The 144,179-nt window shown below is 40.4% G+C and overlaps 2 protein-coding genes across 4 annotated transcripts; one reads left to right on the top strand and one right to left on the bottom strand.

Moving 5' to 3' along the window:
- Positions 1 to 10,591: 10,591 nt before the first annotated feature.
- LOC124718915 (leucine zipper transcription factor-like protein 1) lies at positions 10,592 to 69,547 on the bottom strand. 2 transcript variants are annotated; one of them, XM_047244569.1, is made up of 7 exons: positions 69,298 to 69,547; positions 69,100 to 69,224; positions 56,668 to 56,862; positions 48,530 to 48,734; positions 33,933 to 34,073; positions 25,696 to 25,830; positions 10,592 to 11,795 (listed from the first exon to the last, which is right to left on the bottom strand). In XM_047244569.1, exons 1-7 carry the CDS (start codon positions 69,298 to 69,300, stop codon positions 11,604 to 11,606), a joined length of 996 nt encoding a protein of 331 aa, XP_047100525.1. In that variant the 5' UTR covers positions 69,301 to 69,547; the 3' UTR covers positions 10,592 to 11,603. The 2 variants fall into 2 exon arrangements, 1 of the variants encoding a protein (XP_047100525.1); XR_007005939.1 differs by having other exon boundaries at positions 11,663 to 11,795; positions 25,531 to 25,830.
- A 98-nt stretch (positions 69,548 to 69,645) lies between these two features.
- On the top strand, positions 69,646 to 93,834 carry LOC124718809 (eukaryotic translation initiation factor 4B-like). Of its 2 annotated transcripts, none has more exons than XM_047244427.1 (6): positions 69,646 to 69,676; positions 70,251 to 70,385; positions 76,502 to 76,671; positions 85,496 to 85,769; positions 87,404 to 87,595; positions 93,590 to 93,834. In XM_047244427.1, the coding sequence occupies exons 1-6, from the start codon at positions 69,664 to 69,666 to the stop codon at positions 93,691 to 93,693; spliced, it is 888 nt and encodes a 295-aa protein (XP_047100383.1). In that variant the 5' UTR covers positions 69,646 to 69,663; the 3' UTR covers positions 93,694 to 93,834. The 2 variants fall into 2 exon arrangements, with proteins under 2 accessions (XP_047100383.1, XP_047100384.1); XM_047244428.1 differs by lacking the exon at positions 69,646 to 69,676 and adding an exon at positions 69,683 to 69,897.
- Positions 93,835 to 144,179: the final 50,345 nt, after the last annotated feature.

Genomic DNA, 144,179 nt, shown 5'->3' on the forward strand with positions numbered 1-144,179 from the left:
AACCACACCTTGAATTGGTCATGCCAATTCTGCTGTGAACATCACTAAGCAGTCACACCGAGTAAATCTGAGTGTGCATAAAATGGAATTATCAACTCGGCAGCGCAAGCGAAAGCACACTATTAATCAACTGTGCAAGAAAACCTGTGAGTGCATAAAATGGAATCAACAAATCAGCTGTTCATTCGAAACCACACCATTAACCAATCACGCTCAGAAAACCTGACAGTGCGTTCAGTGCACTGACCCAGTACCACACTACCAATCTTCTTCTTCTTCAGTAGCGCTACAGCCCTTCGTGAGCCTTGGCTTCTTCAACAATCTTCCTCCACACCTCTCGGTTATTTGCTGCTTTTTCAACCCCCGGACTCCCATATTGGTGATACCCATTATTAACTCGTCAATCCATCTTCTTCTAGGTCTCCCTTTTCGCCTAACTGAATGGATCATACCTTTCATCATTTTCTTCGGAATTCTATCCTCTGCCATTCTCTCAAAGTGTTCTAGCCATCGTATTCGCTGTGATTTGACAAATTTTACTATGTCCCTGCCTTGTATTAACTCTTGTAATTCGGCATTGTAGCGTATTCTCCAGCCTTCTTCCTCCCTTACTGGCCCATAGATTTTGCGTAGTATTTTCCGCTCAATGCTTCTTAGTGCATTTTTATCGTGTTCTGTCAACATCCATACCTCTGAGCCATATGCGATAACTGGGCGGACTAGGGAATTATATATTAGCAGTTTAGTTTTTCTTGTAACAAGGCTATTTTTGAAAAGCTGCATATTTGCAAAGTTAGCTCTGTTTCCTGCTTGTATTCTTTCCCTTATAGCCTTTCCAATACTGTTATCGTTTGTTATTAGGGCTCCCACGTAGTTAAAAGAGGACACTCCATTGAAGCATTTCCCATTGATGTTTAGGTTTTTAGGGGTTCTTCTGGCCTCAGATTATGACATTACCATATATTTTGTTTTGTTTTCATTTACTATGAGGCTAATTTTTAAGGCTTCTGTTTCCATTGCCCAGTATGTTTCTAGGAGTGTATTGGTATTTCTTCCTACTATAGCAACGTCCTCAGCGTATGCACATATCTGGCTAGTTTTCATAAATATGGTGCCTCTTTTGTTGATTTTATTTACCACACTATGCAGGGCTATATTGAATACGACAGTGGAGAGACTATCCCCTTGCTTCACACCTTTATTAAAGTCAAAGCTTTCACTTGTTCTGCTAAGGACCTTTACTTTTGTTCTTGTCTCTGTCATTGTCACACTACCAATCAGTCACTCTTAAAAGAACTGACAGTGCCGAGAATGAAGTCAACTAGTCCAGACCACACTAATAATCTGTCACCATGACAAAACCACAGGAAGCATATAATGGGATCAAAAATTTGGTTGCTCACCCAAAGAAACATCATTAAACAACCGAACTGAGAGAACCTAAGAGTGTGTGAAATGGAATTGAGGGCTTGGCTGATCACTGCAAAGTACGGCATTAATCAATCACGCCAAGAAAACAGGAGAGATCATGAAATGAGTTCAAAAATTTGGCTGTGCATATCTCTTTAATCAATCACGCTGAGAGTAGCACTCCAGCTGTGCAGAAGGGTCCAGCAACTAGCAACAGCAGCAGTTGTGTGTGTTTGTTCACAGCGTTTTATCACGACCTTCTGTCGGGGAGTGAATATTATCTGTGTGCTTACCTACAGTCATTAGTGTTTACTTACTTTTTAAGAGGGTACTCTTTTTTTGTGTAAGTGCATTAACTTTTGTGTGGGCTGACTTTACAGTGCAAAGTAACTGCTTATATGGTACGAACATTAATAAAAACCGACAAACTGCAGGGACGCATTCCTGATTGGAAACAAAGGAAAAATGGTCCTATGAACACGTGTCCGGAAATGTGCAGGGTGTCCGAAAAGTCTTTCCCTGATTACATAAATTGATAACTCAGGCTAGGAGTAAGATAAAAATATGAAACTGGTGTCTAATTGTTTACAAACTATCAAAGTTTTTTTTCACACAACAGTAAACTTCCACATGAGCACCCTCGGTAGCACGTAGCACATCTTGGCGATATTCAATTTCCGTCCACACATTAGCCAACATCACTGGAGGGATCGATTCAACGGCTGTGGTTATCCGTTGCCGCAGGGTTTCAAGATCTGGTACACGTGTTCGGTGGACCTCGTCCTTGACATAATCCCATAAAAAGAAGTCAATGGGGTTATGTCAGGAGAGCGTGGGGGCCAAACCATTGGCCCATCACGACCAATCTATCGCCCAGGAAAGGTCATATCGAGATAGGCACGGACGTCCAAACCCCAATGAGGCGGTGCACCGTCTTGCTGAAAAAAGACATCGGGGTGATACTGAAGCAGCTGCGGAACAGCATACAGTTGCAACATGTCCAGATACACTGCAGATGTGACGGTAGCCTCAGCGAAGAAGAATGGCCCGATAATTCGATCGTGCAATAGTGCACACCAAACATTCACCTTTGGGCTGTCTCTGGTGCACTCCATGACCTCCCCAGGGGGTTGTGAATCCCAAATGCGCACATTATGGTGGTTCACTATTCCTCTGACAAAAAAGGTCGCTTCGTTGGAAAAGGCAATTCGACTGAGAACCATCATCATCCTCAATACGTGATAGCATTTCGACCGCAATGTTATATCGACGTGTACTGTCTTTGGGCGATGTGGAAGTTTACTGATGTGTGAAAAAAACTTTGATAGTTTGTAAACAATTAGACACCAGTTTCATATTTGTATCTTACTTCTAGTCTCAGTTATCAATTTATGTAATCAGGGAAAGACTTTTCGGACACCCTGTATTGTAGCCATGGTAGATGGCGCTAACGAATGGAAGTTCCTCTGACCACGTGCCGTGTGTTCCTTAAGTGTTGCAGGCTGTGTGATTGACGCAGCGTAATGCAAGCAGGAGAATGGTCTGGTATTCATGTCGGGAACAAGCCGAGATGGTGTTTGTGTATGACCAAGCAGATGGAAATGTTGGAGAGGCAGCATGGCTGTACCAACACAAGTACCCACAGACTCCATATCACACAACATATCAAGCCCTTTTCGGACATCTGTGTGAATATGGATCCTTTCAGACAGACGAATGTGCAGGGAGGCTATGGACTCTGCGTGTACCAGTTTTGGAGGACCGCGTTCTACACGATACTGAGATGAACCCTAGTACAAGCTTCAGGCAAGTGGCTTTTCAACGTGGCACAAGCCACAGTTCGATTATGTGTATCCTGCGTGACAACTGCTACTATTGCATCCCATGAAGGCCACATTGGACATCTGTAGTGACATGGATCCGATGCAGCTCTGTACTGTGTTCTGGTACGATTTGTTGTCGCTATATGCAGACCGTCCACTTCTGCACACGACATAGGACACTTTTTCCTCAATTTCCAGTCACGAATCAGACCCTGCAGTTTGTCGGTTTCACTAAAGTTCACCTTGCATAGCTGTTCCCACAGCGTAATTTATTTTTGTTTTAAGAACTTGCAGATTTGTAAACGTGCGGTGTACAGTCAGAACTTTGTAGACCAAACTATACTGTTATTTTTTTTTTTTATTTCTCTTATTCATATTTTGAGGCACAGTATTCGCACAGCACTAGAAGAGGACTCCGACAGCAGTAACGTCTGATGCATATCAATTGCTTACATGGAACTTGTATACAGCAACCTTGATTGCTTGCATATCGCCCATCGCTTGAGACACCGTTGTAAATTCAGAGTTCAGTATTGTCAATCTTCTTATTTGTAATAAAAACTATTAATTTGGTTTTGCTTATAGCATTCCGAGAACGTAGCACCCTTTGTTGTTGTTGTTGTTGTTGTGGTCTTCAGTCCTGAGACTGGTTTGATGCACCTCTCCATGCTACTCTATCCTGTGCAAGCTTATTCATCTCCCAGTACTTACTGCAACCTACATCCTTCTGAATCTGCTTAGTGTATTCATCTCTTGGTCTCCATCTACGATTTTTACCCTCCACGCTGCCCTGCCCTCCAATGCTAAATTTGTGATCCCTTGCTGCCTCAGAACATGTCCTACCAACCGGTCCCTTCTTCTTGTCAAGTTGTGCCACAAACTCCTCTTCTCCCCAATTCTATTCAATACCTCATCATTAGTTATGTGATCTACCCATCTAATCTTCAGCACTCTTCTGTAGCACCACATTTCGAAAGCTTCTATTCTCTTCTTGTCCACACTATTTATTGTCCATGTTTCACTTCCATACATGGCTACACTCCATATAAATACTTTCAGAAACGACTTCCTGACACTTAAATCTATACTCGATGTTAACAAATTTCTCTTCTTCAGAAACACTTTCCTTGCCATTGCCAGTCTACATTTTATATCCTATCTACTTCAACCATCATCAATTATTTTGCTCCCCAAATAGCAAAACTCCTTTACTACTTTAAGTGCCTCATTTCCCTCAGCATCACCCGACTTAATTCGACTACATTCCACTATCATCGTTTTGCTTTTGTTGATGTTCATCTAATATCCTCCTTTCAAGACACTGTCCATTCCGCTCAAGTGCTCTTCCAAGTCCTTTGCTGTCTCTGACAGAATTACAATGTCATGAGCGAACCTCAAAGTTTTTATTTCTTCTCCATGGATTTTAATACCTATTCTGAATTTTTCTTTTGTTTCCTTTACTGCTTGCTCAATATACAGATTGAATAACATCAGGGAGAGGCTACAACCCTATCTCACTCCCTTCCCAACCACTCCTTCCCTTTCATGCCCCTCGACTCTTATAACTGCTATCTGGTTTCTGTACAAATTGTAAATAGCCTTTCGCTCCCTGTATTTTACCCCTGCCACCTTTAGAATTTGAAAGAGAGTATTCCAGTCAACATTGTCAAAAACCTTCTCTAAGTCTGCAAATGCTAGAAACGTAGGTTTGCCTTTCCTTAATCTTTCTTCTAAGATAAGTCGTAAGGTCAGTATTGCCTCACGTGTTCCAACATTTCTACAGAATCCAAACTGATCTTCCCCGAGGTCGGCTTCTACTAGTTTTTCCATTCCTCTGTAAAGAATTCATGTTAGTATTTTGCAGCTGTGACTTATTAAACTGATAGTTCAGTAATTTTCACATCTGTCAGCACCTGCTTTCTTTGGGATTGGAATTATTATATTCTTCTTGAAGTCCGAGGGTATTTCGCCTGTCTCATACATCTTGCTCACCAGATGGTAGAGTTTTGTCAGGACTGGCTCTCTCAAAGCCGTCAGTAGTTCTAATGGAATGTTGTCTAATCCTAGGGCCTTCTTTCGACTCAGGTCTTTCAGTGCTCTGTCAAACTCTTCATGCAGTATCGTATCTCCCATCCTTTAGGCACCCTATAAGCGACGAGTGGGCAGTATCCCACAAATAGGGTCAATGCTAGTTTCATGCACTCTATGGGAACAACTGAATGCCATGTTGGTCACAATCAACAGGCTTCAGGCTACTGCTCATAGCTGCAACGTAACAGGGAGATCAGTGATGAAAGCTGCAACAACTTTGGTGCCACTGGAATCACCTGAAAATCCTGTTGTCACTGTGTATTCTTAGGTGTAGCATCTGACCAGTCTGTCTCACTCGAGGGCGAGACAGTGGCGAGCTGGCTTGGATCAGGGTAAAGGTCGAAGCTGGGAACTGGTTGCATGGCTGTCCCATTAAGCCTTATCAATAGGCCGCTTCTCCTTTCCAGTTCAAACAAGTGCAGTGGGTGGGTACACGAGGGGCGTTTGAATATTCCGTGCAAAGTCCGAGAGATGGCACCACCGGCACATATTAGGGTCACGTCTAGTTAGTAGCAATTTTGGAAAGAATGCACACTAAGTTCCAGAGCCATACTCATCTATTTCTTTGTGTCTGGCATTCGTGTGAATCAAAGAAGTGGAGTGATTGTCAAAAAATGGAGGAAAAAGAATTTCGTGTGGTGATTAAACGTTACTTTATGAAAGGCAAAAAGCCTCAGGAGACTAAATACAAGCTTGAGAAACATTACGGTGACTCTGCACCTTTGATTAGAACAGTTTATATATGGTTTCAAAATTTTCGGAGTGGCCGCATGGGGTCAAGTGATGCTGAACGTTCTGGACGCCCTGTGGAGGTTAAAATTCCAGAAATCATTGACAAAATCCATGATATGGTGATGGATGACGGAAGAGTTAAGGTGTGTGAGATTGCTAGTGCTGTAGGCATCTCGAATGAACAGGTACATAATATTTTGCATAAACATTTGGACATGAGAGAGCTATCTGCAATAAGGGTTCCGTGATTGCTCACGCTTGACCAAAAGCGAAATCGTGTGAAGTGTTGCAAGGATGGTTCACAGCTGTACAGGAAGAATCTGCAGGACTTTAAGCGTCGTTTTGTCACTGTCGATGAAACATGGATAAATTACTATATTTCTGAAACCAAAGACCAATCTAAACAATGGGTTACCAAGGGAGAATCTGCACCACAAAAGGCGAAGACCATTCCTTCGGGCAGAAAGGTTATGGTGACTGTCTTTTGGGCTTCGCAAAGGTTAATCCTCATTGACCATCTGGAAAAGGGTAAAACTATTACAGGTGCATATTATTCAACGTTATTGGACTGTTTGAAAACTGAGCTGCAAGAAAAATCCCGGCGATTGGACCGGAAAAAAAAAAAAAAAAAAAATCCATCATGACAATGCATCAGCACATACCTCAGCAGTTGTGGTCGCAAAATTAATGGAAATTGATTCCAATTCGTTTCATATCCCCCCCCCCCCCCCTATTCTCCAGACATATATGTGTGGATGGATATGTGTGTTTGTGCGAGTGTATACCTGTCCTTTTTTTCCCCCTAAGGTAAGTCTTTCCGCTCCTGGGATTGGAATGACTCCTTACCCTCTCCCTTAAAACCCACATCCTTTCGTCTTTCCCTCTCCTTCCCTCTTTCCTGACGAAGCAACTGTTGGTTGCGAAAGCTTGAAATTTTGTGTGTGTTTTTTTATTGTCTATCTACCAGCACTTTCCCGTTTGGTAAGTCTTTGTTTTTAATATATTTTTCCCATGTGGAGTGTTTCTTTCTATTTTATATATATACATATATATATCTAAAAACAAGGATGATGTAACTTACCAAACAAAAGTGCTGGTATGTTGATGGATACGTGTGTGTGTGTGTGCGCGAATGTATACCTGTCCTTTTTTCCCCCTAAGGTAAGTCTTTCCGCTCCCGGGATTGGTATGACTCCTTACCCTCTCCCTTAAAACCCACATCCTTTCGTTTTTCCCTCTCCTTCCCTCTTTCCTGATGAAGCAACCGTGGGTTATGAAAGCTTGATATTTGTGTGTGTGTTTGTGTGTTTTTTATTGTGTCTATCTACCAGCGCTTTCCCGTATGGTAAGTCACAGCATCTTACATATGTATCACACGCTTATGTCCAGCTGAATGTTTATTAGCGTACTGCGTCAAAATTTGAAGTAAATCAGTCAAGAACTTTTAGAAACTTTTAGTAACAACACTACATCGTCCAAATGTTCATTAGAGTGTCATGGCAAAATCTGAATTAAATCAAAGAATTTTTGAGATTATGTATCCTATGTCTGTCTCAAAGCTTTTTAGACTATCGTGTAAAAATTTGAAGTCAGTCAGTCAAGTACTTTTTGAGCTTTTTGCTAGTAATGCTTCCCCTCTATACATTACATATACAAGGTCATCAGAATTTCCTGGTACAGACTTCTAGAATTTGTAGAGTAGACCATATTTTGAACTGGAACCCATGTCCAGAATGTAACGTTTCCGTGCTACAGCTGTTTGAAAACATGTTAGCTAGGTAGATATGCAACAGGGTAGTATTGGTGGGAGAGGGGGGGGGGCGTGCTTACATTGGATTGGACATCATCATTTGACATCCACCCAACCTTTCTGACCTCATTCGCATGTCTGTGAGTGTTAGACCAACACGCTGTGTACACTTTTGCAGAATACACTGCCATGATCCTTCTGTATGGTGAAGCTCACAGTAAAGGAAGAGCTGTTCATTGCCTTTATCAAGGTCATTATCGACAACATCCAACTCCATCACATATGGTTTGCACCGCAATCATGCAATGGCTTCAAGAGAGGGCATGGCTGCGGTGCTCCAAGGGGATGCTGTATACCCAAACTCGAAGAGTGTCTGTGATGCTTGTGAAAACTGATTAAGTTTCCTTTTTTTCTTTGTTTATTAATTAGTGGAATCTTAAAACAAGTGATGTACTGGGTGACACCTAATAAATTACTTGTAAAAGTGGTTGTGTTTACCAACATGTTTTCAGTTATGTACTCATTCCCCTGTCCAAGTCCTAGAAGTTTGTAATGGGAATTTCTGAACACAGTGTGTATTTTATGGTAAGTAGTCTATGTCTGTCCAAACGTTCATTGCAGAATTGTCTAAAAATTTGAAGTAATTGACTACTTTTCGAGATTTTTGGTAACAACATTAAATGATGACTTACCATTACATAGTGGTATAGATATGAGCCACGGTTTTTGAGCATTGATTTCTCCTGATATTTAAGACGGAATATCCTGATTTTTTGTTTTTGAAGGTTTGCTGGTATATAACGAACTAGCAAGGGAATTGTGGTCACGTTTGAATTCACCATGTATTTAACCACTGAAACTGAATGAGCAAACTCATAACAAATCTTTACAAATTTTGGATGAATATTCACTGGAAATGAATTGCGCAAAACAAATAATTTTATGATCAGCTGGAAGGAGGATTTTTATATTGACCACAACTACTACAAAGCAGTGAAACAATGAAGCATTTTGTGATTGGTGTCTAGTCTGGTACACGTTGTAATGGGATGAGATTCACCACATGCACACTCAGTGGCACACAACTGAGTCAAGACAGGTTCGGTATTAATTAAGGCATCTGAAGCAAAATCACTCTCTTCACTAAATAAAAACACTGAAGCATTTTGTAGAACACAAAATCTACGGGAATAAAATACATACATTTGTAACGTATTTTTTGCTAGTGATGTGCAAGACACAAGATTTTTTAAAACTGTATCTGATAGTCATAAGCAGAGAAATGCAAGTAAATTATGTATTACAAGGTACGAACAACAAGTGATGAGACACCTTTTTTTCTGATTTTATTCAGGATTCCAGAACACCATATTATTTCTCACCCTTTTGGCTGCAAAACCCTATTTTCCGACATAGTCTCCATTCAATGGGACAGCTTTACAGACCCTTACTGGAATGACCTGCATGCCCAAATGGTACCATTGTACCGATTGACGTTGGAGCCAATGTCTTCCTGTATCAATAACTGCCCCATCATCCACATACTGTTCCCCGCAGTTGCACACAGATGGTCCTTCGTTACTCTTTATGGTGCATGAGGTAGCAAGGAATCCAGCAGGTACACACCTTTGGGTACCCCAACTGGTGGACGAGTGTGTCAGCACAACCAACAGAGAGGTGTTTGATTGTGATCTGTTGATCACCTTGAATGAATTCTGCAAGTGCCTCTGAATATCCCGGTTTCCCGTCAAAATTAATTCAATGACACCTCTCTGCTTGGAATGCACCTTTGTTACACTCACCATTTTGAAGGCTACGTATAGTGCTGCCACCAACTGGACCTTCATGAAACTATAGGGGCTGACTCAGGAATATTACACAATTTTCCTCAACAAATTCTGCATTTTTTCAACCGAATCTGGCTGAGAAAGAAATGTGTTGCATTGCTTATTGAATGCTCCTTGTATTATTAGTTATCATAATGTTAATATGTGAACATGAAAATTGAAATGCTGATTTTTAATATTAATTGTACAAGGAGGCCAACGATCCATATATAATTCGGAAGGTATTCTGCCATAGATGTGGAGAAAGAAAAAATAAAGTGTGTATGTAGTTGTTAAGAATGGCAAAAGGAAGTAGAAGCTTTCACATTCATAATACTGATTTTTCATTCTCTATTATGCATTAAAATCTCCAATACTTGAACATTGAAAATTGAAGAGCTACCAACATCTGCCCTGTGCACCAACCAAGAGCTATGGTAGAAATGACACACGAAAGTAACAACATTTCATGAAATTGCTTTCTAGGGGCTTTCACGTTTATGTGGTTCATTTTCAGTAAAACATGCAAACCAGATAGCTACAATGTGACAACTGCTAGATCGATGATGCTGTCAGCAGTGAAAAATCAACATATCATAGTTACAGGGTCTGTAAATAACATTGTGTTTTGGTGTTTATTGTTTTACTCACTTTTTTGTAACAGTAACTGTGTGGTCATTTGCTGCCATTACCAGAAAATTTGGAGTAAGTTCCTAATTTTTAATTTTTCCATTTTCAGTTACTAAGACCTCAAACTTCCCTTATTATGTAGAAACTATTTGTTTTAGGGTATGTCTAGAAGGAGAATGCTAATGGGTCAGAATGAAAGACACAGAGCTATACAGACACAGCTTTTGCATAGAGAAAGTAACAGCAATGTGGACATTCATTATAATGCATCTGCTTTATTTAACAATCATAATATTGATATGTGAACATCATAAATTGAAGCGCCAATTTTTAAAATTAATTATAAAAGGAGGCCATCGAAACTCATATAATTCCAAAGGAACTTTGCTGTAGATGTGCACAAAAGAAAAAAAAATCATGTATATACATAGATATCAGGAGCAGACAAACACATTTGAAAAGTTTTCCTTTGTCTCTGACATTGCTACCTACTTCTACTATGCGTAACAATTAGGTGCTGTGGCAGAAGTGACACACAAAGGTATCAATGTTTCGTGAAGTTGTACTCCGGGGATGCTCACGTTTAAATGTTGCAGATAGTTCATTTGGTGTAACACACACATATCGGACAGCTACAGGGCCACAACTGTTACATTGTTGATGTTGTCAACAGTGGAAAACGAAATATAGTAGCGAAGCAGTCAGGAACGACACACGTTGTTTATTAGTGCCATTTTTTCACTTACTTTGGTCTAAGAGTAAACGGAACTAACTCTGTGTTTGTTTGCTGCTGTCACCACAAAATTTAGAGTGCTCCTAATTTTCACTATCTTCATTCTGAGTAATAGGAATTGTAGATGTTGATAACATTAATTCTATTGTTCTTCTGTAAGACAGGTCTAAATGTGCACTGAACATAATTGCAAATAATTTTGAGAACTGAAATTGTGGTTTGATGAATTTACAGTGAAAATCTTCTATTGCAATTCATTTGGCACCTGAGGTGACTTTACACGATACAACAGTATTCACATTGTGTTGTCATAAGGATTAAGGTTTGACATGAGCGAGGGTCAGGTCTTATTTATTAAATAAAGTTTTTGGAGAAACAATGATTTCCTCACATATTTTAGACTTATAATCAGTTAGCAGTGCAAAGCATTTTTATGTGCAACTAACAATTACTGTGGTAGCAAAATGTTACACAGATTGTTTGACTACTATGTAACACTAGTGAGATAACACTTCTAAAAATTAAGCACTTCCGTCAGAGACCTGTTACATCCACATTCCATTTTCAGGTCTCAATGCAATATCAGGTGATATCTCTCCACTCCGAACTCAGTTTTCGTCTTCCGACATTTCTCCCTCAGCATCAGCATCAGCATCGCCATCAGCTACACTGCTCTTGCCTCCTCCTTCTCCCAGGGCACGCAGCCTCAATCGCAGCTCACGCAGCTGTTCATTCTTGCTCGCGAGCATACGCTTCATGTTAGTGTAAGCTGTCGTCTCACTGAATTTGCTTTCCAGCTCCTGCAGAGAGACAAAAATTTGCATTTCAGAGTCTGCATCGATGCAAGACAAGCTGTGTTATGCAGTCTGGTGAATATAAAACTCTTCCGTAATGACATACTGTTATAATGAACTAAGTACAGTTTCCTACTGATCTTGCATGTAAAACATTGCAATCAGGAGACAGCATTACACCACATCTCCAGGATGTACCTCACAAATGAGGTACCTGGCATTGGGACACATGGCTAGTGAAATACCCAACAACAGATTTATATACGAGCAGCAGATACATGCTTCAAATGAAATATTTGAATAATATATTTACAATAATATTTCTTTCTGAGACACACATTAATAACTAGTGAACATTATTTGAAGTAGTTCAATGACCTGCAGAAGACAAAGTTCATCAATTGTGAACAAAGAAAAACTTCATGTATACATGTTACTCTTCAGTCAATACAATACCTCAAAATTGTGGAAGACAGGTTATTTGTATAAGATTTGTAGAGTTATCAAATAGAAGTTTCTGAAAAAAAAAAACATTGAAATTGTCCAAAATGTAAATATTTAAAACATTCGTAAGCTTTAATGTGATTTTAGGGAAACATTAACATATAAACCAACAGTACTTTGATATAGGAACTTGTGTAAATGGAAGAAACAAAATCGATTATTTAATTTTTTCGAAATTTGTATATTCCTTATCTAATTGCTAAAATAGGATAACACTTTGGAAAATGTTGTACAGGAAAAATTTTCTGTTTGTCAAGGATCATAATTCCAGACGTATTATTTGTTTATGGAGAATACATCATTTTGTGAATACTGAATTTTTCTTTATAATTTTATAAAAGTGTCTGGTCTGAGGCCAAGACAGTTGTAATCGACTATCAGTCAGTTTGTAGTGGACTTGTCTGAAACAAAAAATGTCAGGAGTTTATCTGAAATTTTGATGCTATTTTGAATTGAGTCAAGACAAAATTACATGATATGAAAAAATGTGTTTCATTGTGGAGTTTTGAGTTACAAACTGGACCTTAAGCAACGGACAAACTTTCCCGACAAATATTCTTTAAGATTCTCCTGTCACAGGATTATATGCATATCCACCTGTTTTAAAGCAGGTGCACTGTTACAGCTGCATAACTGGCTGTAAATTGGAGGATGTATTAGACAGCATAAATCTCACTGTCCGTGAAGCAGGTATCTAAGGAAGCTGACGGGCAGTTTTGTGTCGGAGTGCTGAACAGCACTAAGCTCGGTAGTGCCCGATGTACATAAGCCACCGACAGTGTTAGCAAGCTGCTCTCACAACAACGTAGTCACTACATGTCATCATAAAGGTTAGTGCTATTCTTCACCATGTCTCATACGACTCTAGTAGTTTACATCACAGTTCAAGAAATCACGGGTTCTGCTCAATGTTCGATCTTTCATCAGCCTCACAGTGTAGTGACTTCTATCAATGCTGTTTCTGTAATATGTCTTAAAGAGTTATTAATGTGCAACAAAAGCAAAACAAGGATAATGGAATGTAGTCTAATTAAGTCGGGTGATGCTGAGGGAATTAGATTAGGAAATGAGACACTTAAAGTAGTAAAGGAGTTTTGCTATTTGGGGAGCAAAATAACTGATGATGGTCGAAGTAGAGAGGATATAAAATGTAGACTGGCAATGGCAAGGAAAGCGTTTCTGAAGAAGAGAAATTTGTTAACATCGAGTATAGATTTAAGTGTCAGGAAGTCATTTCTGAAAGTATATGTATGGAGTGTAGCCATGTATGGAAGTGAAACATGGACGATAAATAGTTTGGACAAGAAGAGAATAGAAGCTTTCGAAATGTGGTGCTACAGAAGAATGCTGAAGATTAGATGGGTAGATCACATAACTAATGAGGAAGTATTGAATAGGATTGGGGAGAAGAGAAGTTTGTGGCACAACTTGACCAGAAGAAGGGATCAGTTGGTAGGACATGTTCTGAGCGCATCAAGGGATCACCAATTTAATATTGGAGGGCAGCGTGGAGGGTAACGTAGAGGGAGACCAAGAGATGAACACACTAAGCAGATTCAGAAGGATGTAGGTTGCAGTAGGTACTGGGAGATGAAAAAGCTTGCACAGGATAGAGTAGCATGGAGAGCTGCATCAAACCAGTCTCAGGACTGAAGACCACCACAACAACAACAACAACAACAACAATGTGCTATAGATTTTAATAATAAAAATAACTGTAAAATCCAACTGAAATGTGAGATGTTTATATTTTCCCACCTCCGCGTTGCAAATGTTTTGAGTGAAATGCCCAGTCGATGCGCTGATGTTTTCACGTCAATTCTACCAACATTGAGAGTTGTTTAGTGAGAACTAACTTTTTTTGGGTTTTGTAAAATTCCTGGATTCATGTCAAGTCGCTCTGCAGCCTATGAAAAAGATTGCGGAAGACTTCCAAATAAATTCCAAACTACACTGCAGTTTTAATACCAATATATTTCTAGGACTCTGGTGTCCGATCCTGGTGAACTGTACCGGTTACATCACATGTACCCAAAGTTGACATCAAATGACACAGAGTTCACAACAATCAACAAACGAGTGTTCCTACAATACATTTGCTCGCAACCCTAGCCAAAAAACGAGTGCTCCAAGGCACCTGCGTGACCTCTACTTATACTTTTGTTAACAATTACCTACAATGAAAATTACAATTTTATGTAAAATCACAATTAAAAGTTAAACTGAATATGAGCTACACATTGCTAAAAATTTACAATCTCAGTGCTGAAAAAGGTGAACCTATTTCCAACTTAGTTACGAGTTAATATAACATTTTCTGACTAATTATGTTACAGGTAACAATTACATTTCTAAATTTGTTTATAACAAATCAACTAGTGCCCGAATTTTAGTGGAACATATATCAGAGAATCAATTAACATGCTTTATTTATATGTTCTATTTAATTTGCTGTAGTAATTTTATACTGATAGGTTTACTGGTACATTCTGACCATGTGCTACATTTCTTTCGATTAGTTACAGTATTACTTTCACATTTATATTATGTTTCTCACATAAGAACAATGTTAATCAGCAAAGCATCATTTTCGAATTATATGTATACTGAAATTGTGGTTATTTTTGTATGTAATTTGGAAACAGGTCACTTTACAATTGGGCAATTAGGACTGGTGTTTATTTTTAATGCTCCCCGAGGTGATACAGTAATATTTCAAATGTCTTGTATTTTGTATGTTCGACGTTCTATGAAACAAAAGAAACTAGTAATAAAATATCACAACCACAACTCTGTCCAGTTCTCTAGCTTTCACTTACTGCATGAGCTGATGATCTGGCAGTTTCCGGCGACTAGAGGAAGCAATGAGGTGCTGGCATGCAAGACTCACATGTCCCCTTCATCATTGGACTTACTTGGAGGTGCTTTGTCGATCTTCTTCTCAGGATAACCGGCTGCGACGATCTGCCCAACTTCTTCTCCGAAGATATGATGCTGTTTGGAGTCATTTTCTCTACTCTTAAAATGATTGTGTGCACTCAGGATACTTTTAAATCAACCATACTATATTTCACTTCTACAAACACAACAGCATATAACAGTTTCACATCAATGAATCATATTTCATAAATCCAATGACTTCCAGTCCGTCATAAACTATTGATTACTTTTACGATAAATATAGTTCCAAAAATCTCTCAAGGTTCTCACAAGTCCACCATCCACAACACTAGAAAGCCAGTAAGTAAGTAAGTAAAAGTAAGTGTCTTTTCTTTTCTTTTACACAGTTTAACTGTTCACAATAATGACTGATGTAGCACCGTCACAGAGTAAGGCGTGCTTGCTCCTAGTGCTGGTCATGTAACTTCTGTGACAAGAGGGGCAACCACTTGCCCGCACTGTTCAACTGTTCACCTTGTCGCATTCTTTTGACACACGTTCACCCCGGGTACACAGAAAGCCATTTTTCACGGTCGTACGTAAAATATCGGGTGTTCGAGAAGGTGGAAAGCATAGAGTCTCTAGAATTTGCACCGAAATTGTCGAGAGACTACATATCCCTCCCCATAGCTTGAACACTCGATATTTTATACATATTCAATATGTACATTGACACTGTACTTAACAACAATCCACTTCTCTGAGATATTCAGTTACTCCATAATTCTAGATATATATGTATTTGTCATAAATTCTTGAACTTCACAGGATAAGCTCCCTCTTTCAATTCCACTCGTAAATTCCAGGTGTCATGGACCCTTAAACATTTTATCCTTTAGCTTTAATCCTTTATGCTACTCCTTCCTTTTTTTGTATGGACTAGTACTGCCCTATACAGCTTTCTGTGGTCTGGAGGAACCCTGGAGAAAATTTATGAGCCTGTTCTTTCCAACATCCATAAATCTTAATAATGCTAGAGGCATTATGAATTCAAACTTACCAGAATAATTCCAACCATATATGTGATTTCTATCACTATACATGGACACTGAACTCATTTACAAAAGGGAAACATAGGACAGCACAGAGAGCCATGGAGAGATCAATGCCGGGCTATACAAGAAAGGACAGGAAAAGGGCAGATGACATCCGGTCTGTGACGAAGGTTAATGACATCTTAGAGACAGTAGGTTCCTTGAAATGGCAGTGGGCTGGCTACGTCGCAAGAAGAAAAGACAACAGATGGACGAAGCTAGTACTGGAGTGGAGTCCGAGAGAGCACCGGAGGCCTAGAGGAAGACCACCAGACAGATGGGACAAAGACATCAAGAAGATCGCTGCTAACACCTGGCAGAGAACTGCCCACGACTGTCCCACTTGGAGAACACTGCTGAAAGCCTACCTGAATCCACGACTCGAAGAGGCCACATCATTTAATGATTGAATTGGCTGATGATGATGATGATGATGATGATGATGATGATGACTGTCCTTTTTCCCTTAGGAATAGTACTTATCCCTTACCTATGGGTTTAATCTATAGGCAATATTTCTCCTGCCGTTCTGGTAGGTACACCCCTTTATTCTTCCTATATTCTACGGTACAGGTCAATCCCCTTCTTGCTGCCCCTGCCCACACAATATAGGTCAGCCTCTCATTGGTCTGCCTATCTGCCCTTCTTCTTTTTCTATTTTTTCCATTCACGAAAAGCTGGGTGTGCCGCCTCTTTATCCTTTTCGAGTAGGCCCCATGGTTCATCACCCTAGCATAAATCTTCATGTCTACTGTCACTAAATATTATCCGGTAAAATAAAAAATCTACTTCAATCTCCAATATTGCTCATTAATACTTCATTTCATATCCTAGAGTCCTTCTTTACTTTTCAACCTCTCTATATATTATTCGTTACTTATTATATATACTTAGGTTATATCAAAGGGTATATCATCTTTACTTAGGTTATCAGAGAGTCCCACTATCCAAAAATTAGTCGATGTAGAACCTTCACCTATAATATCATGTGCTCATGTTTTAGCGTGTGCACGTACTTCCCCCTACAACACTTGATGGTTCTTACAAGCTCTCAAACTGTACTTTTCTTGTTTGTGTCTTTGTGTGTATGGCGATTTGTGTTCATGCAGCCTGATTCTCCGGCCTACTTATTTGAAATAAGCTGTAGGTTATAGGAAACCACGGAGAATGAGAAGGACTTCAGCGATAGAAGTGTATGCATATGGAAAGAGGGAAAGATAGACCGGTACTCAGATGAGAAGTAAGAAAGGAAAAAATAAAAATGGTTGCTAAGATCAAAGAAGTGAAAGAAGATAGCCCCAAAGACAAGAAAACCCTTCCCATCCCTCTTCCCCAGGATCCCTACTTTGCCGATACTTGACTGAGAAGCCGAAGGTGGTATGATATTTAATGTCTCCTACAGAACAGACATTCGAAGAAAGATCTTAGCAACTCCTATGGAACGGCAAATAGGGAAGAATCAGTTACACTTGTCTGCAAGGGTTGTCTGAAAGGTGTGGTGTGTGTGTGTAGTGTTAGTCATGTTTGTACCTACACTACCCACCCTTTCCAAAAGTGATACAAACCCTCTCACTTATTTTACATCTCACAAAAGGTTTAAAATTATCCTATAAAAATAGAAAATTATACACCACGATAACATAATTGTTTAGTCATTCAGTTTATACTATTTTTCATACACACACAAAGTACTTTCTTCAGTTTTTGACATCTAGATATTACCTTTAGACTAGTACTATTTTCTATTTGTTTCATTCCATGTTTGGAGATCACTTTTCATTCATGATTCTCTTAAATTAGTCACTATCTTGTAGTCATATTCGGTCACTTAAATAATAACATGATAGGATAGTTTAAGAGGTTACATAAATTACAGAATAGTTGAATATTTGAAGAGAATTCGGTGTAGGAAAACTAATGTGGAAGTAACACCGAAAACAACTCAGGAACCAATGGTCGTCACTCCGCCCATTAACACAGAATGTTAACATCCCTGGGGAATACGTGGCCCCGCCTGGATCCCATGGATCTGATATTAACTTCACTTGAGCAAGCGCAGACCAGTACTTCTTGTTAAATTTTGTGTGAAACTTTCCCCACGGCAAAACAATCACCACTTTACTAGGTAACACAATCTCAGGTAAAGTTGTTCTGTTTTCAACTTTGTCACGGACAAGTTTGAATTCTTCATCCATAACCTTGTCAGTATCTTTAGGTTTGGAGAAAGCAACAATCACAATGTTTCTGGATATTATACTCTTGGCAACTTCTCGATCTATAATTAATCAAAAAGGTTCAGCCAAACTACTTACATTTATGTCGAAGTTGACCATTTTTTTCCCGACATTCCATCCTTCATTATTTACATGTGGACTGACAACACGTGTACTAACAACTCATATATTAACTTCAGGCATTTACAATTGAATAATCGAGTGTATGAACACCCGGAATTTTCGATTGACTAATCGGTATTACTTCCTTAGTTCGATCTGTGCTCTCTTTCAAGATATTCATTTCCTGTCTTATGGCATTACTTAATTCATTCTTTAAATCTAATCGCAAATTCTCCACTTTCTCATTTAATACATAAAACTTAAAATCTAAAAGCTTCAACCTGCGCTTCTAACTTTTCACTTAAAGTAGCACTCTGTGCTTCTAACTTAGCATCTAATCTAGAATTTAGTTCTTGTCTTAAAGAAGCTGAATCTGCTCTTTGTTCTTGTCTCTGGTTATCTAATTTAAGGCTTAGTGCTTTAATTAAATTTGCTACCTCATTCCAGTCTGGCATTTCCTTTGTTACAGTCAGAAGATGTTTTTTGTCAGAATCTGTCCCTTTCACTATGCGATTTTCTTTTTCTTTTTAAATGCATCCTCCATCAAATCAGAAAGAAGTTGTTTCTCTACTCACTGTGTCTTACTGTGGGCAGTGGCCAATCAAGTTCACTTAAAATGCAAGGTCTGCAATCCATTCTGGATTTTCTAATTTCCATACTTGCTTTCATTTTTTGTTCATAAATTCAACAATAGTGGATTTTAAATGAAAAAATCATTCCAGTGGTGCCGCTTGACTTAACAAACATAATTTGCGGTAATAAAGTTTCCATACTCTAAGGTTCAATTCCATCAAAAACTGTTGCAACTGGAAATATATTGGTATTCCGCTGTCCACCGAACCTACACAATATACTTGTCCATCCTTACACAACCTCTGCTCCCAATCCCTTACCTAATGGCTCATAACCCTTTAATAGATGTAGATGCAAGACCTGTCCCATACATCCACCCACCACCACCTACTTCAGTTGGGTCAATAACATCACCTGTCCCATCAAAGAGAGGGCTACCTGTGAAACCAGTCATGTGATTTACAAGCTAAGCTGCAACCACTGTGCTGCATTCTATGTAGGCATGACAAGCAACAAGCTGTCTGTCCACATGTATGGCCACTGACAAACTGTGGCCAAGAAACAAGTGAACCACCCTGTTGCTGAACACCCTGCCAAACATGATATTCTTCATTTCAATGATTGCTTCACAGCCTGTGCCATATGGATCCTTCCCACCAACACCAGCTTTTCTGATTGCGCAGGTCGGAACTTTCCCTCATCCATCCAGCCCCTTCCCTGTTTCCATTTCAGCATTGCACACCATCATTCCGCCATACCCAGTTTTTTTATTTCTCTCCTTCCCCCCCCCCCCCCCACCCCCACCTCTCCCCTGCCCTCAGTGCCTGCAGCACTGCGCTGTCCATCAACCCCACCAAACTATCACTCCCCCTCCCCACTCCTGCCTCCTCTATATCCCCACCCAGTCGCCACTCCTATCATGCACTGGTACTGTTGCTCACAGTGAGTTTGTGTGTGTGTGTGTGTGTGTGTGTGTGTGTGTGTGTGTGTGTTTGTGTGTGTGCTTGTGTGTTGTTGACAAAGGCCTTAACAGCCGAAAGCTATAATTATGAGAATCTTTTTGATTTGCCTATCTGCAACTCAGCATCTCTATATGGTTAGTAGCAACTTTCCTTCTCATAATACTGAAAATATACTAATATATTTAAAAACAAAGATGATGCGACTTACTATACGAAAGCGCTGGCAGGTCAATAGAAACACAAACAGACACATACATACACACAAAATTCAAGCTTTCGCAACAAACTGTTGCCTCATCAGGAAAGAGGGAAGGAGAGGGAAAGACGAAAGGAAGTGGGTTTTAAGGGAGAGGGTAAGGAGTCATTCCAATCCCGGGAGCAGAAAGACTTACCTTAGGGGGAAAAAAGGACGGGTATACACTCGCACACACACACATATCCATCCACATATATACAGACACAAGCAGCTGGAATGTCTGCTTGTGTCTGTATATGTGTGGATGGATATGTGTGTGTGTGCGAGTGTATACCCGTCCTTTTTTCCCCCTAAGGTAAGTCTTTCCACTCCCGGGATTGGAATGACTCCTTACCCTCTCCCTTAAAACCCACTTCCTTTCGTCTTTCCCTCTCCTTTCCTCTTTCCCGATGAGGCAACAGTTTGTTGCGAAAGCTTGAATTTTGTGTGTATGTATGTGTCTGCCTGTATTTCTATCGAACTGCCAGCGCTTTCGTATGGTAAGTCACATCATCTTTGTTTTTAAATATATTTTTCCCGCGTGGAATGTTTCCCTCTATTATATTGAAAATATACTAATGTGTTCAACTAAAGAAAATTTGATGTTCATACAACCAATTTCATCACATGCTCCATGCATGCAAATGAAGCACAAAGTGCTTCTTAATGTACAGAACAGTGAATCCCATCCATGAATCACTGTAAGTTTTTTGGTTTTTCATCCTCAACTAAATCTTTAAGTTATTTATGGATGGTGTTGTAATGTTGTTCCACAGCAAATCTGCAGTATCTGTCAGTTAGGTATTAAGAATTCTCTTCTGCCATTCCTATTCATTTTTAATGGCTTATGATGACAGATTGCTAGACTCTCTCTTTTTGTGCAAAAAGTTGCTGGACTTGTGAACTTCATTTATACCATGAACAAACAGCAAAGGGTAAAAAGTGCTGACAGCAAAATTCTGTTGAAATCAAGAATGTCATGCCGACGAGAAACTGCCACTCTGCAATGCTAAATGAAATATTGCTCTATTCAAGACTCCCTTGCAGACAGAACTCAACACATCACTGTTAAGAGAATGAAATCAGCAGATGCAACTACAATTTTGAGGGTAAATGTAGCATATTGTGCATACGCAGGGAAAGAAATCCACTACTGTACAACTACACTGTTGATGACAAATTTCTGGAAACTGTAACTACCATAAAATATCTAGGAGTAACTATCCAGAGTGACTTTAAGTGAAATGGCCACATAAAACAAATAGTAGTAAAGGCAAATGTCAGACTGAGATTCATGGGAAGAGGTTTAAGGAAATGTAAGCCATCCACAAAAGAAGTGGCTTAAAATGCACTTGTTCGAATGATTCTTGATTATTGTTTATCAAAGTCGGGCCCATACCAGGTACAACTACTAGAAGAGACAGAAAAGATCCAATGAAGAATGATGCTTTTTGTCACAGGATCATTTGGTCGGCACAAGAGCTTGACAAACTCCAGTGGTACATGCTGCAAAACAGGTGTCTGTGCATCATGGAAAGGTTTACTACTGAAATTTCAAGAGAGTACTTTCTTAAAAGTGTTGTATAACACACTTCTTCATCTCACACATCTCATGAAATCACCACAATGGAAAAATTCAAGGAATTAGAGCCAATACAGAGACTTACTGGCAATCATTCTTCCCATGCACCATTCTTGAGTGGAACAGGGAAGGGGGAATCAGTCAGCAGCACCAGAAGTACCCCCTGCCACACACTGTCAGGTGACTTGTCGGGTAGATGTAGATGCTTGCATGCAGCTTTGCATGTCATGTCTGATCCCAAGTAAAAGCTTATTAACCTCAAGTGCTCCAAATAGGCCAAATGTTTCCCATTTATTCTGTTTTGTCTTGTACTCATTCTCAATGATTACTTACAGCCAAGCACGTTCCTAACATTAAGCTTCACATGATTTAGCAACACACTGCTTGACCTCAACCCAAATGCTCACATTCATCTTGACAATCTTTTACCACAATAGTTTGCCATTATACCTTATTTTGTTTGTCCTCATAGCCTTTACAATTATAATCGTATAACTTTTATACTTCAGTATTGTGTGGTTTTGTTACATACTATGTTTCGTATTACTCATCTTACAAGTAGTAACTTAACATGTTTGGCACACAACACATGTAACGAATACCTGCTCTGACATTTTTTGAAGCTTGAAATCGTAGTGAATTTTTAAGTATCTTTATGTATATAGTATCTACAAAGTCATAAATGTGGGTTCTACATTTTAAAAGACCTGTGAAGATTAGAAGAAAGCATTATTCAAATTATAAAGCACTGCACTGGTACTGGAAAAGTTGCAAGTTCAAATACAGGTTCCAACTTTTTAAGCTCGTTTGTTATTTTTTTCTAAAAAACTTGTGTTCGACGTAGTCAAAAAAAAAGAAAAGACTTCAATTTTCGCTAGTATTAATCCTGTTGTCAATTTAACAAACTAAGTGCTCTGTTACCTTATTTCTAGGTGCATGAACATAAAAGACTGAAAGTTTATATAATCATTATCCCCTGGTTTTATTTGTTGATAGAAGAAAATTTAGAAAAACCTGAGCAAGCTTTCAGTGTAATTATGAACACCACCTCACATCATTTGACTATCCTTGATAAAGTGCTTGCAGTAACATCCAGAAAATTTTCTCAATTGTTTAGATTATTTGTAATTTTGCAACACATGTATGACCGACTGCTCATCTTATTGGTTTATTTGTCTATAATATTTCATTACGGTATCTTAATGTGTTGTCGTCGCTATAGCAAGACCAGCCACCACCACTGCCCTCTCAACTATCTGCAAAGATGGTGGCAATAGTCAGTAAGTAGACAACTTGTTTGTTTTTTTTGTGTACACACAACTATCGAAAGCACGAGAATGTAGCATGTCGTGTACAAGCCAGCAATTCTGCTCTTCGACGCTGTCCTGTATCATAAAGTAATTTTAATTGGAGTATCATCATCATCATCATCATAATCATCAGCCAATTCAATCATTAGATGATGTGGCCTCTTCGAGTCGTGGATTCAGGTAGGCTTTCAGCAGTCTTCTCCAAGTGGGACGGTCTTGGGCAGTTCTCTGCCAGGTGTCACCAGCGATCTTCTTGATGTCTTTGTCCCATCTGTCTGGTGGTCTTCCTCCAGGCCTCCGGTGCTCTCTCGGACTCCACTCCAGTACTAGCTTCGTCCATCTGTTGTCTTTTCTTCTTGCGTCATGGCCAGCCCACTGCCATTTCGAGGAACCTACTGTCTCTAAGATGTCATTAACCTTCGTCACAGACCGGATCTCATCTGCCCTTTTCCTGTCCTTTCTTGTATAGCCCAGCATTGATCTCTCCATGGCTCTCTGTGCTGTCCTGAGTTTCCCTTTTGTAAATGAGTTCAGTGTCCATGTCTCGCAGCCATGCGTCATCACAGGAAGAATGCATTGATCAAATACTGCTTTCTTCAGATTTACTGGCATTTTTTATCTGAATACTTTTGAATTCTTCCCAAATGCTTGCCAGCCAAGCTTGAGTTATGTTGTGTGACATTAATTGGAGTATAGTCACCAATAATTTATTATTGTGTTCCCAATGCTCTCCTATTGCTCTCCTGTAAATGTAGCGACACTCCCATAAAGAACATGCAACTGTGACTGACTGACCAAACGAATGCTTGCCTGCACCAGTGTGGGCTTCCATTCGCACTGAATTTCTGTTCTCTCCCTTCTATTTCTTCTCTATCTCTCCCTTCCCTCTTCCCATCATCTCATCCATTTACATCCCACCCACTTCATTCACAGAAAGTTGCACCTGTTGGGCAGCATTGGCAAGAGTGGTGGGGGGTGAGTGGATGGGTGGGGGAGGGAAAGGGATGAAAAGCAAGAGAGACATAGGGGACAGGGTGTATGTGTGTGCATGTGTGGGATTGTTGTTGTTGTTGTTGTTGTTGGAGGTATAGTTTGGAAGCATGTGGACCAAGACCATACTGACAACTTGGCAAGACATGCCAGCCACGGGCACATGCACAGAAGGAGCACAAAAAGTGACTGGAAAAACAAGACAGTTTCAGAATTAACCATGAGGGCCAGTGAGTTCCCCTACCCCTACTCCTCATGTCCCTGTCTTCTGCCTTTGAGAAGCAACCTTACCCTGTGTCTGTAATTGTAAATGCATGCTGTTGTAACAGTGACATTTCTACAGTGTCATTTCATCTGAGTGGCTTCATAAAAAAGGACCACAACCCAACTGACATCTGTTGCTAAAATGGTTTATGTGACAAAGTGGGATCAATTCACACAGCTACCTTCTATACAGTTTTCTCGTGTTCAAAAGTGGAGCTCTTGCCACTACTTCACCCCTGTGCCGCAGGATCTAGAAGGTCGTCATATAGGTGCTGAAAAAACTCTGCTATCTGATCGAACACTTCCAATTCTTCCCAATTTCTGCCATCTGAGGGATGGAGTGAGATGCAACGGTGGAGGAAGTGAGCAGAAAAGGTGCAGGGGCAAAGATATTTAAGTAGCTCCTCCAGCCAGTTCTTTTGCTCTGAATCTTGAGTTTCTCCCGGCATATTGTGCGTTCGGACCATTTACAGGAGAGCAGTCGACATCTTTGACATCTGTTGATATGTCGACATGTAAACATCCCATCACTTTTGAGGTACAAATGACATGAGAGATCACCGTGCAGGACTACTGGTGACAGTAACTCTTTTCAATAAATCTTCCTTTTCATTAAATGTTTTTACAAAATTATAAAATTGGCTAAATCTGTAGAAAAAATTGGTGAAAGGTAGTTTTATATGGGAATGGGCAGCAACTTTGCTTTTGTCACAAAATCACCTCGGCAGACTCTCGTGACAAAATGCACACAAAGTAAGTTTATTATTGGCAGTACAGAACAATGAGATATTTATGCAGAAAAGTGATGTGACATTACAGACAAAAATGTGCTAGAAGTGGTTTTAGATTATCTATGCATCTATTTGTTTTTATTATGTTTTGAGTAAATTTCACCAATGAAGCAATGTCACTATTAAAACGAGAAAGGAAGAGAGAAAGATAAATGTGCCAGACCTATAAACAGATCAGGTTTCACAAGCATAACAACCAGTGCAGAAGTAACAGACTTACCTGCTAGCAGGCAGCAGAGTGAGTGAAACAGTGCTGTGTGCTTTGTTTTCTAAAGCAAGTACCACGTGCCAAATAGAAAGTTCTCGAGTGCGGCAATGGCTACTGAAGAAAGGCACATGTCCCAGCGATGGTCGTGCATTTTTGTAACAAAGGAATTCCCGTCACCTTCTCCGCCAGCGTCAGTCTCGACTTCATAGCCTCGAGTTCCTCCCTCGTGTCCGCCAGCTGGTGCTCAACATCGGTTCTCACAGTTTCACTGTCTGACAGACTGAGAGACAGCTGTGAGATCTGCTCCTCCAGCTGAAATTGGGAATACCAGTGATACTTAACACAAACACCAGAGTTTACAATCACTGTATAAATAAATTTAGTGCAAAAACACTACTTCCAAAATACAGTAGGATCTTGACAATTCGGCAACCCTCAGAGCATGAGTACTACTTGCACTTATCCAGTTTTTTTTAAATAAGAATCACTCTTTTTGATATATCAATTTTTGACATTCAGTGTATTACCAGTATTGACCCACTCACACAGATGATATATGAAGGGCCTATTTCAATAGCGGTACAAGTCCATTTTTGTTCATATTGAGATACAGTCCTAAACTTATATGAGTGCTGAAAAATCTGCAGTTGAGATACCAGAAATATTCAAGCATATGGCTTCTTGCTAGAGATGAACCTTTCTTTCTGTTTGTTTGGCTCATTAATTTCAGAAGCATTATAGACAGAAAAGTGGAGGTAATGGACTTGTACCGCTATTGAAATAAGACCTTCATATGTGGGTAATCCAACAGTAGAGTTTCCTATTATTTTAGTGAAAAAAGTTAATTTTCTATAATATTTATGTTATATTAAAGATTGAATATTTATCTACTTTTCTATATTATTGTCATTTTGGACAATGTATTTTTGTAGATGATGTGACACTTTCTGTATGCCCATGTCATACCAGTTTGCCACTACATCCTTGAGGAAGCACTGAACCTCATCTTTCACTTCACTGTTGGAGCTGAACTGCCTTCCAGCCAAATGTTCCTTAAACTTAGGGAAAAGGTGGGTGCCATTACCGGACTATAGCATGCACAGGTGCTGAATTTCCATTCAAAACTCTGCAGGAGACCCACTGTTTGATGGGCAACATATGGGTGAGTGTTGTCACGGAGTATGCTTATGCTCTCACTCGGCATTCCTCTTCTCCAGTTCTGAATTGCTTGTAGAATTATTCAGTCTTTCACATTATCTGCCAGTGTTTCTTATGATTCCAACAGGCACAAAGTTGACCAGTAATACCCCCTTTTGATCCCAAAATTCAGCTGTTATGACATTACCAGTAGACTGTGTCTATTTTTTGCAACTTGGGTGAGGAGGAAAGCTGCAGTTTGTATGATTATTGTTTGGTCTCGGGTGTAAAGCAGAAGTCCAGGTTTCCTCTCCTGTGACAACTGATTGCAAAAAGTTGTCATTTTTGTCTGCATAGCAACAAAGAAATTCATGGGAAGAATCAACTCACTGGCATTTATGGTCTCCCTTCAGCATTCACCATACCCCTCTTATGCACACCTTTTGATACTGCAGCTTTTGCATTAAAACTCTGTGAATGGTACTTTGAGAAACCTCAGAAGCCAAAATGCACAAATCGTCCAGAGTGATCCATTGACCTTTACACACAGTTTGCTTAACCTTCATTGCTATCTAGTCAGAAATTGGCAGTCACTCAATAATTTGTTCATCATGAACTCCAGTATCTCTACTCTAGTTCTGAAGATTTTTGACATCTGTGCATGACATTCCATACACTTACATCAACTGGTGATGAATTTAAATCAGTTCAACACCTTCTGCATTCAAAAACCAAATAAGTGTACTACTTCACATTTGGGAGTGGCATCTTCTTGATGGCTGCAAAGCTGAAACTGAGCATCTCCAGAGAAGCGACTGCATGCTCAGTTGGGAGAAGGGGGAGCACCAATCAGAACAATGTGGCCAATAGCAGCAAAGACATTTTCTCTGTGTTCCCAACACTGCGAAGACCTTTCTTTTGGGTTTACCCTTGTATCAACATTTCTAAAGATTTTGTCTTCTCTACAAAAAACGCCATATAGAACAACATAAAAAGTTATATTATGTGCTTACAACATATCGTGACCCACACAGCAGCGTATAAAAAACAACATATGATGGCATACATATCAAAAATAAAACAGTAAAGCCACCATGTGTGTCTGTTTGAACGTGCGTATCCCCAAAACTAACAGACCAATTTTGATGGGTTTTCCGCAGGTAACATGAGGCTAGTTTGGGGCAAGGTATAGGCTTTATTTCATCAAAACTGGAACAGAGAAAAGAACTGATATCATAATTTAAAGTATTATCTCAAATCGTTTGCTCAGCTTAGTAATATGAGTGTTTATTCCTCATGGCATATTACACCTAGGAACCAATAGATGGTGCTGTTAGTTTTTTAAACTCAGGGACAGATGTATTTTTGGAAACTTACACCAGTGACATAATTAAGTGCTGCAATCTTATCTTTACAAATATAAACTAACACTGGATTTACTTGGCCATTTGTGTATTAAAAACTTGATATTGTTTGGCTTCTTTTGATAAGTTTTATTTGTATTCTTTTCTAGGAAAAACAAATTTATTAAGTTTGAGTAGCTACTCACTATATTTTGATTTTCTTTTGTTTACGAATTAAAATGCCCAGAAAATGGTTGATACTTTCTGAATACATAGAAATGCATAAAAGACTGAGGACTATGCTGTCTCAAGAATCCACTGAAGATCATGAGGCAGCTCAAGAACATCAGGCTTTAACTTACTCTTTGGAAATTACTTCCAAAGCAAGGCATGACGAAACTATGAGTGAAGGCATTGTGCATTATCTCATTTTCCAGAACCATTCACTCACAGAGCTTAAAGTTACTTCTCTCCAATGTAACATCACAGAAGTAGAAATCTTGACAGAAAGGTGGTACAGCTGAGTTAGTTTTTTTCCTAACAATTTACCGTTTTGCTTCACATGTGTTCAAGGCCTGGTGAACTTATGGTATGCCGTGACCATAAACATAGCACAAGGCCAGATGCTGCATGCTGTGGATATGGACCTTAATGTCAGTTGCATTTGAAACAGCCAGCACTATGTGGCTCTCTCCAATATTAGTGAAACAAGATAGCTCTTCATTCACGTCCCTCAATCATACTACTTCCAAGCTCTAAACAAAATGCTTTACAAGCCATAAATTCCACAAATGCAAAGTCTCAGGTATAGCTATAAATAAATAACTGGGCAATGCCAGTTTCTCAGTTAGTCTCTCATAAAGAGTGTAACACGAGTATAGTAGATATTGGCGCAAAAATCACAGATATGAAGTTCTACATAGAGAATGAAAACGTGCAAATCATACGTGGGTTCATGACAGGCGGCGAATAAGGACCACAAAAATTCACTACTGAAGATGCATAAAAAAAATTCAAAAATTGAAATGCAATCGGTGTAACAACAAACAGGCTTTTATTTTGTCACAGAGCTCGACCAAATGTATGAATGAAGTAGTAATAATTAATTGCCTACTGGACTGCAATTAAATAACACTGAAAGTGACTCAGGCAGCATTCATTTAAAGGTGACATCTGCAATGATGTTCACTTTCTAGAATGAAATTTTCACTCTACAGCAGAGTGGTAGAGACTTGCCCGCAAAAGGCGAAGGTCCCGAGTTCGAGTCTCGGTCCAGCACACAGTTTTAATCTGCCAGGAAGTTTCAATGTTCACTTTGCCTTAGTTGTAGTATTTTCTGTAAGAGTGTCTTTATTACAATGATAAAATCTTGTGAAGTGTTTGCTTGCTCCAAAAGATAAGTGAAAGGAAGAAATATTTCATTCCATGGGCAAAGCTGTTTAAAAAATACAAAAACATTCATGAATATATTCTTCGAGATTGAGTGAATTTGCATGTTGAAGTTACAGAGTGATATGGTTAGCAGATGCGAACGTTCTTCTGTTTGAGAGTATTTTTTGGTATTAAATTATTATTAATTAAACGAGACGCATCATTATATAGGGTGAACCAGAACTCCACTGACAAACTTTCGTAGGTGGCAATGTGAATGAAAACAAGAAAAAAGTCCAGTAAGCATGGCGGCTACCACTAGTTCCTCTTCGCTACTGTGAAACACATCTCTTCTACTGAACAAATTCTCATACCTCTTAACGTACACATTTTAGATATCATGTTTAGTAGACAATTTGGATTGGTTCATACTACTACCTTCGAAAGCTTGTCTGCAGGGTTCTCGTTCACCCTGTATATTTGTTTCATTGCATACAAGTGCCTGAACATCAGTGAAAATAAATACCTTGCAAAAATATGGGTAAAAATTCATGAAAAATTAATTTTATGGTCCTTCCTTTCTTCTGTTTTCTGTTCAGTTTCATAAATTGTTTTGACATAATCTCAAAACCAGTTACAGTTTTTCTGCTGATGAAGTACAAAGGAATGACTTTGAAAAGTGAGAATTTTAAACCAAAAAATTACACAAAGCTGAGCACTAAGCATTCTTCAAAACCCTTTCAGAGATACGTCCACATACTGAAAGTTAGAATGTATGTTGGTCCTCAGATCTAAAACTCAATGAATGTATAAGATTTTGAGATGAGAAAATGTTAATATCTCACCCACTACAAGAGTTTTCTCGTTCACCAACATTTTCCAATGTGCTGCTTCTGATCTTAATATTGTTTTGGTATCTGTACTCGGTAAGCAAAAGTCATAAAACATAAATGCTTATTTATTGTAAAAGCCAGACATTATGGATATAAATGGATGCCATTTGTTATAGAAGCTTAGTACAACAGTCAGTCAAAAAGTAATGCTTCCCCCTTTTTTTATTTGCCAAGAATCTCAAAATGCAACTACATAGGTTGAACACCACAATACTGACACTTAATTTAAGAATTTTGAATAGAACCTACATTCATTTCCACAGTTTTGGTCTATCTTTTACCAATGGCACGTATACCAGCATGGTGAAGCGCACGGTCCTTCTTCCAAAGCCACTGATGGACAGATGTTTTCATGGCCTCCTCACCTTCAAAGTAAATGCCATGACGAGCAACTTTTAGTGGCCCGAACAGATGGAAGTCTGATGATGCCTGCTCAGTGCTGCATGGGGGATGTGGCAAGACTTCCCATCAAGTTTTCTAATGTCTTCAGTGGTGTGACAACCAATGTCTGGCCTCGCATCATCGTGCAATTAAGAAGAATATCCACAACAGCTTTTGTTGGTCGAAGTCAATGTAGATGTGCCGTAAGTTATTTGAGGGTTCTGGCATATTGGACCAAATTTAATGTGCACCCTTCCCTCTGCTTCGCAGAATACTGCAGCCATAACTTCCCTGCTGATAGCACAGTTTTGAACTTTTTCTTCTTGTGTGAGTTTTTGTTATGTTACCGTATTTACTCGAATCTAAGCCGCACTTTTTTTCCGGTTTTTGTAATCCAAAAAACTGCCTGTGGCTTAGAATTGAGTGCAAAGTAAGTGGAAGTTCTGAAAAATGTTGGTAGGTGTCGCCACAACTAACTTCTGCCATCAAATACATGCAGCGCAACACAGGTATACTTTGCAAGCACAAAGATAAATAGTGGCGCCAAAACCTCTGCGTCAGTAAATAAATTAATAGAAAAGATAGAAGAATGTAAACATTATGCCATGTATTCTTTCGTGTTTGCTGCTATCTCATTTAAAGCCTGTCTGTCTAATAAACTACGAAACTAGAGTGAGACAACAGCAAACGCAGAAGAATATACATATCATGTCATGTTTATATTCGTATTATTCTTATGTTGAATAGTGATACAGTCAGAAATGAAGCATGGCAACTGACTAGATTCTTAAATATAAGATGACTCTAATTTCTGTGCAGAATCTAATGTACTAAAGAGGCATCTGCAAAGATTTTCAAACGGAGAAAAATTTTCGCTAAACTCTTGTTCAGAACATCTTCTATCATACGCAGTCTATTGTTTGGTTCTTGTTGATCATTATCAAAGAAAGCAGCAGTGTAAGTAACAACAAATAGCAGTATCATGCCATTGTTTCGCTTATGAGACAATTCCTCTCTTTTTTTTATTGTAAGCCGCGGTAGCGCGCACAAAAGCAAGCCATGCCGCGAGCGGCGACAGGTCGTGAACACTCATTATCAGAATGCGACAAACAATGCATGACGCAGTATAGTAATGCATTTTCAGCTTAGAGTGACGTAAACCCCTATAACAAAGAGAACGACACTTATCAGATCAAAGCAAAATAAGCAATCGATTCAAACCAGATGAAGCATGCAAAAAAGGAAGCGCCTGACACAGCAATGGCTACTTGCTAAAGCTTAACTGTCAAGCTTACGACTCGAACCAAACTACTGTAGCTGTATCTTCATCCATTCGACCTCAATTGTGTTTCATGTTGCAATGGACCAACTTTGCTTCGATTTGGAGGGGCGGTCTAAAACTTTTCTCTCACTTTGAATTTCGAGTCTCAAATTTCAGGAGCGGCGTAGATTAGGGAAAATTTTTTTTCCCCGATTTGGAGTCTCATTTTTCAGGTGCGGCTTAGATTCGAGTAAATACGGTAGTCCATTGACTGCCTCTACGATTCTGGTCCAAAGAGTAACCTATGATTCATCTCCAATCACAATTTTTCCCATAAACTCCTCTCCCTCCAGACAGAAGTGCTGCAAGAGTTGGGAGGCAATTGTTTTTCTTGTCTCTTTATTCTGGCCAGTTAACATTCCTTGTAACCAAGTAGCACAAACCTTTGAGTGTCTCAGTTGCTGAATGATCATCATCACGCTGCCTTTACTGAGGGAGGTAATGCGATAAAAAACCTCTGCACTCACCTGCCAGTCACCACGTATGATGTCATCGACTCACTGAATGTTGTGTCAAGTCACTGCCATCACCAGCCTGTCACTCCTTATTTTGTCAGTTGATGGTACTTGCCCCTTCAGTTTTGTTATAGTGATGGACAAATTGTCTAACAGTCCTGATATCCAATGTTGAATCACTGTAAACATTTTTCAGTCTTTTGTGAATGCCAATGGGCGTTTCACCTTTTGCATTAAAAAATTCTATCACAGAGCACTGCCTAATATGAACGTCAATGTTGACCATTTTGCAAGCAACTGCAGTACTGGCATCTGTTGATACACCAAGTTACTACCGCAGCGGATTGGGGAAGAAGCTCTGCAGAATAGTGCCAAATCCAGGTGTTTCACTTAATAAACTTTATTTAGAAGGCATTACTTTTTGGCTGACGTTTGTAAATCGTTTCACATCTATTTCATCTTCCACTCCTGTGGAAGTGGTGAACTGCATGACTCAACAGTGCAACAGAAACAGAAATTCACTAAAGAAGCATAACTGTATTGTCTGTAAGAAAACTGTCAACGTTTTAAACATTACCTTTTTGCCTCACCAAATGTAAAAAGTGTGAGGGTATGCTGAAAAAGAATAGCTTCAAATTTTTTATGTGAAAATTCTTAACGCTGCTTAAATAAAATGGACTTTATTAACATTCTACATCTTTATTCTTCATGTCTACATATTTATTTCACAACATAGCCACCCTGGTGAAAAACACGTTTCTCCCAATGAGAGACTGTTTGATGACAGTGTCACTGTAGAATGTTTGACTTTGCTCACAATCACAGCCTCACCTCTGCTTGCACCACTTCATCACTACCACAGTGAAGTCCTCGGAGGTGTTCTCTAAGTTTTAGAAACAGATAAATCGGATGGTGCCAAGTCAGGATTGTACGGAGGATGATCGATGACAGTGAACCCGAGGCATCAGACTGTTGCGAATGTGAGAGAGCTTGTGTGTGGTTTGGCATTGTCAAGATGAAGGAGATTGTGTTCTGTGTACGGACAAACTCTTCAGCGATTAGAAACTCATTTACAGCATGCTGTTTCTGGTGCACCAACATAGTCCTCTAGCGGCAGACAGCTGCAAATATGTAAACATGAAAAACAAATATGCAGAATCTTAACACCATTTGTTTCATTTAAAAAGCTTTAAGAGTTTTCACCTAAATTCTTTAGAGGGATTACTTTTCAGTACGCCTTCATGTAACGACTGCATTAAAAATTAATCAAATTAGGTTAACTGTATCATTATATATAGAACAGTAGTACATCGAGTCATTCAATTATTAAAATATTCAGCTACAAATGAGGAAAACCGTAACTGTTGGCACCTCTTTACACATTGTGTAATGACAAAAACTCGGCTTTCTGCCCTCTGAAATGTGACTTAGAATCGGTTTAAAACCACAACATGACAGAGACAGAGGTGTGTGTCACCTACGTGAATCTACGGTCAGAGGTCGTGCGACTCACCTCGGGGATGCGGTCACTGGGGACCGTGGCCTCCTGCCGTTCCTTGGCGAGTTGTGAAGAAGCGGCAGCCACGGCGAGCTTCTCTCTCGCAGAGTCCAGTTCGTCGTTCAGGCGAATTATCTGCTGCTGCCTAACCTGAGCCTGAGATGAGATGAGAAAACCACATACACAGTTTTTACAAGTCATCAGCTAAAAACAGAAACAAGCTGCAACACTAAAACAGTAGCAACAGTTGTAAGGACTCAAAACTAAAAGCACCGACAACCAGTATCCAGTCAGTATTTTACTTCTGCTCATTTCTCTCCTCAAATCCTTCAGGGTACTTGCAGTACAGCACTAACAACAGGTCACTGGGGAACCAGTCACTTTTAAAATAATTTGACACTGGTTGCAAGAAGAGACTGTACACATAGCTGCAACACATTTCTATTTCAGGCTGGAAATTTTTTTTTTAACATTGTGTATGCTACATTCTACATTGTTACATGTGGCTGTGTTTCCATGTGGTAACTTGAAACACCACAAGTTGTTGACTTTCATCATCCCACTACCTGAACTACAGCTTTATTTCTAGATTGTAATAGTGTAGTTTCATTTCAGCTATGACCACATAAAGATCCAGACATTCTTAAACTGTTCCAACACAATTTTGAAGTTTGTTCAATTCAGTAGTGCTACCACCAAGACTTTACAGGTTGCCAAAGGTGCACAAAGACCATGTTCCTCTAAAACTATAGTGAGTGCTATGGTTTGTCCACTATTCAACTGTCAAGTTCCTGAAACTATTATTATGGCCACATGTGGGCCAGTTGGTTTCATACACTACGTGATCAAAAGTATCCGGAAACCTGGCTGAAAATGACTTACAAGTAAGTGGCGCTCTCCATCGGTAATGCTGGAATTCAATATGGTGTTGGCTCACCCTCAGCCTTCATGACAGCTTCCACTCTCACAGGCATATGTTCAATCAGGTGCTGGAAAGTTTCTTGGGGAATGGCAGCCCATTCTTCATGGAGTGCTGCAGTGAGGAAGAGGTATCGATGTCGGTTGGTGAGGCCTGGCACAAAATCGGCATTCCAAAACATCCCAAAGGTGTTCTATAGGATTCAGGTCAGGATTCTGTGCAGTCCAGTCCATTACAGGGATGTTATTGTCGTGTAACCACTCCACCACAGGCCGTGCATTATGAACAGGTGCTCGATCGTCTTGAAAGATCAATCGCCATCCCCGAATTGCTCTTCAAGAGTGGGAAGCAACAAGGTCCTTAAAACATCAATGCAGGCCTGTGCTGTGATAGTGCCATGCAAAACAACAATGGGTGCAAGCCCCCTTCATAAAAAACATGGCCACACCATAACACCACCACCTCCGAATTTTACTGTTGACACTACACATGCTGGCAGATGGCGTTCACCGGGTATTCGCCATATCCACACCCTGCCATTGGATCGCCACATCGTGTGCCATGATTCTTCACTCCACACAACGTTTTTCCACTACTCAACCGTCCAATGTTTATGCTCCTTACACCAAGCAAGGTGTCATTTGGCATTTACTGGTGGCGAGATGTGTGGCTTATGAGCAGCCACTCAAGCATGAAATCCAAGTTTTCTCACCTCTTGCCTAACTGTCATAGAACTTGCAGTGGATCCAGATGCAGTTTGGAATTCCTGTGTGATGGTCTAGATAGATGTCTGCCTATTACACATTATGACTCTCTTCAACTGTCGACGGTCTTTGCCAGTTAACAGGCGAGGTCAACCTGTACGCTTTTGTGCTGTACATGTTCCTTCACATTTCCACTCCACTATCACATCGGAAACAGTGGACCTAGGGATGTTTAGGAGTGTGGAAATTGCGTACGGGATGTATGACACAAGTGACACCCAATCACCTGGCCACGTTTGAAGTCTGTGAGTTCCACGGAGCAACCCATTCTGCTCTCTCACGATGTCTAATGACTACTGAGGTCACTGATATGGAATACCTGGCAGTGGGTGGCAGAACAATGCACCCAATATGAAAAAGTATGTTTTTGGGGGGTGTCCTGCTATTTTTGATCACATAGTGTATACCAAAAATTCAGCACATTTCATCAGTAAATCAAACACCATAGTGGTCCAGCCAGAAGACATATTAGTTAGTGTTGATGTGTTATTGTTGTTGTGATCGTCAGTCCTGAGACTGGTTTGATGCAACTCTCCATGCTACTCTATCCTGTGCAAGCTTCATCATCTCCCAGTACCTACTGCAGCCTACATCCTTCTGAATCTGCTTAGTGTATTCATCTCTTGGTCTCCCTCTACGATTTTTACCCTCCACGCTGCCCTCCAATGCTAAATTGGTGATCCCTTGATGCCTCAGAACATGTCCTACCAATTGATCCCTTCTTCTAGTCAAGTTGTGCCACAAACTTCTCTTCTCCCCAATCCTATTCAATACCTCCTCATTAGTTATGTGATCTACCCATCTAATCTTCAGCATTCTTCTGTAGCACCACATTTCAAAAGCTTCTATTCTCTTCTTATCTAAACTATTTATCATCCATGTTTCACTTCCATACATGGCTACACTCCATACAAATACTTTCAGAAACGACTTCCTGACACTTAAATCTATACTCGATTTTAACAAATTTCTCTTCTTGCCATTGCCAGTCTACATTTCATATCTTCTCTACTTCGACCATCATCAGTTATTTTGCTCCCCAAATAACAAAACTCCTTTACTACTTTAAGTGTTGATGTGGTACAACTATTTATCATGGCTCCGCTCAGTGAGGCGTCATGACAGCTGAACCAGACTTTTTCTCCCAATATTGCAGAAATGTTTAAATATTGCCTCACAACCATGTATTTCAAATTAAATGACAATTTCTATGAATAGACAGATTGTGTGGCTATGGGGAAAGACAGATGGTGTGGCTATGGGGAGCCCCTTAAGCAGAGTTATAGCAAATTTCTTTAAGTAAAAATTCGAGGAGCAGGCCCTGGAAACTGTCAACAAGAAACCAAATATTTTGTTCTGGTACGTGGATAATATGTTTATTTTCGGGATACATGGCAGAGAGAAACTAGGGTGCTTTGACAAACATCTCAGTGAGAAATTTTCTTGATATGCTAGTTTTCATGAAAGAAGGTGTTAGCTTAGGCCACACAGTTTACCAAAAACCCATGCACGCAGACCATTACCTATACTGGGATTCAAACAATGCACAACAAAAGTGAGGCATCATGGAAACGTTGTCGGAGACAGCAAGGAACGTCTGCAAACCAGAGCTGCTCGACACAGAATTAAAACATTTTCACTAATGCATAGCTCAAGAATGGTTATTCGTCCGTCAAGGTAAAAAGAGCGTTAAGACTGTTCCATTGGAATCGTAGTGATGCACAAGCACTGTTCAAATCAAAAGTTTTCCTGCCTTTCATTAAGGACATTACTGACTGCATAGGAAAAATCTTGAAAAAACAGAACATCGCGGTAATCTACAAATCCGTGCCAACCACTGGAGAAAGCAGGAATTTATAGATTCCATGTGGTTATGGGGAGGTATATGAGGGCACTACAAAAAGAATGGTCAAAAAACGACTATAAGATCAAAAGGGCAATTACAGAAGGGGGGAAGATCAGTAGATCAGCTGTTGTGGAACATGCTTTGCAGCTGTGAGACCACCACATTCATTTTGATTGGACTCGAGTGACACAAGCAGATATCATGAAAGACTATACTGAGATGCCATAGAGGTTTTAAAACACCCCAGGAATTTCACATCTAATGCTAAAGAAGATGTGTTACCAGTCTTCCACCAGGGGCTGATGGCAACAGTGGATGATGGCAACCAACAACAACCCATTACCAATTGCACCCAGGTATTCTAAGCACGTGGCACCACCCCACTGAACAGGAGCACATGTAAACAGAATTCTGCTGCAGTGAGTAGTGTGCCAGGGTGTGAATCGGACATGCAAAGAAGTTACGATCCCTCTTGAAAATGTAGTGAGTATACGGGGATGAAATGTTGGATTTAAATGTGAACTTCGTTCGACCACAGCATAATAGCCCAGAACATATTATTAACTGTGACATTTATAGCCAAGAAAGTTTACATTTTAAAATTTTGAAGTTGTTTTCCTCCAGTGTTTTTCATTTGGTGTTAACAAATGAAGCATTCATCTCCTTATGGAGAATCTCATTTAAGACACAAGGCATGATTTTAAACTAAGTACCATCTTCAAATATGGCTAAAATATTGTGACCACCTACTTAACAGCATATCTGTCCAAATTTAGAAAACAATACAGCACTGATCATGCATGATGTGTATTTGAGAAGCCCTTGGTAGGTTTCCAGAGATATGTCAGACCAAATGAAAATGCATAGTTACGCGGAGCAAGTGAATCTGCTAGTCAAGACATGAACATGAGTTCACCATTACACTCCTCGCAATACTGTATCACAACTATTCTGGTCTTGTGACATGAACAGTTTCCTGGTGGAAGATGTCATTACCATACGGCAAGCCATCAAACAAAAGGCGTGCAGTTGATCTGTGGGATATACCTTATTTTGGTTTAGCCATAAACTATATGTCATTTAATAAGTATCGTAACACTGTGCAGGGTGAAGATGCAATATAAAAGATATGTACAAAAAGAAAGATGAACATATATTTGTATTCTAATGTTTTTTAAGCCAATATAAAATTTTTCATTCGTCAACTATCTGTCTCTTCCCGTCTGTGATTCTGGGTGCACGTATTGTGCGTATGTCAGACAACACTATATATGTAGGTTGCAACTTAAATAATGGCAACACTGCTGTGGAGACACTATGCAACGGAATCTACTATTGTCACTGATAGCAAGTGTTGTTGACATACCTACCTTACCTCCGAGCAAATGGACTTGCCCGTCCCACGTCACCAGCGTGCGCACAATCGAAGGAAACATAGTCACTTGTGAGCGATTGGTCTAATGTAATGGTGTCACTAAGTTTTCAAAACAGGAACAATGGAGTTGGATCAAGATTGAATGTGCCAGAGGTCATACAGCATGACAGTGTCATTGAGGTCTTTGCTTCAGAACTGTTCCAGAGATTCGAAAGGCAGTAGATCACTCCATTCGCACCATCAACAGAACAGGCTCTGCTAATGGTATGCTATGCCTCCAGAATGAAATTTTCACTCTGCAGCAGAGTGTGCGCTGATATGAAACTTCCTGGCAGATTAAAACTGTGTGCCGGACCAAGACTCGAACTCGGGACCTTTGCCTTTCGCGGGCAAGTGCTCTACCATCTGAGCTACCCAAACACGACTCACGCCCCCTCCTCACAGCTATGCCTTCCACATTGCTGGCAACAGGTTCTACACAAAGTTGGTGACTACTTTGGACGACAGTAACAGGTGCCAACATGTAACTCTTTTGTATCGGTTGTGAATAAATGGTTGCCACTATTTAAGTTCCAGCATTTGTACATTTTTGTAAAATTTCTTACAACATATCCTCTGGAGAGAGAGATGTTTCTCCCATTTCTACATTTCTTGTCCTGAAACTGATACCTGGATACATCGCAGCCTGCAATCCTCCAATAAAAACAGCAACATTATTTGTGTCTGTATTATACTGCATGTTTTACCTCAGACTGGATGGTACATCCTTTTCTTCCAAAAAGAAGAGAGAAACATCACTCTGTTCAAAGGATATTTAATATATAAATCAAGTTAAGACTGTTTCAATGGTAATTGTAGTGAATGACTGTGGAGGTGTGAAAGGTCCTATGGAAACCCAAGTGAATGCTCACACTGTTATTGTCTGTGGCACGGTGCATGTTTCAAGCAGCCGTTCATTTGGAATGTGGCATATCTGGACACAATCACTGACCTGCTGTAACAAAAAACTGTGGGGCGGCAGGTAAAAATTTTAGGTTTGTTGTTCGGTTTGACATGTCTTTGTGTTTTTTAATACCACTGCCTTTTACAAGAGGCTGAAAATAATTTGGGCAGACAGCCGGAAAGTGTTGGAGAACATGCTGACCGTAATCTTCAGTCTACAACTCAGCTTGCCGAAACTGAAATAAAATGTTCTATCTCCCTGTGTATACTTCAGAGGACAATAAATAAAAGTCTACTGTCATTTGATCAATCAGTTTATTTAATTAAAGTGCACAATCAGCACTTATCGCATTTCAGAGATGGTTTCAGCTCGAAGTTCCAAGTATTACTAACTATTGTTTCATCCATTAATTATGTACAGTTAATTTCTCGCCTTAAAAGTGGGGAATAAAGTACACCACTTACCACATGGTTTTCTATAACGCAATGGGTGGGACACAGAACAAAACATCTAAAATGAAACACAGGCTTTCCACAAAATCATTGACCCAAAAGTTCTTTTCACACATTTGCACTAAATCTGCACGATGGTTAAATTGATTGAAAAAACAATTGTGCCAGTCATTTTTAACACCATCCGAGGCTCAGCAGACACAGTCAAATAACCTCTTAGGTGAAGACAGGTCGGTCTTTATATAGTCTCGGTGCAGATGTCAAACGGAACAACTGGAGATAGATCACTTCCAATGCCTGCATAAGTGCTCAAATAGCTCCCTTTTTGACTACAAAATTATTTACATCAGTGTCAGGTGAAGATTGACAAATTCCCAGTTTTTCTCTACGTAAAACTGTACCCTGTTTATGTTCTTTAAAAATCTCAGTTTGATAACTCCTAAATTTAAATTCACAGAATTTTTCATGTGGAACTGAGGGTAGATTGTGACTGCCAAATTGTCTCTTTTCTAACTTCTGTGTCTTGACCAAATTACATTATCATCTTGCAGTTGTACAGCTCCATTATTACATATAATTAAGACAGTGATGCCAGTTCAGCTTTGTATATTCATTATAAAGGTTAGTTAATCTAACTTGTTTTTACAGTTATTGATACAAAAATAAGTATTTACCTAATGATTCAAAAAGTTATAGAGACACCTTTATGAAAACCTGTACAGAATATTTTTATATAAAATTGAACCCAACTGCAAAAGTACAACTTTATAGCTTTAATAATATGCACTTTTGTGGCAACTAATCAGTGGATCACTCTGAGACTCAAAAAAGAGAGAGACTGGAATAGAAGGGAGAACCTCTAGAAGTACTAAAAGTACCCTCCGCCATAACAGAGTGTGGATGTAGATGTAGATGTAGGTACTTAACATTTTCATAGTTTTACATAATCTGGAAAAGTCTTGTAACATTGTTTAAATATTTAATTTCTCCGTAAATTACTTCGCAGTTCTTTATTTGCTCTGTACAGCAACATTAGGTGCTGCTGGCTTGGCTACGGCTGAGTGACGGGGAGAAAACTTATCTATCACTTGCCACTGTAGTGGTACACATTGCTATAAAGCATTGCAACATGACTCACGTTCCTTGTACTAAAACTATGCACTGCACGATGTGTGTGTGTGTGTGTGTGTGTGTGTGTGTGTGTGTGTGAAATTGCAAATTTTGCAACTTTAGTTAGTAGCAGCATAAACAACAACTACTGTTCCCGGTTTGTTGGAATTTGGATGCAGATATGAGAAAGAAAATTATGGGCACAGCGCAGAAAGCGACGTCGAATGAGTAATTTGGACTGGCCAGTGAGGGGTCACTTGCACTTTGCTGTTGTGCATGGGGCGTGCTGTGGACTCCAAAGAAGAAAGGAGCCTTGTGACAAATGTAGAGCACTAGATAAAAATGAATGTTTTTATACACACTCTGTGCCATGCTTATGGTTTTGATCAAGCAGTGAAGCATCTTGTATGAACATGTGTCTAGAAAGCTTTATTAATTGTCAGTTGTTGTGAGTTGAGAACTTATTTGAACACAGAAGAATAAATGGTACCATGTTTTGTGATTTCGTAGTGAGTGTTTGAATGTAGAAGCTCTCTTATAGCCCTCACCCCTCCACAATCAGAAAAGATGTCAGCAGTCAAATATATTAACCGCATAGCAGAACTACAACATCAAGAAAAAACAAGATGGTAACCTGGAAATTAGGAAAAGAAGATAACCGTTGTTACAGGGAACAAGTCAAGACTCGGAATCTCGCAATACATCGATGACTTAAAATCAACCCACAATAAGAAAAACAGCCCAGTTTTGATACAGTGCTCACTTACCTATAAAATGTGGTTCATTTGACCAGGTGACACATTTGCATTGACCCACGGTCCAATATTGATAATCCTGTGCTCACTGCAACTGTAACTGATGATGTAGTAGGACCACTTTGGGAGAATGGAAAAAATGCCCCTGTCAGAGCACAGAAAAGGCAAATGACAGAAAAGTGAGGAGCCAGCTGCTTAGTTCTGCTTCCTCACCTTGCCCTTTTCTGTGCCAAAAGAGAGAAGAAGAGGGACAGTGACGATGGAAGAGAGAGGAGACATTGACAGTGGGAGAGAAAGAAGGAGGGAACAGTGATGGTGGGAGAGGTAAAGTGGCTCTGTGTGTGTTTGTTAATTTGGGTGAAGAAAGTTCTATGTACTGACTTGGCAGAAAATCCTAAGAAATTTTGGTTTTATGTCAAAGTGGTAGGTGGATCAAAACAAAATGTCCAGACACTCTGTGACCGAAGTGGTACTGAAACAGAGGATGGCAGACTAAAGGTTGCAATACTACATGTCTTTTTCCAAAGCTGTTTCACAGAGGAAGACTGCACTGTAGTTCCCTCTCTAGATTGTTACACAGATGACAAAATGGTAGATATCGAAATAGACGACAGAGGGATAGAGAAACAATTAAAATCGCTCAAAAGAGGAAATGCCGCTGGACCTGATTGGATACCAGTTCAATTTTACACAGAGTACGCGAAGGAACTTGCCCCCCTTCTTGCAGCGATGTACCGTAGGTCTCTAGAAGAGCGTAGCATTCCAAAGGATTGGAAAAGGGCACAGGTCATCCCCGTTTTCAAGAAGGGACGTCGAACAGATGTGCAGAACTATAGACCTATACCTCTAACGTCGAGCAGTTGTAGAATTTTGGAACACGTATTATGTTAGAGTATAATGACTTTCCTGAAGACTAGAAATCTACTCTGTAGGAATCAGCATGGGTTTCGAAAAAGACGATCGTGTGAAACCCAGCGCGCGCTATTCGTCCACGAGACTCAGAGGGCCATAGACACGGGTTCCCAGGTAGATGGCGTGTTTCTTGACTTCCGCAAGACGTTCAATACAGTTCCCCACAGTCGTTTAATGAACAAAGTAAGGGCGTATCGACTATCAGACCAATTGTGTGATTGGATTGAAGAGTTCCTAGATAAAAGAACGCAGCATGTCATTCTCAATGGAGAGAAGTCTTCCGAAGTAAGAGTGATTTCAGGTGTGCCGCAGAGGAGTGTCGTAGGACCGTTGCTATTCACAATACACATAAATGACCTTGTGGATAACATCAGAAGTTCACTGAGGCTTTTTGCGGATGATGCTGTGGTATATCGAGAGGTTGTAACAATGGGAAATTGTACTGAAATGCAGGAGGATCTGCAATGAATTCATGCATGGTGCAGTGAATGACAACTGAATCTCAATGTAAACAAGTGTAATGTGCTGTGAATACATAGAAAGAAAGATCCTTTATCATTTAGGTACAATATAGCAGATCAGAAACTGGAAGCAGATAATTCCATAAATTACCTGGGAGTAGGCATTAGGAGTGATTTAAAATGGAATGACCATATAAAAATAATTGTCGGTAAAGCAGGTGCCTGACTGAGATTCATTGAAAGAATCCTAAGGAAATGCAATCTGAAAACAAAGGAAGTAGGTTACAGTACACTTGCTCGCCCACTGCTTGAATACTGCTCGCCGGTGTGGGATCCGTACCAGATAGGGTTGATAGAAGAGATAGAGAAGATCCAACAGAGAGCAGCGCGCTTCGTTACAGGATCATTTAGTAATCACGAAAGCGTTACGGAGATGATAGATAAACTCCAGTGGAAGACTTTGCAGGAGAGACGCTCAGTAGCTCGGTACAGGCTTTTGTTGAAGTTTCGAGAACGTACCTTCACCGAGGAGTCAAGCAGTATATTGCTCCCTCCTACGTATATCTTCCGAAGAGACCATGAGGATAAAATCAGAGAGATTAGAGCCCACACAGAGGAGAAAAGGAGGCAGAGTAAGTAGTGAGAGAGGGCACAGTTGCAGTGGAGTGTGTACTGTAACTCAATGGGACAATGGAGAGAGACATATATAGACAGCGAGATGTTGTCTATGAGGGCTTAACCACAAACAGAGACTGGCTAAAAGCATTCAGAATGTTCTATGTTAAAAGAGCGCAAATATTTTTGTACGCCAAAACTTTCAGTTAGGAAGGTGGAATGAAGATTGTGGTAGCTGGTTCCCCACTTTTTTTCAGAGTTTTTTTTTTAAGGGAAACAAAGTCACCTTTTTTCTGTTCCAACAAGAGCAGATTTCTGTTGGTGAAAATGTACATACTTGAGTCTGAAGTGGACTCTTACTTAAGTGGAGTTGTTCCATCGCCTTCTGCCAATAATCTATCAACTACAACTGTAAAGGCAAGGTTATATCACGCCTGTGGGGAAAAGATTAATTTGATACTTGAGACATGGTGAGGGCAGGCAGTAGAGTAGTCCCAAACAATGAGGTCATCAGTTCCGTGGGATTAGGGATGGATGGGGAAGCAAGTAGGCCGTGCCCTTTCAGAGGGATCATCCTGGCATTTGACCTGAAGTGATTTAGGGAAATCACGAAAAACCTAAATCGGGATGGCCGGACACGAGTTTGAACAGACGTCCTCCCGAAGGCAAGTCCAGTGGGCTAACCACTGCACCACCTTGCTCAGTATTCTCCCAGTCACACAGCTGGAAATGCAGTTTCATCTTTTCTCTCTGTAACAAAGCAGGTTGATATGCACCGTGCTACTGTGTATGCCCTCCTATGTCATGTATTAAGGTCTACATAAAATTTTCACTAACTTTCTTTTCAAAATTCCAGTGTTAAATTTACTACATTAAGCACGTAGGATGCATATTATCAAAACAGTAGAAACAAATTCCCCCCACATAACTTTGTTATTCAGGTCATTCAGTTTGTTGTCTCATTTGCAATGAGCTAATTAGTTTTGTCAGAAACAATGGAAATCAAAAGTTATTGTAGTTATAAAATTTTGTACAGTTAGATGAAGGGAAAAGCATATGAGCTAATAGGTAAATTCTGAAAGAAAGACCACTTCCAAATAAAAAAGAGCTATTTACAGTAAAGGGTTTACGTTAATTAGTTTAAAAGATAGAGTTATTTAAAGATTTGATCTGGTCCAAACTTTCTGTGTCAATTATAGCAAAAGACTATAATTTTTTCAGGATATGTTGATATACTTTTGACAGCCACATTTTTCTGATTCCAGTAAGGAGTGAGAGTGTCTATTTAGAAGTTACTAAATTTTCAATAACTAAATTTTAACATACAAGATGGATCCCATAGTCACAAATCTGGGATTTCCACTGCATAGGCATAAATGTGTACTGCTTAGCCTAATAGATACTGCTCATAAGAAATAATATACAAATAAAATACACTGACAAAATCAATGGCCAATAAAAGATGAACTTTCTGACCTTTGGAATTTGTTAACTATTATAAATTAACAAAGTTAAGTGATATCCTAATTCGAGTCTCTATAGGACCAACACCAACTCCATTTTCAGCCAGTCTGCTTTAGGTTTTAACTCTTCCTCCAGTCTGAGCTCTCATTCATTCTGTTCATTCCACTTTTAGTCTGCGGCTGTTCTTTAGCCCAGCCTCGGGAATTTTTTCAGTTGCATTTCTGTTCGTGTGAACTGAGCTGAGAGAACATATTTTATAGTAATGAATAATAGACAATCAGACAATGTGTGTTTCCAAACAGTGGAAACTCCAGGTTGGAATACCAACAACGTAGGAAAAGATAGATTGCTACTTATCGTAAAAATGGCACAGTAAGTTGCAGACAGGCTCAGTTAAAAGACACTTACACATTACCTTTTAGCCACAGCATTCAGCAGAAAAAGAGAGAGATAAACACACCATTCATTCACACAGGCAAGCATACCTCACGCGCACAGGACTGTCGACTCGGGTCAGAATGCAACTATCGTGTGGAATGGAAGGAGTGATTTGGATGGAGTGAGGAAGGGGCAGAGGTAGAAGTGTGCAAGTGGGGGGGGAGGGAGGAGTGCTGTTTGGCGGAGTGTTTGGGGCTCCATCCTTGTGCCACTGCCACTCCCAACCCCTTGCCACAAGCGTTATATCCCTTAGGAAGACCCAAGATTGGGACCTGTCCAATCCACTGATCCAGCAATTCCTATTCTCGTCCTGTTACAGGCTTATCCTATCCTATCAGAGGCTGCACCACCTGCAAAAGCAGCAATGTCATAAGTCAGCTCTGCTGCAATCATTGCACAGCTTTTATATTGGCATGACTACCAACCAGCTGTCCACCAGAACAAACACCCACTGCCAAACAGTGGCCGAGAGCAAAGTAGACCACGGTGCGGCTCAACGTGCTGACGAACATAAATTGCTCGATTTCGACAGCTGCTTCACTACCCGAGCCATTCAGATCGTCCCCTCCACCACCAGCTTTTCTTAACTGCGCAGATGGTAGTTATCCTTACAACACATTCTCCAGTCCCAAAATTATCCCTGCCTCAACCTATGGTAGAATATTGTCCCCACACCCTTCATCTAACAGTTTCAACCCCCCCTGTCTTATCACCCCTTCCCCATTCTCATCTCCAACTTTGTTTGCTGCCATCTGCTGACACACCCATCCATCTTTCCCTGCTCCTCTCCTTTTTGCTCCCTTTTTTCCTCACCTCTCTGTCCCACAATCTCCTGATGCTGTTTCTGTTGGCTTTCTAGTTCCTCACCCCCCCCCCCCCCCTCCCCACCCGTACACTGCTATTCCTTTCCCTTCTCCTTCCCCGCCCCCTCCAGATTGCTGCTTCTGTGCCATGTGACGGTTGCATTCTGGTTTGAAGTGATCAAGTTGGCCATGAGATGTGCTTGCTTTCGTGAATGAATGGTGTGTGTTTCTCTTTCTTTTTCTGACTAAGGCTATGGCCAAAAAGCTCACGTGTAAGTATCTTTTAAATGTTCCTGTCTGCACATTAATGTGCAGGTAGCAGTCTATCTTTTCCTACATTGCAGAATATATGTTTTGGGTCATTTGAAAAATATTTGTGACTAATAACAGTGCTGAGACTTTTTCTATGTAAATGAATGTGACACAACACACAAGGGCGAACCCAAAAAAATACCAGAATTATTTTTTAAAAGCTATATATTTTCAAATTCTTTACAAAACAACCTTACCCCCTACAAAATACTCTCCCTTACAACCAATACATTTGTCCCATCGATGCTTCCACTGTTAGAAACATTTTTTGTAGTAATCTTTAGAAATGACTGACGGATTTACCCTTTTTTTCCAAATTGGTGTCCTTTTACGCCCCTTTTCATGTGAGAAAATAAAAGAAAGTCACATGGAGCCAAGTCAGCCCAAATACGTTGTGTGGGGCAGCTGAACAGTGCCATTTTTAGGCAAAAACTGTCTGACAGAGATGGCTGTGTGTGCAGGTGTGTTGTCGTGGTGGGAGACCCAATCTCCTATCTGCCACAAATTGGGTCTTTTTTGATGAACACTGTTGCTCTATCTTCTTAACACTTCCAAATAAAAGGTCTGATTGACGGTCTGACCAGGAGGCAAACTTTTCGTTGATTCGGGCAGTTTATGTATGTCCAGAATGAGGTTTGTCATCAATTAACACGTCCCCATCTTTATATCGAGCAAATCACTTGTACACTTGAGTTTTTCCTATAGTGCCATCTTGGTAAGCTGTTTTCAACATTAGAACAGTTTCAGCTGGATTTTTACTAGAACAGTTTCAGCAGGATTTTTACTAGAACAGTTCCAGCAGGATTTTTACTAGAACAGTTTCAGCAGCATTTTTACCAAGAAGAAAACAAAATTTCACAGCTGCACGTTGTTCATTTAATATTGCCATCTTAAAAAATGAAACAAGAACAAAACAGCGCTAGCAAAAACAAGCACTGCAGATGAACAGAAAAAGCCAGGTTGACAACACAGGTGGCACTGAACTGACAATGAGTTGTGCTATACACTCCTTGCGGCAGAAATGCGTACAGCACAAGCTCCACCCATGGCAACGTTATTCCAGTTTCTTTTGTTTGGGTACCCCCTGTTTGTTCACTTCATCTATACTGTACTTAGGAAGAAATAAGAACAATTATGATCTGCATGTGTCCATACTAACTAACTCTCAGTAAATATAATTAGAGACTGTGAGATATCTGATCATCTGTGACAGGACCTTAGAAATGGGACTGAAGATTGGTAAGCTTCCAGTTAGGAACTTAAAAAGAAGGTTATGGCTATACATTTTAAAGATAAGTTCTTCAACAGTACTCCCAGGTGGCGATCCACCAAAACTGTGGAGTTACCGAGGCTTATTCTGTAACAAGTAGGACTAGTTTACCTGACAACAGGTGCAAAATGGGTGGAGGATACCCCACGACAGAGTCCGCACTCTGCACTCACCAGAAGGCGTGCCTCCTCCAGCTGCTCCTGCAGGGAGCCACAGTGCGCCTCCAGTCGCCGCACCTCCGCAGTCAGCAGTGCGGACGCCCCGCCCGCGTCCCGGCCGCCATCCGTGCCCAGTGGGGCCAGCCGTCCGCCCGCTGGCAGCGGCCGCTCGGGAGCCGCTCCCGTCTCCTCCAGTGCTGCCACCTGCTCCAGTTGCTCTCTGCAGTGAGTAAACAGAGGGCTGCCAGTCAGGCTGTTCTGGTGGAAACCGGGTGGGGAGGGACGGACTGACAGCCGACAGATGGACAGTTAGCCATTTGTCGTGGTATAGTATCGGATAGTGAGATAACAGTGACTTACCACAAACAGGGTGAGTCAAAAAGGCCTTAACAATTTTGGAAGTGATACAGAAATTTATTGTGGTAACTTACATAATCAGTAGATGTGTCATTTTGTAGTGATCAACCTCAAGTTTGTTTCACGTAGTGCACCAATAATCCTTTCCACAGCCAGGATCACCAACCTAGTGCACAGTTAAAATGGATACTTTCACTAGTGCGGAGTGTGCTTGCCGTGTATTTTGGTTTTGTGAAACCAATTCTGCAGTAACTCTTCGGCATAAATTTTGCACCAAATATCCTAAACAACCCCCAAACTACTGGGTGAAGGTGTGGGGGGACAATATGTTACCACAGGCTAAGTCAAAACAAGGCCCCGGGAGTACACAACATTCCATTAGAACTACTGACAGCCTTGGGAGAGCCAGTCCTGACAAAGCTCTACCATCTGGTGAGCAAGATGTATGAGACAGGCGAAATACCCTCAGACTTCAAGAAGAATATAATAATTCCGATCCCAAAGAAAGCAGGTGCTGACAGATGTGAAAATTACTGAACTATCAGTTTAATAAGTCACAGCTGCAAAATACTAACGCAAATTCTTTACAGACGAATGGAAAAACTGGTAGAAGCCAACCTCAGGGAAGATCAGTTTGGATTCCGTAGAAATGTTGGAATGCGTGAGGCAATATTGACCCTACAACTTATCTTAGAGCCAGGATGGTTCCTTTCAAAGGGCACGGCAGACTTCCTTCCCCGTCCTTCCCTAATCCGATGAGACCGATGACCTCGCTGTCTGGTCTCCTTTCCCAAAATCAACCAACAACCAACTTATCTTAGAAGAAAGATTAAGGAAAGGCAAACCTACATTTCTAGCATTTGTAGACTTAGAGAAAGCTTTTGACAATGTTGACTGGAATACTCTCTTTCAAATTCTGAACGTGGCAGGGGTAAAACACAGGGAGCGAAAGGCTATTTACAATTTGTACAGAAACCAGATGGCAGTTATAAGACTCGAGGGACATGAAAGGGAAGCAGTGGTTGGGAAGGGAGTGAGACAGGGTTGTAGCCTCTCCCCGATGCTATTCAATCTGTATATTGAGCAAGCAGTAAAGGAAATGAAAGAAAAGTTCGGAGTAGGTATTAAAATCCATGGAGAAGAAATAAAAACTTTGAGGTTTGCCGATGACATTGTAATTCTGTCAGAGACAGCAAAGGACTTGGAAGAGCAGTTGAACGGAATGGACAGTGTCTTAAAAGGAGGGTATAAGATGAACATCAACAAAAGCAAAATGAGGATAATGGAATGTAGTCGAATTAAGTCAGGTGATGCTGAGGGAATTAGATTAGGAAATGAGACACTTAAAGTAGTAAAGGAGTTTTGCTATTTGGGGAGCAAAATAACTGTTGATGGTCGAAGTAGAGAGGATATAAAATGTAAACTGGCAATGGCAAGGAAAGCGTTTCTGAAGAAGAGGAATTTGTTAACATTGAGTATAGATTTAAGTATTAGGAAGTCGTTTCTGAAAGTATTTGTATGGAATGTAGCCATGTGTGGAAGTGAAACATGGACAATAAATAGTTTGGACAAGAAGAGAATAGAAGCTTTCGAGATGTGGTGCTACAGAAGAAAGTTGAAGATTAGGTGGGTAGGTCACGTAACTAATGAGGAGGTATTGAATAGGATTGGGGCAAAGAGAAGTTTGTGGCACAACTTGACTAGAAGAAGGGATCGGTTGGTAGGACATGTCCTGAGGCATCAAGGGATCACAAACTTAGCATTGGAGGGCAGCGTGGAGGGTAAAAATCGTAGAGGGAGACCAAAAGATGAATACACTAAGCAGATTCAGAAGGATGTAGGCTGCAGCAGGTACTGGGAGATGAAGAGGCTTGCACAGGATAGAGTAGCATGGAGAGCTGCAGCAAACCAATCTCAGGACTGAAGACCACATCAATAACAGGCTGAGGCTGGGATATCTTCCGAGGTAAGAGAATGTGCTGTAAGGATAATTACTATCTGCACAGTTCAAAAAAGCTGGTGGGCAAGGGATAATCTGGATGGCTAAGGTAGTGGAAGTAGCCACTGAAATCTAGCGTGTTATGTTCAGCTGCACGTTGCGTGGCACGGTGGTCTACTTTGCTCTCGGCCACAGTTTGGCAGTGGGTGTTCATGCTGGTGGACAGCTGGCTGGTAGTCAAACCAGTATAAAAAGCTGTCCAATGATTGCAGCAGAGCTGGCGTATGACACGGCTGCTTTCTCAGATGGCTTAGTGTCTGATGGGGGTAGGATACGTCTGTGTCAGGACTGGAATATGTAGTGACGAGTTGGTGGATTGGATAGGTCTTCCACAAGGATCATATCCTTGTGGCAAGGGGTCAGGGTTGGGCATAAGAGCTTTGTTGAGACGGGCTGTTCGTTGTGACCCAATAAATCGACAGTTTCCCTGCGTGTCACTGGTACTGTGTATCTGGATATGCTTGAAAACTTTTTAATTCCACAGATCAGTGAAGATGTCAGACACTTCACAAACGCATTTCCTCATGAATGTTTGAGATTTCCTCAGTAATCACATTCCCAGGTGTGGACTGGCTATGACAGGCCAACTGCACTCCCACCTCACTCCCCACACTTGACATCACTCTATTTCTAACACTGGGGTTTCATTATCGACCAAACATTCTAACGACTTGAGAAATCAAATCTACTCTGACGTCGCACAACTTATGCCCAATTTGCTGCAGTGAGTGTGGGGTGGCATGTGGCATGTTTGCTACATCACAAATGGTAGTTACATCCAACCAAAATGGCACCTGACAGTTTTATGTGAAACTTGAGGTTGGTTGCTACAAAATGACGCATCGACCAATTCTGCAAGTTCTCTCAATAAATTTCTTTATCATTCCAAAGCTGTAAAGTCCTTTTTGACTATCCCTGTGTAATGTTTGACCATAGACATCTCAAAATACTTCTCACAGTTGGCAACACTATCTATATTGCTAAAATGCTAACCCAGAACTTGTTACCAGTTATTGTGTTGGGGCAAAAAAAAAATTCAATTTTCAATATTTCCCATAATTATTTACCAAATTTAAAATGCTGTTTCAATCTACTCACTAACAGATTTAATTTTATGTTAAAAGTTTAACACAATAAGACAAGTATTACAGTTAGAAACTGTAAGCGATGGTGCACAAAATACCCGGACTTAATTCATACAGTATTTGAGATTTTTCTCAAAGTTCGATGCTTTGTTGTGTAAAACTTACAAAAAAAATTAAAATTCAAAGGATTGGTCAACAGTGGCCACTACTTTCTCCCATGTTTTGGGCAGCACATGAATCCTGCAGCTGAAGAACTGGCTGTCTTTTGAGGAAATCAACAAATCAATCCAATTTTGCATTTGTTCGTATGACCTGAAGCGCTGGTCAGCCAAATCGTGTGTCATTGATTGAAAAAAGTTGTAGTCAGAGGGAGCAATGTCTGGGGAACACAGCAGGTGGGGTATGACTTCCTATTTCAATGTTTGCAAGTATGTTTTTATAGGTTTTGTGACATGGGGTCAAGTACTGTCACGCTGCAAAATCACCTTCTCACGTCTAACGATATGCTGTGGCTGTTCAGAGCTCAGCTGAAACACATCAATTCCATTTGATAATGATCTCCTGTGATGGTTTCCATCTGTCTCAGTAGTTTCAAGAACCTTCTCTCTTCCCATGTCATACAAATTTTTAATGTCAAAATATCCATTCTTGCAGCATTGAAAATTAAAACTTCCCGCAAATAATGAGAAGTGGGCTCATAAGTTGATGTATTCAATCAAGAATAACTTTATGATTCAATCAAAAACTGACCAATATTTTGATGGTGTTATTGTATGGCACTTACGACTTACCACCTGCACCATCATTTTCCGCTATTGCCATCTATTGCAAGATGGTGGAAGCAAAGTTATAACCCTAATAAATTTCAGCTGTCCATGCAGTAAAACTGCCACATCACCCATGACACCTTAATTTATTACTTCTTTACAATTAACTTTACTGCCAACACACTTTGCAGACACTATTTACACGTAAGCAAAACTCCTATGAGCAGCTGCTTAACAGCTTATTTGTCTGTCTTTGGAACAAAATACATCACTGACTCTACATATTAGGGATCCAACAGCTTGTTGGTGGGTTTGTGGAGTTAGATGTCTATGCACAAGTAATTTAATTTGAGTAAATAAAGGGCTGATAGTTTGTTATGCGGTGATGGTACCTGAGAACGACCCAGTTGGGTTCCATAGGATTTATATCAGGTGAATTTGGTTGGTCGCCAAGATGTCAAACTGAGTTCCTTACAATGCTCCTTAAACCACTATAGTGTGGTTCTGGCTCCAAGATGTTGATGTATTGCTGAAGATGAAGGGATGCAGGTGGTTCGCAGCTGTCAGTCTGTCTTTGATACTTACAAAATTCCCATGCAAGTTCAGGAGAATGTCTCCCACAGCATAATACTTCTGCCACCAGCCTGAGTCTGTGGCACGCTGCACGTTTCCAGCTGTAATTCGGCTCGAGGACGGCATTTGTGGAGATGTCCATCGATGTAGTGTAGCAAAAATGTGATTCATCCGAAGAGCCAACGTGTTTCCAGTGACTGACAGTCAAATACCGATGGCCCCATGTGAAAACGTACGGGTGGTCTGCTACGGAGCTGCATGTTCGACAACGTACACTGAACGGTGGGCTCCAAAACAGCAGAGATGCCACAAATCACCATCTATCATACTTTACAGAGCAGACAAGCCTCAGCACCCCATGTTCTATGAAGAGTTGTGGACATCCAACCATTTATTGCTTAATAGTAGTTTCACTGTACTTCTACCTCTTTCCACAGATGCTCACAACAGCAACACACAGACATTTGACCAGCTTCACCGTTTTCAAGATACTCATTCATGGGCTCTGCGTAATAATAATCTCCCTTTGTCAAAATCGCTTATATCAATGGATTTCCCTATTTGCAGCCCATATCTTCACTACGGTGACCCTGTCCGTGTGTTTCACTTACGTACTATTCTTACTGCATCACATGCCTGCAATGCCACCAGGCAGTATCCAGTATCATGGTGAGCAGTGGTCATAATGTTTTGGCTTATCAGTGTATATCAATGCATGTACCTCCAAAATTATATTACTATACAAAACATAGTTCAGGGGATATGATGTCGTAAACACTGAGATGAGTGAAAATATAACTTTTGCTTACAATGGTGTGCAAATTACTCAGTGTTTCATAATGAGAGCACTTAGCAACTTCCAATGAACTTTAGGTATAATTTCAAACCTTTTCTAAACTTTTTCTTGCTTACACACTTAAAGACAAATATTTAACATATTAACTAATTTGTAAAAAAAAAATCAGACACTTGAAGCTCTTTTATAATTGGGAGTTTGATTATTTAAAGAACTGGGAATTTGCTGGTATAACACTAAACAACTTAACATAGTGGGCAGTGTACGAGAGCTGTTCAAAAAATTCAGCAGCATTTGAAATTTTATGCCAATGGTGTGTTGGACTAAAATGTAGTTGGCATCCCTGCACTTGCCCATATTTAATGTGTAATTGCTGTATGTTTCATTGTCATATGTCTGTTAGTTATTGTTCAGTGCTGTAATAAGTAGAACATTGCGTCACACAGTTTGCAAATTTCTATGTGGTAAAGACAGAGGAGCAACGTGTCTGCATTGAATCTTGTGTGAAACACTAGAAAACATTTACAGAGACACGCCAAATGATCCAGGAAGCCTACAGAGATGAGGCTTAAGCTGTCCTCAGTGTTACGAATGGTCCCTATGGTTTAAAAATGTCCGGACAGAAGTTACAGATGACCCTCATTCAGGACGCCCTTTGACGTCTACTGCAGACACTCGTGTCAGAAATGTCAATGAAATTGTGTGAGCCAATCGATGACTAACTGTCTGAGATATTGCAGAAGAATGTAACGTTGCAGTTGGACCATGTCACAAAATCGTGACACAGCATCATGCAACGCATCGTCTTGCCACAAAGTTCGTCTTACATCAAGACCAGAAAGTACTTCACATTGCAATCTGTGAAGAGGCTTAGTATCGCACAAATGAGAATGAAATCTTCCTTAAGAGAATCGTAACTGCTGATGAGATGTGGGTCTATGTTTAAGATGTTGAGAACAAGGTTCAACCTTAACAATGAGTCAGGAAAGGTTCTCCAGGATCAAAACAAGCTCGTCAGGTCAATACAAATGTGAAAGCCACGGTGATAGTTTTCTTTGACTTTGAACGATTAGTTCATCACGAATTTGTGCCACAGGGACAAACTGTTAATTGATGGTACTATCGGGACACGTTGCGACACTTGCGAGAAAATGTGACACAATTCATGCCTTAGCGTCACGATAATGCATCCGCACATTCATCCCTGTTGGTGAGTGACTACTGCAAAAAAAAACGAAATCACTGTGCAGCCTCAACCTCCATACTCTCCAGACCTGGCTCCTGCAGATGTTTTTTTTTCCCCCAAAGTTGAAAACTCCTTTGAAAGGACAAACATTTGCAATGGGATAGAAGAGATAAAAGAAAATTTGCTGACATGGTTTCACACTATCCAGCAAAAGGTATACCGAGACTGCTTCTGGAAGTGGAAACGGTATTGGGAGCAGTGTATCAGTTGTGCAGAAGAGTATTTCAAAGGAGACCATGCGAAGTAAGTAAAAGGTAAGAGTAGAAAAACTTTGTGGATAAAGTTCTGCAATTTTCTGAACAGACCTCATATACAGTTTGTGACCTGTGGGCTGAAAATTGAGTTTCATACGACAGGGAGAACAACAATTTCATCAGCAACACTGCAGGAATACATATATAACAATATCAACATACACCATATGTAATAAAACACACATTAAGAAAAAGGTACTTACATCAGAAATGTCCATAACTTACATGTAAAATGACAGAATATGAGATTTAAAGATACTGCATACAAATGAAAATGTATGTGTACTTCAGGCCACTGATAATGCATTAATAAACTGAGGTGATCTGCAACTGGTAAAACAAATGTTTTCTTTATCCAGTTGCAAATAGGTGGTCCTGACCTAAAAAAGCATTAATATAAATTAATAGCATTGACATATTAATAACATTGAAGATGTCACTAACCGAATTTGATTGTAACAGGATGTGTTTATCAAATAAATAGTGTAGAAACCAGGTATTTATTTACAGCTGCGTACCCACACAAGTACCATGCAGTGTCTAGTCTCGTACTTAATGTTTACGACATCATATCTCCCGAAATATGTCTCGTACATTAATATAATATTATAGGTACATCCAGCAGTATATGTGGATCCCGTCTGCAAAAGTTATTGTGAGCAGAGTTAGTAGCAAAGAATTAATAAATGTAAATGCCATGCATGCAAATATTTTATCCTGTGACACCTACTACTATATTATGTTCACAAGAGCCTCTAACTATGGGCATTTATCAGTGAGAATTCATTCTGAAATAAAGATATTTGTAATCTGGCTGATATCTAAAGACATGGGTTGTGTTAGTTCTCGTTTTGCCAATTTTGTTTACGATAAGAGCCACTTGGCTTCATCTAATCTAATGTAACATCACGTGATGTAACATGGCCCACTACTTCCGAAGACGATATTTTTACAAATATCAAAACCTAGGTCGAGGGCTAATAAACCTTTACTTGGAACTGGTTGACTGATTTTTCAACCTCTTGTTGTTTTGCAGCCACGTTTAAGATTTTGATAACACAGTAAGTTTACCGCACCTGTCTTGCAGCTGTGACATGTCGGCGGAGAGGCGCAGGTGCCAGCGCTCAGCCTGGGCCAGCAGCTGGCGCAGCAGCAGCGCGGTGGCGCGGCCGTGGCTCATCAGCTCCGCCTCCACGTCGGCGCGCACCGCCTCGCGCAGCCCGCACAGCAGCTCCCGCACCTCCTCTGCCGTGTACGTCTCCTCCGACAGCCTGTGGCACGGGTGCCCCGTCCGAGTCAGCTCTCCGGATACCTCTCACTCCAGTATTCCAATATTTATTTATTTTTATTCATTTGCTGTGTTTTTCTATCAGGTGTATTCCAAAACCGAGGTCCTTTTGCTCATCAAAAAATAAGTTCACGAGAAAAGGTTTTTATTGGCAGTAATATTTTACTAAATACACTACTGGACATTAAAATTGCTACACCAAGAAGAAATGCAGATGATAATCGGGAATTCATTGGACAAATATATTATACTAGAACTGACATGTGATTACATTTTCACGCAATTTGGGTGCATAGATCCTGAGAAATCAGTGCTCAGAATGACCACCTCTGGCCGTAATAACGGCCTTGAGACGCCTGGGCATTGAGTCAGACAGAGCTTGGATGGCGTGTACAGGTACAGCTGCCCATGCAGCTTCAACATGATACCACAGTTCATCAAGAGTAGTGACTGGCGTATCGTGACGAGCCAGTTGCTCGGCCACCATTGACCAGACGTTTTCAATTGGTGAGACATCTGGAGAATGTGCTGGCTAGGGCAGCAGTCAAACATTTTCTGTATCCAGAAAGGCCCATACAGGACCTGCAACATGCAGTCGTGCATTATCCTGCTGAAATGTAGGGTTTCGCAGGGATCGAATCAAGGGTAGAGCCACGAATCGTAACACATCTGAAATGTAATGTCCACTGTTCAAAGTGGCGTCAATGGGAACAAGAGGTGACCGAGATGTGTAACCAATGGCACCCCATACCATCAAGAAGGGTGACACGCCAGTATGGCGATGACGAATACACACCTCCAATGTGTATTCACCGTGATGTCGCGATACACGGTTGCCGCCATCATGATGCTGTAAACAGAACCTAGATTCATCCGAAAAAATGAAGTTTTGACATTCGTGCACCCAGGTTCGTCGTTGAGTACACCATTGCAAGCGCTCCTGTCTCTGATGCAGCGTCAAGGGTAACTGCAGCCTAGGTCTCTGAGCTGATAGTCCATGCTGCTGCAAACACCGTTTGGTTGTTGTCTTGCAAACGTCCTCATCTGCTGACTCAGGGATTGAGACAAGGCTGCACGATCCATTTCAGCCATGCAGATAAGATGCCTGTTATCTCGACTGCTAGTGATAAAGAGGCCATTGGGATCCAGCACGGCATTCCGTATTACCCTCCTGAACCCACCGATTCCATATTCTGCTAACAGTCATTGGATCTCGACCAACGCGAGCAGCAATGTCGCGATACGATAAACTGCAATCATGATAGGCTACAATCCGACCTTTATCAAAGTCGAAAACGTGATGGTACGCATTTCTCCTCCTTACATGAGGCATCACAACAACGTTTCACCAGGCAACGCCGGTCAATTGCTGTTTGTGTATGAGAAATCGGTTCGAAACTTTCCTCGTGTCAGCATGTTGTAGGTGTTGCCACCGGCGCCAACCTTGTGTGAATGCTCTGAAAAGCTAATCATTTGCATATCACAGAATCTTCTTCCTGTCGGTTCAATTCCTTGTCTCTGGTGGTGTAGCAATTTTAATGGCCAGTAGTGTATTTACTTTACTTTCCCACATAATCATTGTTCATATCTGTTCACTTTCTGTAGCACAGCACCACCTTCTTTAACCCCTCTGCAAAGAAGTCTGAGCCTGGGAATTGAACCAGTTAGTAACACTAGAGTTCGTCAGAATTTTGAAATTGCTGTCCACCCAGCCTCTTTTTCAAATGCGAGAAGAGGAGGTCATTTCGTGCAAGGTTGGGGCTGTACAGAGGGTGATCAAATAGTTCCCAATGAAAATCCTGAATATTCTGTTCAGTTTTGGCAGCAGTGTGTCGGAGTGCACTGTGACGAAAGAGGATTGTGCCAGACGACAGTTCCCCGCATCGTCAATTCTGGGTCATGTATCTCAGTTTGGTCAACATTTCATTTTACATTATACGTAAGCTGTAATTGTTGGCCCACAGTCAAGGAAATCATTCAAAAGGACACCCTTTTCGTTCCAAAAAATGGTAGCCATCGTTTTTCGATTTGAGAACAGATATTGCTTAAACTTTTCTGGATTGGCTGAATTTGAATGCCAACACTGCTTTGACTGTTGTTTTGATTCTGTGTCAGTGTTGGATATCCACATCTCGTCGCCTGTAACAATGTCTTTTCCATAGCACTCCAAAAACTGCCATGCACTACACATTCTTTGATCTTTGTGCTGCATTTTTGGAATGCACCCCACACACTGTTTGTGATATCCCAGCTGTACAGTAACAATCCTGTAACTTGAGGTTTGAGCAACATTTTGGAATTTATTAACCAGATCACTTCTAAGTTTTTGTTTCACTTGATCAATGATGTTAATACTGGGTCTGCCACTCAGTTGTTCATTGTGAACATTTGTGCTGCCATTTTGAAATTCTCAACATTTTCAAACTTGTTTGTCACTCATTATTTCAGGTCCATACATTAAGCATAACCAGCAAAAATCTAATCACGCCACACACTTCACGTCTGGTGGGATCTACGATTGTCTCGGCTATCGCAATCTGTTCTCATTGAGTGGTAAACGACCATTGGTTCAAACCGACACTACTGTACGTTCTTAAAGAGTCAGTAGACAGTTCTGCATTTGTGAAACTTCATTCACACCTACCGTCAGTTAAATATTGGTCACCAGACCTCAGTTTTGCGATATGCCTCGTATAATGCTCTTACAAACACATTGTCTGTGCACAAACTACCTGATCTAAACTCATTTTGTTCCTCAGAAGTAACAGCTTCTTTAACCTAGGAGCCTGTACAGCCTTTATTGCATCGAGGTTTTCAACGGTGTGAGCTGTGATAGCATACGGAAGATTGCACCTGGCTGTGGATATCGGCCTCACCTCACAGAGGTAGTGAAAAGTCTTTATAAAAATATGTGCATTGTAATAAGCTCTGTGTTATGAGACAACATCTGTGTGATTCTGGGGAATAGTAGATGGCGATACAGCTGTAATCAATCGTACAACACGATCCACCTTCTTGGTGTTATAATATTTTTCTAATGTGAGGTTTCCCTCCTTCTCGAACATATGGGAAGAACATTTCACAAATACACAAATAAATTTTACACGCACACATTTCATACTTTCGGCCTTGATTATACAGACACACACATATATGTAATAGACCACATATAATACACAGATAAATCTACATGTACACATTTCTTATTTTGGCTTTAATTGTATAAACTATTTAAGTTTTTCACATATCTACATTGTAGATAAAAATTCATCAACACTATAGTAGTAATTCTGTAGCAAATAGTCACTCACTGCAGTTTTGAATTTATATGCATGCCAGTTATTGCCTTAATTTTTTTTAGGTAGTTTGTTATACAGTTTTTTTCCCTGATTGCAGTGGTCCTTTTTGTTTTAGTGTTGTATGTGAAAGCTGCATATGTAAATCTTGATTATTCCTTGTGTTGTATGAATGGATATTTTGGTTTTTTGGAGCAATCTTGCTATTTTCATCTATGATTTTCCTTATAAACATCATTGTTTCTAGGATATATAGGCACGGTAATGGAAGAATATGAAGCTTTTTAAATGAGGGTTTGCATGAAGATCGAGGTGCTGAGCCTTCCATGGCTCTTATAATTCTTTTTTGTGCAATAAAACAGCTATTGCTGGGTGGTGAATCAAACCATATCTTAGTAGTGATTCTGCTTGGGCATAGTACACATTTTTCATGGCTTGCACTGATGTGCATCCAGCAGGAATTTTTATGACAGAACTTCAGTCTGTGGCATACCCCACTGCCTTCCAAACTCCTGTCCGCTCTGACATCACGAGCAGCCATCTGGCATTCCCGGAGTATCTCCAACGTAAATTAACACACCAATCTGAACGGAACCTAATTTTCTTTTACCTATAACTATTATTACTTAAACTAAGTTTCTCACAGTTCGACTCTCAGTTCAACTCTCACAAACTCAGTGCAGCAGTAAGGGTGCATATTACGAATTCCTGTTTATTACCATGTGCCTTGCACCTTTCCAGTATTTATTTTATTTATTTAGCGTATGGCTCATAACATCACAGTAAAAATTACAGAAACAACTCGATTAAAAGAAAAAACATATTTATAAACAGAGCAATAAGTAACAGTTTGTATATAAGGACACCGCCAATTGTAAATTTACACTCACAGAAGAGCAATCACAAGCAGACGTCCAGCTTAAATAATATATAGTCGATTGCCTCTTGGGTCGCCATTAGGAAATCCTGTGGGTCACCCTCATATGTCCTTAGTGGGCATTCCTGCACGATGTGTTTGACCATCTGTCTCTCAGCGCCACAGTCGCAAGCGGCCGAAGGAAGTTTACCCCATCTGTGTAAGGAGTCGGTGCATCTCCCACAGTTGGTTCTGATACGATTAAGAGTTGACCAAACTTTGAGAGGGCAATCAAATCCTTTTGGTTTGCTAAAGATGCATGGTATACTGTGGCAGTTTACTGCTGTTCTGCTCTCCCATTCCTCTTTCCACCGGTCATTTATTTTAAAGTTGGTTTGGTGCAGAGCCTGTGCGGTCTTTAGTGGAGGATGCCTAGACCGGAGTCAGTTTCCTTGGATGTCGTGAGTATCTTCATGGATTTTTAATTGAGGGTTGGTCATGATTTTTTGAAATTCTCTAACCAGAGTGTGTTCTCGGCACAGGTTAGGAGGGGCTATGTTACTGAGAACGGGCAGCCACACTGTAGGAGTTGGCCTGATTGTGCCTGATATACCAGAAACAACTCGATTAAAAGAAAAAACATATTTATAAACAGAGCAATAAGTAACAGTTTGTATATAAGGACACCGCCAATTGTAAATTTACACTCACAGAAGAGCAATCACAAGCAGACGTCCAGCTTAAATAATATATAGTCGATTGCCTCTTGGGTCGCCATTAGGAAATCCTGTGGGTCACCCTCATATGCCCTTAGTGGGCATTCCTGCACGATGTGTTTGACCATCTGTCTCTCAGCGCCACAGTCGCAAGCGGCCGAAGGAAGTTTACCCCATCTGTGTAAGGAGTCGGTGCATCTCCCACAGTTGGTTCTGATACGATTAAGAGTTGACCAAACTTTGAGAGGGCAATCAAATCCTTTTGGTTTACTAAAGATGCATGGTATACTGTGGCAGTTTACTGCTGTTCTGCTCTCCCATTCCTCTTTCCACCGGTCATTTATTTTAAAGTTGGTATGGTGCAGAGCCTGTGCGGTCTTTAGTGGAGGATGCCTAGACCGGAGTCAGTTTCCTTGGATGTCGTGAGTATCTTCATGGATTTTTAATTGAGGGTTGGTCATGATTTTTTGAAATTCTCTAACCAGAGTGTGTTCTCGGCACAGGTTAGGAGGGGCTATGTTACTGAGAACGGGCAGCCACACTGTAGGAGTTGGCCTGATTGTGCCTGATATACCAGAAACAACTCGATTAAAAGAAAAAACATATTTATAAACAGAGCAATAAGTAACAGTTTGTATATAAGGACACCGCCAATTGTAAATTTACACTCACAGAAGAGCAATCACAAGCAGACATCCAGCTTAAATAATATATAGTCGATTGCCTCTTGGGTCGCCATTAGGAAATCCTGTGGGTCACCCTCATATGCCCTTAGTGGGCATTCCTGCATGATGTGTTTGACCATCTGTCTCTCAGCGCCACAGTCGCAAGCGGCCGAAGGAAGTTTACCCCATCTGTGTAAGGAGTCGGTGCATCTCCCACAGTTGGTTCTGATACGATTAAGAGTTGACCAAACTTTGAGAGGGCAATCAAATCCTTTTGGTTTGCTAAAGATGCATGGTATACTGTGGCAGTTTACTGCTGTTCTGCTCTCCCATTCCTCTTTCCACCGGTCATTTATTTTAAAGTTGGTTTGGTGCAGAGCCTGTGCGGTCTTTAGTGGAGGATGCCTAGACCGGAGTCAGTTTCCTTGGATGTCGTGAGTATCTTCATGGATTTGTAATTGAGGGTTGGTCATGATTTTTTGAAATTCTCTAACCAGAGTGTGTTCTCGGCACAGGTTAGGAGGGGCTATGTTACTGAGAACGGGCAGCCACACTGTAGGAGTTGGCCTGATTGTGCCTGATATAATACACATTGTTGCTTTAAGTTGGCTTTCTACCATGTGTGTGTGTTTGCTGTTGAGCCACACAGGGGCACAGTATTCTGCCACTGGATACACCAAGCCAAGTGCGGATGTTCTTAAGGTAGATGCTGTGGAGCATCAAGTGGTGCCACAGAGCTTCTGCAATATGTTGTTGCGTGTTTTAAGTTTCGCTGCAGTTTTTGTTAGGTGTTCTTTGAATGTTATTGTCCTATCTAGGGTAACCCCAAGGTATTTTGGGTGTTTGTTGTGATTTAGTAATTTCCCGTCTAGATAGGCATGTAGTTCTCTGTTGGCCATTTTGTTGTTCAAATGGAAGGCAGATACTTCCGTCTTTGTAGCAATAGGCTGTAGCCTCCATTTTCTAAAGTACTCGCTGAGAATCCCTAGGTCACTCATAAGGATATCTTCGGCAGTTTCTGTATTTCTGTGGGCTGTTGCTAGAGCCCAGCCGTCACCATAACCAAATTTGCGTGATCTGGTTGCAGGCATGTCAGCGATGTAAAGGCTGAAAAGAAGGGGCGCAAGGACAGAGCCTTGTGGGAGTCCATTATTGAGTTTCATCTGTTTGACAAACTGCCTATTGGTTTCTGTCTTGGGTTCTTTGGCCAACATTCATCTAACGATTTTTCTGACGTTTCGCCAGCACGAGTGGCTGGCATTGTCAAAGCTTCACCCTCCATTGCCGGTGGTGAACTGGAGCCGAGCTTGCAGCCGCAGACTATATGTACCTGGCACGCCAACGTCCGAGGGCTTCTCCGCGGTCATTTCCGGTGCGGTTCTCCTCTTGCTACCTGTGACGGTCGTTCGCTGCAGTACGGGAAGCCAGGATCCGTTTACCTTAAGGCTTTCCTCTTTCTTGTTGAAACTGTTCGCGTGTTTTTGTATTTCTACAGCTCCTCTGAACAAGCGCGTGTGATAGTGCTTCTCTACAGCCAGAAATTGCGTGTTGGCGAATTTTATTACGTGGTCGGTCTCATTCAGTGCGTGCTCTGCCACGGCCGAGGTTCAGGTGGATTTGTGCCTCCAAGTTTACACAGTAGGGACCAGGCTTGTCGGCTTGACTTTGAAAAGTCTAGTTTTTCAACAGTATTCTCCCAGTTTTGCCATCTAATAAAGTCGATGTTATGTAATAGTTCATCCGCTATTTCCTGGTTCCCATTATTGAGGTCATCACATATCCCTGTCCAACCGGGAATGTACCTTTACAGTAACACCGGTAATGCATATTTTTTAATATTAGTGGTTTAGTTTGATGTTTGGAGACCCATATTTTTATGTCATGTCTATTTATCTCCTTTTATTATAAGAGACTAGACAAAACTTAGCAAAATGGACTAAGTATATGATGCAAAACATTCTACTTCAGTAACATCTGCGAACAAATATGGTTTATGTTTTTCTTTAGCTAGCTGTAAACTGAGAGTTGGATGTGAATTGTTATGGAGAGAAATCGAAATGTAACTTGTCTCTGATGTACCATTAGGGTTTATATTGTTAATTATTTCATAAAGTGTGGAAAAAACTGTTTTGTGGTTATTCCAATGTGATGAATATGTACCAAAGTAACTTTATCTGGCGTTTTACTTTAAAGAAGTTACATTCTATATCTGTTTACATCAATTTGAGTTTTTGACAGAAATGCATTTGATGACTTGCCGAATATGGAGCCCGAGAAGAAGATTAATATATTGTTCTCAAACACTTACAAGACCCAGGAACACTCTCAACAAAGGTGTATTCCATTTATTTTCAGGACAGTGACCAACTACATCTGAAGTGAGAAACAAAAATATGGCTATTGTTTTCAATTACTGACTTTTCAGATCAAGCATTTTTAACAAATCAGTTCTTGGACCCATGCCTTGTTACTGGTCTTAATCAATACTAAGTCGGGTAGCCTGCCAGAATTGTAGCCATACTTTTGTTTCATCAGTTATTTAATAATATTTCAATTATAGGCAGGACAGGGTTCCATTAGAACAGGTAAGAATCAATTTAAAAAATAGTTGTTAACCACGGTGTAAGACAAGGGGTTGAACTGGAACCTACTCTTTTTAGTAGCTACATTGACCTCTTTCTTTCTCAATGGAAATGTAAAGTAAACAAAGGAGTTCAGCTTGCAACTGAAAAGAACCTTAATGTACTTCTGTTTGCAGATAATATCATTATTATTCAAAAGAATGAACATGGTCTCCAAATATCAGTGTGCCAGCTGAACAAGATATGCAAAGAATACAGTTTAAAATCTTCTAGTAACAAAATCAAAATAAATGCACACTGAGGAAAATATCCAGTCAATTCAGTTTTACATGTAGTCTCTCAAATGTATGAAGATGATATCTGTTCCCAAAAGAACAGATACCATTGATGACTGTGCAGCTTCTCTAGAATGAAATGATAATTAAATCAAAATCCTTAGCTGCCGAGAGGTGTTGTTGATATACATCAATGGGGACAGCTGAAAATGTGTGCCCCGACTGGGACTCGAACCAGGGATCTCCTGCTTACATGGCAGTCGCTCTATCCATCTGAGCCACTGAGGGCACAGAGGATAGTGCTACTGCAGGGACTTATCTCTTGCACACCTTCCGCGAGACCCACATTCCCAACTGTCCACAACCTACATTTGTAGTACTCCTAATAGATATTTGCCCATTCACTCATAACTCATGCCAGACTAAGCTGACGAGTCCCATAAGAGCTCGGGCAAAGGGTGTGCATTCGCTACCCGGCCTTCTTCTGTGTGAATGCACACGGTTTGCATAGCAATGGCAGTTCCTGTCTTATCCTATGCGAGTGACAGCTGCATTACTACACACAAAAAGAAAACAAAAACAGACTGTGGAAATTAGGTTCCTGAGGAGGATGCAGGAGTGTACAAGAAGAGACATGATTAGAAATGAAAGATATTAGAACATAATTAGGTGAATATAATAGAGGGAAACATTCCACATGGGAAAAATATTTCTGTAAACAAAGATGATGTAACTTACCAAACGAAAGCGTTGGTATGTTGATAGACACACAAAATTCAAGCTTTTGCAACCCACGGTTGCTTCATCAGGAAAGAGGGAAGGAGAGGGAAAGAGGAAAGGGTATGGGTTTTAAGGAAGAGGGTAAGGAGTCATTCCAATCTTGGGAGCGGAAAGACTTACCTTAGGGGGAAAAAAGGACAGGTATACACTTGCGCACACACACATGTCCATCTGCACATATACAGTATCACCACACTCAAACTGTAGGTCCCCTCAAACACCTCCATTTTCCCGCATTTATTTATTTCTGTTTATCTTATTGATATTGCTTAAGTTCCTTATGTATTCACATTGATAACTGTCTCTTGTTTTAATTGGTTGTGTATCACTCTCCATGTTTCATACCTCCTGATGCAGCCTTGTCTAGTACTCATTTTATTTTATTAGTTTTGTTTATTAATAGAAACTGTTGTGTAGGCATGCTATTCCTATTTTGTGCTAAAGGTTTTCCTGTCTACTCCATTATTATTTATGTACTGTTCAGTTTTTACTTTTTCATTGCAAAGATGTCTATATGTGTTACTTCTCTTCCAATGTTGTTTGCTAACATTTAACTTCTTTGGTCATAATGCTCAGTAAATGTCTGAAGATCACCTTGTAAGCCGAAAACTGGTTAACAATTAAAGTAATATTGTAGAACAAAAGCAAACTGGTGCTTTGCATTTATTATAATGTTGTTCTACCAAGAACCGACGGGAGATTCTGTTAATATGATATATTGATGACTTTCCAGCAAAAGTTCTCATTGCCAATTACAGCAACATCATAGTCACTGATAAAACATCACAACTCCTATTAGAGAAAGCAAATGAAACTCTCAAGGATATGATATTTACTACTGGGCAGTATGTAATAAATTAACATTAAACATAAAGAAAATGAACAGCATGGTTTTTGGCACAAAGAGAGGAAGAAACTCTGTCACTTTAAACAGAGATGATAATCTACAAATTGTGGAACAAACAAAGTTTTTAGGAATGAACATGGCATCTTTACTGTAATGTACTAAATGAGCACAACTACAAATCTGTGGTTGATATTAAGGAAAATATTACTAAAAACCATGCTAATAGTCCTATACATTATCATGGAAGAACACATTATCATGGAACAAGAGCCAGTTTGGAGTTACATTTATTCAGGAAAAACAAACAAAAACTCAAAATAGTTTTTTACATCAAGAGATAAAACTGTATAATAAATTGTCAAAGGAATGAAAAATATTACTATAAAACATTTGTTTAACAAGGCTTATTACACAATTAAAGACTACTTAGAGAACTCTAAGTAACAGGTAGTAATGAAAGCACCTTGTCACATTTCAATACATCATTTTGTGCCAAGATGTATAATGCATGATAGTAATTTCCACTGCCTTAATTTTTCTGGTGGGCAGTTGCACACAGCTGAATAAAGGGCATCATCTCAGTCCACGAGTCAGCAGTGGGTGTCCTAGTGTGAGTAACAGTGAGAGTGGCACTATGCGTCACATTGTAAGTGACCGGGAATGGCCCAGGAGTCATCAGTGGGTTTGGATTCCATTAGAAAGTTTGTGAACTACAACAACACAAAACTATTTTGTTGATGCCGACTTACGGAGGGAAAATATGGGAGATCAGAGCTCACACCGAAAGATATAGGTGTTCGTTTTTTCCATGCGCTGTACGAGATTGGAATAAGAGAATTATTGCGAAGGTGGTCTTATGAACTGTCTGCCAGGCACTTAAATTTGATTTGCAGAGTATTGATGGAGAATCTAAAGAAGGGAAACTGCAGGTAAGAACCTTACCTGCTACTTGGCACATTGTTCATGATAAACACTCATGTCTGAAGTTGTATTCAGTGCACGATTATACGAGTCCACAGAACTTAGTCTTGCACTGAAGATGATCAATCTGTGTTTGAAATCGTTATAGGGGGGGAATCATATTTACACAACCAAAGTTGGAGTTTTCATTATCAGCAGGTGTCCTCAGTGGGTGAGTAGTGAAGAAGGAAACTACACTTTATGTTGCAAACTAGCTGAAACAATTTCTGTGCAAATAAAGGACTATTATACAATAGAAAATTACCAAATGATGCAGTATAGCTGGTAAGAGACTGACACATTTGACAGGAAGAAGCTGCTGTGTCCAGCCATCCTGATTTGTGTTTTCCATGGATTTCCTAGTTCGCTTAGCCAAATGATGAGACTGTTTCAAAGGCCACAGTCGACCACATGTTCTACCCCGATAGGTCACCTGTCCCTTTTCTTAAGGCATATTATGTATGCAGTGTGTTATATTTTGGCTTATTGTTTGACACTGTATTTCCTTGACAAATCCCATGTAATTGTGAGGTGATCCTTGGATGAATATAGATAAAGAAATAAATGAAATGAATATTTCTGTATTTCTGGAAAAAGAAAATAGTAATAGTATGCAGCAGAAATAAGAACCAGAAACAAAAAACATCAAAGAATTGAGAATGGTAGGAAGAAATCTTTTTAAGAATAAGATACTAAATTTAGAAGGCTTTCAAGGTGGAAAACATGGACAGAAGAAAGGAAAAGACAACATGGGGAGTGCTTGGAGTACTGGGAAAATAAGAAACAACAAAGAAGGAATAGGAACTGAAGATATAACATGATCCTGGCTGTAAATAAGAAAATGCAAAAAGTAACATCAACAAATTGTGTTTTACTGCTACACACATTGTAAGTCAACCTAGGTTATTAGAATAACAAAAAATCATTCAAGTAACATGCAGCACGTTGGTTGTTGGAAATAGAAGATAAATATACTATGGTGAAAATGATACATGTACATTAGTGAAATTACTACTGCTAAAATGAAAATTATAGTGAGGTCAAACGTAACTCGAAATATATTACATGGAAGAGATATTAATATTCCACAGAATGTGGTTCTTTTCATTCCCACACTTGATGGGTTAAAAGGATGTAAAGCTACTACTGGTGTTGTGAATAGAGTGGATTATACTAGTATACTGAGTGCTACAAATGTATGTGAACATGCACAGTATCAAAAATTGTATCACTAACGTAGTACCTAGATTCTATTACGTCTTGGAATGCACAATACACTGCCTTCAAATTTTGTGCACGCTGATGCTTAGCGAATCTGATATATGTCATAATTAGCGACTGGTGTTGCTCATTTAGTCCCAGTTCCGCCTGAAACAAAGTTTACTGTTAAGGAGCTGTTTTCGAATAAGATTTTACTGAGTGTGCAGTGTCTTCAAATTACCATGTCTGCTTAGTTGACACTTGACAGACTACAGTAATTACGTTTATTAAACCAAAAACGCAAAATACAAAAGCGTCTTCGCAACAACTTCAACTACGTGTTTTCAATGCGTTAGTTGTGTGGGTATATGTTTATTCTTTGGGGCTTTGGCAAACAACTCTTTACATCCTAACGGACGTCCATCACCCTAAATATTTATACACGCCGCAAGCTGTCCTTCCTTAACATCCGTTTGCAGTAGTTCGCATTATCAATGATGATAATAATTAAAATATACAAATTTACAACACGCGCTAAGAGCTTTGGAACATCTGCATCGCTACCGCTGAAACATCAATACTCTTTGGATCTAAGAAATTCTTCAAGATGGCCTCATCAGGTTAGTAGAGTTCGAATGAGTCACGTGAAGTGTAAAGAAGTGATCTGTGGGTGGTAATTACTAGATCCTGTGATAGGAATTACGTTTTTGAGCACCTTAAGCACAGATTGCGTGAAGGAAAATCTCAGATTCACAGTAGTAGCTATTGTTTTTGTATTAATTCGTTGCCACCTGGACGAAATTTTGTCATTCACCGCGTGGTCGCATATTGTTTCAAATGAGTACGAATTTTTTATTCATGTATTGAGTAAAATCACCCAAAAACCATAACATAGCAATTGCATAACAACAATGAAGTGTAGTAACTTTCATTTTGTTACATTTTATGCTATCTGTTCAGATTTAGGTAAATTTGAAGGGAAAATTGAGAATTAATTAGTTGTCGATAGGTGGTGTAAATTTTGCAGAGTTTTTTACTTTACTCAAAACTTTGGAGGATTATAATGGACGAACTGAATAGTCAATGAATTTAACTTTCTGCATAGGCTTCTTTTAGTGCGAAACAAATTCCTTCCTGTGTGGAGTGATAGTGCTGATGTCGGATTAATTACTTACTATGTTTTTGGAATTGCAGGTAAAAAAGGAAAAAAAACAAAAGGAAAGACTCTTCCTCTCAATGAATTTTTAGCCACTGGCCCAACACCAGGCGTTGCACCTGTTGTAACCCGTAAACTTGGCGGCAGCTGGGCGGATGATGTGGATGATGATGGTAAGTCATAATTTTCATATTATATATACGTAATATGAAATGAATGGTATCAGGAAAAAGTATTACATTGTGAATTTAGCAGTGGGTCCTTTGTAGTAACTGTACTTTAAAGAGGAAAGTGGTTGAAGCCGTTCAGAGTCCTTTCAGTACTGGTACCACTAATTTTAAGTTATTTGATTATTCGTTAAATTGGCTTTAACTCGTTACCAGTTTAATACATAATTAATAAAGTTCGGTAAATGATCGCTTTTCAAGCGTTTTATCTGTATTACCAGTGTTCCCATAGTATACTCAAAAGTTTCTGATTGATATTTGCCTATGATTGTTAATATTTGTACACAGATACTTTGAACTTGTTTGAACTAGTCATCATTATTTCAGGAATTAATCCCATGAGGCTCTAGTACTTAGTTTCATATCGAAAGTTGCATATTATGTTTTACTGGTTATGTTAATTGCCATGAATGTGGCCCAGAAGGGTAATGTATAACACAGGGTAGCAAAAGTTCAAACCTCCCAGAATGTATTACAGCATGGGTGTACCTATCACCCTTCGTGCAAGTTGAGACGATAAATGTCTTTATAGATTTGCAAACTATACTTCACATGCCCTTTTTACATAAAAATCTTTTAAGTGTTCTGTGTATGAACTACTGGGAAACATTAGGTTTATTTAAGCAGCTACCAGTGGGCTCTTGCTCTTGCAAAGAGCTAAAGTCACTATAAATAGTGCCTTTTATCATTCCTGGCTACTTGATGGTGGCTGTTGATTGTTTTATATTGCAAGAAGCAGCCAAAATCTCTGGTGCTCCCAATCTGAGAGATTTGTGCATGTGTATAGCTGTCTGAGAGATAGTGAGGATAGTTCCATGTGACCCATGTTTACATTTCGTTGTTTTGTGTGTACTTCATTTCCAGCTCTCACATCAAATGAGAACAAAATGGATTTCTGTTACTGCGAGCTGTAAAGCTAATTGAAATACATTCACATAATTGCAGAAAATTAATATAAATAACAGTTTCCTGATTTTATATCTGTGTTATTAGCAGTTGAAAGGTTATTGTCTTGCAGATCTTTAATAATTGTCTGAAACGAAGTGGCAGTTTTTCCCCCACTGAGCCAGTCAGTTTATTTTAAGGTTTCTCATTCCACACTGTTAGCCGATTCCAAGTTTGCTGAGTTTCAAGCACATGTTTTCATTTCCTCATATGTAAGGCATTAACATGTTACACCATAATAAAAAAGCAAACTTGAGAGAATACTCTGATAAAATTGGCAGTCTGAAACTTTCACCGAAAATCTTAATACTGCTTATTCAGTATAGATTGGAAATCCGAATTACGCATTTGTAGTGTGCTGATTTTTATGCACATGAGAGCTTGGTGTGAAGTCCAACTTAAAATGAACATACTTTGTAATAAAAAGATTTTTTTTAAGACCTGCAGATGATAGCAAATTCTGTTGAGGCTGGTTGTTAAAAAAGAAATATTTATGCGATCTTGGCTGTTGAATGTTTTTATCAAGTAAAACGGATCACTCCTTTGGTGTTCTCAGAATGAGAAAATTCAATGAGGCATGAAAATAGAGTGGACAGCTAGTGCCACAGGTGACCAAGGAACGACGTTCTAATGAGAAAAGGAAAAAGAAATGTCGACCAATATAAACACAGAACACATTGTTCGTAAGTCATTGTACCCACTCATGGTGCTGTAGTGTCTGTTTTCTGGAGCTTGAAAGTAGCTCTCTGGCAACTATTTAAACAAAACTGTTTAGTGCTGATCCAAATTTTTGTGAATAAATGCTTAAAATTGAAATTTTCCTCCAAGTGTTAATTATATAATTGCACCATTGGAATAAAAAGGAAAATCAGTGTTATTTGAATAGAAGTAAGCTTTCATGTTATGTAGATCGTCTACCTGATAGCTTGCTATGATGTAGAACTTCTCAGTTGGCAATTCTGTAGGAAAACAGCTTTATTCTAAAATATATCAGGTGGTTCCAAAGGTTGTGCATGAATTGAAGGGTCTGATAGACAGGTTGAAATAAAATTTTGGAGTAGGAGCTTTTGGTATTAGAAGTAATTTTGAGCAAGTGAGAGTTTTGGAATATCTGGAAGAACAAGCAAAATCAATGCATCTGTGCATTACGTTCAGCAAAGGTAATGCTAAGAGTTTTCTGTGTATGTACAACACTTTCTCATTCAAGTGTGTTCTGGATGTTATGTCCTTAAGGTCTTGTGTATAAGTTGCTGTGTACGTACACCTGCTTCCCATTCATGTGCTCTGAAGGGGACGTCAAATTACATGACCACCTTTCTCATTTTACCAGGCATCTTGATCTTTTTTTGGGAAATACCAAAAGCCTCATGTATGCAACAATAGTTCCCGATAAAGAAACTTCGCCGGGATGCTTGCAGCATCTGAGGTGGTCCGAGCAATGACTGGTGTACTTGGAAAGGTGCACCAATATTTTCTACAAAGACATTGTGCCTATATTTGAATGTGGTGGTCATCATTATTGGACTTATGTAAATAGTGTTCAGTAAACACTTCATTATCTTTGCCACACTTAGGCACATGTACACTGATTGTCCTTGTTGTTCCTGACATTCCAAAACTTTTGTTGGTACAAGATATTTCAAAGACTTCAAGTCCCTAATCCAAAGTTGCTGTATTTCAACCATTGTCATTCCTTTTGAATCAACCTGTGTAAATATGAAACCAAAAGAAAGTACAGGTGAAAAAGGAAAAAATATTTTAGAGCAAAACAAATTGTTGAAATTGGAATAGTGTGAAGCTTTTAAATGTTAGTGTCAGAAGTATCTTTTGGGTTATTGTTATGAATTATGCGTTTTAATCAGTATTTGAGGCCTCTGTAACTTGTTGAAAAGAGCTACCTCGCTGCGTGTCACAAATGGCGATAAACTATTTATTTTGTAGCTATAAAATGTTACATTCCAGATTTTATGCTGCGCGCGCGCACACACACACACACACACACACACACACACACACACACACACACACACACACACACACACACACCACACACGCGCGCGCGCGCGCGCGCGCGCGCACACTGAAATGTTGTTAGCAAACAGGAAAGTTGTATTTATGGTTATTTGTTTATGATTAGAATACTACTGTAGAATCTGAATTTGCACGAACAATATACAAGTTTCAAGGTCGGACATAGCAAACATGAAGGAAGAGATGGGGGGGGGGGGAGGTGGGAGGAATGAGAGATTGGGATGCATATCCAATTCCCATGCGTATTAAAAAAATGTCTTTCTCTTTTCTTTCTTTCCCATCGAAGCAGATTGAAGCACAGCAAAGTGTGGCCGGGTACAGCTAGTCTGTGTAATATTTTGAAACCATTTTCAAACTGTTTCTTTAATTAAGACTAATTTTGAGTGGGTGACCACATTTCAGATTCAAGTAGTCCTGCAGAAAAGCAAAGCAGTAATAAAGTGGCTTTCTTTGAGTGCTGTTCCTGCTTAAAATAGCATCAGCCTACTGTGAACCAAAATTCTAAAACTGACCCTCCTTATCAGTTACCAGTATATGGAGAACTACAGTTGAATATGAAATCTGAATTATAGACCAGCTTTAAAACTTTTAGGGACATTGAGGTACTGAGAGGGGTGTTGATTACATTAAGTGCAGTAGAAAGTGTTGGCCAACAAGAAATTAGGTAATTTCCAAGAATGATTGCCTCTTGAAGTCACGGGGTCCAAACAATACATATCGAACGTGTGATCCTAAATGGATCAGGCGACCTTGGTGGGGGACGTTATGATCAATTATTTGTGATTGTAATTTTTATGTTTTCCGTCGTTCCCTTAGTTGGTCTAAGTTACACACCTCCGCGAATTAATGGTAAAAAGAGAATTGTTCCCGTAGCATACACATCACATGGACTTTCACGTGACGACACCACCCACAGCGAGTGAGGTAAGTCATCTCCTTTGTAATTACAAGTATTTTTGTAATGCTCTTCTTTTGTCATTGCTGTAGTGATCACCGTAAACATACTCATAACGTCCGCCACCAGAGTCGCCTGATCGATTTAGGGTCGCACGTTCGATATGTATTGTTTGGGCCCCACAACTTCAAGAGGCAATCATTCTTGGAAATTACCAGAAATTGAACCCTCATATGAAAAACCGTATGTATTCCATTTGCCTGTGAGCTCTCCAATTTTTAAGTATTGTCAGAGTATTGGCATTTGTTATTTCCTTTGCGGAGCTCACAGTTAACCATATGAAATTTAATTTCTGCAACAACATACTAGAAACAGTTACCTGTTTCGTGTCTGCAGTGGATTTTTAAGTGTGGTTGTCGAGTAATGTTTCTCAGTTGTGCGAGAGATTGTTCAGAGTTGAATGTAAAAGTCAAAACTGTAGGCCAGTCACTTGAAATGGATCACCTCTCCCATTAGTTTAGAGTGTAATATTCATTGTGACAGACTAATGCGTAGTTGGAGGTTGAGGTTATATTGGACAGTGACAATTCAGTTGAGTTCGGGAAACCAACAAGTCTGAATCCAAAATGGTAATTGTGGTATCAGATTGATCTTTAACATAGCCTCAGGTCTAGATATTGAATATGCTTTGTTATGAATTTAGAAAATAGTATTTGAATTCAGAAAAGCTGTATTGGTAAGTATTTTGGAACATATTCGTGAATATGCCATGGATCTCTGTGATTACGAGGAAATGTTGTCTACTCCAGGAGCCTTGTTTCCACTCGGGTCTTTCAGTCTCTGCCAAGTTCTCGCAGTATCATGCTTACTTCTTCTTCTCTTTCTGTAATAGTGTTTCCCTTTCCCGTGTGTGTGTGTGTGTGTGTGTGTGTGTGTGTGTGTGTGTGTGTGTGTGTCCTTGCTTTCTATTTGGGCAGTTGCTTCTCTTCTCTCCAAAGGTCTCTCTAACTCTCCCATAGGCAGTATCCATAGTTCCCCTAATTGTGCATATTACTATGACCTTGCAGTTGTCCTCCAGACATTTTGCTTGTACTTCTACTAGCCCTTCTGTTTTTACCTGTGTTATCCTCTCCTGCCTTCACTGTTTCATCTCTCAATGTTACCATTATGGCGCTTGCTTTGAAATTTGAAAACCTCTCCATCTTTAAATTTATAAGTGCCTCATCTCCCTAATTTCCTATCTTTTTGCAATTTCTTCTGTTTTAATCTGCAGTATGTAATCAATAAATTATGGCCAGAGTACACATCTGCTCCTTAATGTTTAAAATCATGTTTTGGAATTCTCCCATACCATTATACAATCACTCAGAAACCCTCCAGTGTCTACAATTTTTCCTGCGCTTCATTTTCTGACTTCCAATCCCTCGTATCAGTTAACCCTTTATTCGGTGCACACAGAAATATTGTGAAGAATAGATAAAGTTGCTTAAAATAAATGTATACAGGTCGTGTGAACAGTGTTACATACAGTTTTCCAAAATACATTGCCTGCCTATAACTACCATTTCCAACGAAAGACACATGAATGCTACAATATAAATACTACAGTTTTCTTCCTGTGTTTTGAAAAACGAAGAATACCTCAGGACAGTTGCTTAATCCACAGTCTTTTATTGGATACACTACAGGTTTCAGAACAGTTACAGTTCCATCATATTGTGTGAACTGCAATAGTGAAAGCATTATGTTACATCTGAAAGGGAGGTATCCTCAAGTCTGGAATATCAGATAAGGAGCTTTGTGGCTAAAGTTTCAAAATTAAAAGAGAGAGTATAGGATGTTTGTTACAAATGAAATTGCTTAATCACTTGAGGTCAGCCTCACCCCAATGTTGTCATAGAACCAAAGCAGTAGCATACCTACATTTCTAGTTTCGTACTTATTATTAGGCCTACTCCTACGTATGCCTGTTTTATATTTTTGTTGATGCCCTCAGAAAGGTCTCTCCATTGTAGGCTACCAATTATTTCAACAGAACTACAAGTAGAAGAAAGCCATGCCAAAATGGTGGCTCTTTTCAAAACATATAAAAAAGACACTGCAGTGTTGTGTATAGAATAGATATGATACAGAGTTTTAATGACCTCTTGTACTGCAAGAGAACTTACTGGAAATACTTCTGTTCTAACAGATACAGACACTGGTCGGCGTGTGGTGCTCCCGACTGCACCTCGAGCTACATGGGGAACTGATGTGGATGACTCGATTGTACCCCGTGACCCACCGTATACGGCCTTCCTGAGCAATCTGCCATTTGAAACTGAGGAGGATGAACTATATAATGTCTTCAGGGATTTAAGGGTAACACTCTTTTCATTACTGGTATCATAACACATTTTCATAAGTGTTTAGACTAAGGGTTCTTCTTGTACTCTTATTGTGGGGTCTGAGTGACTTGCCTCTGCTTTCAAACTGTTTCCCCTCCCCCGCCCCCCCCCTCTACCCCGCTCCCTCTCCCTCCTCCCTGGGCCATAATCAAATAATTCCAGAAACTAGGAACAGGTTTTTCACTTGGAAATGTGTAGCTACCCTATATTATTGTGAATGAGCATAATTTAAGTGTATGTCCAATTCTGTGTGCTCTCTCTTCCTTTCTGGTACTAGTTTGAGATTGATTTCCCTCACCCCTCTATATTTGTAATTAATAATGGAGGTGAATGATGATTCATTTCACTGTTGAAAGATATATATAGATAAGAAGCTGTTTGTGCAAGTTGTGTTATAGAGAAACAAAGTACAGTTCTAATTGTAGAGGAAAAAATGAGGAGTTTACAAGTGGCAAAAACTACCAAATTTATAGGCTTCTGCAAATGATCAGTTTGTAAAAATTTCAGTGATTTGTCAAATTATTTGGCAGTGTGCAGCTTTGATTGATGTTTGTCAAATATATGCTGTGGTTGAGTGACATTTTGAATGATGACCAGCTTGACAAGACAACAGACGTTGTTGTTCTGCCACAACTGTTTTGTGAGACAGAGCTTTCGTTACAACTTATCTTATTATATTGTGAGTTTTCAGAACTGTGGAACCTACAATTGAGGTTAAAAATGGGAGACGAGTCGCAGTTACCAAAATGGTAGTGATGGTGTGTTTTTTCCAGCCAAATACTATGCAGGAAGGTATTTAAAAAAATATTCTATGCGCTAGCACAGGCATAAATGCAATAAAATAAAAATTGAAGCACTAGAGTTCTTCAACAGGTGATTTATAGAAGACCAATTGGAAGAGATTAGCTTTTGGCATATCTGTATCTTCTTTTCCATTGTGGGTTGATGTAATAATCAGGTTTGGAATGTAATATGTCCTGTAGCAGATTATTGTGGGTATTTTTTTTTCTAAATTTCAATCCTTCACTAAACCAGCATCCTGTTTTCTTTTTCTTCTTTATACACAGAGCTAAGGTTAGTGCATGAAATAGTTAATCTACATTGGTAGCCATACCCATTAGCCTCAAAACGTTTCACAACACGATACACACAATATGACAGCTTCAAAGATGACTTTGTTGGTACATCTGTACACTTGTTCGACAAACCTGTGGATAGGTTACACCAAATTTGACTAACAAATTTGATCATTTACAGAGACCATGTATGTTGATGATTGGTATAGTTCATGATGTACTGCCAAAAGTAGAAGCTGGACAGAAACATGAGATATGGAAGGATTTCCAAAGCAAAAAATCAGAAATGGCGGCCACGGTATTTTTATGTATCTTCCTATCACACAGCTTAAAATTACAAGTGAATCACTCCTTAAATGAACTAGATTAACTGAAATGGATGGATTGTTTTATATGATACTGATGAAGACGGAACAACGTGAAATTATATCATTAAAATTTTAGTGTGGTACAGTTTTTCATTAGTCACAACATGCTCATAAAATCATTCCATACCCTGTGCCAGTAACTACAGGGTGTGGTAGATAAGTAATGAGACTCAGTCTAGAAAAACAAATTTATTGATCCAATTTGTACAAAACGTTAATATTCTTCAAAGTACTCGCCTTGGGCGTCGACACAATGTTGCCAGCGCGTTTTCCAAGCTTCATAGGCCCCACTGTAGTCCGTTTGAGTTATCCCAGATAGTGCCTTCGTGACAGCACGTTGGATGTTCGGAATATCGTCGAAACAATGACCCTTCAGGCATCTTTTGACCTTCGGAAATAGGAAGAAATCAGGAGGACTCAAGTCAGGGCTGTATGGTGGCTGTGGCAAAACTCCAATTCGGGTCAAGTAGGAGGTCACGAGGAACGCTGTGTGCGCCGGAGCGTTGTCGTGGTGGAGACGCCAGCGTTGAGCAAGGTCCTGTCGCTTCCGTTTGACGGCTCTGTGCAATCGCTGAAGGACTTCTTTGTAGAATTCGGCATTGACAGTCTTCCCCTGAGGGACAAACTCTTTGTGAATTAACCCCCGCTTGTCGAAAAACACAATCAGCATTGTCTTGATGCGGGACTTTGACATTCTTGCTTTCTTCGGCCGCGGGGATGCTGGTGTGTGCCACTCCGAGCTCTGGGCTTTCGTCTCCGGGTCGTACTGGAATGTCCACGATTCATCGCCTGTTACTACGTTGTCTAAAAAGTGTGGATTATTTTCCAAATCATTCAACATCTCACGGCAAACGTCCACTCGTTGTTGCTTTTGTTCGGCGATGAGCACTCGGGGAACCAATTTTGCGCAAACTTTCCTCATCATCAAATCTTGCGTAACAATTTGGTGAACCGTAAATTTATTCACGGAGACCTCATCGGCGATCATTTTGAGACTTAAACGACAGTCGGAGTCCAGGAGTTCTTTCACTTTGGCCACCGTTTCATCCACACGACTCGTTGAAGGGCGTCCAGATCGTTCCATGTCTTCAATGGATTCCCTCCCGTTTTTGTATTCATTAAACCACCGGAACACTTGAGCTCTTGATAGGGAGTCTTCTTTGTAGGCCTCCGTAATCATAGCAAAAGTTTCCGAAGCAGTTTTGCCCAAGCGGAAGCAAAATTTGATTGCATACCGCTGTTCTATCAAGCGATCCATCTTCAGCGTTTTCACAAGTGTCACGGGCACACAAACAACGTAATACGCGAAGCTCGACCCTCACTGCACCAGAGCTCCGACGCGACTGCGAACTGATTCTATTGTTAGCTCAGATCCCCCACCACGTGACGTACAGGTGGAGACCGCCCTGCGAGCGACTGGGGCGCCGCGCGGCGGCCAGTCTCATTACTTATCTACCACACCCTGTAGATTTTATGAGTATGGGTAGCAAAATTTGTGTGACAATGAGAATAATATAAAGCTTAAGATTTATAAATCTGGTGTAATTAGGGGGCCCTGAATTGTCAGAAGTGGTCATATATTTAACATGATCATTTTACATTAAAGTGTAAAGTTGCTAGCAATAGAATGATCTTTTATTTCTTGTCTTAATGAACATAATATGGTCACTGAAAATAATTTCATATAAGTATTCCCTCATCTCGAATACGAAGATTGAAGTGAACTAATAAACATTCTGTGCAAGTAGGTATTTGGATTATTGCGGATTTCTAATGTTATCTTTTGTATTAGCATTTAATAGTATTTATCCCTGTTTGTGAAAACAAAATTTTCTTGAAGTGAAGTGTTAGTGACGACAATGTGCAGGAAAGCATCTTTAAAAAGTCCATGCTTGGATGTGTATCTCAAGGAATTTACAGTAGAGTGCAGCAACCATTACCTGCTTATATGTTCTGCACTAACTGCTATACTTACGGGTAGTCTGCTTACATAGTATGTATCGGAAAATGTGACACCTATTATTATGTTTAAAGCAGATATAAAATTGGTAGTCATGCCAAAGTGTTATGTTAAGTACTGAGAATTTGAGTGTGTTGTTTTTCAGACATCAGTACTTTTTGCAATTTTCATGTCTTTGTCCCCCTTACTGCTAAATAAGACACTTAGAAAAATAATTATTTCTGATATGTGTACTACTAACTGTCTGATGTGAAATTTAGGAGTGTGTGTTTGGAAGGGATGGTAGGGGTAATATTGTGATCCATATACATAATTGCAGATTTACTGTTTTATTTTTTCGTATGTAATCTGAGGTCTCTCTATAAATTCAGAGTAATCATCCTTTGTGAATGGAAAGTCCACAGTTCGTACCCTTTATACACTGCAAACAGGACATGTTCATTTTGGTAACAGTTGAGGATTTTATTTACAAGTAGTGTCTTAAGCACTTTGCTTGTGGGATTCTATATTTGATGAGTTCCTAAAGTTAACACAATTGTTCACAAAGTTATGTTATGGAATATGGCTCTATTTACTGAGGCTACTTAGTCCACTTTCAAGAATGTAGCCTATATGTGTTTTTAACTCATGATCTTAGCATGAGTGTCAGTGATTTGAGATTTTTATTATTGATGTTTCCATCCTGGAATAATCTCTGGGTTCTGGACTCATTCAAAACTAGCAGTTTATTTTGTAAAACCAAATACATGCAACCTACACTTAGAGCAGAGAGCATTACTGTGTTTCTATACTTCAAACTGTGGTCTTTAAGCACTGAACTAAGCAAATTCTGATAACATTCCTTCTCCACATAACAGTACAGTTTTTCATGACACCAATTATATATCGAGGTGGCAAGTAATTTGATGGTGATGCACACATATATAGATAGTGGTAGTATCGCATACACAAGTTATAAAAGGGTGGAGCTGTCAATTGTACTCAAGTCATTCATGTGAAAAGGTTTTCTACCCGATTATGGCTGCACAATGGGAATTCAAACTTCAAATGTAGAATGTTAGTCAGAGGTAGATGCATGGAACATTCCATTTCATAAATTGTTAGGGAATTCAATATTCAGAGAGCCACAGCATCAAGAGTGGGACAAGAAGACTAAATTTCAGGCATTACCTTTCACGATGGCCAATGCAGTGGCCGACGGCTTTCAGTTAACGACCAAGAGCACGAGAGTCTCTGTAGAGTTGTCAGTGCTAACAGATGAAGCAACACTGCATGAAATAAACACAGAAATCAATGTGGGATGTACGACAATCGTAACAATCAGTACAGGGCAGTGAAATTTGGTGTTAATGGGCTATGGCAGCGGGGGATCAATGGGAGTTCTTTTGCTGATAGTACAGCATAGCCTGCAGCACCTCACCTGGGCTCATCGTGACCTTACCATTTGGTTGATTGGCGACTCCATGGAGTGCTGTGCACAGTGACCATATATGTTAAATTAAAAAGAACAGCCTGCACTGGTAACACTTTCACAATTATGAATGGCTATAGAGGCACCATAGCTCAGTACCCCTGTAAGGAGCTTCCAACAACATGAGTCGATGCAGCTTTGAGTTGCTGCACTATGCTGGGCAAAAGGAGGCCCGACACAATTTGGGAGGTATCCCATGACTTCCGTAACCTCAGTTTATGAAGCTCTGCAGTATAATATATGCCTGAAAATTTCTTTCGTTGCGTTCATTTTCTGCATAGGCACCTTTTCTAATAGGTCTCTCTCTAGTTTTATTACTGATAGCCTTGCATTTGCAGCCAATATCGGCCTTCCTGTGTCACATAGTTCCAAATAATCGTGGCATCGTCATCCATTTGACACCTCCTCCTGGGAAAAGACAACTTCCAAACCTGTCTGTGCATTAAAGTGTATAGACATATGCATCCAAGTTTTCTAATGTCACCTACCCACCTTTCCTTCAGCGTTTCTTGAAATTTGGCAGAAACGGCATTTATCACCCATTTGCATGGCTAAGTGTTCCATACACTCGTCTTGTTCCTGATATATTAGTTTGATTTCTTGTCATGTCTAGTGTTTCCCTGCGTGCTGTGGTTTGATTTCTTGTCATGTCTAGGGTTTCCCTGCATGCTGCTCTCCATTTTGCATCTGAGACAGTTGGAATGTTTTGGAAAATCTTGATTGCTTGTGGTGGTTTTATGCAGTATGGTGTGTCAAAAGCATTGTACAACTCATAGTACAGAATGGGGCACCTGCCCTGTTTTCTTGGTGCATTTTTACAAAACAGAGTTTTCAGAGTGCGTGTGGGTAGTTGTACACTTTTATTTGGGTAAATGGTGTGCCTCAGGCTTGTGTCCTGAGCGTCACCCTCTTTGCTATCGCCATTGACCCTATTGTGGCCTGTCTCCTCACGGGCATCTCCGGCTCCCTTTTTGTCGATGATATTGCCACCTATTGCAGTTCTCCACGGACCTGTCTCACTGAGCTCTGTCTTCAGCACAGTCTTGATCGTCTTCACTCCTGAAGCATCGCCCATGGCTTTCGCTTTTCCACTGATAAAACTGTCTGTATGAATTTCTGGCGGCGCAAATGGTTTCTCCCACTAACTCTACATCTTGGGCCTGTTGCCCTTCTGTTTGTTGATACAACAAAATGCCTGGGGCTCATGCTCTCTTGGTCCTCCCATGTCTCTTACTTGGCATCCTGCTGTACACGGTCTCTCAGTGTGCTACGTGTCCTCAATGGTACTTCTTGGGGTGCTGATCGAACCACCCTCCTCTGTTTGTACTTGTCTCTTGTCTGTTCAAAAGTCGACTATAGGTGCTTTGTTTGTGCATCTGCATGCCCATCCCTTTTACGCCGTCTCAACACTATCCATCATCGTGGCATCTGGTGACGGGCGCTTTTACACCCGGTTGAGTGTCTGTATGCTGAAGCTGCTGAACTACAACTGTCCTACCATCGTGGCTTTCTCCTCAGCAGGTATGCATGCATGCTGTTCGTCTGCCATGCGTGGCCATGCTTCCTATGCTGCCTCCTTTGATGATTCCTTCGATCATCAGTATGGGGCTCGTCCCTCTTCTCTGTTCCCTCCTGGAGTCCACTTCTGCCACTTGCTACGGCGGCTTAACTTCACGCTACCTGCAACTTTCCTCGTGGGTGTGAACCCTTCAGCACCTTGGCATCGTGAAGTGGCCCGTGTTTCCTAAGGACACTACTCGAGCCTTGGTCTATAGCCTTCAGTTTCATGTTCTTCGCATGGAATTTAGCGATAGTACCTTTGTATACAGTGATGGCTCTCGGACTGACTGTAGGGTTGGGTGTGCGTTTGTCATTGGCACTCGTGTCTGTCAGTACCGGTTTCCGGCCCACCCCTCAGTATTTACAGCCGAGCTCTTCGCCTTGTACCAGGCCACGCAGTACATCCGGCGACGCAGCCTTCCCAATTGTGTCCTCTGCTCCGACTCACTCAGCGCCCTCCAAAGTCTCTGTACGCTGTTCATCCCTTAGTGCAGCAGGTACAGGAAAACTGTCACTTGCTCACTCTTTGTGGAGCCAGTGTCATGTTTCTGTGGGCCCCTGGTCGTGTCGGTCTGCCAGGAAACGAGGCTGCTGCAAGGCTGCAGTCCTCTTACCTCAGCCCGCAAGTACCTCTATTTCCTGCGATGATCTCTGCGTTGCCGTCTGTCAGGAAGTGGTGTCCCTTTTGGCATTGCCAATGGTCCTCACTTCACGGGGATAAGCTTCGGCATATTAAGCCTCTCCCGGCGCCTTGGACGACCTCCTCTCAGCCCCCCGCTGAGAGGAGATTATTTTAACTTGGCTGCATATTGGGCACTGTCTTTTTAGCCATCGTCATTTGCTCAAAGGCGCTGCCCCGTACTTCGTATGCATTGCGCCCAAATTTTAACTGTCCGCCACTACCAGCTGGAATGCCTTGTTTTTACTAATTTACGCTCCATCATGGGTTTAACATCTGATTTATCAGCTGTTTTAGCAAATGATGCGCAGGCTATCACCCTCGGTTTACTTTTTATCTGCCGAAGCAATATGGTAAATGCCATTTAATTTTTGGTTTTCGATCTCCATTTTTATGGTGTTTTTTAAGCCCTTTTTCCTCGTGCCTTGTTTAGATGTCTCCTATTCTTTCCATTGGGACTGACATATAGCCGTGTCTCTGTGTTTGCGTTTTATAATTTTGACTTGGGCGCGTATGACCTCAGTTGTTTTTGGCGCCCTAGAACAAAACAAGAGTACAGAATTAACCTTTCGCCGCTACAGATGTCCTCTTTGCATTTCCCACTAAGGCAGCTTTTGTTACAGGTGTACTGCTCACCAAATGCTGGTGCTCATGAAGAGAGACGGCATTCCAGCCTATATCAAATACTTGTCATCTGGTTTTCCTATATGGTGCAAAAATTTGATACTTGTCCACCTTAAAGGCTAATATATTCACTTGATCGAGAACTGAATTTCTTTTTGTTTTTGCTCATGCTTACTTTGCTGTCACATCTCGTAAACAATTCAAGTTATTGAAATGAGATATTTTGCAAATGGTAGCACAAAGTGAGGTATATGTTGTGTGATAAATACTTGAAACTCTTTTATTCACCAAGATGTGGAAGTAACTATAGTCTGCAGCAGTGAGAGGTCGGCAGCTCAGGACGCATTCAGATGTCCATAGCACAGTCGGAATATCAAAGCAATGTGCGTACACATGTCCACAACACCTGGGGAATAGTGTAGCAGGATGCGTGTCCAGTCTGCAGCAGCGACAGGGTTAAGATTGAGATGCATCCATTTTATTTCCATAGATTTTTGTCTCTTATTTGTCAATTTTATTCCCAGTTTCCACTTAGTACCTTCCATTTGTGAAGAAATCGCTAAACACTTGTGACTGAACGAAAATATTTTACATTTAACAACATGAGGAAAAGATAGATTGCTACTCACCGTAAAGATGACACGCTGAGTTGCGGACAGGCACAAAGAAAAGACACTTACACGTTAGCTTCTTTTGGTAAGAGTATGCAGAAAATGAAACGCGCACACACACACACACACACACACACACACACACACACACACACACACCTGCTGTCTCCGGCAGCTTGGATCAGAATACTGGGTGTACTGATTCTTGTCTGAGCTGCCGGACTAGCGGTCATGTGTGCATAAGGCATGCTTGCTTGCGTGAGTGTGTGTGTGTGTGTTTCCTTTTCTGTCGAAGGCTTTATCCAAATGCTAATGTTGAGTCTGTCTACAGTACAATGTGTCACCTTTACAGTGAGTTGCAATCTATCTTTTCCTTATATTGTTGATGATCCAACCTAGATTTTCCATTGTTTAATATGTTACATTCAATAGTGGTTATATTTCCCCAGGTTCACAGCGTTCGGCTGCCCGGCGGAGATCGCGGGAAGCGAGGCTGTGGGTATGTGGAATTCGAGGACCGTGGCAGCCTCATCTCCGCCCTGGCGATGATTGACACGCAGCTGAAAGGCAGAAATATACGTATCGCTGTAGCGGACAACGTTTCAGATGACAGGCGGCGGGGCATGAGGGATCGGGAGAGGGGGCTTGACCCCGACCGCAGCAGTGCGGGCGACTGGAGGTCAGGCCCACGCGATGAGCCTCCGCCGCGGGACTCGTGGGATGGTTGGTATTTCCCACTCTCTGCGTTAATCAAGCTATACATCAGAAAGTTCCCTTTGTAAATGTGTGTAATGTATTTTATATTGCTTATTTTGGCAAGTGTGTAAGGCAGTTAGCTTGCGACAAGTGCTGACATATATTGCCTTAAATGTTTTCATTGTGCTTAGTCATAAGAATTAACAAGGCTGTATGTTATTGGACGAGAAGTTTATTGTTCCATTAAGTTTCGGGTGTGCAGGCGCCAGAAATCTTGTGAGATTTCTTGCGGCTGCACACCCGAAACTTAATGGAACAGTCTTTGCGCCGCCAATATCTGAAGATTCACGCAAAGTTTATTCTTTGTGTTTGACTAGTTCTGATATACATCTCATTTTCAAGTGCCCCATTCCTAAAGTGCAAATCAAGCAGGTTTTCTTAACCATTGAGCAGACATGCTGTTTTTCATAAGAGGAGTGGCTGCATGGTGTACTTTGTACGCATGTAAATAATAGCTGTCTTTATGTTATCAAGGTAAACATGTATGAACAGAATTGCAATTTCATCTTATTTCACTTAAACAACAATAAAATATACTTACACTGTATGAGCTACTGTCCTGTTTAATTAAACAATAATAATGAAATAAACTCTTGTTACCACCGACAGGTGTTGCCCCACAGTAACGACCCACTGGAAACATTAAACAGCGCAGTTGCATCAGATCCAAGCCACCTGCTTATTCGAGTACTAATTATTTTGTAGTCCACTGCCTCATTATAGGATTGTTCTGCTAGCTCATAAGCTGGGTCATTTTCTTGCATGGATTGTAGATGTTTTACCAGCTAGCTCACTTTTTATTTTGTATTACTACTACTCATTTGGACATATGACAACACAGTTTATCACGGTATTAGCTGAAGCAATAATGAAGGAATGGATATGGGCTACCAATTGTGAAATGACAATGGAACAGTCCAAAACAATTTTATTTGTGGTTGACACACTTCATGCATTGACGCACCAACTCGAGGTTTAACAGGCCTGTCATTAATTGTAAAATTGTGTACTATAAAATACAGCCTTGCAGGAAAAATTTAAATTTAAGTAGTTTGTGGTGTCTGTAAATCAGGGGTTCCAAAATGTTTCCTGTGATGGAACTTTTTGTAAATACTGATACTTTGATGGAACACCTAGTTTATTTCGAAGGTTAATAAAGTTTAAACAATTAGTACAGTTGTTTTATTCAGTGACTAATTCAGTTTTAAATCACAGCTAATAAAATTAAATAAAAATTAGTATCATCAAAATAGTGGGGGGGGGGGGGGTGCCTGTAGAAACATCTTGTTATTTTTCACGGAGCACTTATTCACTGCCCATGAAACACAATTTGGGAATCCCTGCTATGAAAGTGTGAAACAGTGAACTAACCCTTTCTGCTAGTTTTACGTGGGTACGGAGGAAGAAAGAAAATGGTTACGCCTTCCTTCGATCGTGTATTTCATAACTCCTGTGATGCATTTTTTGTGGATATTTTAGTGTTCAGTTTCAGTACTATTACAGAGCAATATTTTATGTTCTTTAACTTCTTATTATGGAAAATCTATTTTCTTGTTAAGTCTTGTCCATTTACATATATTTCAGTAACAGTTGTCTTTCAGGTCAGAGGAGAGGCTTTGGCGACCGCTTCGGTGATAGAGATCGGGGCGGTTTCGGGTCTCGCGAAAGATTTGGAGACCGGGGTGGTTTCCCTTCATCTGGAGGCGGGCGGTTCGAAGACAGAGACCGTAGAAGCTTTGGACCCCGAGGCTTCGACGAGAGAGATGGCCCGCGCAGAGATGACTTCCCATCAGGTTAGTTCAACGGCATTATAGTGGTCCGTGTTATACTTTTGCGGCATCAATTAACAAACGCTTTTAAGATTTATGGACGTTAGGAACAAGTTTTTCTCGGTATTGTGATTGCTAGCGTGAAAGTTCTGGCAAGTTGTTTCTGTAGTGTGTGGACAAATGAATTGTATTTACAGTTCACACGGTCGATTGACAATCTTCTCAAAGATGCACATCTCGTCTATTCAATCATTGAATAATATACTCTTTATCTTGTTGCCACAGTTGGTGTTGTATAGGCTGCACTTATTACTGAGAGGCAGCCTGTGTCAATTATGGGAAGGAGGAAGGAGGTGGATGGTAGGTGGTTCGAAATGAGTTATCTACAGGAAACTCTTTGTGAATTCTGATCTGAGATGACTATTTGTGTATTCTGAAATGGAATGATTAGTATTGGTGCAGGATGTCGTCTGCCATGCACTGTATGGTGGCTTGTGGAGTGTGTATGTAGATACAGATTACAGAATATGGAACAGCTTATCCAGGCTGGACTGTTAATGGATCCGCCAGTGTTAGTGAAATATGGGAATAGGATGGGGAGAGAAAGGTGGTTCACATTTGAATTAGCTGGCGGCCAGTCGGAGAGAGCAGACGCTGAGGCAGGTGACACAAGGCTGTCTGCTTCATCTGAAACCTCATAAATGAGGTCTTCTGCTCTGTGCCAAAGCTGGAAGTTGAGAGACAGGGACTTCACTGGCTTCTGCCCCCAGGAAGTGGCCAGGAGGAACTCTGGGTCGTCTTTCTCTTTTGCCTCTCTAGTGGCTAGGCCACGATATGGACACTTTCAGTGCATTCAGTGGCTTTTACTGTAAAGAACTGCTACTATACTTATGGGACAGGTTGGTTGGCCACATGGTCACTGCAAGAACTTGGGCTATGTTCTAAGCCTGTAGCTACATGTATGAAAAAAAAATTTAATGTAGAAATGAATTATGCCCGATAACCCAGGCATCCAGTATAGTGTCTTACTGTGAACAATTGAATAATGTGGTCATAGTCACCATCAATGGCTGTGTCAGATGTGCAGTTGCTGTGGCAGCTAAACGATGCTACTTTGGTGGCTGTACCAAATACTTGTCTGCCATACTGTTTGAGCAATAAGAAGTTTTTTGTCTTAAAGACCATTGCAGATTTCCTCTCTACCCCCTCTCTGTTGTCAGATGCAGCCATCAAAACAAGAAAAGGAATTGTCATTCAGTACCAGTCATCATTACTTGGTTCCAGTCAACTGATTTGTAGAAAACGAGTTGTAGCATGTCAGCTGGTGAAACCTCTTCCATAATAAGCTAAATTGCCTTGCCTACTGCAGTGATTTATTGTGCTATCAATGATGAATGAAGAGGTATGAATGATTTAAGCATATAAGCCACAAGAAGTAAATTTTACAGGAGGGCAAAATAAAGATTTAGAAAAACCAATAAATGAAATTAATAGGTATTAATGATTTAGAATATGCATACATTACTGCGCCATCTGTTGAAAAAGCAGTAAACCATTTCACCAGTAGATGCACTAGCTATACTCAGTTGATTTATAGAGAAATCTCCTTTTCAAGGCAGTGAGACGTCTTCAAATATTAAATTTGGATTGCCAACCTGTCAAACAAATACAGCTCTGTAGTATTTGTACTGTATTTAATTTATGAATGAAAAATTCAAAATTGTGACTGTACCTCTATAAGAGCATCCACAGTGTTGTGCTTTCCATGTACAGATACATTGTTCTGCCAAGTGATGACAAAAGAATCAACTAACATTCGGTTTCATAGTTCGGCTTCAGCTCCCAGAGACTGACTGTCTGTGTGTGTGTGTGTGTGTGTGTGTGTGTGTGTGTGTGTCAGCCAGCCAGCCAGCCAGCCAGTCATTTATTTTTTTTTACAAAGGCCTTGTTGGCCAAAAGTTTATTTTGCGACAGTCTTTTTGTTGCGCCTTGAAACTATGCTTTTCATAATATCGTTACATTCCACCCTGGATTTTCCATCGTTAAATTTATATCCATTTACATTACACCTAATGCACTATCAAGAAATGTTTCTGTCACAGAAAGTAAATATGCAGGTATTACTTAGTTTTTCTAATAGAACATATTTAATAGTGACTTAATGCTTTTTTTTTTTCCTTCCAGAAAATATCATAAGCAATTATGCATCAAATTGTGTAGTCAGTTATCTTCCTTAACAACATGAACTCTTGTTCTGTTAATGGCTGCGTGAGCATGGTCACTAGGTTATTTTCTCTCTTGTTTCTTGCTACATAATTGTACACTTCAGTTGAAGTGTGTAGTGACTTTGTTTGCCATCCCTTAATATTCTCTCTGTGGTTATTGACTTGTCAGAATTTACTGTCCAGTTACCATGTACAGTGATGGTGCTCATTTATAGTGGGGCATGTCCTATAGCTGGCAACATTTCAAGACATAATGTTGCACTTTAGTACGGTGACTGCCATAAGAAACTCATTCTTAGAATGATTACCACTTAATGCCATGGGTATGATCCTTCCCCAAAGCACTCAGCTGCGGTACATAGCAAGCTGGTTTGTCGGGTGGAAGGATAGTAAACAGTCAGATTACGGGTACGGTCACAAAGTTCTTTGCTTTGTGTGCCTCTTAAAATTCTGACACACTTCACTCGACTTAAAATATGCTAAGCTGAGTTGAACAGTCAACTATTTGTAATAAATGGAATTTACTGTATTTCAAAGGCATCTACTATGATGTGCAGTGTAAGTATAACTTTGTTTAAAAATTGTGCCAAGTCTCTCTACATGTTATGATTGGTACATCACTGATTTAGTGTCCTGGTTGCTAATCTTAGAAATAGAATTTGTACGTTTTTCTCTAATGTTATTTGGTATATTGTGAAAGTCTCCTTGAAATACGTATGCTAGACCACAGTGAAACGTGTTTTGAAAAGAGAGCCACAATGTTTGCTAATATTGTTACAGTTTATAAGGAACTTGGTGTAAGTTCATGGGCAAAATATTGGTTGCCCACTTAAAAAGAGCATACTAATTACTTTGGAGTACAGTTGTGATAGGGTGGCTATTATTCTTCATGTACATAAATGCTCTGATGGGCAATGTGAGCAGCAATCTCTGCCTGTTTTCTGCTGATGCTGTGGTGTACAGTAAGTTGGCATTGTTGAGTGAGTGTAGGAGGACGCAAGTGACTTAATAATCATGTCAATTAAATATCTGTGTAACACTGCAAAGCGATATGAAATGGCACTGGCATGTAAGGCTTCTAGTGGGGAAGGCAAATTGCTGATTTGGTTTATTCAGAGAGTTTTATGAAAGTGTTTTTCGTCTGTCAAGGGAACTGCATGCAGGACACTAGTACAACCTTTTCGTGAGTGCTGATAGTGTGTTTGGGATCCACACCAGGTCAGATTAAAGGGAGACATTGAAGCAATTCAGGTGGGCTACTAGATTCTAGATTTGTTACTGGTGAGTTTGATCAAATAAGAGTATTACGGAGGTGCTTTGGGAAATCGAGCGGAAATCCCTGGAGGAAGGACGCAGCTCTTTTCAAGGAACGCTATTGAAAAAAAGTAGAGAACCAGCACTTGAAACTGACTGCAGATTAATCCTTCCTACAACTGCCAATGTACATTTCGCTTAAGGACCATGAAGACAGAATGCGAGAAATCCTTTTCATAATTCTGTCATTGTTTCATTCTGGATTTTACATTGTTGGGCCATAATATTATGGCACTTATGGTCCATAGGAATGTGCGGCAGTTGTTGTATTACGTCATACTAGTTAAGATGATTTTTCTGTGTTGTATGTACAGTGAAGCACCGCCATTACACTTTTCAAGGGTCTTCAAAAAATTGTATAAAATGTGAGAAATAACTTTTTAAGCTGTAAGAGTTACTTGTGGTATAACCCCCGTGTTTTTTCAACCTTTATGTATGAACATATGAGCATAAAAGGCATCAGAAGACTGGTCAGGGACTTGCTTTATTATCTAATACAGGTTTATTATCTAGTAAAAAGTAGCAACATTTGACTCAATTTCATATGTCATAATCAATGTTTTTGAAAGCTTGCAGCTGTCATTCATTATTTAAATAATGAAATACTGTGCTAGTTAAGTATTTTTTTCATGGTTAGTACAATGCGTTTTGAGATTTTTGTCATTGTCAAGTGCAAATATGTAAGAGGGTAATCCCAAAAGTAAGGTCTCCTTTTTTTTTTATAAGTACATAGACCTGCTTATTTCTACAACGGTTTACATCAGTTTACAGCTTGAACATTTAGCTATTTTTCGACGTAATCACTATTTCTGTCTATGCATTTTTGTAGACGCTGTGGCAGTTTTTGTATGCCCATGTCATACCAGCTCGCCGCCATGCTGTTAAGAAAGTTATGAATCTCTTCTTTCACCTCGTTGGAGCTGGATTGCTGGGACCACAATTAACGCTGACAGGTACTGTGAGACTCTGAAAAAACTCAAATGGGCAATTCAGAACCGGAGAATACGAATGTTGAGCAAGGGCATACACATTCTCCATGACAGCCCTTGTCCACATATTGCTCGGCAAACCGTTGCTCCTGCAACAGTTTACAGTGGAACATAATCACCCACCCACCCTATAGTCCTGACTTTGTGCCCAGTGACTCAGCTGTTCCCTAGGTTAAAAGATCATTTGGCCGGAAAGTGGATTCAGCTCCGGCGACGAGGTGAAAGAAGAATTTCATAACTTTCTGAGCATCATGGCGGTGAGCTGGTATGACATGGGCATACGAAAACTGCCACATCTACAAAAATGCATTGACAGAAATGGTGATTATGTCGAAAAATAGCTAAATGTTCAAGCTGTAAACTGATGTAAAACATTCTAGCAATAAAATGGTCTATGTACTTATAAAAAAAAATAGGAAACCTTACTTTTGGTATTGCCCTCGTACGTAAGTATTTTGTGTGGTGTTTGATGTGTTATTCTGTGTCTCTTGCACTGTAGTCACCTTTTTTGGGTTATCAGGTACTGTGCCTCCTCAGTTATGTGGAAAACCCAAACACGTTAACTATCACTCACATTGTTTGTGTAACATCACAAAAAATACATACATGAATATTGCCACTTGACAGCGAGACTAATTTCTAGAAAGCCGTTTTGCTCAGCATGGAAAAAAAATTATGTTTAAAGTAAAAACATTTGAGCAACACAACATGAATGATTGTATAAACTAGAATTACAAGTGGCCAAACGCGGAAACACACTAAATATGGCTTAACAAAGGTGTCACAATGATCACAACAATCAAGCAGTTCAAATCTGCTGAGTAGAGTGCCCTGGTGTCAAGTAACTTAACCATGTAATATTTGAAAACACTATTGGACAGCCAACATCATCCTAGCATAATTTTTTCTCCATGAACTTTTGTCTGTAATGTGTAAATTGTGGGAAAATTATAAATATGTTGATGCAAAATAGGGTGCAAATTAACATTGTGGGCACAGAAATTTGACAGGAATGATAAGAAATGTCTTAAACAGTGGGAAAATGTTAATTCTGGGATTGTAAAAGGGGGGGGGGCGTTATACTGTATTTTTATGGTTCCTATGAATGTCTTTGAAGTCAGCAGACTTTATAGTTTCTAAATGGCAGTAGTGGTATCGCTGAAAAATTCGTCATATTGTGTGCTTTTGATTTTTTGTTCAAAAAGTGAAGTGAAGTGAAGATGAGAAATGTGTGGAGCAGATTATTTACAAGTTCTTGGCAAATCAACAGATCTTGGAAATAAAGCGTTTGATGCTCATTCATATTGCACACCATCTGAAAATGATAGTAATTCTAGACTTCTTGAAGGTGAACTTGCTGCCCTACATTCATCATATTGTTTTCACAGATTTTGTAGTTATGAGGGATTCTATTGCAGGTACATCAGGAAAGGAGTCAAAGTGTGAGTGAATGAAATTTTTAACTGAGTATGTCTCAATGTTTCATGCAGGTGAGCCATCACAGAGGCCACGGCTGAACTTGCAACCCCCGCACAAAACCTCTGGAGGAAGTCGCCGCTCCCATTGCGAAACCTCCCGAGCCAGCACCGGCTAACTGGCGCGAAGGCTGCCTCGGTATTTGGTGGGGCTAAGCCCGTGGATACGGCAGCCCGAGAGCGGGAAATAGAAGAGCGTCTGGCTCTGCGAACGTGGAATGTTGGGAGTCGGGTGCTGGCGGACCCCCAAGTAACAGCAAGGGACTCCCGTGGTCGCGAAAGGGACTGGGATCGAGACCGGGACAGGTAAGAAGTTTCAAATTGCAAGGAAACACTTGTATGTTAATTTATTTGTGGGCACACAGATTCTCTTTCTTCCCACGCCACTTCTTCAAATCAGTTGTGAACTGCACTGTTTACACACACACACACACACACACACACACACACACACACACACAATCTCTCTCTCTCTGACTCTGGTAAAGGAAAGGAAAGGAAAGGAGAGGAATAAATGTTGCATTTTAAGTAGTTTCTTTTTCTGCAGTGTTGTGGTCTTTTTTTAATGTATTGTAATTTTGATTTCTGCCTTTGACTAATTCTTTTCTGTTGCCCATTCCATAGCTTTCAAAACCATTACTTTTTCTGTCTATCCTCTTTCATTAGAATCAGCTCCTCACTTTAGTGTAGCAGAGCAGGAGTGACCAGTTCTTTAATATCGCCATTCTCTCCCTCTCTTTCTCTCTATCCTTCCTTGTTTAGTTTCCCATTGACATTTGTTGACATTAGTTATTTCCATAGTATATTTATTTATTTATTTGTTAAAAGTATTCAAACACTTTGTACTATGTAGCTAAGTAGTGGAAAGATATATTTTTCAGCATTAACATTTCAAATGTAGGTGCTTAGATAATTTCGAATATATGAAATTAAAATCATTAGAGTCATACAGTGTGTACTTTTTGTATGTAATAGTAGAACTTAACTAGTCATACGCCAAAAAATAAGAGGATTTATATATGTAGTTTGTCAACTAATCAGCCCCCAGTAGTGAAAAACTTAGCCCTGTGGCCTACTCCTTGACAAAAATTTTAACACAGAGTAGTGGTTTTCTACACCAAATGTTCTAAGATTTGTGTGGGAAGGGATGAGATTTACTATAAATGGTCTGTTTTCACAATTGTGTTGTTAAATATTTTCCATGTTATTGGCTTTTGTTTATAAGAAAATGTTCTACTTAAAAATAAGCTCATGAAAGATATTAGAATTACTACCGATGTCATTCTAGTACACAGATCTTGCAAACTCCTTGGTAATGTTTTGAAAATTTTGCAAACATCGGGCTTCAGTTTCTGAGAATGGTGCAGTCATTTGACTTTCTGTGGCAACAACAGGTTCTCCAGTACGAGCAGCGATCGCCGGCGCGAGGACTCCTGGCGGAATCCCCCTGCAGGGACCGGTGGAGACTCGAGTTGACGGCGGACGCACTAGCCCGTACGGGAGCGACAGGGGCCGGCGGGCGGAGCAGGGCCCGTGGCGGGGGCAGTGGGCAGAGCTCTCTGGACCGGCAGTCGCAGTCCCGGTCCTGGTCCAGTAAGTCAGCAGTATCTGGGATCAAGTGACTTGCTAAGCAACTTGTGATAATGCTAATGTGTGCAGGACAGTTGGAGTGGATTGGGGCAGGGTGCATTTATATGTTGAAGCAACCACTTACACTTGTATCAAAGAACAGTGTGTTCTGGCACTGAAAGGTAATGCTATGCAAATGGCTTGTGCATGGACAGGTTAACAGTAATTGAACCAAAGTTACATTTCCTCAGGCAGTATTGCCGAGAACAACGAAATTTTCACTCTGCAGTGGAGTGTGCGCTGATACGAAATTTTGTGGCAGATTAAAACTGTGAGCTGGACTGAGGCTCAAATGCGGGACCAGAATTAGTCTTGGTCTGGTGCACAGTTTTAATCTGACTGAAGTTTAATACTGTTAGACTCTGCACTTTTGATGCAAGAAGTGGCAGAGAAATATTTATTACAGCTTGAGATTGAATTACAGTCTCATGACACCTATGTGATGAACTGATCTGATTCTCTCTGTTGTGTCCCCATTCGGAAATGGTGCAATGATAACTACTGCTGTCTCAGTTGTCAGTTTTGCTTTAACACACACTTTATTCTTGTCTTGAGATAAATTATAGCAGAAAAGCAGTCAGCTAATGGGAAGTTTTTCCCCTATTTGCAAAAATTCAGATTGCATCAGCAGAGTACCAGGAAGGCACAGGAATGACACAGTATTTAACCCTACAAGAAAGGCGCATGAATATTTGACATGTTGAAGGACCTATGCCCACCTCTTTCCACAGATGCAGTCAAGTGTTTGTCGACAAATGGAAGCATTAACACCCAGCTTAAAGATCAAAGCAGTTGTTTGAGCATGTGGGTGTCTCCATATGATAGTTTGTAGTCACGCAATGCAGAAACATGTCTTTGGCCCTAGCATAATGTGTGTGCACCCTCCCCCCCCCCCCCCCCCCCCAAAAAAAAAAAAAGACACACACACAAAGAAAAACCAAATCTGGCAACTTTTATGATAAATTGGGGCATCATTGGTGACAGAAAGGTAAGAGTTGCCAAGTCATCAGAGCTATTGCTTCAAACACTAAACTGAATGCACTCATACGTCTATAATCAGCAAAATTAATGCAAGAGAAATTTTTGCTTGTAACTTCTGCAGCAGTTTACCACATTCTTTGTATGGAATAGTGTTGCAACGCAACTCCTTCAACCTCATTTTTATAACAAAATTTTACTTTCCCATTTCTAGGATTTTGACATAACTGGTAAGTAATAGATCCCTTCTTGTACTTGTACAGTAATGCAGTTTTCTATGTTGTTTTAGTTAAAGAAGAAAGAAATTGATATTAAGTTTTCAGATGGAAGTTGAATTGAATTTGAATATGTAATGTTTTGTCAAGACCATTGATGGAGGTGACAATATGCTAATAAACACTGCCAGAATTATTCAGCTACTTTGAAGAGTCATCAAGAACTGCAACTATTGACATTTTTCTTGCCCGTGGCTGATGAGTGCTGAACTGATTTTTCATAGACAAATGGAACTCCTTTTCAATCAGTACAGTGAAATAAGGTTACAGTATAATTGTTGACCAGCTATTTAATCTACTACAGGGGCTGAATAAAGACTCACTCTTGACTATAACCTTTTTGAGAAACAGCAGACCAAAGGTGTCTGAATGCTCTCTCTCTCTCTCTCTCTCTCTCTCTCTCTCTCTCTCTCACTCACTCACTACACTCACACACTCACACACTCACACACACACACACACACACACACACACACACACACACACACACACACAGAGGAGAGAGAGAGAGAGAGAGAGAGAGAGAGAGAGGAAGAGAGAGAGAGGAGGGGGGGGGGGGGGGGGGGGCAGCTTTGTGGTTTGTAATTTTCTCTAAGGTGTAGTTTCATGTCTATTGAGTTTTGATACTAAAATCTCTGAAATTAATACCTTCCAAAAAGCGCTTGTCTGTGCCAATCGCAGAGGAAGTCGTCATTTGGAAGGAAAGCAAATATCAGTTCTTGGGTGTGGACTGGAAGTTTTCCAATCTTCTAGTACTGCAATCTGAGCTGAGACACTCATTTTGAGTTGCAAGGCTCTATGCATTTTACTGCTTTTTGTTGCTGTAGTTCATTTGTACTATCGTATATATTTCTTTGCCTTTAACCTTTCTCCTTGGTTTTGTGTGTTTTGTATTCTTAGATTTTCCTTTGAATGTAATAGTCCACGTAAATTTGATTTCAGCCAAGGTTCCTTAGTACATTTTTTTTTTAAAAATAGCCTTTTTTCCATGTGTAAAATGCAGGGTAACGTGAGAAATATCTTACATAATCACCACAGATTTTTATATAATTTTGTATTCTTGCTCATTTCAATGGTTAGTACAAAAAGCGATATAAATATAAATAAACCTAAGTTTCCGGTTTTGAAGCCCCATTAAACAAAATGTATATCTTAAGAATGGCAGCACAGTGGCACACACTATTTAGAAATGTGTTATATTGTTCGTCCTGTGTGTTCATTACATAACAAATAACTGCCATGTTAATTTCCTTCCGAAAAGCAGTTATCTGTGTAAAACGGCAGAGGAAGTAGTCATTCGGAAGGAAAGCAAAGTCAAGTCTTAGGTGTGGGTGGAAGTTTTATTATCTTCTTGTACCACAGTCTGAGTTGGAAAAATTTAGTAGTTTTATTAGTGCTAGAGAGCTACAAAATATTAACTTCTCCTTTTTTCCAAATACAGTTAATGTTTTGGTGGTTGTGATACCATACTTGGAAGATGCATAGAACTGGAATGAGAATACTTTTGGAATAAATATCAGTAAGGATAGATGGAAACTCACCACATAGAGGAGACATTCCTTGCCAATTGTGCACATTTAAAATCAGATTAGGATATGTTTTAGCTATCTAGGTCATTTTCAGGTATATGAGCCAAGACTCAAGGTGTTGGGAGCAGAGGTGGAAAGGAATATGATTTGACAACCCTGAAACAAGAAACACACACACACACACACACACACACACACACACACACACACACAGAGAGAGAGAGAGAGAGAGAGAGAGAGAGAGAGAGAGAGAGAGAGAGATATGGGGGGGGTCGTTATGCTGTCTATTACTACCTCATGCCTGTGGCTCACGCCCCTTAAAAGACCTAGTTGCAAGGCTTGAAGCCCTGCCCCGTATATTGTCCCACTACTATTTAATTCCAGGCCTGTCAAAGTTTTCTTGTCTCCTCAATGACAGGGACACCTGTGAAAGTAACCATATGGTCTGCCATCTTAACTGCAATCACTGTTTGATATTCCGTGTGGACGTGACCATTAACAAGTTGTCTGCACACGAATCACCACTGCCAGACAGTGAATGAGAGACCACACAGCTGCCGAGTATGGCAGCGACTGCTCCACAGCTCATGCCACATGGGTTGTTCTTTCCATTGACACCAGTTTTTCTGCCTTGCACATGCCACAACCTTAACTAGTCCCTTTCCTCCACCTGCCTCCTGCTCCCACGGCAGCCTCGCACTCACCTTCTACCCCTCTCTCCCCCAAGCCCACCTGCATAGGTCAGTCCCCTTTCTTGTTTCTCTTCTCTCCCCATTTGCTCTTGAGCACAGCCTCACAGTGCCGCACCTAGCAGTCATCCTGTCCCTGCATACTCCTCAGGCACCACGGCAGCATCTTCACCCACCCTTTCCCTGCCATCCTACCTGCCCCGTGCCTCTTCCATACCCCACTGCTCATCCCAGCCAATATTGCTACTCATTACTTTACCCAATAATTACATTTGTTATTTTGATTTGCTGTTCAACACCTCTTCCATGTAATCCTAATTCCTACTGTTGTCCCATCTCTGATTACCACTTTGCTTGTACCCAGCAAAGAGAAGCAGACGTCCCAGTGTGAGTGAAGTGAATGTGGAGCATGTACGAGAGTCATTCATAAGGAGTCCAGAGAAATTGGTTTGTTGAGCATCCCGTGAACTTGAAATGGCTCCAGTGACAATGTGGAAACTCCTGCGACAGAAACTGTTTATCAAACCATTCAAATTAGAGCTAGTGCAGAAGCTTAGTGAAGATGGTAAAGACGAGCGTTTTGAGTTTTGTTCGCATTGCAACAATTGAATGTGGGTGGGGATGGCAGTGTTGATAACTTGATTTTTAGCGACGAACCCACTTTTCATACTCATGGGAAAGTGAATAGGCATAATTGTCAAAGCTGGGTTACCAAGCATCCACACAAATGCATTGAATTTGAGTGTGATTCCCCAAGGGTAAATATTTTTTGTGCCTCGTCAAGTCGAAAACTGTACAGACCATTCTTCTTCGCCAAGAGCAGTCACTGGATGTTGCTACTCGGACATGTTGCAGCAATGGCTGATGCCTCAAATGGAATCGAACTCTCCATTCATCTTTCGACAGGATGGGGCTCCACCCCGTTTTCATCGTGAAGTTCGTGGGTACCTGCACACTGAGCTGCCGCATTATGCATCAGCTGCTACAGAAGGAGACAGCTGTTTCATGAAATGGCCTCCCCAATCACCAGATCTCACTCTGTGTGACTTTTTTCTGTGGGGGAACGTTAAAGATCTGGTGTATGTACTGCCTCTAGCACGTGATGTAGCAGAGCTCCGGGATAGAGGGCAACTGCCACAGCCGACAATTCCGTGCTGGGATGGCAATGGCAAAAATTTGATTACCGTATTGACGTCTGCCGGGTCACTCATGGTTTGCTTATCAAATGTTTGTAAAAAAAAAACTTCAAATGTTTCTCTTCAAAATGCAGTATGTATGACATCTGTACAATGTTTAGTTCTTCTGCAATGAATAATTGAAAGTGTTCCCAGACTTTATGTACACCCCGTATAATATTTTACCAAAATTTTGGGTTTCGAATCTCCATAAACTGATATTCGTGTATAAAGAATGGCAATGTGCAGCAGGATATGTTGTGAAGAAGGCTGTTACGTTGCTGCAACTTTTGTTGTGTGTTTCAGTTACATAAAGCTTCTAATTATATTAAGTACCTTCCAAAAAGCGCTTATCTGTGCCAAATCGCAGAGGAAGTCGTCATTTGGAAGGAGAATAAAGAAAAATCAGTTCTTGGGTGTGGACATGAAGCTTGATAATCTTCCTGTACCTCAATCTGAACTGAAACAGTTACTAGCATCAGTTCCATTCAGTTATCTTGGGAAATTATAGAATGTGTTTCCTAAGTCATCAAACAGAGCAAGAAATTGAATGCTTTCATTAATTATGCTATTGCCTTACTTAATATTTCTTGCTGTGTATTGACTCTGCAGCTATCATTATGTCTTCTTAGTCTCTTCTTTATTTCCTTTGGGTGTCAGGTGTGAAAATGAAAGTATCATGGTAGTATTAATTTAGATAATGCCATGCTGTGGGGTACATGACAATAATTGTTAAAAGGTGCTAATGAATTTCAGTCACAAATGTGGTATTGGACGTTTGTACTATTACCTTTAGATAAAATTTTTGGCTGCTTGTGCCCCGGGCATTGCAGTTGTTCTATGCAATTTCAAGGTCTCCTTTACATTTTTTTGCATTTGTTTCCTCATTTCACTTTTTTACTGTTGTTTCATGACCTTATAGTTTTCTTTTGTTAAAAAGTTAAGTTTGGCTCAGAATTCCTGACCAGTACTTACGCACTCAAGCAAAATTTTTCATTACTGCTACTAGACACACACATACACATTCACATTCAGTTAGTTTTCAGAACTAATAAATGTGGACATGAAGCATTACAATCTTCACTAACTGCCATTTGAGCGGCAACAAGTCATTACTTACCACTGGGCAAGAGAGTGAGGCAAAAATAAATTAGTTACACATTTGTTTTATTTTTGTAACTGTTTGGTAATTGACTTTGCAGTAACACACAGTGGTGGGAAGTACATTTAGGTTTCTTAATTGCCAAATTGTTTTAGGCGAATTCTCTTAACTGTGTACATGCGTAAGTCATACTTGAAGCAAGGTACCTCCTGCGAAAACAGCTTTTGAATTGTCTCGGATAATTTCAGTAGGATACAGCAGGAAATACATTGTTTGATTAAGAAGTATCTGGGCACCTGTATGTACTGTAGAGTTAACCATTAGATGTAACGCGAGGTGGGCTCGTTAAAGTACAAGGAGCCTGGGGTTATTAGGTTGTCACTGGAAAAGTAATAACTTCAGAATGTGTCAGTCAGCAGAGTTCAGTGACTTCAAACATGGACTAGTTATTGGATGTTACTTGGGTGACAGATCTATCAGAAACATTTCAACCTTTTTAAAGACACCTGAGGCAACTTTTGGTACTATGATTGTGAACTGTAAATGTAATAGAATGATGACAGCCAGAGACTAGACAGATCTTGTGTTTTTGTGGGCAGAGACTGTCAAGCATTGTGGAAGGTGGTTGTGAAAAATGGCATGAAATCAACAGGAGTGCCATATGTTACCAGTAGTCCACCTAGCACAATGGCTGTGCATAGAGTGTTCAAAGAACAGGGTACAGTGGCTGAGCAGCTCCACTTAAGCGGCACATTTCTGTTGTAGATGGTAAGCAAAGCTTTCAGTGGTGTAAAGAGTGATACCACTGGATAATGGATGACCGGAAATGAATGATTTGCAGTGATGAGTCATGCTACACCCTGAAATACTCCAGTGGAAGTGTTTGGGTTTGACGAATGCTTGGATAATGTTAGCTGCTATCGTGTATAATGCTAACAGAGAAGTATGGAGGAAGTGGTGGTACAGTTTCGGGTGTGGTCCCCTTATTACAATTAAGAAAACACTAAATGTAGGAGGTTATTAACATTTTTCACAGCATTGTGAACTGCCTACAATAGGTGAACATTTCGGAGACTATGATTGTATCTGCATGGCATTGAATCTTGTCATAAAGCAGAATCGAGGAGACTGTGGTTTGTGGACAATAACGTTCATGAAATGTACTGGCTTTCCCAGAGCCGTGACCTGAATCGAGAGGAACACCTTCGTAGTGAGTTAGAACGTCAACTTTACTCCAGACCAACCTTCTCCGGTTTTGGATGTTGAGGAAGACCAGGTTGCCATCCCTTGAGAGACATTGACACACTTCATTGAAAGTCTACCCAACACAATCAAGCTGACGTAAAGACAAATTGTGAAATGCCCCCTGGTTTGCTTATCAAATGTTTGTAAAAAAAAAACCTTTAAGTGTTTCTCTTCAAAATGCAGTATGTATGACATCTGCACAATGTTTAGTTCTTCTGCAATGAATAATTGGAAGTGTTCCCGGACTTTATGTACACCCCGTATAATATTTTACCTAAATTTTGGGTTTCGAATCTCCATTAACTGATACTTGTGTATTAAGAATGGCCATGTGTAACAGGATATGTTGTGAAGAAGGCTGTTATGTTGCTGTAACTTTTGTTGTGTGTTTTAGTTACATAAAGCTTCTAATTATGTTAAGTACCTTCCAAAAAGCGCTTATCTGTGCCAAATCGCAGAGGAAGTCGTCATTTGGAAGGAGAATAAAGAAAAATCAGTTCTTGGGTGTGGACATGAAGCTTGATAATCTTCCTGTACCTCAATCTGAACTGAAACAGTTACTAGCACCAGTTCCATTCAGTTATCTTGGGAAATTATAGAATGTGTTTCCTAAGTCATCAAACGTGTTCAGTAATGAGTGTTCAGATAATTTTGATCGGGCAGTGTGTTTTGCACATACCCTGGACAACACAATGATTGAACTTGATTTTATATCTGAGTAATCCACATTTAAAGACTAGGGTAAAAACAGTAGTCGTTCTGTTCTTTGCTGTGAACTGGCCAGGCTGACCAGGTTCACACAAAGGATGTATTATTTTACTTGAATATTCAGAACTTTTCAGTTGATACTATCTCAAAGGAAAGGAAGATGCAGCCCCACACCTTGTCAATATGTGATTGTGGTCCCACTCCCTTCTTCAGTGTCGTAAAGTGCATGCCTGGAAGCTTAAAGGTCACAGATTGACACCTTTTTAGATCTTGAAATTTTTCATTCTGCTTTTACCCAGACCTTCACCTTTTAGTGATGTGAATGTATGCCAGAAATGACACATGGTTTGAATTTCACATTGAACTGCATGTCATCTTTCCCTGCTAGCGTTACTGTGCAGGTTACGAAAGTGCATCCAATCGAAAGAGTTGCACTGGCCAGCTGAATAGCCCTCAGGGACTCCCAGCTAATCACACTATAAAACTATTTTATGTGAATTTGTTATTGTTTTATTTTATGTGACATCTCCTTCAGTGCCTTCTGATAAGGATATACCTGTGGAGGTCATCATTTGAAAGGAGAGCAAATGATCACTTCTCTTGTGTGGACATGGAGCTGTACAGTCTGTGTCAGCTTGAGCTGGCACACTTACCTTAAGAGGGAGCACGAAAATATTGTTTTCTCCTGTTGTCAAATGCAGCTAAGGTTTTGTTGCAGGGTGTATATGCCCTGGGATGTATGCTACAAGTGCAAAGTTTTTCATTGTTTCAGTTTTCAGTTAAATTTTTGTAATCTTGACTGATAAGAATTGCGACTCAGCATCTCTACTATATGGTGAGTAGCAACTTTCCTTTTCATAATACTGAAACATAAAAGAGAATAGCACCAAAATAAAACTTCAGGTGCAAAGAAAATGCACCATTTGAAACAACAAAACACAGTGCACCCACAAGAATCTGCCGACAGCAAAATGGCAAAGGCTTTAGGACGAAGACTATGAAGGGCAACAAACTGCTTTTGATAAGCGTGACATCACAACTGTTAACATTTCTAACAGGTTGCAGGAAAATATTGAGTGGTGGTTTCAGAAGCATTAATTTCAAAGTAAATTTCCTTCTATGCATGATGAATTATTTTACATGTGAGAATGTGCAGTGAACTACTTAAATCTCAAAGGTTTGTCATCTAAAACTTCTTTTTCAGGACCAAGCACTTACAAAAATTTCAGGCACATATGGCCAGCCCTTTATGCGATTATGTAAAATTTTACTGGCACATTTGTTAAAGGGTATCACATGCCAAAAAAGATGAGGCTTCAAGTTTAGTTTTTAATATTTATTTTAGTTATTTCATAGATCACAAATTATGCGGTAATGGTGGCAAAAATATAATTATCCTTAAAAAAAAAAAAAAAGTGTGAGGAGTCCTTGAGCAATTGCACACGTACTTCTATTTTCTATGAAAAAGTCGACGTGCTTGACGGAATACATATTCAGTCATGGCTTTTTTAGTGCACAGCTTTGAACTTTATAATCATGTTTGCCAAAATTATTCAGCTGCTACAATTTAAACTGTGCTCTTTGGATACTGCCAAACAACACCCTCAGAAAAGACAACAAAAAGTTTTTCACCACTAGTCTTGCATGTGAAAGCTTATAGCTTTGCTTGTAGGTATACAGTATGTATATAAATGTTCCTATTGACTGACTATATCACGTGTCCTATGCTCCAAATATCTGAGTGGCTAGATTGCGTGATGTGAGGTATGATTGGCTGACAAAAGCACATCACACAGTGCAATCTAGATTTCAGTGCTTTGGAAGTTACAATACTGGTTTTGGTCTAATTCGTGGTTATACTGTATATTCATAATACAGAAATATGCAGTGTACATGTTGCTGTACATCAAAGATCTTTCCAGAACGTGTTTTTTACTGTTTCGTATTCCAGAGTGCTGGAAAGTTCAACACTGTTATTTAAAATCTTTACCATTCAAAGGATTGCTAAGTTTCACAGCTCTGAGAGAAAGTATATTGTCAGTTAACATAGGACAATTGTACTTTCGCCCTTGAAAAAGTGTATTTTTAACTGGAAAATCGGGGAATTTTTTTCTTATCCACATATACACCCTGCTACAGCTGTGAGACTAGTTTCGGAGTACACCTACGACTTCAACATGATTAATAGTAGAAGGTGTAGAGACATTTTTTTCCAAAATGTGTGTCTGAAAAATATTTAATGACTATCATAGATTAGGGGAAGAAATAAAAGTTTAAAAATTAAGTGTAATTGCACGTCAGATTCAGTGCCTTCCAAAAAGCGCTTATCTGTGCCAATCGCAGAGGAAGTCGTCATTTGGAAGGAGAATAAAGAAAAAGCAGCTCTTGGGTGTGGACATGAAGCTTGATAATCTTCCTGTACCTCAATCTGAGCTGAAACAGTTACCAGCACCAGTTCCATCCAGTTAGCATAGGAAATTATAGAATGTGTTTCCTAAGTTATCTAATAGCGCGAGAAATTTACTGCTTATGTTAATGTTTCTTGTGCTTATTTACTCTGCAGCTATTATGATGTCTCCTTTACTTCCCATCGTTGTCAGGTGTGAAAATGAAAGTATCATGGTAGTATTCATTTAGATAATGCTGTCCTGCATGATACATGACAATAATTGCCAAAAGGTGCTAATGAATTAATTATAAACGTGGTATTGGTGTTTGTACTACTACATTTATGTAAAATTTTTGGCTTCTTGTGCCCCAGCTCCACCAATTTTTTTTTAGATGTTTTTGTTTCATCTCAATTTACTGTTGTTTCATGACCTTATAGTTTTCTCTTGTTAAAAAAAGTTCAGGGCAGAATCCCTGACCAGTACTTACGCTCACAAGGGAAAATTTTTCATTGCTGCTCCTGGACACACACACACACACACACACACACACACACACACACACACACACACAAGATTAGCTTTCAGAACTAATAGTTTCCCTGCTTGGAATGGTGGTTGGAGGTTAAACAGGAAGTATGGATCACTCAGGTGCACGTGTTCTCTCTTGTTACTCCTTTGTATGATTACTTTCATTACTGTCAATCCAAAGTCAATTGCCACTGTACAAGGTGTGATCAGAAAGTAACAGTAATTTTTGTTCTTTAAGAATCTTTATTTATCATCAACTTTTTCCTCTTCAAAGTAATCGCCCTCAGATATAATACATTTGTACTAGAGCTTTTTCCAATCTCAGCAGCACTTCTTTAACTCAATTTTTGTTATGGTGCTTAGCTTCAACAATCCTGTTTTTTATGTTATCAAAGGTGCCAAAATGATGTATCTTTACATTTCTCTTCAGCCTAGGGAATAGAAAGAAGTTGTGGGTGGTCATGTACAATGAATACAGTGACTGAGGCAACATAACAGTTGTCTTTTGCCAAAAAATCCTGAACAAGCATTGAGGTGAGTGGGAGAGTTATCATGTGCGATTTCCATGCGTGCTTTTGCCACAATTCTGAAGGTTTTCTTCAGATTGCTTCACACAAATGGCAAATAACTTCAAGTAGTATTCCTTATTGACCATACAGCAATAAAGCACAAACTCATGATGTACATCGTAACTGGGGGGGGGGGAGGGGGAGGGGGGAGGAAACTGTGAGAAGGATCTACAATGTGATCGAACTTGTTGAATTATTTATTTATTTTATTTTTCCAGGCAGTTTCCACTGGGACGATTTGGCCTTGGTTTCTGTGTCACACCTGTACACCCATATTTGGTCACTCGTTATAACTTTCTTTAGAAGTTCTGTATCATTGTTGACTTCGTTCAGCAATTTGTGAGTGATGTTACCATGATGTCATATATAATTATTGAAATTCAGCAGGTTCAGAACAAACTTTGCTGCTACATATTTTGTGCCCAAAACGTCTGGAAATCTGGAAAAATTGCTCGGCATGAGCCAAAGGATAGGCCGACATCATAAGCAACCTCTGTAATAGTGATTTTTTTTTCCAAAACCATTTTTTAAATTACTTCCACATTGTTGCCAGTAATTGATGGGCTAGGGCGTACATCATCTCCATTATCATCTCGACCCTCTTTGAAACTTTTACATCCCTTGTAAACTCTTGTCTTGTAGTAGATTTGCCAAAAGCCACAATCCGCATTATGAATGCAGAGCTGTTCTATATGCCATTTTTCAAGCCCAATTTAATGCAAATTACATGATCATACTTTTCAAAAGCAAATATTCAGCGATTACTCAACCTTTTCGACTCAACAATAAACTGAATATTCAAAACAGCTGAAAATGCACACACACATAAGGAACGTGTGTATCAACAAGACAAAAAAATTGATAGTATAAAGCTTCCTGTTACTTTTTGTCCACACCTGTACACACAAAGTGTTACTCCCATAATTTCAACATACTCCGATTATACGTGAGTTGCCAAATCCCTAAAGTAACTCCAATGTATCAGAAATTGAGATTTCATTGCAGTCTCTTTTCATTTTTTTCATAAGACATGTTGCAGCTCCATGTTCCTAGAAGCCAAATTGTAATGGATAATCTGTTTGAAAACTAGGTACAGAAATGAAGTGAACTTCTCATCTTCTCTTTCAGAATTTGTCATATGACTTAGATCAATAATTTGCTCTGGTGATCACTTTCTTTCTTTTTTTAGTTGGATTCTTTGTTGAGACTTTAAAAATAATATCAAAGAAGCAGAGTAAAATTATGTACTGAACCTACTTAAATCCAGTATGCTCTTTGAAAACTTGGTGGCAACACCATTTTGTTCAGAATGTCTTAAAGTAAACTTTTAAATATTGCTTTTGGAATTATCTTTTTAATTCTTAAGAGTCTTTAAGATTCAGTTTAGACATTCCTTTCGTTAGCTTAAGACTGAAAGCATGCCAGCTTTTTTATGCTCTCATCAAACTTCAGAAAAGTGAGTTGATGAACAGTGTGCAGTCCACCAGTATTATTTGCTTCTGTAGTTTACACTCTGTCTTACAGATGACCGTGACGAAAGACCCAGAACGGGAGGTTCGACCCCCGTCCCTCGCAGTGACGGAGCCTACATTCCTCCTCGAGGACGGACTGAAATGCGATCTCCTTCTCGGGAGCAGGAGAGGTAAGTCAGAGGAGTCTCATCGTGTTGAAATATTGCTGCATTTGTGATGTTTGCTGTATGAGTATCTCCACCATTCAATACCACTGCCCTCCTCAGCTTCCATCCTGTATCCACCCCTTCAAAATAAAATCCATACACCCCTACTGATTTATCAGGCTTTTGCAAGTAAAATTTTGAAATATTAATGTAATAGTAATTTGTGTGTGCAAACCACAAACAAAATTGAGAATAGTGGCCAACCACTCGCTTGAAACTGAACAATGAGCCGCACATAAGCAAGCATAACAGATTAAGAAAATCACATTAGCTACTAGTATTACCAGCTGCTCAAAATGTAGTGTAACTGAATGTTCATCTGCAAGTCAGTAGATGCCGTCCCTTATATATGTTTAAAAAATTTAAATGTTATAGGGTGTCCAGTAAAGGAGTTCCTTTTAAATTTAAGTATCTAAAAACGGTTAGGATTTTCCATGTTATTAGGTTCTGCATGACAATCATATATTGCTGAAATTTGGTGTGAACATTCACACATATCCCCAGTGAGCAGTGGTAAAGTTTTACTTTCGCTAATAAACAGTCTTGATCACGGTTTATTTATCAAGGTGCCCGGTCGAAACCGGTCACCTCGATAAATAAACCGTGATCAACACTGTTTTTAATAGTAAATATTTATAAGACATTGTTCACTGCCACTCTCATAATGTATCCAAAAGTAATTAATGTTAGTCTCTTATATATCCGGAAGTAATTGCAGAATAAACCTGAAACTTTGAATGTAGTAAATTAACCAATATAAAGTTTTAGAATGTATAATTTAATTCTCCAACTGCTTTCCTATGGTTTGCAAGTAAGGGGCAAAGTTGACGATTTTCATAAAAACTCCAGAAATTGCTGTTTTTAGCCACATTTACATAAAGTGTCCTATGATCTCTTTTAAACTGCTTTCATTAAAAATTCCACGTTGTAAATTATGTAAAAAATTAGATTCGGCTGCGAAATGTAAACATATAAATCCCTTAAAAATAGTGACAAGATGAAATGCATTTAAAATACGACCATATTCCACTGGTCCAAATCCAACATATTTTATTACATTCTACATTTTTAGTATTCTCATATTTTATTACATTCTACATTTTTAGTATTCTCATGTTTTATTACATTCTACATTTTTAGTATTCTCATGTTTTATTACATTCTACATTTTTAGTATTCTCATGTTTTATTACATTCTACATTTTTAGTACTCTCTAGAGAAAGTATTATTGAAGGTCATGATGATGATGATGATGATGATGATGAAGTGTCAAAGAACTTAAAAAACTTCTTTTAAAAATTTAGTATAATCCATGATGTTCATGCAGGAACTTTCTCCAAAATCCAACCACTTGGTGTTGAATGGCCTAGTAGATGAGTGCAACAAATGGTACGTTTTTTGTGAAAGCTGTAAGAATTGTATACTGAAGTTCGAAAAGCTGCCAACAGATTGCAATAGGTAGTGCCATCTCAGAGGTATCAGTTCCACTGTTGAAACATGTAAGGTGATTAACATACTGAAGGAAGTGCTGGAAATTATGTATTCCAGTGAATGTGTTTTTATGGTACTGGAATACCACAAGCAACCAGATTCTCATCATGATTGATAATCGGGGATTTGATGTTGGCTGTGTCTGATTCCCAAATGAAGCAGACTTCCAACTGAATGAGTCATGAGTAAACAAAACTGGCATTTTCAGAGTTCCAAAAATCCATATTTGTGAGATTCAAAGCCACTATATTCTCCCAAACTTATTGTTTGGGCTGTGGTATGCAGCAGAGGCATTAATGGTTCGTGGTTTTTTTTTTCCCCCCCCCTCCATGCAAGAAACAATCACTAGTGAACATTATGTTGCAATTTTAGAACAGCTTTTCTGCCACTAGCATTTGAGGATTGCCCATGCACAAGTGAGTGTGGTGTAACCATTGTCTATACAAATGTGCCCTTGGTAACTGCATCTCCATCGAATCTGACTAAAAAGTTAGTGGTTGAAAATAGCCTGTTGGCAACAAAGTAGTCTACACCAGATTTACAGTTCAAACACTTTGGTTGTACTTAGATATTGAATGAATCACTGTTTATGGCCATTTCTTGATCTACATCTATGTACATATTCTGCAAGACACCGTATGGTGCACAGTGGAGGGTGCCCTATACCACTACTGATCGTTTCTTCCTGTTCCACTCACAGATAGAGTGAGGGGAAAATGATTGTCTATATGCCTCCGTGTGGGGCCCTAATTTCTCATATTTTATCTTCGTGGTCCTTATGCAAAATGTGTGTTGTTGCAATAGGATTGTTTTGTAGCCAGCTTCAAATGTAAGTTTTCAAAATTTTCTGAATAGCGTTCCTCGAAAAGAACATTACTGTCCCTCCGGGGCTTTCCATTTTAGTTCTCAAAGCATCTCCATAACCCTTTTGTGTTGTTCAAATGTACCTGTAGTGTGTCTCATCTGTGTAATTTATGTAACAATACGAGAGAAGGAAAGTTGCTACTCACCATACAGCAGAGATTCACACAATCATAGCTTTTGGCCATTAAGGCCTTTGTCAACAGTACACACACACACACACACACACACACACACACACACACACACACACACACACACACACACACACACACACACACAAACAAACAAACAAACAAACAAACAGGCGCAACTTCCACACACGGCTGCAGTCTGAGAGCAACTAGTTTCAACTCTGAGACTGCAGGTGTGTGTGTGTGTGTGTGTGTGTGTGTGTGTGTGTGTGTGTGCCTGCCTGCCTGTGCACGCGTTTGTGTGTGTGTGTGTGTGTGTGTGTGTGTGTGTGTGTGTGTGTCTACTGTTGGCGAAGGCCTTAATGGCCGAAAGCTATGATTGTGTGAATCTTTTTATTGTGCCTATCGCGACTCAGCATCTCCACTATATGGTGAGTAACAACTTTCCTTCTCTCGTATTGTTACATTCCATTCCATTCTGTGTACTTTATGCACAGATAAGCAGCTAGCCACACACAACACTCAATTAATGTCATATCGTGTGATTAATAGTGCAGTAATGTAGCACTGAAGTGACACTTAAGTTCACACGTTGCAAACAAATATGTCACAGTCACTGACTAAAGTTCTTAAACAACTGTCCTTGAAGTTTGACAGTTACAGGAATACGAAAATCATGTGCACATTAAGTAACCAGTGGCAGTAACACTTTCATAGTCCACTTTCATTAACTATTGTATAGATGAAAATAATTAAGTCTACAGTCATTCGTTAAAACAGTCTCTAAATTACTAAATGAACTTCTGAACATGAAATTTAGATAAAGCGTGGTAAATTTATTATTTGCACTAACTTGTCTGCAGTACATTTCCCTTATTGGCAGACCCAGATGACGATCCCTTCAAACTATAGCGAACTGAACTAAAATGTCTTCCAGAATGTTTCTTATATAGATTTACAATAATTGGATGTAGCTTTAGTGGTAGTTTTTTTGACTAAGTTTACACAAATTACCACTAAAGATTTATGGTTTTGAGTGATTAAATAATGGAAGATGATTTGTTTTTATGGGGATTTTAAGGTAGGATAATAATTTCTGCTGAACTATGCTGGTTAGTTCGCCTAAATATGGAATTCTGTTTCAGTAACAAAGTTTTTACTGAAGAACCTAATTACTCTGAAACTGAATGAGTGAAAATATTGCTAACGTGTTTTTGTCATTAGCTGTATAAATGCTGTCATTATTTACATACCTTTTTTATCTACCATGTCAGGAAGTTAGTAATGGAATACATGTTTTCATGTGAACAATGATAATGAAGTTTTCAATTAGCATAGTTTCGTGGGTAAACTAGTACCATTAACGAATCTTAAATAACAAGAGGATAATAAAGTTAGTTTGGATACACCCTGAGTCAGTATTTGAGATTTTAGGCTCTGTGTTCATTCCATATAAAGTATCATATTAAAAATATTCATGAAAAAATAATTTTGGAGAGAAGGAAAACATAAAAGATGGAAGGAATACACCTGCTTTGTTAAAAATGGTTCATGCAAGATGGGGCCAGACCACAACAAACCAAGCAGGTGTTTTGCATTCTTGGTGAATACTTTGGGTATAGAGTAATTGCATTTGATTATTGCAAATTTATTGGTGCAGGGATGGATTGGCCTCCATATTTGCTCAATCTGACTCCTAGTTACTATTTTTTGTGGGACACATTGAAAGACACTGTTACCCGAACCATCCCACCACACTGGATGAGATGAAATTGGTGATGTGTGTGGCATCTGGAACAATTTCCGTAGAGACACTACAGGATTTGATGGCAAATTTCATTGTGTGCACGACCTCAATACTGCAAGAGGTGGACGTTTTGAACAGATTTTTATGTGACGGCAAAGACTGCTTGTATAGGAAGAGCTTAATTGCGCATTTTGATACTGTAAGAGCTGCACAGTGTACAGCACGATCTCTTGGGTACTTTTCGAACTATTTCAATACTTCAGTATAAAATTTGTACAGTTTTCCCAATAAACAATACCTATGTAGCACTCATATATTGACATTAGTTTCTGAGGTATTTCATTTTGAAATTGCAGCTTGTCTGTTTGTGCCTTCCAAACAGCGCCTACCTGTGCCAAATCACAGAGAAAGTCGTCATTTGGAAGAAGAGCAAAGAAATTTCTGTTCTTGGGTGTGGACTTAAAAAGACCTGTATTCTTTTGGTACTTCAGTCTGAACTGAAACAGCCACTAGCACATACTGTGTTAAATTACCAATTGGAATATAGAATGTGTTTTATCAATCTCAATTACAATAATAAAGAGTTGTTAACAATGCAGAACTAGGCTGTTGCAGCCGTTAGGAGTTGAGCATATTATTTAACACAGTATGAAAATGCACTGTTGATAATCAGTTCAATTTACCGAGTACATCTGTGCCATCAGTAACTTTGAAGATAAAAATAAGTGCGCTTTCCTGCCTAATGGAGGAGATACAGTACTTCATAATTTCAAAAAGATGACTACAGTGCAAGAGATGCAGAACAGCAGCACATATGCAAACACCACACAAAATACTTACATAAATATGTGGATTTGACAATAAGGATGAATTCTTGAAACACATCATGCTAAATAAGAAAAAAATATGTAACTAGTGCAGTGTTTCATTATCCCACAGGTGCTAGTTACAGGCTTTCCAAATACATAGATTACGATGTATGAAATTAAGTCACACATTTCTACTTCCCAGGCAGTTATCAGTTCAGGTTACATCAGTGCATAACATATTACAAAATTTATGTAACTGTTTGTAAATAATAAAAATGTCCCTGATGTCAATTACATAATACACTGTAGATAACGTGCAAAAATCAAAGGGGGGCCGTATACATAACTTTCACCACCTAAATGTTATTTCCCACATTTTACATTTTCCTTCATTGTTGTAATGACCCTTGAAAAGTGTAAAAGCAGGGTTTCGCTGCATGTGCTAAACTTTCTAGCAGTGAAAAACTGTTTTTGGTGGTGTTTTTCATTGGCATTTTTCTAATGGAACATGGTGGCGTTAGTTATATTTATGTGGCATTCATGTTAATGTTTAACAGAATTGTGTACTCTGTATATAAACACGCAAAACTTTGTTTTCAGGGTACCGGTACGTAGCAGGGACAGAGATAGCAGCCAGGAAGAAAGTGCGCGAATGCCCAAATACCACGAGGAAGAGACACCGGTGAGTTCTCTTTGTACTAAAAGTTTTAATCTTTACACATTTTGATTTTTTAATGGAGTCGAGAGTCAGTCAAAACATAATAATGGGTAGCTTTTTCCAAATGTACGACACTTAAGCGGACTTGTTTCCTGACATATTTGCTAATAATGAGAATGATTGTGATACAGTGTCTGGACAGCTGTAACATGTGATGTTTTTGTAAGTTAGGGTACTGTTAGTAGTATGAACACAGATTGATTGATTGTGTGAAGTGAAGTGTTACGAACAGTTGTCTACTGCCTGTGGTTACAGTGACGTCTGGGAAGCATGTTAAAGAATATATTTTCATGGTGTGCTTTAGTCGGGAAGAAGTTAAAACATTGATTTTAATCCGTGCTGTTCTGCCGTCAATGCAAATATGACAAATTTTCATGTAAGAAGATATAAATAACAGTGAGAATGGCACTGTAGGTTTCCATGTGGGGCTGTACTCTGTTTCCATGACAAGTTGACATTCCATAAGCTGTCAGGGTACTCAACAGTGTAATTATTGTCTAGCATGTGCTGAAAATGACACAATAGTTTTAAGCAACTTGTTAAGTTTCGTTTCATACTTTTTTTGGAATTATGAGAAAATGGAAAGACGGGGAAACCACACAAACAGGCAAGTGCAAAATATCATTAGTGAAAGGACAGGAGGAGGAAGTGTGTGTGTGTGTGTGTGTGTGTGTGTGTGTGTGTGTGTGTGTGTGAATGTTTTGAGGCAGGTTGAAGGTGGCCTTTGATTTATGGAGTGTCACTGGTAGTGAAACTTCAGTTTTCAAATACAATACAGAATATGAATGATAAGTTTGCGATTACATGCAACCGGCCTAAAATGTAATTTGAAAAAGGATAGTGTCTCAAGAAGAGAAGGCTATTAACGTTACTGTTAGGAATGAGAATGGGATGAAACATGATTGTAAAGTAATTATAGTATTAAGTATAAATCTGTCTTTATGCAAATGGCCCAGATATCTATGAGGAAGGGTTATTTGGTAAGGGGTCAACATCCAGTGTGAGCTGAACAAAACACCAACATAAATGAAAGATTGGCAAGTAAATCTTAATGTGGAGAAATATAATGTGCACTCCAAGGAATGTACAAATGTAGTCCCATGTTGAAATAATTCTCAGGAGTATGGAATCTGTATCAGGATTGACAAATAGGAACATGACAGTGTTAAGTTGGTTAGACAGCTGAGGTACATATAGGTTAAAGATCTCGGGTAAGGTAACAAACTGTGCCCGTACACGATGAAAGATGATTTACCTTTCGAAAATCACTGCAAAAGAACTTCAGGTCCAGGATTTCATTGTGAAATTTAGAGAATCTTCAGCCACCTCCATATCACTCCGATGGAAATTGAAAATCAGACTGTTTGCACTCCATCTGTGAATGCACCATTTACGTAAAGAAAGTAAAATGTATCCACACTACACTCCAATACTAATTTGCAGAATTAGAAGTGGGAAAGGATTGAACAAAACAAACAGTAGTGTGGATGATGACCGTTTGTTAAAGTTTTGCTGCATAAACAGTGTACAGTGATCATTTGGTTAATTATTGATTTGAAAGTTAGAAGCAAATATTGTTTCAAAACAAAATTGTCATGTGAGACAGTTGAAGTAGTATTGCACAGTCTGGGAAGCATGTTAAAGAATATATTTTCATGGTGTGCTTATGACACCTTAAGTGTCATACAAAAGTAAGTTTTGGATTACTGTCTAGCAAGTCACATTTGATAGGTACAGTCATTTCTTGTATAATCGTGGTTACTTTTTTGCAACTCTACAAAATATACCTATTGTTAATACTGGTCTTCCTTCATCTGATCCAGTTACTCTCTCTCGTGAACCCAATCCTTTTGTTTTTGCCTGTGTTTCTCTTAACTAATAAAATTCAGTAGCATAAACACCATCTCATTCATTTTTCTCCAGTAACTGCTGTGTATTGCTTATGTGTGTCTATTTTGTGACGTCTTTCAGAGCTTCACGGCATCAAACAAGTTTGCTTATCTGCCGAGTGAAGATGACCCGCAGGCGGCAGGGTCTGACTAGGATGCGGCTTTGTCAACTTCCCGCCAGTCCTCTCCTCTGTTTCTGCAGTAGCTGATATGAAAATTGTAATTTCTTCCAAGTACTCCGTGCACCTTTCAGAATGTTTTTTTTGTTATTACATGGAATTGTTTGTAAAGTATATGCCCTCTCTCTTTTATTTTATTTGCTGATGTGTGATAGAGTGGAATGTGGTTTATCAGAGTATATTTCCAAGCATTGTCAGGTGAGCTTTTTGTGCTCAAGTGGTGTTATAGATTTACCAAAATTATAACTGATTAAACATTCTTTCTCATCACCACCCTGGCCCTGTGGGCTGGGGAATGTTGCAGCAGTTTTGCTGATACTATTTTCTCATTCCTGCGAAACCAGACTGACAGTAAATCCGCAGTTCAGCAGCATTAACTTTGGTCTGTGTGAGTGTGCGTGTGTTTGTGTGTATGTATATAATAGCGGTTTCCGTGCAGCTGCTTTTTTCGTTGTGGGGAGATTCTCTCTCTCTTTCGATGGCATACTGCTACTGCATGGTATACTAATATTCTGTGCACTTGTATTTGATAATAAGAGAATTTTCTAAGCCGTTATGATTGTACCATTGCTACTGAAAATATGTCTGCAGATTGTAATAGCCCAAACTAGAAATCAGTATCATGTGAAATAGTTCAAATTGTGTATTATTATTGTTTCATTCAGTCAGTTTGTGTCACAGACTAAAATGTACATGCTTTTTATGATATTGCTGTTGTGCCTCAATCAAAATTGTGCAGCCACATAAATTGTGGCACGAGTGTATATTGGGCAGTGTTTTGTATAATTTAGGAATAATATTTGTGTCATTTATTTTTAAGTCTTTTTCACAGTTCTATATAAATTTTAGTGCATATTTGAGAAAGACAATTAAGTGATATGCTGCCATACACTTGGTACTCTGTATGTAATGAAACTGTTATCACACTTTTCTCTGTAACAGTTTGTTTTAACAGCAATAAATTTCCAAAACCATATCATGTGTGATAAGTTTGATTTTTATATGATATGATATGATATGCAGAGGTGTTCAACGTAAATGTAGTGTTCTGAGAGAGTCAGTTGAGGTATACAGGAAAACCTTTCTTGCAAATCTGTGAGAACCCAAAAAATTTTCCATTAAATAGTTTTGCTTAGAATTAACCAGAATCTGAAGAAGTGGAATGTTTTTAACTCATTTAAGCTTTCTATAATTGCAGTAACATTTGTGTTGGAAACTAAAATTTAACTTGGCATGATTCAGTAGGTTTTTCTTTTCAATTACCAAATATCATCTTGAGACCAAGAAAGAAGACTATTCAAATTGTTATTTTTGTGCAAGTAATGACACTGGATGAAAGGAGAGCATAAGTTGAGGAAAATAATAGTTTGCCCTTCTTCCTTTCAACATACTGCATAATTGTCACTCCAGTTGGTTGATACTAATTCAAGGACTGAGGAAAAATAGCTGCTAAACATCTTTAGTCTTTCCAAAATCACAACAAGAGGTGAATTGTCGTCCTCACTGCTATCACCACACTAATTTATTTCAGGCTGTTCCTTCACAAGACCATCACAGAGTCCACTAACATGTATCTGGATAGTTGTGAGATATCGTGTGAAGCAGTCCTTACCTGCTAAAACGTCTTGGTGTCTTTGAATCCTTCTGTAAGGAGTACAGATGTCGACTCACTGCATTCCAGGTAGCAGTGAATGTGTACATAGTCTGTAAATTGTAATTCTTGAGGCAGGCATTTTTTTGTGTATATGTTTGTACTGTAGCTCAACAGAGGATTTATTCCCAAAACTATAAAGCTTTTCCCTCCATCGTGTGTGCCATTCAACAACTAAATGCTTTATTTGGCAAATGGTTTCCTTCAGATATTAACAATCCTTAGAGATTAGGTTATCTTTGGCTGTTTGTTGCTACTGTTTGTCAGTAATAAGAGCATTTTTTTCTAGTACCTAAACTAAGTAATTTTGTAAAAAGATTCTACAGACATTTGAGTCATAAGGTAAGTAAATTATGAGATAGCATCTTAAAAAGTCCTGGTTTTTTAAAAATGCTTGAATTGTAATTTCTCATTTTTGTCAAAACTGAAAATTTTGGGCTGGTGGTGTAACTTTCAATTATGAATGTTCACCCCCCCCCCCCCCCCCCCCAAAAAGCCTTTTTTCCCCCAAAAAGGATCCTTTAGCTACAATTTAACATTTTAATAAACAGTGAAATAAGATATTGAAAACAAAATTCAAGTGTGGAATGAGATTTTCACTTTGCAGCGGAGTGTGCGTTGATATGAAACTTCCTGGCAGATTAAAACTGTGTGGCGGACTGAGACTCGAACTTGGGACCTTTGCCTTTTGCAGGCAAGTGCTCTACCAACTGAGCTACCCAAGCACGACTCACGCCCCGTCCTCACAGCTTTACTTCTCCCAGTACCTCGTCTCCTAACTTCCACTTGCCCGCGAAAGGCAAAGGTCTCGAGTTCGAGTCTCGGTCCAGCACACAGTTTTAATCGGCCAGGAGGTTTCAGAGTTAAAGTGTGGTTTTTAAATTTTATTTTATGTATGTGTAAGCTGGTGCATCTTTCTAGAAAATTAACTGCAGTGAAAACGTATAAGTACATTGTTAGCTATGGCTGCTGTCCTACAGATACTGGCAAATGAAGAATTTTTAAAATGTGGTATCTTTAGATCAAGAAGCATCGGTACTGATAAATTTTCGCATCTTCGCACATTCTAGAGGTGGGCAGCATGGCAAGACAACATTTAACCCATTACACTGCACTAAAACACACTTGATAATAGGAATTCTCTTAAAACATATTATATACAAGATCAATAAAATAAAAATCATGGCCAACAGCAGCAGCATTCAAAAATAAGAAAAAACTATTTTTTTATTGTTGCAAATTCTAACAACCATTTTATAATGAAGTAAAACGAACATGATTTGGCATGTTTGGATTTCGAGAATATACCTGGGATGTCAGAGGAGACCATATTGCGTCACATGGTGAAGTGGAAATTTCGATAGAAGTTGCTACTTACCAAAAATAAATATTAAATCAATTCATCTGATCCATAGATCAATTTGACACCAATCTGTCTTCCAGTATTTGAAAGACTTTCTTGAAAAGTTTTCCTTGTTCCATTAAGAAATTGGTATTTTAATTACAAATGCAGTATGTGAACCAGGTGTATAAAAGGCTTCAGTCAGTTGTGCTGATAAATCCATGGGTTCTAGTGAAGTGTTGTCAGTGAATTTGATAGAATGGAGTTCAACTTTATTATTTATCAATTATAGCTGCTCATTATATAAGAATAGTATTAAGGGCAGTGGCCATATTTCAAATTTTCTCAAAAATTGGTTTTAATTCGCAAATTGTTTTATGTTTACACCTTAAAAGTGAAATTCTTTTGAAAGTAGTGTTCATCAAAAAATGTCATATTGCCACTGTAATTTCACTGGGACTATTGCAAAGCACTCGTTAAATCTGGTAACTGTTTAAATATGATTACGTCAGTTGGGTTTTAGTGTATCAAATAATCTAACTCATTTATATCTTGTTTGTGTCCCAATGTATGAGTTTACTTTCTTTTTACATCATGTATGTTTTTAAGGAATTTGATGGAAGAGCAGTCATTAATCTCTAATACAAAAATGTCCCAGCATTTCTTTCAGTTCTTGGGTGAATTATGTTAACCACATTTAGATAAAATGTTTCCCTTTGAGCTCCTTTGGGAAGTTTGACCCTTCTCTAGTTCTGTTTTAGCAACTAGTACATTTTCTTTCAGTGGTGCTAAAATACATTAGCATCCTGGCAAGTTGTTGCAATGTGTAACTATGAGCTTGGGTAAGTCACACATTAGTGGAGGAATTCTAGTTATAAGACTTACATGTAAAACATTAGCCTGCACTATGTAAATTGTTCTGGAATGACGATCAATAACATGGCCTGTACCAGCTTGACGGTTTGTCACTTTGGAGACAATAGTGGGTGTTTAATTCCATTCCATGAGAGACCAAACAAGACAAGGAAAAATAACTTTCTTTCTTATACTACCCTGTTCTCCAAGTATGACCCACTCAGATTTTTAATGTACAGTATTTATCTAACTTAAGGCAACCCCCATTTTTAAGAGGTTCCTCAAAAAAATTTTACTCTTGTAGCATATTGTGACTGATTAAAATTACAGATTGCTACTGATATAAAAGTACCTTAAGAACTGTGTGAAAAAAATTCTAAATTTATGCTAGTTATTGATTGTATTTTAGCAATACAAGGAGGAACAAACAAAAAGAAATTGTTTGCTTAAGTTTTTATCTCCACAGCCCTGTTTTTAGATATCTAAGCCAGCAGTCCATGGTATCACTACTTTTTTAATTGTCGCTATTGTCTTTATTTGTAAGCCTAATGTAATTCTTCCTTCGTATTGCATCCATGGCATTGGATATGCAGCACTGGGCATGTCACCAGGAATTATTGCCAGATCTGTGTCGTTGTTTGATATCTGAACCTTTACTTCCTGGATGAGGTTTCCCCTGAAAGAAGCCAGAAACAACATCTTTGTTCTGAACATCCAAAGAGTCTCTCGAGGATTAGCCTGACAGAGAATTGAAGTCAAATTAATTGATGTGATATATATGAGAGCTCCTTTCCATTTCACTTATTCTTTTATCAAATACTTTGAAGCTCCAGTGCTCAGATGGCAGAAATTGAAAACTCTGAATCCTTGGTCAAATAACATGGTTACTTCAGCATTTGCTCGCCGATTTTGAGATCCTACAATTCTGTAACAAAATAGCAGCAAAAACTCTTATTGATGAACATGAATGAGTTGTGTAGGGGGCAGTTGTGTAAACTAAGCATAGTGTTGGCACGTAGTCAGTCATTCCTTTATTATGTTACTTGGATGAAATGTCACTGTGATGACAGTTTGTGTTTACAGTCACAAGGAGAGGCTTGTCCTCAGAGAGAAGACAGGAACACGAGGCATAGGAAAACTTGCTCCTGGTTAATTAATAATCAGTGGTATTTTTTTCTTTTCCCCAGTCAGAATTTGTGCCTGCATCCTTGGTGGGGACTACCTCACCACGGCCCTGCACGTAGTCATATGTACAATTACGTTAGCATACTATTTAGAATTGTATTTTATCAATGACATTTGCAAACGATTTAAAGGAGATGTGGAAATGGAGAGAGTAGAAGAAAAGCTAAGTGCATGGGAGGAAGTGTTGGGACAGTATGGATTGAAATTTAATGCAAACAAATGTGACGTGATGGTGAGAATGAGGAATAAGAGGAGAGTAGTGAGGTTTGTAAGTAATGAGGGCAAGTAAATAAGAAGGTGGGAAATTTCAAGTACCCCCAGGGTATAACAGGAACAAGAGTATGAATTATAAGTAGAATAGTGAAAGGGTTAGGCAGGCACACGGATTCTTGCAGTGTGTAAGAAGCATGGTATGTAGCAAGGATCTACCGTCAAAGTGCTAGTAACACATGTTGTACCAAGTGTATTATGCGCCAGCACTTGTGTACGCATCGGAAATGTGGGTAATGAAACGACAGATGAGCAGGATACAGGTTTGTGAGAGAATTTCAAGAAAGCAGGATGAGACTTACCAGGAAGGAATGAGATGGTAAGGAAGTCCATGCAAGAGACCATAGAAAATATAAGATTAAGAAAGTACAGACATGTTAAAAGAATGGGAGTTGGGATACCGAGATAGGGTCATAAAATAACATTGGGAGTCAAGAGACGCAAGACAGAGACAGATGTCATTGGAGTGAAGGAATATGTGAAAAAGAGGGCGGAATTGGGGGGGGGGGGGGCATCTGGTGGGAAGACAGTGACATGGAGGGACTTGTGTTCCAAACTGTACGATGTGATTATTATTATTATTTCGAAAGCATTTCCTTAACTTTGAATGTGTGGTCTCTCAGAGGTCAGTTCTCACAGAATGTTTTTGTACCTCCTTAAAGCTCCAGCCCTACAATGTTTTATTGGCGGCTGCATTAATGCCTCCTTTGTTGTTGATGCATATTGGAGTTTCCTCGACTTGTAATATTAGTATCTATTTCGACAGCTTAAATAAACTTACATTGGATAATCTAACCATGCAGGCTCATAAAAGGCACACGACTTTTGTAAAAATTTCTTAGATTGTCGCTGAGCAGCGAGCACCTGATATTTCAAAGAATATCGTACACACCACGGTGCAGAATACGAATCGTTCATAAATTGTATCAATAGAGATATTTTGTGTTTCTTATTTTTTGACAGCTGAAGAATTGTAATCCTCTTCTGTTACCACAGTCGTGATATTTTTTTAAATACGGCGGACGCGTATATGGTGTGGTCCGCAATCACTGTTATTATAAAATATTACTATTGTGCAGTGCTATGTATGAATTTGTGTGTGTGTAGCTAAGATGACATGTTAAAGGACTTTATTTAAATAAACAGCCAGCAAGATATAAAATTGAAATGTACAGAGCCTATTGTTAGAAATACTAAGGTAATTAAATTGATTATTGTGCTCTCAGATGCTGTAGTGCCTGCTTATTACTTCAAGTATTTCTGTGATATCCATCTCCTATTAATAGCAATGGAAATAACGGTGTTTTTATAGTTTTCATACACCTACCAGGGACCGACTGCATGTCGGCAAATGTCGTAGTTAAGGCAGAGGACTCATTGCTAATTTACCTTGTTTGTGATTTAAATCCAACTTCTTTTAATGTGTGGTGTAGTACAGCAAAGAAAATTTCCGGCTGTCTGGTCCCTTAGGTTTCTCTGTTCGTAGTTGCTATGTCTCATATCCGGTCGTGATCGAACATGATCACGACACAAATAAAGTGGCAGTGCGAATTCTGTCCTTAATCTTGAGAACTTTACGCTTTCTGCAAACGATTTCAGGTGAAATATAATCTATCACTTACAACTCTTAAGTTTTTCGAAAAGTCTTTGTTCTTCCCGCCAAGAAGTGGTGCAAAACTCACAGAAGATTTCTGAATCTTCGCAAGAGAATAATAATTTGATCAAAATATAAATATCTTTTTTTAAAGAAAGAAATACACCACAGACTGCACATCATCCACATACTTGTCTTCTTCAGTATAGCAGAAAATTTGTTCACAGCAATATGTCAATTTTAACTGTCCTGAGTTTAATGGCATTGTTAGTCAGTGGATGGAGGAAGGTGTTGCCAATGATATAGATCAAGAAAAAGACAACTACTGTGCAACAGCCTGTGATCACAATTTTGCTAGTGAACAAGATCATTCAGCGGAAGAACTTCAGAGGCAGTGGTGGTGGGCACCTCTGTTTCTCCAAACAATATTTAGTGTTAGTTAAAAATCAAATATGTTCTGAGTGGCTGTGAAGGAAAAATGTAGATCCTGGCACTGAATTTGTTTTACAGACTCTTTTTGTACCTATTAATGCAATTTTTGTGCAAGTTTACACCCTGGAATTAAGTTTTATGTGAACATTTAATGCCACAAAGACAATATAATTTTTGAAAATGTAGAATTCAACACTAACAGTCGGTTTTTGTTTAAAAGAAAAAAAACTGCACAAAGGTAAGTGATTTAGTGTGATAAGAAGTAAAATACTGCAGGCTTTATTTAGTACAATAAAATCAACAAGGAGTATTTAAACAGCTCTTAAATAATTGTAAAAAATAAATATTACGAGAAGGAAAGTTGCTACTCACTATATAGTGGGGATGCTGAGTCGCGGAGAGGCACTTGTTTTAGCAATCACTGTGGTACTATCTGTAAATGCTGTATTTGACTATTGATTGTAGACTTTCACTATGTCAACTTTGATGTTGTACGAACCTAAAAGGAACATGAACTATACTTTCACAAGACCTGTTTTGCCCTTGTAAGTACACATTACATATGGCATACCCACATTTTTGTGGTGTTATTACTTATGTTGATGTTTACAGACAACCTTGATGGTGTATGATCAGTACTGTTAGACACACAGGTTTATTATAAACAGTTGATGGGTAATAAAGCATTTTTCAAATACTTAATAGCTATTGGCCATCACTTAACTGAAATTTCAAATAGTCTGTTATGGTATGACACACGGTATTCGGTTCATTTCTTTTTCCTCTCCAAAGTGAAATTTCTTGAAATCTGTCATTTAACAAATCAACATGGTGAAGCTAAAATTATGTTCAGAATCAGAGGTTTACTGTCTCATAACATGCAACTTAAATCAGTGATTGGTATTGTACAATCTGGTTATAATACATCATTTATATTACACGCTGCATGAAGAATGAATCATTGTTAAAATACATTTATTTGTAGTTTCACATATTTCAGTTCCTTTTTCCATAGCCTGCTCAAATAAAAATATTATCATTAAACAAGGCCTCTACTGAGTAATAGAGTACCTTTTGACTAACAGTTGATTCTCTTCAGGAATCTACTCTCAACCTTACAGGCTTATTCAAAATGATGGACCCATTTTCAAAAATTTGTATGTAGCCAGGTACAAATCCAAAACGAACAAGCTTTATACCAATGAAAAGAGAAAGTTTCAAATTTTTGATGGGTGGCGGCGTGTGGGCGGTGATGGTTTCAGAAACGGCCAGTATAGTTCATGCGGCAATGGGGCCATCATTTCGTTTCACTGTCTGTTGTGAGTGAGATGGCAGCTGTTGAGCACAAGATTTTCTATGTTCTTGAGTTCACAAAAAGTGAGTTGCAAATTGCAGTGCAGCAGGCACTGAACATGGTATTCATACACCAACTTACAAAAGCATTAGCTGTTGGTTAACAGACTGGGAGTGTGTGCAAAGAAAAACTTACAGGCCGACCATGTTTGTCAGAGGATGATGTCTGATGCTCCAGTAAGTCTACCAATAGGGCCAGTCGAGATTGTGTAATATCCCTAGCAACTGCATGGGAAGTTCTGAGACGGCATTTGCTGTATAAGCCCCACTGACTACAACTTGTGCTGGGTCTCAACCTCAATGTCAAAGAGAAGCATCTCGCATTTTGTAGTTAAGTGCTAGCAAAGATGGAAGACGACGCATTTCTACTGCGTGTAATTTTTTGCGATGGAAGTGATGTTCCACCTTAGTGGAAAAGTCAGCAGACACAATGTTCGCATATGGGGTTTGAAAAATCCACATTCACCATTGCAACATGAAAGAGACTCACCGAAGATCAATGTGTTGTGTGCCGTATCCCCTACAAAGGTTTATGGACCATTTTTCTTTGCGCAAAGAACTGTAATTGGAATCACGTACCTGGACATTTTGATGTTTGCCGTGCAGCCAATGGTGGCTGCATTGAACATTTATCACATTACTAATTATTAAAAACTAATTAATTACAAATTATTAAATTGATATCAAACATTATGAAAAAAATTTCAAACATCCTTTTTCCTCGGTATAAAGCTTGTTCACTTTGGATTTGTTCTTGAATAAATATGAAATTTTGAAAATGGGTCCATCATTTAGGATAATCTTATTTATATTTTACCCTTTAATGTTTACATCTTCATTCCCATGTACTGTGGTGACTGAGCAAAGAGTGGCATCAATCTTTCTTTATTCATAGTTGTACATCTGCTGGAAAGTATTCAGTAAAAATAGATCGGGATTGTGTATGTGTGTAAAACGAATTAGTTCATACATGTACAACGGCAGTTAATGTATTCACATTTCTTAATAATGGACAATAACCACTCTTTGCACATATTTATGATAATTTTTTTTGGTCTACATTAATGTTTCCAGTGCTTGTGCAAAAAACAATGCCATACACATCCATGCATTCAAAGTAACTATGATGTACCATTTTTCTTGTGTACAGTTGTTGCACTGGCTAAGACTAATAGCAAGCGCCAGCCCATCTAAATATGGCAATGGAAAATCAGTGGAGGAAACACAAATAATTTTAAGGAGTAAAGGTAACTAACCAAATATCGGCAACTCTGCTATTCACCGAATCATTGCCTTTACTCCTTAAATTATCTAAAACTGTATTCACCATTCAAGTGAAGACCCCTAGTCTTAGACATCTGCATCATCTAGGTTCATCTTACATTGAATAGCACAGTCACATGATTCTTCAGATAATGATGCGAATTAGGACAGATCGCTGCCCACCACATATAGGAACTGTCGAGTGATGCACAGGTTGCAGATCTGCGAGTCTGAGAACATTGATTCTCACTCGCTTCCTACTGGCCGATTAATTCTGTATTATTGAAGCATGGAAGTTGAGTGAATGGTCTTGCTTTTGCTGAGTAGCACTCACAGGGTGAAGCTGTTTTTTGAAAGACTGTGAAGGGTGTAAAGTGAAAATTAAGTGATGCAGTGCACTCAGTTGCAAATGAGCTCCATAATAGGAAAAGTGATGTCTGGAAAAAATTCCATGCTATAGTCTACACTTCAACAAAGAACTTACAAAGTTTATCTAATGAAAGCAAAATGGTTGTATTCTTGTTTATTTCACCTCCACTATAAAAAAAATATACGTGCTCTGTCAAATAAAAACTGGCCACAGAGCAACAGCACTGTTACCTCCCTTCAATCAAAAAGCATGCAACTCTTACTATTTTACTTTGGTCATGGCAATGTCAATTTATGGGTTAATATTGAGTTGTGTAGCTTATCATTAATTTTGAAGACTGCTGTAAACTAATTTTAACAATTAATCACCATTTAGAAAATACATTTTATCCTTATGTTCCATTTTCTTGTATTGTCATCACAGTGTCAGTAATGTGTCAAAATTGTGCTTATGTCAACACAATTGTTAGACATTCTCTGAATAGAGATTAAATATTAATAAGTTTTATACAGAAGCTGTTTCAAAACAATACTGACAAACCTCAAGGGGTTGAAGAGGGTAGGATAGGAACCTGCATACAAATGTGTTGTCCAACAACACTACAGAGAATCGAGGTTGTAGACACCAGTACATGCTGCTAGGGTGCCCTTTTGCAGCAGATGTGGCTTTGTATGCTGATGGACAACGTACAGAATGTCTCGCAGTAGACCTGACAACATCCTGGACATTACATGCTGCACACCTCTCACAAGTACACTGAGGAGACAGTTGGCAGCAGTGATGGCTAAAGGGAGGGCCAAACCTATGTGGTAGAAGCATGGCACTCATTTGCAGTTTGTCTCGTGCTGCTGTTCTGCAGCATGGAGAACTTCATTTGGTCCAAAAGTGTGATATGCATTTCATTTATGGTAAGGTGAGAGAATTGGGCACACAGCTAAGGGCAAAGAGATCCAAATGGGCATCAGTCACACCCTTCTACATCTGTGACTACCCATCAGCATCTGGTTGAAACAGATGTCAAGAAGGCACATGTCACAAGTGACATATTCAAGAGATTTAATGCAGACCCATCCACAAGCATTCATGCTGTGGCACATGAATTGCAAAGAAAGCACATAGTGGTTTGGACAGTGACCCTATTTTCAGAAGGCAGAGACACTGATGACTCATGATTGTTCTCCGTGTGTGGAGTTTGGGGAGTGGTTTTTGCAGTAGTGCGCCACACAGCCGTATTCTGCTGTATATGTTTTTTTCACATCTGTGAGTGCATTCAACACTAATAATTCTCATATTTGGGCTTAAGAGGGTTCCTATGTCACCCACAAATGTCACTGAGAAAAGCTTACAATAAATTTCTAGGCTGGCATAATACATTAATACTAGACTGGTCCCTACATGCTTCCTCCTCGCTTCACAGACGGTAGCTATGCAATGTCCATTCGAGAAGTCCTGGTGGAATTACTAGAGGAGGTGTCACTTGTAGTCCATTAACGTTATGTGGTTCTAGCTCACTTCAGTCTGTCAAAAACCCAGGTCAGATGTTTGGAGACAGCTGGATTGGCCAAGATAGCCTGAATCACCTGACCTCACCTGCTGTACTTTTCTTGCAGGGTCATCTCAACACTGTGGTGTATGAAACTCCAGTGGAGACTTACTTCCAAGTGGAGACTTAGTTGCAAGAATATATGCAGCACGTGAGGATGTTTGCATCGTGACCACTACCTGAATGAGTCTGTCAGTCAATGGTATGCAGATGTCAAGCATGCCGTACTGGAGGCTTACATTTTTAACACCTTTCCTAATTATATGTAACTGCTTGGAACAACAGAATAAGTAGTAATCTTCATTCCTATAAACTTGTTTTCTGTTGTGTGCCATGTAAATTCTCGTATGTTTTCTTTGCAGTCATAGTTTGTTCCCTTTGAATGAAATAAAAACATCAAATTCTCGAAAACTCTGTCATTATTCATTGAGCAGAATCGATTGCTGGAAACTCTAGAGGAGCAGACTATGATAGCTGCTGTGTAGACAGACATTGGCCCTTACAGTTTTGGCATCGTCGTTATCTTTCTGTTACATCCTGTAACTGAAATATCTTAGTGTTTCAACAGAAAAATAAACTGCAGATGAGAATCCATGTCTGAAACTTGTCATCCACTAACAAAGCAACAGAGCATCAAATTCATTGGAGACAAGGTCTGTCTATGAAGCAGCTAGCTCCATCTTCTCCGCTGGCAATCACCCACGAACACTGAATAAAAAACAATACAATTTTCACCTGAGGTTCATCAGTGTACAAAGTCATGTTTGCTGCCAAAGAAGTGGTGTAGCAACAGGAGCGGCATCTATAACTTCAACCCTCTGTAACGTTGTTGGATGACATTTCTGGACACCGACTCCTATCCTCAAGTGTTCCTCAAGACACCCTCTACAAGCCCTGGACGTTTGTCGGTATCATTTTGCAACACCGTGTGTGTGTGTGTGTGTGTGTGTGTGTGTGTGTGTGTGTGTGTGTGTGTTTTAAAACCAACGTGGTTGTAAGTCCATTAAACACTGTTTTGAGATATGAAGACTTTTAGTAAAATCTACATCTACATTGATACTCCGCAAGCCACCCAACGGTGTGTGGCGGAGGGCACTTTACGTGCCACTGTCATTACCTCCCTTTCCTGTTCCAGTCGCGTATGGTTCGCGGGGAGAACGACTGTCTGAAAGCCTCCGTGCGCGCTCTAATCTCTCTAATTTTACATTCGTGATCTCCTCGGGAGGTATAAGTAGGGGGAAGCAATATATTCGATACCTCATCCAGAAACGCACCCTCTCGAAACCTGGACAGCAAGCTACACCGCGATGCAGAGCGCCTCTCTTGCAGAGTCTGCCACTTGAGTTTATTAAACATCTCCGTAACGCTATCACGGTTACCAAATAACCCGGTGACGAAACGCGCCGCTCTTCTTTGGATCTTTTCTATCTCCTCCGTCAACCCGACCTGGTACGGATCCCACACTGATGAGCAATACTCAAGTATAGGTCGAACGAGTGTTTTGTAAGCCACCTCCTTTGTTGATGGACTACATTTTCTAAGCACTCTCCCAATGAATCTCAACCTGGTACCCGCCTTACCAACAATTAATTTTATATGATCATTCCACTTCAAATCGTTCCGTACGCATACTCCCAGATATTTTACAGAAGTAACTGCTACCAGTGTTTGTTCCACTATCATATAATCATACAATAAAGGATCCTTCTTTCTATCTACTAGGTGAAATTTCTGGAATACTACCAAACAAAAATTTCCCCACCCATATGTGTTCAAACTTGATTGTTCTCTCTCTCTCTGTCTCTCTCTCTCTCTCTGTCTCTCTCTCTCTCTCTCTCTCTCACTCCTCACTCTCCCTCCCCCACAACTCTAAAGGAAAATTGTGAGCACGTAAGCAACTTACACCACTATGGCTTTACACAGATTGAGGGTATGATACAAGAAAGAACTTCCATAATCAAGAAAAAGTGCATTTTTTATTTTATTTCGAATAAGTATATTACATCAAAAAAGATATAATCAGTGTCACCTAGTTTGATGTCATCGTCTTCTTCTTCTTCTTCTTCTTCTTCTTCTTCTTTGATGCAGCTCTCCATGCTACTCTATCCTGTGCAAGCCTCTTCATCTCCCTGCAACCTACATCCTTCTGAATCTGCTTACTGTATTCATCTCTTGGTCTCCCTCTACGATTTTTGCCCTCCACACTGCCCTCCAATACTAAATTGGTGATCCCTTGATGCCACAGAACATGTCCTACCAACAGATCCCTTCTTCTAGTCAAGTTGTGCCACAAACTCCTCTTCTCCCCAATCCTATTCAATACCTCCTCATTAGTTATGTGATCTATCCATCTAATCTTCAACATTCTTCTGTAGCATCACATTCTGAAAGCTTCTATTCTCTTCTTGTCCAAACTATTTATTATCCATGTTTCACTTCCATACATGGCTACACTCCATACAAATACTTTCAGAAATGACTTCCTGACACTTAAATCTATACTCGATGTTAACAAATTTCTCTTCTTCAGAAATGTTTTTCTTGCCATTGTCAGTCTACATTTTATATCCTCTCTACTTCAACCATAATCAATTATTGTGCTGCCCAAATAGCGAAACTCATCTAGTACTTGCAGTGTCTTGTTTCCTAATCTAAATCCCTTAGCATCACCTTATTTAATTCAACTACATTCCATTGTCTGTGATTTGCTTTGGTTGATGTTCATCTTAAATGCTCCTTTCAAAACAATGTCCATTCCATTCAAATGCTCTTCTAAGTCCTTTTCTGTCTCTGACAGAATTGCAATGTCATCGACAAACTTCAAAGTTTTTATTTCTTTTCTCTGAACTTTAATTCCAACTCCAAATTTTTCTTTGGTTTTCTTTACTGCATGTTCAGTGTACATATTGAATAACATCAAGGATAGGCTACAACCTTGTATCACTCCCTTCTCAACCACTGCTTCCCTTTCACCCCCCCCCCCCCCCCAATTCTTATAACTGCTGTCTGGTTTCTGTACCAAATGCTATAAACACAGGTTTGCCTTTTCTTAACCTATCCTGAAGCTATGTCATAGGGTCAGTACTGCCTCACGTGTTCCTACATTTGTCTGGAACTCAGACTGATCTTCCTTGTGGTCAGCTCCTACCAGGTTTTCCATTCTTCTGCAAAGAATGTGTGTTACTATTTTGCGGCCATTACTTTTTAAACTGATAGTTCGATAATTTCCATATCTGTCAGCAACGGCTTTCTTTGGAAGTGGAATTATTACATTCTTCTGAAAGTCTGAGGTTATTTTGCCTGTATCATACATCTTGTACACCGGATGGAAGAGTTTGTCATGGCTGGCTCTCTGAAGGTTATCAGTCGTTCTGACAGAATATTGTCTACTCCCGGAGCCTTGTTTTGACTTACATCTTTCAGAATTCTGTCAAAGTGTTTTCACAGTATCATGTCTCCTATCTCGCCTTAATCTAGATCTACTTCCCTTTCTGTATCTTGCTTTCTAGTTTATCTCCCTTGTATGTATACTCCTCTTAGATTTCAGCTTTCCCCACTTTTGTTAGTACTGGTTTCCCCTCTGAGCTCTTGGTATTCATACAACTGTTTCTATTTTCCCCAAAGGCTTAATTTTCCTGTAGGCAGCCTCAACTTTTCCCCTAGTGAAATATTCTTCTAAATCCTTACATTTGTTCTCTAGTCATTCATGCTTAGCCATTTTGCACTTCCTATCAATATCATTTTGTAAATGTTTGTATTCCCTTTTGCCTGCTTCATTTGGTGCATTTTTATATTTTCTCCTTTTGTCAATTAAATTCAATCTCTCTTTCTACTAGGCCTTGTCTTTTTACCTATTTGATCCTCTGCTGCCTTCACTATTTCATTTCTTAAAGTTACCCATTTGTCTTTATTGCATTCCTTTCCCTGTTCTAGTCAATCATTCCCTAATGCTCCCTCTGAAACTCTCAACAACCTCTGGTTCTTTCAGCTCCTTACTGAAGTTTTAATCTACAGTTCATAAACAACAAATTGTGGTCCGAGTCCCCATCTGCCCCTGGAAATGTCTTACAATTTAGAACCTGGTTCCTAAACCTCTGTCTTACCATTATTGACAGAGAAGGAAGGGACAGGGCGGAAGAAGAGAAGAGGGAAAGAAAGTGACTAATGACAGGGGCATGAAGAAAGAAGCACAGGTAGACAAGATAGACACTTAAGATAAAACAGATCCCATAAGGAAAGGAGTGGGGAGGCAGAGGGCAGGGGTGAACCACCAAGCCCAGTCGAAGCCAGTCCAATTGGGGCGAAGGGGGGAGGAAGACTGCCTGGCATCCCCTCCGCCCACCGATAAGGTTGAAGGTCCCACCCTTAAATAAAGTGATAAAAACACCCATCATGAAGAAATCGTAAAACTAGATCAGCCGCTGAGGCATTGTCAGCTAACGCCAGGGGCAGTGAGTCAGGAAAGCTAAAAGTCCATCGTAGGGCGTCTAAGTTGGGACAGTCCAGTAAGAGGTGAAACACAGTTAACATTGATCCACAACGACAGAGAGGGGGGTCCTCACGATGGAGGAGATAACTGTGAGTCAGCCAAGTATGGCCGATGGGGAGCCGGCAAAGGACGACACAGGCCTTACGAGAGGCCCATAAGGAGGACCGCCACATAGTTGTGGAATCCTTTATCACCCAGCTTGTTCGGCAAAGAAAGAGTGTGCCATTCTGCATCCCAAATTCCCAAAACCTGAAGACATAATGCCGAGCGAAGGTGGAATGCCAATAGCAAGAGATGGCCTGTTAGTAGCCAATTTAGCCAGTCGATTGGCAAGTTCTTTGCCAGGGTTCCCAACGTGGCCTGGGGTCCAAATAAAAACCACTGAGCATCCACATTGATCAAGGAGAGAAAGGGAGTCCTGGATGGCTATGACCAATGGGTGGCAAGGGAAGCACTGGCTGATAGCTTGCAAACTGCTCAAGGAGTCACTACAGACAGTGAAGGACAGTCCTGAGCAGAAGCAGGCATGGTCCAGTGCGCACAAGATGGCTACCATTTCTGCAGTAAAAAACACTACGTCCATCTGGCAAGGAATAAAGTTCCGTGTGTCTCGCATAGGTGTAAGCATAACCAGTGTGACCAGCAACCATGGAGCCATCAATATAAATCACTTCTGAACCCTGGAATGAACTGAGGAGACAGTAGAATTGGTGGTGAAGGGCCTCCAGAGGGACAGAATCCTTTGAATTGATGGAGAGATCAAGACAGAGCTGGACTGAGAGATGCACCATGGAGGGGTACGTGCGTGAGCAGAGAAAAGAGGCAGTAAATAGAAGTGCTGGAGCTCAGGAAAGAGCGACTGAATGCGGGCAACCATGGTAAGCCCACATCGTGGCCACCACTGCGGAAGGTTGATCTCTGTGTCTGGATAAAGGAGACCATAATTAGGGAGCTTTGGGGTGCAGCGAATGCTGAGTGCGTAAGATATCAGCTGCTGTTGGCACAAGACTTGCAGCAGTGGAATCCCTGCCTTTGTGAGAAGGCTAATCACAGGGCTAGTTTTGAAGGCACCAGTCACAAGTTGTACCCCTCAATGATGGATGGGGTCTAGTACCTGCAATGTCGAAGGTGATGCAGAACCATACTCCCGCAGACTAAAGGAGACGACCAGCACTTTGTACAAATGCAGTAGATTAGAGAGGTCTGCACCCCAGGTGGTATTGCACAGACGTCTAAGAACATTGAGATGTAACCAGCACGTCCTCTTCAGCTGGCAAAGATGAGGGAGCCGTGTGAACCGGGCATCGAAGACCAGAGCCAAGAAGCAATGGGTGTCCACCACCTCGAGCAATTGGCCATCGAGGAACAGGTCCGGATGGGGATGGACTATACAGTGACGGCAGAGGCGCATGACACATGACTTGGCCACCAAAAACTGAAAGCCATGGGAGAGAGCCCAAGATTGCCCCCAGTAGATTGGCCCCTGTAGACAGCGTTCTGCAGTGCCCATGGCGGAGGAAGCAACATTGATGCAAAAATCGTCAGCATACAAAGAGGGGGTCAATGTCAGCCCAGCAGCCGCCACCAGTCCATTAATGGCAATGAGAAAGAGAGGGCCGCTGAGCACGGAACCCTATGGAACCCCATTTTCTTGCCGATGGGAAGTGCTGTAGGAGAAACCAACTTGGACCCAGAAAGAGCGACAAGAAAGAAAGTTACGGATAAAAACGGGCAGAGTGCCATGAAGGCTCCATTCATGAAGGATGGTGAGGATGTGCTGGTGCCAGGTGGTGTCGTAGGCTTTATGCAAGTCAAAGAAAACTGTAATGAGGTGTTGCTGATGGGCAAAAGCCGACCGGATAGCAGAGTCCAGGTGGACCAAGTTATCCACCGTAGAGCGGCCACAGCGAAAACCACCTTGAGTCGATGACAAAAGGTCGCAGGATTCAAGGATCCAAAACAGCCGCCAACTCGCCAGGTGTTCAAGGAGCTAGTAGAGGGTGTTGGTAAGGCTAACTGGACAGTAGCTATCCAACTGAAGAATGGGCTTCTCAGGCTTCAACACCGGGATAACAATGCTTTCCTGCCACTGGGTCGGAAATACCCCCTCACTCCACAGGTGGTTGAAAAGGGGTCAGTACACAATGGTGGTCAGCCGCCAATAAGTGTTGGATCATTTGGTTATGAATCCGATCTGGTCCAGGAGCCGAGTCGGGACAAAGGGCGAGGGTGCTGGCGAATTCCCACTTGCTAAATGGGACGTTATAAGGCTCCAAGCAGCGAGAAATGAAAACCAAAGGCAGTTGTTCCGAGCACTCTTTCAGGAGGAGGAATGTGGGCGGATACTGAGTTGATTCAGAGGCTTGGACAACACCACGCACAGAAATTCCTGCAACGTCGGTGGGAGTATGATGGCCAAAATTTCGCCTGAGTTTCGTGCAGTCCTATGGCAGCCACATTTTTTCCCAGCAAATCCGTTTCTGAAATTTGATTAGGTAATGGGCCTGGGTGCAGATTCATTTAAAGACCAGAATGAGAGCAGGGTGCTGCTTGAAGTGTTGAAGAGCACGGCGGTGGTCTTTTATGGCTGGGGAAATTTCCAGAGTCCACCAAGGGACCATCTTCCAATGGGGGGAACACGAGTAAGAAGGGATAGCTGAAACAGCTGCAGAAAGAATGGTGACAGTCAAAGTCTGTGTAGACCCATCAATACTGTTGTGTGGTAGTACAGGGGGGATGGTAGTAGAGCAGAAGGCACCACAATCAGCTTTAGAGAAGGCCCACCAGGGAGGGTGCTGGAGTGAGATACACTGAAAGAAGGTGAAAACAATCAATCAGGTAATGATCGCTGTCACGTAAGTCATCGTAGACACCCCACTGAATGGAGGGAGGAAGGCCAGGACTGAAGATGGATAGGTCAATGGCAGAGAAAGTGCCGTGTGCCACACTAAAGAGTGTGGGAGCGCCGGTGTTTAGTAGACAGAGGTCAAGCCCGGCCAGAACAGTTTCAACTGTCCTGCCCAGGGCAGTAGTCGTGTGACTACCCCAAAGAGGGTTGTGGGTATTAAAGTCTCCCAGAAGCAGGAAGAGATAAGGGAGTTGTTGAAGAAGGGTGGTTAGGGCAAGGGATGTGGGCGGCCTGTCAGGTGGGAGGTAGACATTACAGATTCTGATTTGAGTGGCCAGATGGACTCTGACTGCAATTGCTTTCAGAGTGGTATGGAGGGGAACCCATTTCCTAACAATGTCCTTGCGGACCAAGGTGCAAACACCACCAGAATCCTGCAAGGGGCCAATTTGGTTCTGACACAAAGCACAGAACCCATGAAGGGTGGGTGAGAGAGTTGACAACATGGGTCTCCTGGAGAGCAATGCAAGCAGCAGAGTAGAAGGAAAGAAGGGGCTGCAACTCCGGGAGGTGACGCAAATATCCATTACAATTCCACTGGAGGATTCTCAAGCTGGAGTCCAAATGGGAAGCGAACGGACCGGAGCCAGTCATGCCGCCGAGTTGCCATCCGTCACGGATAAGGATGGGGTAATGCCAACATAGGTGGGGTCAGACTGTCGGTTCATTGGCTGGAGGAGGGGAAGGCGGCACCTCAGGAGGTACCGAAGGGGCCTTGCCCTTGTTCTTGTGTTTCTGCTTCTTCTCTTGTGAAGGAATAGAAAGGCAGACTGCAGTGAGGTCGGGCACGGAATTACACCTGGCAATCTTGGCGCCCACAGGCCGCAGATTGCGTGGACGATGTGGAGCTGCAGATCGCCATTCAGGGCGGTCCCGGGAAGAGGAGTACCGGGAGGGAGCTCCAGTACTGGCGTCTGCCGAAGAAGGGGAGGGCTTCTCCGGTAGGAGGAGGGGGAGCAGCACCTGATAGGGCGATGGGTACTGATGGGGATGGGGAGGGGGAGTGGGAGAGCGAGAGTGAGGTAGAAGGTGTGGGGCAAGGCTGGGAAGAGGAGGGGGTAGGAGGGGGAATGGACATAACTGAAGCAAAAGTCGAAGTTATAGGCACTTGGTGGTACCCGGTCATACTTCCGACAAGACACCTACACAGAGTCTAAGAACTTGTACTCTTGAATCTGTCGTTGTTTCACATACACTAGGTATGCTGGGGAGCGCAGAGGATGCTGCGCATTACAATTTATGTACACTGGTGGGGGAGCACAGGCACTCCCTTCACGGAGGGGGCACCCACAGTCACTGCAGAGGGGATTATTTTTCTTTTCATTTTTTTTTTAGGGTGCTCAACTACTAAGATCATCAGCGCCCAGTCACAAACGTTAGTGTACTAATAGCGTAGAGAAACGCAAGGGGGCAACACCAGAAAGTACTTACAAAGACGCAGATAAACAAAATAAAAGAGTTAGATCTCTTTGGACAAGTCCGTCAATGTAATAAAACTAAGGACACGAGCAGCTGCTCGAGCGTCATCAGCTAAAAGTTCCTGTAAGGTAGACGGCAGACGCAGGAGAACACGAGAGTGAATAAAATGGGGACAGGACAATAAAACATGGCACACCGTCAATGGATGACCACAGGGGCACTGCGGAGTGGGGTCACCGGACAACAGGTAGCGGTGGCTAAATCGGCCCAAACCGCAACCTGGCCAAACCTCCTCTCGCCGAGAAGGGTGTGAGGAGGTTGTCCAAGCCATTGGGATTGGTTTGACGGCTCTAAGCTTATTTTCATGGAGAGAGGACCAAGCCTCGTGCCACAATGATGAAACGCGCCGACAAAGAACCCCACTAACATCAGTTAATGGGACACGAAAGGAAGCTGTCCGAGGCAGGAGGACAGCAGCCTTGGCCGCAGCATCAGCAGCTTCGTTTCCAGGCACACCAACGTGGCCAGGAATCCACAAAAAGAAAAAAGACACGAGCGCCGGTATCAGCGAGTGACTGAAGAGACGGTCGAATTTGTTGCACGAGAGGTTGGTCCAAATACGGGTCACGGAGACTCTGAATGGCGCTCAAAGAATCAGAGCAGATGGCAGAGGGAGAATGACGATGGCGGCGGATATACTGAACAGCCTGATAGAGAGCAAAAAGCTCAGCCGTAAAGCTCGAACACTGGTTGAGGAGCCGGTATTCAAAGGTATCATCCCCAATGACAAAGGCATATCTGACGCCAGCAGTAGTCTTGGGGCCACCTGTGTAAATAAAGACGTTATTAGCGAGCCTCGAACAAAGTTCGACAAACCTCGAGCAGTATATCAAATCCGCAGTCCTCTCCTTTGAGAACGAGCTGAGTTCAAGGTGAACGCGAATATGAACCCGGAGCCACGGTGGCGTCGGGCTCTCACCCACTCGAAAAGTCGTGGGGAGGGTAAAATCAGGTTGCTGAAGCAGGCGATGAAAGCGAACTCCAGGAGGTAACAGGGCAGAGACATACAGCTCATATCGGAGGTCGAGAGGTTCGTCAAAGAAGGAAAAATATGACAGGTGGTCGGGCAGTGACATCAGTCGGCAGGCGTACTGACAAAGAAACATATCGCGCCGGTAGTTTAGCAGTAATGCGGCAGCTTCAGCATACAGACTCTCAACAGGGCTGGTGTAGAATGCTCCAATCGCCAGACGTAACCCCCGATGGTGGATAGAGTTTAGACGACGTAAGATGGACGACCGGGCAGAAGAGTAGACAAAGCTCCCATAATCCAGCTTTGATATAAGCGAAGCAGGACCATTCGATCTGTTCCCCATGACGTACCGCTGAGAACACGGAGGACATTTAGGGAATGGGTGCAATGAGCAGCCAAGTAAGACACATGTGGAGACCAGCAAAGTTTCCTGTCAAATGTAAGACCTAAAAATTTTGTTGTCTCCACGAATGGGAGAGCAACGGGACCGAGATGTAAAGATGGTGGAAGAAACTGTAACACCAGAATTCATACAGACCGTTTTCTCGCCAGAAAAACGGAAACCGTTAGCGACACTCCAGGAATATAGACGGTCTAGATAATGCTGAAGACAGCGCTCTGACATGTTCTCTGAGCGCTGCAGTAGATCGTAAAGTCGTCCATGAAAAGGGAGCCTGAAACGTCGCTGGAAGGCAATCCATTATTGGATTGATAGCTATGGCAAAAAGGGCCACGCTCAAAATGGAGCCCTGGGGCACCCCATTCTCCTGGCGAAAGGCGTCTGACAAAACAGAACCCACACGTACTCTTAACTTTCGATCCATTAAAAATACATGAATAGAAAGAGGGAGGCGACCGCAAAGGCCCCAAGTGTGCATTGTGCGGAGAATGCCCGCCCTCTAACAGGTGTCGTAAGCCTTCTCCAAATCGAAGAACACAGCCACCATCTGGCGCTTACACAAAAAGTTGTTCATAATGAGGTCGACAAGGTAACTAGGTGGTCAACAGCAGAGCAACGCCGACGAAAGCCACATTGGACATTGGTAAGGAGGCGTCGAGATTCAAGGAGCCAAATCAATCGAGAATTTACCATGCGCTCCATCACCTTACAGACGCAGCTGGTAAGGGAGATGGGGCAATAACTGGAAGGAAGGCGTTTGTCCTTTCCTGGTTTGGGTATGGGAACAACAATTGCTTCACGCCAGCGTGTGGGAACATGACCTTCAGTCCAGATGCGATTATAGGCGCGAAGAAGAAAGCCTTTACCTGCAGGAGAAAGGTTCTTCAGCATCTGAATATGGATACCATCGGGCCCCGGAGCAGAGGATCGCAACCGGGTGACTACACTTTCGAGTTCCCGCACGGTGAAGGTGGCATTGTAACTCTCACAATTCAAAGACTGGAAGGAATGTGGCCGTGCCTCCTCTGCTTGTTTTCGGGGGAGGAAGGCAGGGTGGTAATGGGCAGAGCTCGAAACCTCCGCGAAAAAGCGGCCGAAGGCATTTGGGACATCCTCAGGATCCACAAGGACTTTATTCGCTACAGTCTGGCCAGAAATCAGGGAGTGGACCTCGGTGCCAGATAGCTGGCGCAGGCCACCCCAGACAACCAAAGAAGGAGTAAAACTGTTGAATGAGCTGGTGAAAGCCACCCAGCAAGCCTTTTTGCTTTCTTTGATAACACGACAACATTGTGCACGGATTCGTTTGTAACTGATACAGCTCGCCATCGTAGGGTGGCGTTGAAAGGTGCGTAAAGCACGTCGCCGAGCACGAATAGCGTCGCTGCATGCTGTAGTCCACCAGGGGACTGGCCCGACGTGGAGAAGAGGAAGTATGAGGGAAGGAATATTCAGCAGCAGTGAGAATAACGTCCGTGAGGTATGCGACCTGACTATCGCAGCTGGAGAAGTTTTGATCACGGAAGGTCGCCAGGGAGGTGAAAAGCCCCCAGTCGGCTTTGGAGATGTTCCAGCTAGTGGAATGTGGAGAAGGGGTGTGATGCAGGAGGTGGATTACGCAGGGGAAATGGTCCCTCGAGTATGTGTCAGACAGAGCATACCACTCGAACCGACATGCAAGTATGATAGTGGATATTGAGAGGTCCAAGTAGGAAAAGGTATGCGTTGCATCCGAAAGGAAGGTAGGTGCACCGGTATTTAAGCAGACTAGATTGAGGTGGTTGAAAAGGTCTGCCAAGAGGGATCCTCTCGGGCAGAATACTGGAGAGCCCCAAAGGGGATGGTGGGGATTAAAGTCTCCAATCAACAAAAATGGTGTAGGAAGCTGAGCAATCAGTTGTATCATGTCTGCCCTAGTAAAGGCAGACGAAGAGGGAGTGTAAACAGTACAAATGGAAAGTGTGAAAGTGGGGAGAGTAATTCGGACGGCAACTGCCTGCAGATCTGTGTGCAATGTGATTGGATCGTGGTAGACATCACCCCGAACCAGCAACATGACCCCTCTATGAGCTGGAATACCTGCCACAGGGGGTAGGTCAAAACGCATGGAGGTATAGCGTGCCAGGTCAATACGATCGCATGGCGTAACTTCATTTCTTGGAGACCTACGACAAGTGGGCAGTGCATTCGAAGGAGCAATTTTAGTTCCTCTCGGTGGGACTGAATGCCGCGAACATTCCATTGAAGAAGTGCCATTATGAAAACGAAAAGAAAAAGAAGAAACAAGAAACAAGAAAGGGTCACCTCGATGGCCGCTGAGGGCCTGTCTTCGAGGGAGCACTGCTGCTGCTGCAATCGATAGGTGGTGAGTCACGGTCCATCAACTCAACAGTTGCGTCTGCCACCTTCCTGAGCTGGTCAGGAGGGGCAGCTTCCTCCGGCGGTGAAAGGCCAGATGATTGGCTGCCAGCGGTGCAGCCTGGTGAAACTGAAGATGGCCGGGGACGGCAACTGCTGGGTGGCGTAGGAGAAGAAGTGCGCCTTGGCGGAGATGGAGAACTCTTTTTTTCTATGAGCCTTCTTTGAAGAATTACGTTTCGTCGAAAGAACATTTGATGGCTGTGAAGTTTGTGTATGCAAGAAATCTTCGCGTGTCGGTTCGTTTTTGAAGGTCCGAGCATCTGATTTAGAGGTCCTCGTCGTAGCAGTAGCAGATGATGATGTTTGAGCCTTATGGTTGGTGGGAGGAAGAGGAGACGTTGATCAGGCGATCTTAGCACTGGCCGATGTGACGACCAAATCGCTAAATGTTAGATCGCATGTCTGTGTAGCTACCTCCCTGGTAGGCCGAGGAGAGGCGAGAACGGTACTGTATTGACCTGCCGGAAGCACAGTGGGCTTTCTGCTATTGAATAACTTGCGAGCAGCCGAGGTCGATACCTTCTCTTTCACTCGAATTTCCTGTATACTTTTCTCGTCTTTGTAGACGGGGCAGTCGCGATAGGAGGCAGCATGGGGGCCCATACATTTGATGCAACGAGGGGATGGAGGTGGACAGTCACCCTCAGGGGCCTCCCTGCCACAGGTAACGCATTTAGCCGCACTTGAACAAGACTGCCGTGTATGGTTAAACCGCTGACATTGGTAACACTTTGTAGGGCTGGGTACATACGGCTGAACAGAAATGATCTTATAACCCGCTTTAATTCGTGAAGGCAACTGCACATTGTCGAATGTCAGGAATATAGTTCGGGTCAGTATGAAGTCCTTGACCCTTTTCAGGACCCGATGGACGGCCGTCACTCCCTAATCAGAGAGGAAAGACAGAATCTCCTCATCAGTTAGTTCGTCGAGGGACCTGGTATACACCACACCACGCGACGAATTCAAGGTGCGGTGGGCCTCCACCCGTACAGGAAATGTGTATAAGAGAGTGGCTCGAAGTAATTTTTGGACCTCTAAGGCGCTCTCTGTCTCCAACAGCAAGGTACCGTTGCGCAACCGAGTACAAGATTTCACCGGTCCTGTAATCGCATTTACACCCTTCTGAATGACGAAAGGTTTGACTGTTGAGAAATCGTGACCGTCAGATCTTGTGACAACAAGAAACTTCGGTGCTGATGGTAGAATTTTCGGAACAGGATTTACACCTGGCTTTCTTTTTTGGGCAGAAGACAGGGAAGGAGAAGAAGAGAAATCATTGCAGATGAATCCCCCATGATTGCCATCGTCTCCGATGGCGCGCTCCTTCCTTGTGGGGGCCCTCTCAGAGGGCACTTCCACCTTAGGTGATTGTCCACACCTCAGGTCACACCTCGCGAGAAACGGACGGAGGGACCAATCGGCATGTTCGGAAGGTAACAGCTCAGGCAATCACCCCTCCCTGGGCCTGGCATTTACCAGGAGGTACGCGCGTGCCTTACTTGTCTACCCAGGGTGGGGAATTACGCGTTACCCCGTCACCGGCTACGCGTGCGAACGCGTGGGTCGGCCTTCAGACACGCACAGGGAGGAAAGAAGAGAGGAAGGTGAGAGAGGGATAGAAGAAAGAAACTCAAATGCTGAAGTGGAGAATAAGACACGGAAAAGAAGACAAGGAGAATGAGGCAGAGATAAAAGTAAGGGCATGAAAGGAAGGAGAAGAGTGAACGTAGGGAAAGACCAATAGAGGAAGAAAGCGTGAGGATGCAGAAGAACAAAGGAAACAGTATCCTGGAATTTGCAAACGTCCATCTCCAGACAAAGGCTCAGTACATTACTCCCAGAAGAGGGAGTGTAAAGGGCTGGTAAGGGGGGGGGGGGGGGGGGGAAGCCTGGAAAGCTGGAAAGGAAGGAGAACTGCACTAGCTCGGGGCTCCGTGCTCGCCACCCACGTATCCACAAAAAGAATTGTGGACCCCCTGAGGGGGGGGGGGGATCATTGGTGCAGCGGGAAGACATATCCAAATCGTATGCTGTTCATTTTTGGAACACAACCTACGACCAGCTTAGAGACAGAAATGATGACACTTTCTGCAGGACTTGACCATTATTTTGCACGACAATGCTCAAACACGTACATTGCAAGCTGTTACTGATTTGTTCGAATGATGGGGCTGCTAAGTGCTATACCACCTACTGCACTCCCCTGACTTAAGCCCTCCCCAGTTCAACTCAATTTCTAAAGTGAAGGAAACACTTCACGGCATTCACTTCAGAACTGCTACAAATTTGTCGGACAATAGACTGCGCCGCTCGAACTGTCAATACAACTGGCACTGCTAAGAATATCCTATGACTTCCACATCGCTGGCAACAGGTTATACACAATGCTGGTGACTACTCTGAAGGTCAGTAAAACTTTGAAACATGTATCTATTTTGTACGAGCTGTAAATAAATAGTTGCCACTATTAAAGTTCCAATCCTCGTATGTAGTTAAACATATGTATCAGTTCCAAGTACACCCCATCAACTGGATAATTATTAATGCAAATTAAAACATTGAATGTGATTTAAAATACTTAGATAATGAAGTGTTCCCTCCCTCCACTTTCTCTGAAGTAGTAAAACATTTCAGAGAGGTCATTCAACTGAATTCACTGAATTAAATGACACGTATGTAGCTGATGTAAACAACGGTCGCCACAAAAGGATTAACACTTCATTTGATGGTGGTAAGTGTTTCTGTTATTGCAAGGGGTTTGTGCTTTGGAAAGAAAGTACATATGTTCAGTGTAGAATGCTGTATGAGAATATTATTCCTTTTTTTTACCTTCTCCAAATTAAATAGTACAGTGTATACTAGTATTAAAGACTGACATCATCATTGATTGGAGACCAATGACCAAATCATTCTCAGCATAACTTGCACAAAAATTACTGGAAGGTACTTTAAATGACTAATGACGTATCTCAAGGCCATTTTGTAGTTTGTGCAAAGGCAAATGAATAACAACATAATGCATGGATACATGTTCAGTCATTTCGTCTCCCAACAGTTTGTTGCCAACTTTTCTGTTCCAGTCATCGAATATTCTGAAAAATATTGGATAAATACACGTAATGTTAAAATTCGAGGAAAGTAAATTATTCTAAAAATGATAACAATAGTGTAAATTACATATACAAGTTTAACTGTAATTAAAGCCAGTGAAAAATGCATACACTAGCAGTCATTTAAAGAATAGATCAACTCTGCAGAGTAGACGACGGAAGACCATATAGAATTGAGCCAGCACCCAAAAAACCAGTCAAAATAGCTTCACATTTTCTTGTTTTAGCAAACGAATTCTGTATAAATCTGAACATCTGGAAAGTTCTGATTTTAAACACAGATCACTGACATCTTTCATAGGATAGCTGCGTTTTACAATATCAATTGAAACAAAAATTGACGTTTACTTAATTAAAGAAGGGAGGTGCACATACACATTAGAACTAGGCTCTATGCTTTATATCAATAAGAAAAAAATGTATATTTTTTACAGAAACATATCAATATTAAGCAACAGTCTAGTTATAAGATGAAAAACTACTAAACATGGCCGCACGGTCTGAGGCGCCATGTCACGGACTGTGTGCGGACCCTCCCAGGGGGGTTCGAGTCCTCCCGCAGGCATGGGTGTGTGTGTTGTTCTTAGATAAGTTAGTTTAAGTTAAAGTAGTGTGTAAATCTAGTGACCAATGACCTCAA

Source organism: Schistocerca piceifrons, chromosome 10 (assembly GCF_021461385.2).
Source record: "Schistocerca piceifrons isolate TAMUIC-IGC-003096 chromosome 10, iqSchPice1.1, whole genome shotgun sequence".
Classification (NCBI taxonomy): domain Eukaryota; kingdom Metazoa; phylum Arthropoda; class Insecta; order Orthoptera; family Acrididae; genus Schistocerca; species Schistocerca piceifrons.

Excerpts from the sequence above, each read along its gene's own strand:
- LOC124718915 (XM_047244569.1), bottom strand. Across the intron at positions 34,074-48,529 it reads TGGAGGAGGCACGCCTTCTG|GCTCAGGTTAGGCAGCAGCA; the intron begins GTGAGTGCAGAG and ends ATCTCATCTCAG. Across the intron at positions 25,831-33,932 it reads CCAGTGACCGCATCCCCGAG|CTGGAGGAGCAGATCTCACA; the intron begins GTGAGTCGCACG and ends TCCCAATTTCAG.
- LOC124718809 (XM_047244427.1), top strand. Across the intron at positions 70,386-76,501 it reads GGATGATGTGGATGATGATG|ATACAGACACTGGTCGGCGT; the intron begins GTAAGTCATAAT and ends CTGTTCTAACAG. Across the intron at positions 85,770-87,403 it reads GCCGCGGGACTCGTGGGATG|GTCAGAGGAGAGGCTTTGGC; the intron begins GTTGGTATTTCC and ends GTTGTCTTTCAG.